The 144179-nt window shown below is 34.9% G+C and overlaps 2 protein-coding genes across 2 annotated transcripts; one reads left to right on the top strand and one right to left on the bottom strand.

The window, feature by feature from the left end:
* The first annotated feature begins 27623 nt into the window (after nucleotides 1-27623).
* Nucleotides 27624-32673, top strand: LOC149787058 (hairy/enhancer-of-split related with YRPW motif protein-like). Its single transcript, XM_089978333.1, is given in 6 exon segments — nucleotides 27624-27794; nucleotides 28341-28354; nucleotides 28357-28388; nucleotides 28795-28875; nucleotides 29198-29273; nucleotides 31612-32673. Coding segments are annotated over 6 exon segments (945 nt in total). The 5' UTR covers nucleotides 27624-27732; the 3' UTR covers nucleotides 32292-32673.
* A 23411-nt stretch (nucleotides 32674-56084) lies between these two features.
* LOC149787057 (uncharacterized) lies at nucleotides 56085-126322 on the bottom strand. Its single transcript, XM_089976031.1, has 10 exons — nucleotides 126268-126322; nucleotides 124790-124962; nucleotides 108272-108499; nucleotides 101666-101797; nucleotides 100849-100984; nucleotides 90337-90483; nucleotides 84992-85212; nucleotides 72651-72771; nucleotides 62621-62736; nucleotides 56085-61087 (listed from the first exon to the last, which is right to left on the bottom strand). The coding sequence occupies exons 1-10, from the start codon at nucleotides 126320-126322 to the stop codon at nucleotides 60905-60907; spliced, it is 1512 nt and encodes a 503-aa protein (XP_089832157.1). The 3' UTR covers nucleotides 56085-60904.
* Nucleotides 126323-144179: the final 17857 nt, after the last annotated feature.

The following is a 144179-nucleotide window of genomic DNA, read 5'->3' as shown; positions in this document are numbered from 1 at the left end:
TGGAAGCAGTTAATTCTGTAGGGGTGCTAAACTCGATCCAAACAGGGGATTTCAAACCGTCGTGTTGTATGGAAAGTCTCAAGCGATCGTCTTCTTTGGGTTGACATTGTCGCTTGAGTGCAGTGAGCAAAGAATCCCACACCTCAGTGATGAACACTTCTGCTTTCTCTAACGGCACTTCAGCCTTGAAATCTTTAAACTTCACCGTGTATTTGTAAGCCGTGGTTCTAAATTTTCTAGAGGAGCGCTTTTCCGTCTCTCGAATGGAATAGTAATTTTCAGGGTTAACTAAGGGTGATGAACTTGGTTTAGAGGGTTCGGATTCTGGTTCACTCATGTCCTCTTCAAAATCACTGGCATGAATTTGTGCCAAGATTTCAGCCCTGGTACGAGGCGATAGATCACGTTTCTGCCTCTTACTTTCTTCTTCTTCTTTCTTCTCGAATGAATGGGATCGTTTCATCTTGAAAGCAAAAAGTCAAATGACTCAAGTTCAAACACCATAAACTACTTTATAGTCATAGCAGACCAGCGTATATAAAAGGGTGTGTGTCTTATCCTTTCACTATTCATTTCACTCTCAAGCCGAGTACAACGATGGAAGAGACTGACCAGATGGAACGTTTCGTCAGAGCTTTGCGAGGGGTCATTAGAAAATTCTCTTCAGACCAGCCTACGGACTACTCTCCTTCCTTTCGAGATAAAAGTCAAGATACTTGCTATATCTGTCAGAAGAAAGGGCATTGGTCTTCAGAGTGTCCAGACCGTCAAAAAAGAAAAAAAAACAGGGGATAAAAAAGACAAAAGTCAAGATACCTGTTATTATTGTAAAGAAAAAGGACATTGGTCTCCAGATTGCCCAAAAAAGAAACAAGAGGAGTCAGAAGAAAAGAGGAATTCTTCAGAAGAAGAGAGGGATTCTTCAGAGGAAGAGAGGGATTCTTCTGAGGAAGAAAGAAGACAGGTGAAGAAAAAGAAACAGGAGAAAAAAAGAAGAAGGGAAGAAAGCGAGGAGGAAGAAGAGGAAAAGAGTGTGACGGTGAAGAAATTCAAAAAACAGAGAGACTAAACAAGGAGAAAAGAAGAAATTAATGAACTTTTCTTTATTAAAGTGTTGTGTTATAAATTGTGAATTGGATTGTAAAAAGTGGAGAAAAGAATAAATGAATGATATAAGGTAAGTGTCTTTGAGTTGTGATTTTAAAATAAGAAGCTACACTCACGCACTCATACACAGACACGTACTAAAAGGGTAACATGGGTGAGTTTTTTTTTTGAGTTATTGGCAAATTGAAATTGTATTTCTTTTCGAGAAATGTGGGTGGCCCTGAAAAGGGCCTTTTTTCTTCATGGTGTAGGGGTGAGTTTAAGCAATCAATTTTAACTGCCTTAAGCCTTTGCCACGGCCAAGGCCTACTTCTGGACTGCGTAATGTTGATGATGATAATGATTGGGTTGAAATCACTAAGGGTGGTACGGTAGGCTTAGTCACAGGGTTGACATGTTTGGCTCGGGAAGGTCGTATTCTCTTCGGTCGTGATAAAGAAGTCTGATACATTTGTTTCAGACTTCTTAACTCCGCTAAAATGTCCAACAGTACCGTGACCGTTTGATTTTCACCCTCTTGTTTCTTTGCTGCTACTTCTTCTTGCTGTTGTTGCTGTTGTTTTTTTCTTACCTCTTCTTCTTGTTGCTGTTGCTGTAGGAGAAAAGCCTGTTCCGCTTCCTTTTGTCGTTGTATAAATTTCTCCAATTCTTCTTTCTGTCTCTGTCTAAAATTCTCCACTTGCGGTAATGAAGAAAGTAACGAAGGTTCCGGAACAAATTCTTGCGAGGAGAGAAAATCCACAAAATCCCAATTCACCTCTTCTGAAAGTAAGTCCGGGTTCCCTTGGGCAGTCTCCCCTGCTGGTGCACCCCACTGGATCGTTTTCTGAGTTTCCGTCATGTTGAATCACTGTCGCATAGATTGACTGCACACAAGCGCTAGCGAATCTATATTGACTACGTGACGTCACAGACTGCTCTCTTCGGATTGGATGCGAGCTGACTGAATTCTGTAACGCGTGTTCGGATTGGTAAATGAACTCAATCCGTTTCAATCCTTCCTCCGCCTATAAATAAGCGCCGTTCAATGCATTGATTCACCTGTTCTCGTCGCTTCAAGATGTGGACTACAGTTGAGTCATCCACCCTTGTGTCTTCCATGATGTTTCGGACAGACTTGCTCATGTATGTCCGATCGAAGTGGACCGTTGTCCACAGGACAAACACCAGCCTGTGGATACGTAGGATCTACGTCGAAAGACAAGGATGCCTGAAAAGAGTGCTGATGTACGGACCAACAGTAAGACGCAGCCTAAGGACAAGAAGAAGACCAATGCGGTGCCATTTATGTTAATGAATACATTAACATAAAACCCAAAGGCCCTTTTCAGGGCCAGCCATATATCTCGAAAAGAGACAGCCTTTTGAATTGCCTACCCTTTTTTTAAAAAAATTTTTTTAAAATTTAAAAAAAAAAAATCCCATGTTCAATTCCCCTTGTCCGTAGAGTGACCCACGATTTATTGCCATGTTAAATTCCCCTTGTCCGTAGAGTGACCCACGATTTATTGCCATGTTAAATCCCCTTGTCCGTAGAGTGCCCCACGATTTTTCTCCATGTTAAATTTCCATTGTCCGTAGAGTGCCCCAGAGGTGTTTTTAATGGTAATTCCCATTGTCCGTAGGGTGCCCCCCTTCACTACTTACATCAAGTAATAAATAAGATGGTCCTTTTTCTGAGTACCTTAGCTACACCATGTAATAAATAGACGATAGTCCTTTAATCTGTGTATCTTAGCAACATCATGCAACACAACGTTTATTATTTAGCGACGTAGGTAAAAGACCAAATTTAGTTCTCCTGTGGGCATACCGACCTTGGTCTACGGTCTCCAGTGTTTCCCTTTATCCTCATTTGCGCTTCAGAGACCCCCAAATTTTTAATTTGACCCCCCACTTTTGATACCAAAGATTGTTTTTTACTCAGTCTGACCCCCAGTTTTGACACCAAGGAGATTTTTGACTCTCAGTCTTACACCCCTAGGGGATACACTGGGTTTCTGTCAACCGTACACCTTGCTATCTACAGCAACCATAGGGCAAACACAAGGCTGTTGTACAGCATTCATGGGGCAAATAGTTTGCTGTAGTACAGCAACCACGTGCAAATAGCTGACTGTTGTACAGCAACCATGATGCATAATACTTGGCTGTTGTACGGCCGACATGGGGCAAATAGTTTGCTGTTGTACAGAATGCACGGGGCAAATAGTTGGTCTGTTCCATACAAAGTTGCGAAATAACCGGATGCTATCTTACAAGTCTCACACTACCAAACGATGATCGAGTGTGTGTGTGTGTGTGTGTGTGTGTGTGTGTGTGTGTGTGTGTGTGTGAGAGAGAGAGAGAGAGAGTCACAAGTGTAGCAGTTTTCAATGATGGCTAGCACTGGGGTATCATGCCGCAGACATGTCGCACGATGTCCCCACCCAGTCACATTATCCTGACACCAGGTCGACCAATCTTAACACTAACCTCTTAATGCTTCCCACCTAGTAAGGTAGCTTATTGTACCATTTTTATACGTCTTTGGTATGACTCGGATTGGGTTCGAACCCACGACCTCGCGCATCTAACCACTAGGCCACCGGGTTGGTCCACATGTATGTATGTATGTATGTATGTATGTATGTATGTATGCATGTATGTATGTATGTATGTATGTATGAGGTTAGTGTTAGGACTGGTCGGCCTGGTGTCAGGATAATATGACTGGGTGGGAGTCGTGGGACATCATGCTACATGTCTGCGGCATGATGCCCCCAGTGCTAGACATCACTATAAACTGCCAAACTGCAGACATCTTGCGATATGACTGAAAAAGTGTTAAAGCTACGTTAAAAAATCCTAATCACACACACTCCTATTCCTTTTTGTTCGCATGGTAAACCTAATCATTCTGCCTTTTTTAAAGTTTACCCTGTTTACTCTTCGCTTATATTTCCTTAACCCCTTCATTAATTCTTTTTACACTGGAGATGTTTCATCATAAAGCGAAGATTTGTGTCAAAGTTTTGTTAAAGCTCTTATTTTAGTTTCCTTTTTCAACACATTGGTATTATATTATTTTAAGCGGAGACCATGCATTCTCTGATTAACTTCCATACTTCAGTGGTCTTGGGGTCAAGGGTTAAAAGTCTTAGGTATGAGGTTGCCTTCTAATTCGTTATATAAAGTTCACATTTTTCACCTAGATATTTTACGTATTGTCTTCAATGAATCATTTTAATCATTTAACATCAGAATCTCTTGTACGTGATCCGTCAATCATCATAGAATTTCATGAACGATCAATGTTTAACTTAACATCAAATGATTTGTATTCGAAACTTTTCCACACACACACACACACACACAAAACAGAAACGAAATCAACACAATCTCCGTTTTAAACATCTAGTCGTAGCCGCTTGGCGATGATTCTTTGTTGCCTAACGAAAACGTCCAGACTCATTGACAGATGCGCGAGCGTGCATGGTGCACGTGCGAGGTTCTCAGAAAATTCACAAACAAAAGACGTCTCTTTCCTCCTAAATCCATGAAATCTGCCAAAACTTTTCAACCATAAAAATAATTGACAAATATCTATTATCTTAACTATTATTTGAACATTCAACAGTCTCCTCTCGCTAGGTCTACAACAGAAGATGCACCCGTGTCTGACACGTGCTTGAACGAAAAATGCACGTGCCTTAGGAAATTCAAATTCGTACTTGTCTAGGAGGAATATTTAAAATGTAAAGTATATGTCATATTAAATATCAGTGATGAATTTCGCGTTCAGGACAATTCATCATCAAGATCTGAATCACGATCACAAATTTTATTCATCTAGCCAAGCTCAAACGGTCCAATAAACAAAACTAATTCCAACTCATTTCATGGCACGTGCGCGGCGTGTGACCTACCTACGTCCACTTCTTACGCGATAGCAATTAGTCCCTTCAACCTGATTTTACGAAGTGATTCTTGATACGATTGGCTCGTGCCACGCTATTTATGGGTTACTCAGCACCTGGTTGGAAGGGAAACAAGTTTTTAAAAGGATCTCAGAAACAAAAAGTGGCTTATTCACTTGTTTAGGGACCTTATGAATTGAATTAATGGGCCCGTATTTTTCTTGATTTCAATGATGTCATGTGTTCTGTAGTGATATTACCACAGTATGAATACAACTACTTCAATTTTAAAAGTAGTCTTTGTAAAAATGTAAAGAAAGCAGACATGTAAAATATTCATGTAGATGTGAAGCCATGTAGACTAATCGATACACGAAGCAGTAAACATTCGAGTTTTTCATATGTGTACAACTGAGCCAATCAATTATTTGCATCTGCGTACATGCGATAAAATAGTTCGACTATGAATACGTTATATAAAAAAGTAATATTGAGCTCAGCCAGTTACTTCTCCTAAATCCAATAGGCGGCGCAATGAGAAAGCCCGGTCCAACATATCTCTTATGCTGCATTTTTGGTAGGGTCTTGGTTGAAGTTGTTTTCTTGAAGAAAATTATTTCGCCACTATGCCATTTTCTTTAAATAAAATATGTTCATATAAACGTAAATGACAAATATAAGTAATGTTCTTCAATGAAAATCAAGGTCAGTATTCGCGACTCTCTATTTTTTGTTGGTGCTGAAGACAGCAAATGTTTTGAAAAACAATTAAATGACGTATTAGTGGGCAAAATATTACATGCTAATACAACGTGCATGAGATTTTATAGTTAATTAAATATTATTGTTCTGTGGTATTCTTTATTAGATATAAATTTTGTATATATTTTATATCTAATATTTTTATGTTTTATGGTTAATATTTTTTTATTCTTTATTTCTAATATTTATTTTATATTTTATATCCAATATTTATTTTATATTATATATCTAATATTTACTTTATATTTTATATTTATTTTTTATTATATTAGTGTGAATTTTAGTTACTAATTAAATTAGATGATGTGCATAACGATTATCGCATTTATTACACTGAATAATAATAATAATAATAATAATAATAAGAATGATGATGATGATGATAATAAATAAATAAGTAATTAAATAAATAAATAAGTAAAGAAAGAAAGAAAGAAAGAAAGTTCGTGGAGATTATACTAATAAATGGTTCGTATGATATTATAAAACCAATTAATTAAATGCTTAAAATCTTTAAATAATTAATAAAGAGGTATTTTCAAAATGAAAGTTTTACATTAGTCCACTAAGATGGTAGCATCACGTAACTGAGAGCTTCAAATAGCATATGATCTAAAATTTTACTTTTTACTGATTGCCTTTTTTGAGAGGAAATACTCGCATTAGTTCTCATCCAGTTGTTATAAGTTCCTGCAAGGTAAACGCGTTACCATAATGTGCACTGACTAATGAAGGTTATTTAATTAGTCTTGTCTAACTGGGTCTTTAAACTAATTAATTAATTGTAAATGTATAACCTATGTAAAGAATTAAATCGATAATAAAGTTACAATTACATCATGTATGTTGGATTCCTACTGTTGTACGTTGATTTCTTCTGATGGCTTGAAAATACCCGGGAATTTAAAATCGGCGTTCCGTCGTCACATTTGGTTTAAATCGCTAGATAATCTCATTAAGTCTTATTGCTCAATTACAAGCCAGGAAATAGCATTATCAATTCCAATGAGTGCCAGTAAATATTTTGGACACAAACAACGCGTGTCTCAATTCTGTTCATAAATATACATGTTTCGCCTTTGTTTAAAAAGTGGAAATGAAGGGTTGGAGGGGATAGAGTAAGGCTACTGCGATTCTGCTTGAACATACTTAAATCAATACAGGAACGATCGCTTTGGCACACTAGGTGTTAATGCAAAACATGCGATGAGGTGATAAGAAACTAGCACTCACGTAAAGTTCGAGAATATGAATAAAACATGAAAAAAAGAAATGTAGCTAACATTGATTAATTCTAAAAGACCATGGTTTTTTTCTTATATATCCGTTGTCTTCTGAATTTTAAACAAAGTATATTCCAAAGTTCAAACATGCTTATATGCCTGAACTTTATATTTATTTCTATTGTTTCTCTAGAGTGAAACCAACTAACATTTTATCTACCAAGCTTCAAAAAATAAAATTGACATGCTATGTAATCGTAGGATGTGTTGGAAGTCGTTACAAATAACAGTAAATAATGTGCACAGTGCATGAATACATAATTGCCTGATACATGAACAAATAATTGCCTGATTGCCTGATACATGAATAATAATCTCCTGATACTTGAATACATAATTGCCTGATACATGAATACATAATTGCCTGATACATGAATACATAATTGCTTGATACATGAATACATAATTGCCTGATACATGAATAAATAATTGCCTAATACATGAATACATGATTGCCTGATACATGAATACATGATTGCCTGATACATGAATACATAATTGCCTGATATAAAACATAATTGCCTGATTGCCTGATACATGAATACATACTTGTCTGATACATGAATACATAATTGCCTGATTGACTGATACATGAATACATAATTATCAGATACACCAATACAAAACTACCTGACACATACTTACCAGATACGTAAATATATAATTACCTGATACATGAATTCATAATTACCTGGTTCATTATTAAATAATTACCGAATACATGAATGCATAATTACCTGATACATGAATACATGATTGCCTGATACATCATCAGATTAAAGAATAATAACAGTTCACATTCAACCTCGTTTCGATCGCTATGGAATCTGCTTTTCAAAATGGCAGTAGCTGTATTTTTGTATTTCCTTGTTTTTAAATAACATTTTAAGTTTAGACGCAGTGTATGAACCACTGCAATTATGTAAATGTTTGTATGTTGATTTAGTAAGGCTGCCAGCTAAGTGTCAGTGTCACTATTATATAGATGCTTAACACAAAAGCCACTTGGCATATTGGAAATGAAGACTTTATTATTATTATTATTATCTGCTATTCTTGTTTACGTTGTTGTTGTTGCTTTTTAACAATCACGTGTAAAGCTGTTATTACGATTAGGACTTATGAATATATATATATATATATATATATATATATATATATATATATATATATATATATATATATATATATATATACGTACGTTAGTTGTTCTTCCTTTTCATTTCTGATTATGCATTTGCTCCATATAAATATATTGGTAACTAGTAATAAAAGAGATTCATATTAAACTAACGCTAATAATGAAGCCTAAGTGTTATACATTTTTTTATCTTACCACGTGGGACAAAAATAATATGACATCGGTATTACGTATTGCATGTATTGTATTAAAAATAATGTAAAAAGTCAATAACAAAAATTAAACAGTTTGTATATTTCCTTTAGTCCGTTTCATGTTACGCATTTATCGTTAATTTTATACCGGACGTAAGGTCATTCAGTGTGTAAATTAGAACCTTGAAATGGCAAATAAACCAAGCAATTAACTGATTTAAAAAAAATTATATTATTTTCCTGATTAAAATATAAATTTGTTAATATTTTTGGTACTTTGTGATATCGTAAGCGACATTTGCTAAATAAAATTTTACACTGAGAACTTGAATGTTTGTATTCGTTGTTTACATAATGGTGGTATATGACACTATTATTGCATGCTAGGTCATCCAATATTCACAAAGCATGGTTACGTTAATGCCACGATAAAGTGTCTCTTTTTAAAATTAAGGACCCTGCCACAGCGAAATCAAGTTATCCGTGGCATATTGCACCGAAGTTGGTCATTAGCCGGCCCTTTGTCTTAATTTGAGTGGTCCCTTACACAAAAATATAACTTTAATATAACATTATTATTAGATTAATCTAACTCTATTTAGTATTTTTTTATTATAGATTTGTAACACTTTTTAATCAATATTTCCAAATATGCACTAATTAAAAGTGTTTTAACTGTAAAACATATAAAACTTAAATCGGTATCTTGTTCTTTTTTCTGTGACTCCATCATAATATGACTTCGTTTGATAGCCAAAGCAGGTATACTGCATTATTGTGATACTCATCACGAACTGTACAGAAGAATTGAATAAACTTAATTTCGTAAATTGGTCTATTTGCTCTGGTTTCAAATGAAAAGCGTTTTTTAAATAAAAAAATGATGGTCAAATTTGTGAACAAAGCTCAACAAACTTACAATAAAATCTCGAATCTTTATGACCATAACGTAATCCGGGTCTTGTAGAGTTCGCCAATCTACCTAGAAACTGAGACTTATTCAGACAAGTTTGAGGGATGCTTGTCACATTGATCCAGCAGTGTCATTTGAAACGTGCAAGATACTTCCGGAACTTGTATCTCGTTAGCATACTTTGCATTAATCAAATGCGCCATCACAAAATACTGCCTGTTCGCATTAGAACAAGATCAATAAGTCAACAACAACAACAAAGCGGGGGGGGGGGGGGGGGGGGGGGGGCGAGTTAATTAAAGACATTTATTTAGCAAGATTATTTGCGTGAAACATGCAATACAAGGATGCGTATGCAGAGGTCATCCTTCCTATTCATATATAAAACACAAAATGCTGTTGCACGAATTTTTTGGGCATTTTTTGCGTTCAGCGATGAATCTTTTGTATTTTAACTAAATACTGGAGTTGGAAAGGATAATACAACCAGTTACAAAAATCAGAAAAATGCTGCTAAAATCGTTACATACCCATATCCATCTAAAAACGTTACATATCTATCTAAAATCGTTATATATCTATCTAAAATCGTTGCATATCTATCTAGTTACATATCTATCTAAAATCGTTACATATCCATCTAAAATCGTTACATATCCATCTAAAATCGTTACATATCTATCTAAAATCGTTACATATCCAATTAAAATCGTTACATATTTATCTAAAATCGTTACATATCTAAAACGAACTAAGAATTAAGTCATCAGCAAATAAATGAAAACTTATTTACAAAGTCTAATTTTTGTAATGCTACTACGATTACTACTACTACTACCAATAATAATAATAACTTGTAAATATAATAGGCATCAAATCTGTATAAGTAGTGTCAGTGGTAATTGTTGTGGTAGTGGCTGTTGTCAACCCCGTACTTTCATCATCTAAAATTCAATTAAAGCAATTAAAGTAACCATATGAGTGTGTGTCTGTGTGTGTTCGAGTTGGACAGCGGAATACATGTAGACGAGTTACTTGAGTATAAAGATATAATATATGCTGGTTGTTCTTTAAATGCTGTACAGCAGTCAATGATATCTGTAATTCCGTGAGAAATCATGGGGACATTAGTTTCCCATCGAAAGTATTTTTTCTGTGATCAGTTACTTATTACGAAGGAAACACTCGAAATTAATCTTCAAATGTGTTTTTAAAAAATCAATATTCTGTAGTGTCCCGAGACTTGCCGCGCGAGAAGATGAGACTGATCACACACATCTAATGTTAGGGAAAAATAGAAATGATTTTAAGATTCAATACACGGTTAGTTTAATGGTCAAAATGGCACAGTAGCCATTTCAACGCATGCTCCATCTACTGAAGAAAATGGAAAAGTTAATACACATCTTAGTTGCACTATCTAGTATAAATTATCAGTTTTTGGCTACTCTCTCTCTCTCTCTCTCTCTCTCTTTCTCTCTCTCTCAGACACCTATCAATGCATATTCAACCCAGCTACGTAAAACACGGCATTGGCGCAGCACAAAATATATCCCACTCCAGCAAATCTTAATAATAAGAAAGTTGTTTGATGGGAATTTTAAGTCCTCATGCACGCATACATACATGTGGTGTGATGTGAATTTTTAACGTAGCTTTAACAAGTTTTCAGTCATATTGCTACAATGTCTGCAGTGTGGCAGTTTGTAGTGATGTCTAGCACTGGGGCATCATGCTGCAGACATGTAGCATGATGTCCCACCCAGTCACATTATTCTGACACCAGGCCGACCAGTCCTAACACTGACCTCTTAATGCTGAGCGCCAAGCGAGACAGCTGATTGTACCATTTTTGTAAGTCTTTGGTATGACTCGGACGGGGATCGAACCCACGACCTCCCGCATCCGAGGCGGACGCTCTAACCACTAGGCCACCGGAGCGGTATACATACATACATGCATACATACATACATACATACATACAGGGGCGGATTAAGGCTCACTGGTGCCCTAAGCACTGACAAATCTTGGTGCCCCCCTCAGGGGCGGATTAAGGCTCACTGGTGCCCTAAGCACTGACAAATCTTGGTGCCCCCCTCCTTTCCACGTACACCTGGGAAGATAACCCTAGGGTGCACCATGATCAAGAAACAGAACATTATGATCAATTTGCACTAATTTTATCATTTTTTTTTTTTTTTTACAAATCTTCATTCGTTTTTTTTTTCTTTTCACCCTTTTCAACTTTGTGGTGCCCCATTTGGCCCTGGTGCCCTAAGCACGTGCTAAGTCTTCTTAATGGTTAATACGCCCCTGCATACATACATACCATAGTATTAGCTAAACACGCGTTTCTCATTTAACATCTGTTGATCGAACACTTGACAACAGGATAAATATTCTTGCCTGTAGTAAGAAGAATTAATAATGCTAGTTCTTTAAGACAGATTATTGTTCCTGGCTGTATCGATAACACATTTTCCTCCGTCAAGAACAGAACGCGTTAAAAACCTATAAAACAATGGAAAACAAAACGGTATTTCCAAATCTCATTGACTGGAGTTTTGACCCAAACTAATCTTTCAGCAGTTGTTTGTGTACTTTTCTCACGAGAGCAGTTGACAAAAGTCGCGTGTGCATAGCAACAGATTCAAGTGGCTTGGTGACATGATAAAATGTCGTCCTCAATGCTGAGATCGTTAAGTCATAGAAAGTAAAGAAAATACTTCTTGACGTGATAATGCTGGACTGATTCTAGTGCCACATGAAATAATATTATAATAGTGTGTTACATGAAATAATATTATAATAGTGTGTTACATCTTCGACGCCAATAAAAATCAGTTTCAGAAAGGGTTTATTTTATATTTTTAAAGGATTCTTGAAAGTTAGATAACGGGATCATACTGTGATTGGTCATTGGCCGCTTGCAAGTTTTATTTATTTATTTATTTATTTATTTATACGCTAGACGTTTGTCGCCAAAAAATATAATGTTATTGATATAGTTTCTTATGAAGAATACTTGCGATAGTTCGTTCGTTCTCCTGACGCTGTTCGTTGGAACAACCATGGATTACCCCGGGAAAAGTTGAGATCAGTCACCATAATAATCCATGGGTCAGGGTAGATAATTGATACAACAAAACACCCTGAAGATCATAATGTGTCGATGGAAGTAGAGCTAAGTGGCATGAACACATTACAGTATCCGATCCACTTTGAACCAATGGCGGAATCGAATCCGTACACTTCGGGTGACACGGTTAAGCTTGACCGCTGAGCCACAGTTGCTTTTCGATGCAGGCAAGAAAGAAGAATGTGTCATAAAGCTGGAACGAAAGGTTTACCTGTAAAAGTGTAATGAAGTGGAATGGTCATCGATGCAGAATATAGTCTAAAACCATTATCTCTCTCTTTAGAGATATGGAACCGGTCTTGGATAAAATGTGTTCTACGTGCAACGTTCTTTGTGAATAATCCTTGTGTTTATGATTAAATGCTCGGATCTAGCAACGATGTTGTAGCCTTAAAGTGGTCGAAGCTACGAAGTGATCCTATAACTTGCAATGAAGCAAAAAAACTACTGTCAAAGACAAAAAGCTGACTGTACATAAAAATCTACCAAGTAAGAAGAGATAAGATTTTTTCTCTCAAGAAGTTCGGCTAATGATAAAGTTATTAAGCCTATATTCGGTACATTTTATTGGCATGTTTACCCTAACCTTAACTTTGTGCACCGTGACAGATAGCACGAGATTCTCTCGGTAATTCGTTTTCCAAATAAATCTTGCTACACCATATTTGGATATTACATTACTCACTGCATTCTATATTTACTTTGATCTGTTTTCGTTTGCAAATAAGGATGCAATGTCCTTGTGAGGCACACAAAAAAGAGGGCTGAAAGCGGAAGTAGTTGATAGATGAACTAATATAGCGGACGATCAAATAGAAAATATCGGATGAAAAAGATAAACGATATTTTACACGTATTTGTCAATATTAGGTCACATATTGTAATTTCATACCCTTCCTATTTCTTGTAATATCCCATTATGTGGGCACATAATGTATCTCATACCTTTTCCTATTTCTTTTAAAACCACGGAACAAGTCTTGGACGAAGAAAATCATTCGCAGAAAGAGAAGTCATCATTTGGGAAAACACCTTAAATACTATAATAAACTTGGATTTCTGCTAAATCCAATAACAAACATGCCTGCTAAACGTTGTTTCTGTTGTCAGTAACAAACGTAGAATAATAACACTTTATTTCGTGTCAAAATGTCTACAAAAATATCATCAAATGTCAATTTATACACCAAACTATCCACAAACTATCTGTTAAAATATCCCCAAAGCTATGTGGATTACTTAAAACCTTCAGCTCTTAAAGATTTAACATCACCCATGCTATTCTAAAACGTTCGACATGGCCTCGTATAATAAAATTGCTATCATTTTAGATCTGAAAAAGCCCGATTGATTGATTCCCAGTCTTGTTAAAAGAACTTGTGCTTCCTTTTCTAAATTAGCAATTTAGAATTCACGTCTTCTTATGTAATATTTATATAAATATTCCATGTCTTATTTACAATATCAACCGACATATAATATCATTCTTGTCCGAGTTACCGTATGCACTCGCTTATAAATCTAGTCCAACTGCAAAATGCGCAGACCCAGAGGTATCGTAATATAATGCACCAATAGGTCTGGCTCCATAGAGCTTGTCATGAGCAATCAGTAGAACAAACAACATAGACCCTGATCTGCCAGCGCATTATGCGATCGAAGATCAGGGTCTGTGTTGTTTGCAGTTGATTATTGGTTACTAATAAACAGGGGCCCCGAGTGGCTGATTGGTCTAAAGTGCTCTCCGTTACGGATCACTGCCATCTCACCTCTGTCTGCGTAGGTTCGAGTCTCGGATTCGGCCAGTGTGCGTATGTGAGAAAGCTTGCCAGTAGCTTCTCGAGGGTCGATGGTTCTTTCGGGGATTTCCCAGATTCTTCCTCCACCATTAATATTGGCCGCCATGTATAGCCTATCGTGTGCTGAAAAAATGGCGTTAAACCCTACAACAACAACAATTAATAAGCAAGTATATATAATGTATATATAGTATATATAATGAATAAATATAATAGCCAGTAATATGTAAATTGCATCGCTGACTGGACGCTCACGTGTACGTGTATATATATACTTGTATGGACTTGTGCATATGTATGTTTATGTGTACTGTTATGACTCTGTGGACTTATACCAAGTAACAGAAAGAAGCAAAAGTTACAAATGAAATTTTAAGAGGAATTTACAATATTGTGATTTAAATTTTAATTAATCCTAAATGTTATATCACAAGTCCAAAAGTATACAATGCTCTGAATGAAATCCAATAATTTAAGTACTGATATACCCGCAGCCTTGATGTATCAAAATGATATAATACAGATGCATTTGAATGAGTTGACGATAATCCCAAAACAGTGTTTTTGTCCATATAGCAATGAGTGCTTTATAATTACAATTAATAATTTTTAAATAAATGATTCCTCTCAAATTATATCTGAACATAACTGAAACTAATTCCACAGAATGATCTACAAATAGAAATGAATAATTTCGTTTATCACAACCGTTTATAAAAACCTAAGACACAATACAATGACCAGGATGTGGGTCATAATGTATCTTCCAGAACATTCAAAGTTTGTAAATAAGGTTAGTTCCTTAAACTCTGATATCACTAAACAACCTATTTACTTACAAACATGACACAAATATGAGAATAGTCAGGAAGGCCAAATCTGTACCATCAATGTCGGACAAAGGCAAAGCACAAATACAAATTAAATATAAATGACAGTACATATTGGTAGTTATTGGTACACGTATACGTGTATGCATGCATAATACGCTAGAAACATTGTCCTTTATAATATAATGTACAGTTTATGTGGTGTTTTACATCATACAACAGTAATGCAACAACCATTTTTTATATATCTGTTTGTATCTTAAAACGTTTTATAGTTACCATCTACACACACTGTTGCCTCACATATCTCAGTGTCACGTTGTTCTCATACGCCGTCTGCTTGTGGGCCTCATACTTCAGTACTAAATAAATATTATTTTACTTGTCGCTCAAAACACAAAAATCTACAATGCGAATGAATATTTTTCTGCAACACATTCTTTTGTGGTCACGGAATAGACTGCCTTAAAAACAAGATGTTGGGGCGCAGATATGGCCAATTTATTCAAGCTTGTTTCCAATAAAAACATCGATCATAATTTTATTATGTGCAGTAATCTGTTTATTATTATTATTATTATCGGGGCAAGCGATTTGTTTTAAATTCGTCTAATTACGACATCATCTCACAAACTAATTATCGAATACGGCCGTCATTTGGTAACTGATAATTTGTATAACTGTCATTCCTAATTAAAATACAAAAAAAAATAATAATGAGAATCCGTGTGTAATTGAGAATTCGTTTCTGTTTCATTACTTTTCAATGATACTATTATATATCATTCATATATATATATATATATATATATATATATATATATATATATATATATATATATATATATATATCTGTTGACCACATATTAATTCATTTTAAACCAGTGTGACTACGTGTGCGTTAATACTTGCTTGTGTGTTAGTGAAATATTTTTTAAATAATTTTTTAACACGTTAAAAAAAAATGAAAACCACATGGTAAATGGGTCTTTCATGACCAAAGGTGTTGTCCTCGTTAAAGTTCTTATTTTTATTATTATTATTATTATTATTATTATTATTATTATTAAGATTTATTACTTTTTAAATAAGAGGTCAGGAAAAACATCGACCAGTAATATCAGAAATATTCTTCTGTAAAAGAAAATAATTTTATGGGTTTAATATAATGAAATTATTTGTTTTGTTCTAATTTTGAAAACGCCTTTGATATGCACTGGATTTATTGCTTTTGTTCGTGTACATAGCTGAAACGCTTACAATAAATAAAAAAAACTTCAAATAATGGTCATGGTGCATTGATAAAAACAATTCATAACGATACGGTTGACCAATGGAATATTTGTGTAGTTACAGATACAGAGAGAGAGAGAGAGAGAGAGAGAGAGAGAGGAGGGACAAGTAATGTAAGCAAGTAAAGAAGGGCTTGTAAACAGTATCGTTTATTAACTCGTTAACACTACAGGTTCATAGCTGCCTACCATTTTAGTTCATAACATAGACCTGTTAACCTCTAAAACTGATCTGTGCCTTTCAATTTAAAGACTGCATACCTGATTCAACAGCAGTGTCAGCTTTAATGGCTCATCCCCTCTCTTCCGGGGTAAATAACGGTAAAGCGTGGCAGTTGACATGCAACCGTTATATTGTCTCCGGATCAACAATCAAACTTCCACGCGACAAGTAATGTTTCATTTAAGTTACGTGATACCAGCACGCGCAGGGTAGCGGTGTCTTTGTTGCTAAAAATAAGTCAAATAAGTAGCGCGTGAAAATATGACACGGGTCTGGACATACACATTTTATCGATTGGTTGAGGGGGGGGGGGGCAGAGTGCATTGACTAGATTTGACTGGGACTACCAACGCGAATGTACGGGCATTCTGAGATGTGTCAAAACGAAGATGATTATAATAATGCGTTATGAGTCTCCCCCGTAAACGAGATGTCACTTGCCACATACAAAACAGAGAGTAAGAGGAATGGAAATCATTTTTAACTTACAGGCATATTTTAAACAGGTGTTTGGTGTCACGCTAAATGCCGATTTTAATAAAATACTGTTCTTACCGTTACTCTGTGACTGAACAATATATGTGAACCTAGTTTTGTTGTTGGTGTTATTGTTGTTTTTATTAACATGAAAGTGCAAATAAAATATACAGTTGGGTGTTTTACAATTCACGTAAATGGTACTAATGGTATCTGAAATGAATTTCTTTTCTGACCATGAACAGAGAAGAATATTGTTTTAGACGGGCTTGCGTGCCAATATTCCAAAAAAATACCAAACATATCAGCACCTTACAAAAACAATAAACACTCTCATCGTATCTACCAACTCAATTTAATATTTACATACACTGGACATATTCAACAGTAATATTGCCAAAGTTAGCATCTCATTGTGTGTGTGTGTGTGTGTGTGTGAGAGAGAGAGAGAGAGAGAGAGAGATTTCTGGATATTATTTTTTCCTTATTTTCTTCTTCTCCATCTTCTTCTTTCAAAAGTAACAATGTTAAAGTTAGCTTCTCAATAGGAGAGAGAGAGAGAGAGAGAGATTTTTGGATATCATTTTCCTTCATTTTCATCATCTCCATCCTCTTCTTTTAATTACATGCGACATAACTCTCCGACAATCTTTTAATTTCTTACAGAATAATTAAGTGTCTGCAGAAAATTATTCAAAAAGGAAAAGTTTAGGAATATATGAAAATTATGTGGGACATTTCTAATTTCATTTCGCCCACTTATTTTCGCTCCCCGTAAACGAAAGTTGTTTTTGTTCCAACAGAAGCGTATGCTGTTATAAACCAAGATAAAATTCAATATTGGTATTTATATAAAAATTCAATATTGATATTGATAAAATAAATATTAATATTGATACAAAATCATATAAGGATAAATCGAGACAAAATTAAAATTTATACTGATCAAAAAATTATATATCGATATTGATAATAATGACTCAGTTGTATCATATACTGTAATTCTGACTCAGTTGTATCCCATACTGTAAGTATGACTCATTTGTATCATATTATCTAATACTGACTCAGTTTTATCCCATACTGTAAGTATGACTCAGTTGTATCATATAATGTAATGCTGACTCAGTTGTATCATATACTGTAAGCATGACTCATTTGTATCATATACTGCAATACTGACTCAATTGTATCCCATACTGTAAGTATGACTCATTTTTATCATATAATGTAATACTGAGTCAGTTGTATCATATACTGGCCTAATAATTAATTAACTGTATCATATATTATGTCAATAATTACAGAACTGTGTCAAAATACTGTTCACAATTTTACTTACAGTTTTTACAAAGCAGTCTCAAATCTCAGTCGTTAAAGACAATCGTGATGTGTGCCATTCATTACTATACACAGCAGGAGTCGTCTATATTATCGTCATTTTATATCACATAACTATATTTATACACCATTCATCCATTTTAATCACCATTATAAAAATTATAACTCCGTAATTCTCGATCATTTTAATTTGTAAATTACAAAATGAATTGTCGAGTTTTTAGCGCTGTACAAGTATTTGAGTAATTATGTTAAATTAGTTTTAATTCATCTGCTGTATTTTGCAAGTATCGATACTGTATTAAATTGATTTTAATTAATTACTCTTCTCAAACGATTTATAGTCCGTAATTGGTCTACTAAGAAGTGCAGTTGAGTGATAAATCTTGTTAATGTTCTTCTAAACTGTATAATAAATAAATGTAGATTGCACACACTTCCACCCCCACTCACCCCCACACATCTCTCTCTCTCTCTCTCTCTCTCTCTCTCTCTCTCTCTCTATATATATATATATATATATACGTTTTAGCCTGACATGCTTCATTATATCAACACTGAGACCAGCACTGGAAAACAATCATTACTTTTTGCAAAACGCGGGAGGAGGTCACGTGTGACTGTATCAAAAATACTAAAGCGGTAATAAATAAATTCTGGCCGTGGGAACAAGACAGAGTTACTTAATACGATTCACAGAGGGAGAAGGGGGGATGCGAGGTAGTTTCTTGTAAACATGCACATAAGGTCAGTTAAATCTCAGGATCAAATGATTTTTGAATAGTGTGACCGTGTAACCAAGAAATAATACGAGGTTTGTGAATTAATTTAAAATAATCAAAGTAGGCAAATAAAAAGCGACGAGAAGACGACAAAGCATAAAAGACGCGCCGAAAAATTCCAATGAAAGGATTGTGTGTAATGTATCATTACATTGGAAAATAGAAGCCTAATGCTTGAGAGGTCCAATTATTTATGCTGCATTTCGGATGAATTCGTTAGTGGTAGGCACGCTTTCAGATCGCGTTCTCACGGTCAGGGCAGTCGAGTTACCCAACAGATATCTGCCTGAGGTGATGATGGTTGTGATATATTTTGTTGTTGATGATGATGGTGGTGGTCGTCGTCGTCGTTGTATTGGTTGTGCTGAGAAGTAGTTGCAATAATGCCAGTAGTGTTGAGTAGGTAAGATGAAAATGAATAGTATGATATCGTCGTTGTTGTTTCTTAAAGGCACAATAGTGCAGCTGAGGGTGAATTTTCTTGCAAAAATGTTGGGACATTTATGTATATCAACTGATTAAATACTATTTGAAAGGCATTTCTGGGGTAATATCAAGTACGTAGGGGTTCACGTTATGAAATACGAGCTCTCTGAAATCTTCGTACGTAGAGTAACGAATCTATCGTCTCCATGTTGAAATCCCGCTCGGCAGTGATCGGCAGATCCCGAATGAATAACACACATAATTCCGGTGACCGAAATTTGCATAATTATAGACCACATTGTAAACACTGAAGATGATGACGTAAAACACAACCACGCTACGAGACCGCCCAAAACGTCAACAACGGTGAGTACGATCTTCTTCTGATCTCGTTCTTTTCTTCTTATCCTTTTCCTTTCTAATTTTAATTTTGAGAGGAAACAATGAAATGTATGTAGAACTACTTTTATAGTTAAATTTCAAAGTTTTTGTGGTACGAGAATAATTTAAATCCACGTGCTCTGTACAGTATTGCAAAACCCCACAGGTACTCACTCTATTTCTTGCCCAGTAGCATTCGTACTCCCTCACGTCCCCACCACTCAATTTTATAAATGAAAAGCATCAGGGATATTTAAAAATGCTCAAAATTGAGTAATTTCATTAATCAATTTATAAATTCTAACCAGATTGTCACCAGTGGACCCCTAACATCCATCTTTCTGACGTTTCAAACAAAGCGGAAAAGAATTTCTCCAAGTTAATACTTTACATACACAAGGTTTTAAATAAGCTTTTCTTTTCTTCTTTTTTTTTAAGAATCTGCGACTAGAATATTGAATCTATGTTCAAAACTCGGGGCCAGATCATAAAAAAGTACACACACACAAATGTACAGTCACTTGTCAGCTGAAGTTTGACCACAGCTTTATTCTTGGACATGTTTATTGGGCATTGTGCACACTGAGTAAATAGACATATATACATTGCTTTGGTGCCCATTCGAGGAAACTAAGGGCCCTTTTTAAATTTTGGATCCCGACCCCACCCAACAATTGACTTGATCCAGCCCGAAAAAACTTCCATCAAATCACAACCTCTCATGTATTAATTTCTGATCCAAAGTTAGCACTATATTCCTATAAGTTTGATGAGTAATCATGAATATATTAGTTGTCAAATTATGAAATACATTTACATATTAAAATTCATTAGATAGACTTAAATCAGCTCACTTTCAAGCTCAATTCTAGAACGACCTTGACGAGGAAGAGGGAGAGGAAGGATGAGGCATGGAGCAAGAAGTTGAAAAACCAGATGGGGGAGAGGAGGAAGACATGCTGTGCAGCCTAAAAACTGAGCTGACCAAGCTCTACACATAGTTCAGACAAGGCAGACAAGAATGAGGGTAATTGCTTATTTATATCTTGCAAAACAAGTATTGATAGATATTGAAAAATGTTTGGTACTAAGTAACTTGGCAAAGACTCTAATATCTATGTCAGTAGTGTTTTGTACAACTTAGAAAATGCTTACTTGTATTAAAGGATTAGTTATTTTACCAAACAATGTATGTTTAAACTGCTTTTCTTTTTGTTGCTACTCAACACCTCACCCCATTATGACTTGATAAAGGAAGACTATGCACAGATACCATAGAAAATACAGAGGCCACCTCATTTATATGGCTACCTTATATAATACCAAAATGGTAAAAGTATTATGGACAGTCTCATAGAGTTCCCCATTGCATGATGAAATACATATAATTGATATGAAACTAAATACAAAATGTTTTAACATGGGTCACTTAAATGCACAAGGTATAGTGGAAGAAATATAACAGATTAAGTTACTGTTGTCTTCCAAGATAATAATATGCATGTTTTAGGACTCACTGAAACAAAATTAAATGCTAGCCACAATGATGATCTATTTCACTGTCAAGGCTACAATAAACCATTATGCAGGGACAGAGAGACAGCAGGTGGGGTCTTGTATACATGACAAGGTGTAAATGCAGAAAGACCTGACTTGGGGTCACATGAAATTGAGAGTATTTGGGTGGAAATTTCTCAAAATAATGCAGAATCATTCCTAGTTGGTTTCATTTATAGGTCACCTTCTTCCAAAGCAATTTGGAATGATAACTCTTTGAAACAAATAGAAAATGTTCATGCACAGGAGAAAGAAACATATATACTCAGCAGTGTAAATAAGGACCTACTCAGTACTCAAATAAGGAGTAACTGGATGGAATTTATTGAATCATTAGGCCTAGTCCAGCTGGTAAATGAGCCCACAAGTGTAACAGAAATATCAAGCACTCTTATTGATCACATTTATACCAACCTACCAAACAATGTGGTTTATGTTAATGTACCAAATGTTGGTCTTAGTGACCACTATCCTACTTTTTTGACAACAAAGGTTAAATGCAACAGAAATAGGAAATATACACACAAAACTATCACTTACAGATCTTTCCCAAATTGAAGTAAATAACAATTTCAAGATGACCTATATAAAGTTCCATGGAATATTATCCAAAATTTTGATGACATATGTGAAGCTCTAAAAGTGTGGGCTGATTTATGAATGTAGTCTCTAAGCATGCACCACTAAAAGTACATTGAGTAAAGTATGAAATCCAACCTAACTGATTTACTACTGAAATTCTAGATACTATGAAGACACGAGACCAATTGAAGGTTATGGGAAACCATGCACAATACCAAGTATGGGGAAAAACAAGTATGATTGAAAAGGCTATAAAAAAACTTTTTATCAATCAATGCTTGAAAACACAAAGAGCAACACAAACTCCATCTGGAAATTCTTCAGTGAACTCATTGGGATAACACACAAAGATCAGACAAATAAAATTCACTCACTTCTGGTAAATGACACAAAAGTCACTGATGACACTGACATTGCAAATATTCTGAGTGATTTTTTTTTCACTAACGTTAACACTAAGTTAAAGGAACCAGTGATAGAAAACAACTATAATGAACTGAAAAATCCCTAAGGAGGTATGTTTCTCTATCCCACAGGTATATAAAAACTGCTAAAAAATGTCTCAATAAACTTGATATCAAGAAAGCTACAAGACTTGATCAGATTGGTCCACCACTCATTAAAACTTCTGTCTCAGCTATTTCAGATAGCATAACATTCATAATCAGTTTATAGATTGCAACCTCATCTGTCCCCAAAATATGAAAAACTGCAAAAGTAATGCATATGCACAAATCTGGTTCTAAGAATGATGCTGATAACTATCAGCCAATTTCAATACAACCAAAACTTGTCGAAATTGATTGGAAAACATGTCCATGACTCGTTCATGTCATATTTAACAAAACAGTTGCTGTTCCACCCTATTCAATCAGGCTTTAGACAGAAACATTCATGTGAGACTGACTTGATCTCTCTAACTGATAAATGGCTTCAACCACTTGATCAAAGTTGAATAATAGGATCTCTATTTGTAGATTTCAGGAAAGTTTATGGGTTGGTGTACATGAAATTCTTTTAAGAAACTGAAAATCAACCAATGTGATGAAAGCACTTTGTACCAATAAAATCAAAATACTGTATCAATTTACAAACAGAATTAAAACTTTGATAGTTACTCTTACAATATAACATTTACAATGAATTCCATTTCCAAGGTGGACTCTCAAAGATTGATAATTGATGTACATACATGATTGTTGTAAATGTTATTTCTTTGCAACCACTGTGAAAGAATTTTAAAATTGTAAGCTGTCCAAAAACAGACATGCATACATATGCAAATGATAAGGACTTTGTTTTAATTTACAATTGATACTCTTCGAGTAGATTCTTTTCATTACTTGATTTCAATGTGGGTACCTCACTATACTAAACAAATCTAAGCTGCAATCAGCCATTTTTAATTGATCCCAATGCAGGAGTCTCTGACTGCTAGAAATGCTCCCCAAAAACTTTGAGCTGTCCATCTTAACATGAACTATCAGTTATAGTTGCGATCGAACTCTCAGTGTTCATGTCAAAATAAAAACCATGTGCAGTTTTGATCCACGTGTATTTCACAGTGGAATTTGCTGATCGAAGATGAATAACATTTGAATAAGCACATGTTCCTGTTATTTCTTAAAATATATTTGTTTTCCATTTTAGAAATAGCATATTACAATTGGAATAATTTTTCAGATTTTTCAAGATCTAATCCTTGATGAGGCTGTACTTGCCTTGTCCAGGATGTACAGACGAAATGTTCTTGTCCTCAACGATAAAGTTGACTTGATGAGTGCCAACAGTCATGCTACCTATAGGCGTTTCATACTACGGCAACATGGAAGGCTGGGGTCTGGACAGAGACATGTAATTCCCTCTTGCTACTTCTGGCAGATACATGACAAATATCCAGATGGACAATACACTGGCTTCACCCCCTCTTGGCTTGCATGAACTTAAACACTTTCTTGCATGTATGAGTTTGTATATAAATGAATACAATTGATTTTATTCATTGTTTTTTTTTATAAATGCACATAATATTGCATCAAACAATAATGCTTTCAGTTTTTTTTTAACACCAGTCTATTTCTGCCTATAAACAATGTGGGCACGAAGATCATAAATAATCAATATAAAAAGTTTTCAGCAACTGCAGATACAATATTATACATTATTTTATTTTCAACTACTGATATTTCAGGATATTATATAAAGTGTAACCTGCCTTAGCTGACACCTCCATATATCAGACACTGTTTCATATTTTACATAACTAAAATCGAGAGATCTCCTTCACCACACCAAAACTAGAGTTGATGGTGGTTCTTGAGGTGCCAGGTTTCTACAAATTCTCCTGGGATCATCTTCCTTTAGTTCTCTTCTCCTCTGCATACCCTGCTTTCCCTCAAGTTGACAGATGAGGGCGTTCTTTATAAGCTCCCTGATGTGGGGATGTTTTCTTTTCCTTGCAAGGGTAGACGGACCATCTGCCACTTTTTTTTGCTGTAACATCGATGCCCGTTTTAAAGAAAATTTTATTTTCTTAACATGCGTGACAAGCATCCCCATGTTAACCCATATTAACTTTTTACCCAATATTAGAGCCTCATGATCAGTTCCCAAGAAGGAGTTGTTTTTGTTCTTATTTGTTCTATCCACAAAATACTATGTGAGACAGGTTGCATTTTTGCCCATTCCTTCAGAAAGCAACATATTTTCATGAACAGGTATTAGCTAGTAATTATCATGATGACAGCATCTACCCCAAACGTCCTGAGGATATTCCTTAAAGTCCATATATCCTTAATAAAGTGTGTCAGTCCCCTGGGAAAGTGCTATACATATCACTGGATCTAATTATTAGACTTGCATTGCTCAGATCAAAATGAATATCCACTAGAATGATAATACTAATTACAACATTTGTATGCATGAAAATATTAAGATTCCTTACCACAAATATAAATGTGCTTACGCTATCTCCCCTTCTTTGTTTCTCATTACACCTCAGCCACTATGGATATTGTGATCCAAAGCAGCTAGCTCATTCCTAATCCTGTACACAGGAGGGATGTATGAAAATCTCTTGGCACTGTACATCATGATCTGCTGATGAAAAACTTCAAGCTCAGCAGTGCTTCTGCAATTATCAAAAACATGTATCTTGTACCATGTGTTATTTGTAATCTGCTAATAGATTAATACAATTATTAAATAATCATTACTGTTGGTAATTTTTGCATACATAAAATCTTTACTGAAGTGTTTATTGATAGAGTGTCATGGAATTGTTTATACCTTATATGCATGTATTATACCTGAAATTACCAAAAACTTGAGAAGGAGAGTCACTATACATGTATCATGTGCACACATCTTATGAATTCTAACTTATTCAGATCTTCAAATGGTAAATATATACAGTAAATTATTATTTAGTTGAGAATAAAAATATTTAAAGTGGTCTTTACATTTTTCTTTTAAATACCATGCAATTGTTGCAATTCTGAAATGGCATACCTGGTTTATGTAATACTCCACTGTTTAGGAACATTTGGTCCAAGAGCACATGTGCCAAGGTTTTCAGCACTTTGGCATTCTTCTTGGGATCATCTTCATCAAGCCAAGGCTTTGTCAGCTCTTCATTCTCCAGGTAAGGTTCATGAAGACATTTATTAATGCCTTGGCCATCTGAGAGGATCTACTCATGTGTATTGGTGATGTGATTTAGGACACTCCTCAAGATACTCTGAAAGAATACCACAATCAATATCTTTAGCACCTAAAGCTTGTCTCTTTTGTCATGGTGACCCCATATTGATAAGACAACTTGATTTATATCATAAAGCAAAAGCTACATTGTAGAACTGGCTAATAGTTAGCGTAGCAGGATTCAAATTTTCCTCAGATCATTGTTCCTTCAATATTCCACATTACTCTGACATTTCAAATAAATTACTTTTAATAAACTACATACCTTGAAGATTTGGTGATGAATATATATGGATAAAAAATACATTAAAAGAAACCAGAAGATAAGGATTATGCACTGTAATTTTGATTTCATACAAAAGTATACAATAGCAAATGTTTACATATATGTTTTAAAAAAAAGGACTGAAAACTCACAAAAAATTGTCCATAGCTGCTAGCAGTCTTGCATGAAAATCCAAACTGGTTCATGTCTTGGGACCATTGTAATAAAGCCATATTAAAAGTAGGTAGATAAAATAAAGTCAAAAATGCATGAAGAGCAATCATCTAAACAGAACCAGCTTTTCAATTCCAAAAGTTTTATAACAGTAAAGAGTGAAAACCATCAAGTCATTTAATTCCCAAGAAAAAAAAATGAAATTTAAAAAGAACTTACAGTATTGTAAATTAAATCCCAAATAAGTTATATCATCGGTCCTAATGAATAAAGTTCTAATGAACTGTCAGTGGTTTCCAAAAACAAACTTCAACTGTTATCTCAGTATTTTGTTTTATTATTATTATTAGAAACAAAATTAGACTGAACCGAACTTTTACCAATTGACTTTGAGCACATACAATAATTGACGTATCATAAATAATAATAATAAAAATAATAATAATAATAAAAATTAATAAACAACATAATAATAATATCTTATTCTGAAATAGTCCGATAAATCCGACCACAAAATCTGTGTTGATACTGATGGACTATTTGTGGCATCAGTATCAACACAGATTTGAGGATCTGATTATGGGAATAATTCTGGAAGCTCTTGCATGTTGCCTAAAGTAGAGGAACTAAATCAGAGAATTGTTGTTTAGATATTTCGTACGTTCTCTGCGTCATCGTTTCCATCATTAACACTAATATTAGAAAATAATTCTTTAATTAGACGACGAGTTGTCACTGAATTACAATTACACAGTCTGAAAATTATAAAAATACAACGACGATTTCTAAAATTTATGTAGTTACTATCTCGTCACGTTTGCATACATTAAATGTAAGTAATCTATAATTGGGTAAGACTGTTGGGAAACGATTCTCACAGGATTCGGTGTTACACATTCGACTGTAGATTCAACACGGGAATAATAAGGACACTAGGTTTCCCACGACCTGCGCGTGTTAGCTGTGCGCTATGTACATTCAGCTGAAAGCCGGGTGCATCATTTTAAGTCCCTCTATACGTCACATATACAGCAATAAAACTTTAAACTCCATTTTGGCAGCTGTTTTCTTCTCAATTTATGACTTGAAAGTACAAATCATGTGCCAAATGAGAAGTGAAAATTATATTGAGATACTTTACTGACATGAATTTAATGAAGTTTTTAAAAAGAAATCAGAAAATAGACGCTTCTTGTCAAATATAAACAGACGCATGTCACGCGTACCTTCACCATTCATACAGTCGAGGCAGCCTTAGCCAATTAAACTGCAGAAGCTTACTGCGATCGTGTCAGTTATACGAAATTAAGATCAAGAGGGTGGAGCCTAACAATTAAATCGACTAATTTTTATCTCAAACAGCGTGGGAAAGTATGACAGACTAGTACTGACGGCCGTTCAGGAAAACCTGACATCCGTTCGCTCATCGTTTTAGAAAAAGTTTGTCTTCCGTTTGCACAGAATGAAGAGAAGTCTCAGTGAAAGCGATAATGATGATGTGTTTGACGACCAGCTCAAGCCTGGGTAAGTACGCACAGGAATAGTGCAGGGAGCCGTACGAGAGGGACACCCGATGTGTATGTTGGGCCGGATGATGGACCGTTCACACGGCACGTGCAAAAACAGCAAAGCGATATAGGTATATAGGCGAAACGAGCTGTTATTTCCCGATTATTTTTCAGCCTGACTTTCAGATCATTTCATGATACGTATTTGCGTCCATCGAAAATGAGTGGAGTGTTCAGTTTTGGATATATTAGTTCTCTGGTAAAGTAAACGCACTTTTAAAATTAGTAACATTTATATTAAATTCGTATTTTGCCTAAGTAATAGTCATGGAAGCATACTGAAGTAGTAGTCCTGGAAGCATATTTAAGCATTAGTCCTGGAAGCATATTTAAGCATTAGTCTTGTAAACACATTGAAGTAGTAGTCTTGGAACATATTTCGGGTCAACTGTTAACGAAAGCATACACCTATCAAATGTATATTGACGTAAATGGTTTGCACAAAATATTCTGATTTTTGTTCTTCTTCCGTCAATGTTTAATCAGTTTCCTATTTTGTCAGGTCACCCTCCCAAAGTTTCAGATTACGGATAGGAAAAAGAGAAAAGGGGTGACTTACGTGTCTTTTAAAATTTAATTGAATTCAAAGAGGATATTATTATTATTATTATTATTATTAATTCTCTTATCTGTGTTGCATATAATTATTTATTTTATATGTACTCATCTATTATCATTTTATCTTTCATATATTGAAGACTGTAATTTTGCAGTAATTTTTTTTTAAAAAGTGGCAATGAAAGCGCAACGGTGTTCATCGTATTTCTGTTAAATTATTTTCTGATACAATTTTTTCCTTTGTTATCTAATAAAATGAAAGACTGAATTCGTGTGTGCACGACATGGAACTGTTCAAATTTTAGAGGTTTGTATTCTTGAATCATAAAGAAATTCAATTTAATTTTTCATTTTGAAACTAAGGATCTGATCACGTGCTAAATATTACATCCTCGTAGGTTATTGAAAAGCGGAGGAGGGATCGTATCAACGCAAGTCTTTCAGAACTGAGACGTCTTGTACCTTCAGCCTTTGAAAAAAAACAGGTAATAATAATAATAATAATATTATTATTATTATTATTATTATTCAGTTTGAATACATATTTGTTATTTTCAAATCATGCATAGGTTGATCTTTCTATAGAAAAGAAGAAAGAAAAAAACCCAAAATCTAAAAGAATATATTTAATAAATACAAAATGTTAAGGCTATTTACCTTAAATTGAAATGTTGTAAAATGAGCCACATATATGATCAGGGTTAAATATACTTAGATTAAATTTTCAAATTTATTTACAAGTTGCTATCATATATTTTTTGGTCAGGAATTTTGATGATATGTACTATATTTTTTAAAATTCAGGGTTCTTCCAAACTCGAGAAAGCTGAAATCCTGCAAATGACAGTAGATCATCTAAAGTTTCTTCATTCTAAAGGTAAGACTTATAATTGTTCCAGTTCACTAGTTAGTGTAAGACGTGGGTCACTAGTCATGGTAGAACAGTGGTTGGCTGTACATGTCGCTACTCAGGACAGGTTGGTGGTTGGTTGTCAGGGCTACTAGTCGGGACAAGTCGGTGGTTGGTTGTCAGGGCTACTAGTCGGGACAAGTCGGTGGTTGGTTGTCAGGGCTACTAGTCGGAACAAGTCGGTGGTCGTCTGTCAATGCCTTTTAAGCGCAGTGAACTCTCTTCTGATAGTACTCTATATCTTAGAAGGATTTTTATGCACTCCTATTAGGAAATTAATATAAATCTTCACCTTGTTTTAGCCGCTGAAAAATTTATTCGGCTTTGTTGATGTTGTTGTTGTAGGGTTTAACGCCATTTTCAGCACACGACAAACTATCCATGGCGGCCAGTATTAATGGTGGAGGAACAACCTTGGAAAACCCGGTAAAGAACCACTGACACACGAGAAGCTACCGGCAAGCTTTCTCACATACCCACACTGGCTGAGCCCGAGACTCGAACCCACGCAGACAGAAGCGAGATGGCAGTGATCCGTAATGGCGTGCACTTTAGACTGATTGGCCACTCGGGGCCCCTCTTCGGCTCTATTAACTTGAATAGACCTTGAGTGGCCTCAAACCCAATTAGAAGGGCGTCTTAGGATCCCCACCCTAGCTGTATGTTAGAAGATGCTTAACTTATTTTCTTACCAGAAACTTGGACAAAGGTTTTTCTTTTAATTGCTGAATGTTTTCTCATTGGAACATTGACATTTTAAAGTGGCCGGTATACTATTTTTATCACATGAGTATTGTGGATAGAGATTTCACATTGACCGGTAGAATGTTTTTATCACGGGAGTATAGTGGATAGATATTTCACAGTGACCGGTAGAATGTTTTTATCACGGGAGTGTTGTGGAAATATATTTCAAAGTGACCGATATAATGTTTTTTATCACGGTAGAATGTTTTTATCACGGGAGCATTGTGGAAATATATTTCAAAGCGACCGGTAGAATGTTTTTATCACGGGAGTATTGTGGAAATATATTTCAAAGTGACCGATATAATGTTTTTATCACGGGAGTATTGTGGAAATATATTTCAAAGTGACCGATATAATGTTTTTATCACGGGAGTACTGTGGAAATATATTTCAAAGTGACCGATATAATATTTTTATCACGAGTATATTGTGAATAGATATACCAAAGTGGATGGTAGTAGAATGTATTATCACTTGAGTATTGTGGAAAGGGATTTCAAAGCCACCGGTAGAATGTTTTTTTATCACGGGAGTATAGTGGATAGATATTTCACAGTGACCGGCAGAATGTTTTTATCACGGGAGTGTTGTGGAAATATATTTCAAAGTGACCGATATAATGTTTTTTATCACGAGTATATTGTGAATAGATATATCAAAGTGGATGGTAGTAGTATGTATTATCACTGGAGTATTGTAGAAAGAGATTTCAAAGCGACCGGCAGAATGTTTTTATCACGGGAGTATTGTGGAAATATATTTCAAAGCGACCGGTAGAATGTTTTTATCACGGGAGTACAGTGAACAGAGATTTCTAAGTGACCTGTAGAATGTTTTATCACTGGGGTATATATAGATTTCAAAGTGACCGGTAAAATGTTTTTATCACGGGATGGTTAAGGACTTATATTTCAAAGTGAACCGTAGAATATTTTATCACAGGAGTATTGTGGATAGAGATTTCAAAGTGAGAGATAAAATATGATACAAAATAAGTAGACATTATCCTGGTTTAAAACTCGTGACCAATGTAACACTAAAGCAACCAGGTTTATCTGACATATTAAATTTGGGGTAATCTTTGTAAAGGGAAAGGTCGTAAAAGTAATGATATACGGAGTATAAATAACAAATGCACAGTGCATCAGTAAATAAAAATACTATGTATCATACGGGTTCAGTCTGACCCCTTTTCTCCTCTCTTTTTGTTTTATCTAGCCTGTTTTAGGCGAATACTGCATCCAGCTCTCACCCATTGTGATTCTTCGACATTAAACTGATATCATAAACGTTAGTAGAAATGCATTTTCCTTGAATTGTGTGTGTGTGTGTGTGTGTGTGTTCTTTTATGTTTTAGGTTCGTTGAAATTATTCGTGTATGGGGGTGGGTGGACAATTTAATGGACATAACGTATTGGTTACAGTTCTACTTGGCATTTCTTTTTCCATTACGACCTGTCTGCATTAGTCCTTTACCAAATATTTGACAGTGTTGACATCAGTTCAGATATGTAATCTCATGCATACCATAATGGATTTACAACTTTTAATTTAGGAATCGATGGATACAATTACCCTGACCCACATGAACTTGCTATGGATTATAGAGCAGTTGGCTTTAGAGAGTGTGCTGCTGAAGTTGCCCGATACCTGGTCACTGTGGAAGGGATTGATCTACAAGATCCAATGAGGTTACGTCTTTTGAGTCATCTACAGTGTTATTCTGCACAACGAGAAGCCGCTGCAAAGGCATCGTACCAGAATTCGTCTTGGAATTCCATGCCTTCTCATCCTGCAATAAATTCCATAAATCCACAGTACAACAGTGGTTCGATGTCTTCTGTGCCAGCAATGCTTCCGCCACATTCCACACAAACAGAACACACATTGTCGTCACATTCAGGACATTCTGGATTATCTTCTGTGGCATTCATATCGGAACCACGCTTAAATCAATCGGATAATTCCTCATCTCTACCTTCTCATATGCGTCATCCAATTGCGACAACTGCGACAAATATGTCGGGGTCTTCAGAGATGTCCTCCATGAACACATCATCAAGTCAGCAATCTTCATCAAATTTCATCCCTTCTCTTCCACCCCAGCTACACTCACAGTTTCCTATATCATTAAACGTCAATTCAGTGATGTCTGAGAATAATTCGAACTCGTACAACAATCAAATGAGTGGTGTGAAACCTTACAGGCCATGGGGTGGAGAGATTGCATACTGAAGGCAGTGAGTGCTAAATTGTTTTGTTTCAACGACAACTTGTGGTACCAGTGATAGTGAACTTTATGGAACAAATATCTTCATCAGTTCCAATATTGTGTGCAATTTTATTTTTTATTTTCCACCATATTGTCTCAGAGAACCTCTTCTTGTCCAAATATTTTTTATTTTTATATTTGTAATAATTGACAACGAATACATCTACTTTCTTTTTACATATATTCATAATAATAATAATGTGAACAAACGATTACACATTCATGGAGACAAGTGCTTCTGCAACGACGGACCTTTTTCCTGCTTGCGCAAAATTGGTATATCTTTACGAATATTTTTTTCACATTTTTGTTTCACTATTTGTTATTTTCGTTTTTGTTGTATTGAACAAACAAATATGATTAATACATTTTTTATATGCTTTATTTCAAAATGAATGTCTGGAATGATGTATAAATATTATGCCAATAATACTACAAATTAATTCATTGCCAGATCGTTATCATTATTGTCCTTATCCTGCTGAATAACGATGAAACAAAATCATCTAGAAACAGCGATTTTTCTTTCAGGTTCAGTATGGGAACGGTGTGGACAATTATGTTCTATTTAAAGCAGAATTTGCTTTAGCAGAACTGCCAGTCACAAATTTTATTTCATTTCTGAAATTAGCATTATGAGTAGGAGTAACTCCTAACAATATTTTATTGTAAAAAGGTCCACAACAGTAGTTATGGTAACAAGGTCCACAACTGTAGTTATGGTAACTACATCCACCACAATAGTTATGGCAACATAATCCACAACACTGTCAACAATAGTTATGGTAACAAGATCCATAACAGTAGTCAGGGTAACGATAATAATCATATGTTATGAGCAATACAGCTCTCCGGATTAATGTTTTTATGCGTTGTGCAAAGATTTCAATTGTACATCTTCCAAAGATTACGCCACTGTAGCTGGGTAAAACGTTGGACTCGTAATCAAAAGGCGGCAGCTTGGATGCTTAAAAAGGCAAGAACGAGTCGGTTACCTCGGTGTGTTCGTAGCTTCCATTTTCACAACACGCTATTGCCAGTAAATGTAAAAATTGTCATTAAGACCCGGGTTCTAAATATACTCCAAGAAGGAAAGAACAGCTGTACAGGTTTCTTGTCATTTACTTGTAATTATGTGTCAGTTGCTCCACCAGTATTATCATTACTGCCAATAGTGGCCCATAGTTAAATTGTATTAACTGTTTTATTATAATTATTTTTAAAAAGATAACACAGATAAGCGTGTAAATATTCATTAAATGTGGGCATCATATACATTCCGTTTTTAAAATACCTCTCACCTCCAAAAAATAAAACAAACAATGCAGCAACACAAATCTGTCGTAACAGGAATATCACATTTTACAAAAAGCTACTGTGACCAATGGTTAACGAGCTCGACTCGTGACAAGATGTTGCTTAGTTGGTTTTTAATGTGCTGATGTGCTTAAACATAATTTGTTTTCAAACAGCTTATTCGCAAAGAACCTCGTGTTAACTTTAAGATAAAGCAAAACGTCCATGTACTGGAAGAAGACGTTTCATTTATTTATTTATTTTGTATTTTGCTTTCCCAGCCCGACTTCGAAAAACATGTACAAGACTTGCTCCTCTAGAACGCGTACCCAGATACAAAACATACTCCTCTATAATGCGTACCCAGACCCAAGTCAGCAGTGTTATCGTATGTAGGTTGACCATATCCAAAGTGGACACGCAGGACGGTGATATGTGAATGCGTTATGTGATAAGGAACATATTCAATTTTCGTGGGTGGGGGCTGGAATAAAAACGAAATGGTCGGCTTTTAAATATCTTGAATTAAATATTATTACTCCGATTTATAGAAAAAAGGTTCTATTATAGCTGATATATTAATTTTAAGAAATGATCTTGAGATAAAAGAAAAATACAATATCTTGGCTTAGGCCTCTTCCCCTCCAAAAATGAAATGGTTTCTCCCATAAGGGTTGGACATGTTTCTTAATCAGATGGTATATTGCAGGGCTACTATAAAAGGAACCCGATAGCTCAGGTTAAATTCAGTTGCTCATGTGTTAGAATATTGGATTCTCTCATAAGAAGAAGGGCCTTGAACACAGCACTCTTTCACCATAACATGGGACTTGAATACAAGACTTTTATTGAAAGAAATAACTTGAAAACATTATAAGGTTCCTGTTATAAAGACGAGTATGGTCGTGTATCCCAAAGCATTAAATGGCAGTCAGATTGTATGTTTTGTGTACTTCATTGCAAGGCAGCTTCCCATCAACAACGTACACTCTACGTCTCATGTATCCTACATAAAATCAGGCATCATTTATCAAGTATCCTCCATGAAAGTGGGCATTATTTTATTATGTATCCAACATAAAACCAGGCATCATTTAACATGTATCCAGCATGAAACTAGGCATAATTTATATGAAATGTGCATCATTTATGATGTCGCCAACATTAAATCAGACATCATTCATTATGTATCGTACAAGAAGCCAAGTATGATATATAATACACGAAACCAGAATTATTTATCATGTATCCTACGTGAGATTGGGCATCATTATCACGGTGTGGTTTACATGTAATTTCTATACGCGTATGAATCGTACATTAAATTTGGCATCATTTATCATGGTGTGGTTTACACATTATTTCTGTACGTGTATGAATCCAACTTGAAATTCGGCATCATTTATCATGGCGTGGGTTACAAATATTTCTCCTTTAATAAGCGAGTTTAACATGTTTCGAATTCTGTACAGTTCTTACGATTACGTTAAAACTAACTCGAGACAAAGTCTACATCGAATAAGTGTACTGACATTTATCGTCAAGAGTCAAGCCCTGTATTCACACCATTCTTCTCCTTTAGTTTAGTAAGTCGAGGTCATTGTTTCCATAGACTTTATTATATACGTTTAATTTTCAACAAATAGACAAGTATAGACACAGACACGTTAAATTAGTCAAGCATAGATAGACACGTTATAGATACAGACACGTTAAATTAGACAAATTTCGATTTTCAAATCTCTATTATGTACAACGGTTTGTTAATTATTAAAACTGAACAGGCACATTTGAGTGTGTACTTACAGTGGGAATTTCATGAATACAGTACAAGTGGTCTTCCAAGACAGTGGTCTCTCAAATTGGGTCTTAGTGTAAGAATTACAGGTACTAAGCATACAGCACAAAGCATTACTTTCTACTTATTGCAAATCATTATATATATATATATATATATATATATATATATATATATATATATATATATATATATACTTGCTCATTAAGTCAGACTGCCTTATAATGAAGTACATCATACGATATGCTGCCACTTAATGAAATGTGATCTATGACCATACCAGCATTATAACAGGAACTATCTTACGATAAAATGCCTTATAACAGAACCAGGTCCCTTATACTGTGGTAAAATGAAACTTTATAGTGATAGTGAGGGCGTGCTGTATTCATCTCCTCCCCCTTCTCTCTTATATATATATATATATATATATATATATATATATATATATATATATATATATATATATATATACGTTGACAGTCAGGTATGGTCAGATGATTATTGTAAATACGTAATAACACCAGAAATATTGATGGTATATAGTTATGTCTGGGATTCATTATGGCAGCAAAGATACTAGCTATTATTTCAAGCATTTTTCTGTTATAGTTGTGCAGATGCATTTTCCTCAAGACTAAAGGGAACGACACTCTACTCTGGTGAAAAGAAATTCCACAAATTCATGTTAGAACATTTTCATACTTTTAACTGTCGAAAATTTGAAACTATATCTGATATTTTTTTTTATAGCCAAAACAGACATTTGCAACTTAGCTGTTGTGGTGGCCATACTGGATGTCAGATAGGCACCATTTTAGTCTAGGAACAACAATACATTATAAGAAGACTTCTGGTTGAACCCCATGTAGATGGATTTTCCATTTTCAAGGAATAACAAAAATATCTTCAAGATGGCTGCCATGGTGGACATATTGGATATTAAATTGGTACTATTTACACAATGCTTATATGACCATCCATGTTGGAGAATAGTGATAAAACGATTTTCAAGACAGCCATTATGGTGGTCATATTGGAGGTCAGATCAGCACCATCTTCTCTTCCGACCAAATTGACATTGCAAGTCTTTCAAAGAAAACACCATGACCAAATCGGGAGAAACTGTGATAAGATTTTCTATATGGTCACTGTCGCAGCCATATTAGATGTCAGATCAGCACCATTTTTATTTAGGAACAACTAGATATAATAAAGTCTTTTATTGAAAACCCAGGTTGATTTGACCATCCATTCTAGAGTAGTTATAAACAAATGTTTTAAAGAGGGCTGCTATGGAAGCCATATTGGACATCAGATTGGCACCATTTTCATTTAGAAACAACTGGGCATCATGATTCTTCAGGTAAGCATTCCATGTCAATATGTGTTTGTGTTTATAAGCTGTAGTACCATTGGATAATGATTATCTGTGTATGGCACACCCTGATGTAGTAAAATAAGGTAATAATTATCTGCGTATGGCATACCACCATGTTGTATAATGTAATGATTATCTGTGTATGGCACACCATGATGTTGTATAAGGTAATGATTATCTGTGTATGGCACACCATGATGTAGTACAATAAGGTAATGATTATCTGTGTATGGCATACCACCATGTTGTATAATGTAATGATTATCTGTGTATGGCACACCATGATGTTGTATAAGGTAATGATTTTCTGTGTATGGCACACCATCATGTAGTACAATAAGGTAATGATTATCTGTGTATGGCACACCATGATGTAGTACAATAAGGTAATGATTATCTGTGTATGGCATACCACCATGTTGTATAATGTAATGATTATCTGTGTATGGCACACCATGATGTAGTACAATTATGTAATGATTATCTGTGTACGGCACACCATCATGTAGTACAATAAGGTAATGATTATCTGTGTATGGCACACCATGATGTAGTACAATAAGGTAATGATTATCTGTGTATGGCATACCACCATGTTGTATAATGTAATGATTATCGGTGTATGGCACACCATGATGTAGTACAATTATGTAATGATTATCTGTGTATGGCACACCATGATGTAGTACAATTATGTAATGATTATCTGTGTACGGCACACCATCATGTAGTACAATAAGGTAATGATTATCGGTGTATGGCACACCATCATGTAGTACAATTATGTAATGATTATCTGTGTATGGCACACCATGATGTAGTACAATTATGTAATGATTATCTGTGTATGGCACACCATGATGTAGTACAATAAGGTAATGATTATCTGTGTATGGCACACCATTCTGTACAGAACTGTTTACTTTTGCTGAAAAGGATTTTTATACAAAATGAGGACCTTGTAATAAAATATTTTAATGGATGTAAAATAATATACGTTCAGAGGCTGTTTGCTTTGATTTGAATGATTTAATAGAGAGTGAGGACCTTGTAATGACAGTAATATGTGCCATACTAGTCAATGAAAAATAATAAAATACAGAGATAGTTTAATTTGATTTAAAGGATTTGTGTAAAGAGTGGAGCTTATAATGACAGAAATGTATGCCATACTAGTCAGTGAAAAATAAGACAATTACTGAGATAGTTTAATTTGATTTAAAGGATTTTGTATAAAGAGAGGAGCTTATAATGACAGCAATGTATGCCATACTAGTCAGTGCAAAATCAAAGACTTTCTTTGTCCAAGGTTAAATTAGTAACTAAAAGATATTTCATCAGTTATATGACAGACTTTAATGACAGTGTGATAAACAGAGTTAAAATGTATAAAACAAGTAACACTATAATATGCTGCATACAATCTGATATTTTTCTATTAACATATTTTACTTTCCACCGCACCCAACACCCATGCATATAAAGGAGTCCCTGCAATAATGCTTTACTTGGGTCCAAAACCACTGTCTTGTCATACCATGAATGATTCAAAGTTCAATGAATGTACAAGGGGTGTGTCAAAAAATATCGTCATCAAACATCTAGTAATAATTTCACTTCCTGCATATTTATATAAAAGTCCCATTGACTACACTGGACAACAAATTTTTACAAAAGTCATGTTACTGAAATAAAATTAGTCAATTCTTATCAATTTTTATGTGCTGAACACGAATATGACAGTCAAATTGCAAAATTGGCTCTAGTTTTTTTGTAATCTGCAAGAAATTAATGTTTACATAACGAAATGCATTCCAATAGTAAAAGGTCAACTGTAATAGCCTACCTATAAAAAATCAAGTCATTGACTACATCTTAGATTTCTTCGCCTGTCTCTTGTACAGCTGTTCGGGAGCATCTCTGAGGAGTGTCCAGCAGTAGTCAGCCAGCATTGTAGTGGACCATTTTCCCTGGTATCTTTGTTCCATTGTTGCGATATCTTGATGAAAACGTTCGCCGTGTTCATCACTAACAATACCACAGTTGCTAGGAAAGAAATCCAAATGGGAATGAAGGAAGTGAATCTTTAGAGACATATTGCAGCCAAGTTTCTTATACTTCATCAACATGTCTTCTACTAGTTCCTTATAGTTTTCTGCCCTAACATTTCCGAGGAAGTTTGTAGAAACTAGGCGAAAAGCATTCCATGCTTGTTTCGCGTCACCTTCCAGCAAGTTGTTGAACCGGTCATCTTTGAAAAGCTCTCGAATCTGAGGACCCACAAAAACTCCCTCTTTAATCTTTGCTTCGCTGAGTCGAGGGAATTTTTCATGCAGGTATCGGAATGCTGGCAAAGTCCGGTCAATGGCTTTCACGAAGTTCTTCATCAAACCTAGTTTGATGTGAAGGGGTGGTAGCAAGATTTTCTGAGCCTCAACCAGAGCTGGGTGTTGGATATTCTTCTCTCCAATGGCTACATTCTGCCTGTGAGTCCATTCCTTCCTCATGTAGTGCATTTCCCTTGCTCGGCTATCCCACTCGCATAAGAAACACATGTATTTTGTATATCCTTGCTGCAGTCCCATTAAAAGGGCAACTACCTTCAAATCACCACAGAGGTGCCAGCTGTACTTGTTATACTCAATGGAATTCAGTAGCTGCCTTAAGTTATCGTATGTCTCTTTCATGTGGACAGCATACGCTACTGGAATAGATGGAAGAATGTTTCCATTGTGCAAAAGCACAGCCTTGAGACTCAGTTTCGAAGAGTCCACAAATAGTCTCCATTCTTGTGGGTCATGAGTGATTTTTAAAGCATTCATGAGGCCCTCAATATCGGAACAGAATATCAGATTACTTTCCTTTCTGAAGAAAGGCTCCAATTGCTGGTGGCGCTTTCGATATGCAGTAATTGTGACATCTTCTTCTAGAAGATTCCATTGTTGGAGTCTTGATCCTAGCAATTCTGCCTTGTTCTTTGATAAGTCCAAATCACGAATCAGGTCATTTAGTTCTTCCTGTGTTATTCTGTGTGGGGTTGATGATGCACCACAGTGAAAATCTGGATCACTGCATGCTGATGGACCAGGAGAAGAACAGGTCGACTCACCTTTGTCTTCGTCAGATGAATCAAGAGAATATTCTGCTGGAGGTTCTGGAATAGGAAGTCCCTCACCATGTGGAACTGGTCTCAATGCAGACGGAATGTTTGGGTAGACTATTCTCGACTTCTTTCGCTTCGTTATTCCGCCGGAAAGAGGAGGAACCAAGCAGAAGTAACAGTCATTTAGGTGGTTGCTTGGCTCTCTCCACACCATTGGGACTGCAAACGGCATTGATGACCTTTTGCAATTCAACCACTGTGAAAGCTGTGTTGTACATGTAGCACAGCATATATGCGGAGCCCAAGGCTTGTCTTGGTCACCAACCTTGCATCCGAAGTAAAGATGATATGCCTTCTTCACTTGAGAATTGATACTTTTCTTCTGGTTGGCAAATGTCACTTCCCCACAAATATAGCAAAAATTGTCCGCGGTATTAACACACTTTCGAGGCATTACTGTTCTTTATTGTACGTAAATGGATAAAATAATAAGTTTTATGTAACAGAAGCTTGAACTGTCTCGCACAACGTCTAAAATATTTTAAATGCTGAACCTATCTGATTGGGCTTTATATAGTACACTGCTTACGTCAGCTTCAGCAGCCGCCTGGCATTAGTATAATAGGCCTACACATGTATAGTACACTGCTGACGTCAACTTACTTCAGCAGCCGCATGGCATTAGTATTGCATTGCATCAGAAAATGATGCAATCAACTGTGGATGATGTGAGCATGATGGTATTATGCAATGTTACATCATTATTCCGGATGTTGCTGCAGTCCTACTGGAGAAATTTACACAGTGAAACATAGAAAATGAGGTATATGAATATCTTCAAAACGAGAGCCAATACAAATTTTTCACGGTTATATTCGTGTTCGGCACACCAAAATACTACAGATTAGGGCCTTTTCAAGTCAGTAATGATTTCACTGTTGACCAGTGCTACCAGTATAAAGTGTGACCCCGCTATAGCACATTCCATTATAACACGAATTTGGATATAAAAGAACCATAGCATGGCTCCTGAAATTTCATGTACATGTGTTTTTCTCATACATGAATTGTTTGTTCTTTCTTAAAAATACGAAAAGTAATGTGTAAAAAGTTTAGTATCATTTTGGGGATGAGATCGTGTTTGAATTCTAATAGAAGATGGTTTGCTCCAGCAATTTCAAATACATGTATTTTTCTTGTACACTAAAAGTATTTTCTTCTTAAAGGTATCCCAAAAAATGTGTAAAAAGTTTATTCAGGGATCACACTGGGCTTTGCCAATGTTGCAAATTGTGATGTATTTCCTTACCGGTGAAAAAATATACCATCTGGCAATTTTCTTTTTGCGACATTGTTGCCTGTTTAAACTTGTATATACAACCTTGGATTTGGAGTGTAGAAATTCAGAGGCACCATGAAAGGAAGTCACAATCTTGATATAAAATATACTGGAATTTATCTATTGTGACATAAACAAATTGCTTGTTCATACTGACAAACCATCATAGTGGAGATCATGAGGGACTATCTTATAATGGATCTTTTGGATGAAACTGTCTATCGGTCACTTGCTAGTTATAAATATATTCATTTAGACAGACCTTTGTATGGGAATGGTAAGTAAAATTCCTCTTCTTTTTACTCATAGAATTCAATCCCTCAGAAAACTCACATTTGCTGTAGTAATCCCCGTCAGAACAGAATATCTGTCTGCTGGCCTTTTTAAAACATTTCTGACGCATTTGCGGGACCAGCATCACTCTGCTACCAGAAATGTCACAAACAATATTTTAAAAAAAATGTCAATCTACGTGTTGGTCTATTTTATAGTCATGCTACCAGGACTAGCTTACACATGACCAACTTTTGAAGGCAGGAACAATAACTCCTACATTCGTCCAAACAACAGCTAATTCATTTTGTTTTTAAAATGTACCCAGAAAAAATAGTTTTGCTGAAACTTCAAAGAAAATTAATTACCTTTGAAGCACCAATCATTCTGTATATATACTAATCAAATGAAACAAATTCAGTCTCAATGAATACCTACAATTATTTCATGTTGCCCCCACAATAAGAAACAGAAATCTGTTTGGTCCTTCAAAGCTGTCCTTTAGCGGTAACTTCAATAACACATGCACCCTTCATCAAAGAAAGCAGACTACAATCTTCAATAAAAACAAAAAACCTTTCATCAAAGGAAGTCAACAACAAACCTAAACAAAAACAATTGAATCTGATGAATTGTTGCATTTTCCAAATTATTATATGCTCATTTTTCCCCCGTTAACTTTACATTGTCAGAATCGTTCAGCATTCCCCGATACTGAACTCGCGCGACAATACACATATAGCATTCACGTGCATAAAGGAACTACTTTCTATTGTAAACAAACAATGGACGCAGACGTCAGCACTTTTAATTTGTACACAAATCATGTACACTCGTGTAAGAGGCTCTTTACGTTGTAGTTGTTTAAATTTGTTTCTGAATGAACTAAAACAGATGTTTCGTGGACTGCCACATACCAGCTGATTTGTCACAATCCGCGTTGATACAATATTACGGATTTAGGCTAGCTACATTATATAAGATACGCAATATTAGGTCCTTACAAAAGACATACAAGTGACAAGTCATATACTCTCTTCTTTAGCTGGTGATAAGAATGGCAAAATAAAATATACTTACAGTTTTTCATCCTGAAATTCCTCAAAATGTATTTTCCTAATTCTGCAAAACCGAATTACATGAGCCATGGCATAGGTTTTCAATCTGGATTACACATTTCGAAATTGTGCTGTAATTTCGATGATAAGTGCAATTGCATCCTCCTTACTGCACTCAAAATGAAATAAGCAGTAAATTCCATAGCGTCTTTTTGATAATTGCAATTGAAAGACTTCATATTTTTCCCACATTATGATTTCAAACATTCAATGAGAGAAACAGAAACACATTTGCAGATGTCAACATGCTTCTCCCGCGCCGCTTCAATCCCATGTATTTCATGTATAATTTGCACAGATGAATCCAGTCCAAAATCACAAACCTTCGTCGAATCGAAACAAAATACCAAAATATATTCATTCCAGACCAAATGAAAAAGTTGTTGCAATGCGCATTCATTCACAATATGACTGCAAATTTCAATTTTAACTAGACACGCCATTTTCTTTCGAAAGTTATGTCGAGCGCGCGACTAAGTTCTAATTTATCTGGGCGGAGTTATGTGCGCATTAATAATGATGTTATTGTGTAATGACAAATCTACGCTTGTGCATTTAGTTTGGAATACGGCATACATTCATTTACGTTGTTTCTTGTAGTGTATTTTGTTTATATAATTAAACCTTATGTAGAATTAAAAAAATGAGCATATAATAAAAAGGTTACTGTATTTGTCGTTTTGTCGGAAGGATATACTGCACTCCCAAGGTCGTAAAGTATTCCATCCCAAAACTCGTTCATATTTTCCCATACAAATGCAGTAATCTATAAGTATTCTGCCTTTTCTACATTTAATATGAAGGGGGCTTGACCAGCATGCCATCTATTTTTGTGCTTTTAACACCATTTTTGGGCTAAAAAATTACTGGTATCTTCATTAACACCTTCCCAGCTCCAATAATTTGACTTATTTCATATCTTTAAAAATTAATGTCACCATCACTATCATCCGACCAGTATTTGCTGATTGTCATTTGAAGACAAACTATGATGGGACTCAGCCAGTTTAGGCTTTCTAGGTAGTCCGGATTTAAAACATGCATTTGTAAAACTTCTTTGATTCAAGGTTCTAACTATGACATAATGCTTGTTGCAGGGCCCAATATGCCAGTCAAAAATTTAGTTTAATAACCATTTCAAGTGTGACACTGGTAGTGTAGTTTTCAGATTTGATCAACGTAGACCAGATATAAATCAACACATAAACTGAGCATAAAAGTGGTTATTAAACTAAGAGGAAAGTACTTCATTATGCATGTGAACACATTTGGAACATCTCGTGTATGCTAAACATGCCGTTGGGATAAGATAATTAACATGAAATGGACGGGGTGGGTTGTTTACAAATGTCATTTTGTATCAATTTGTAGAACATGTGAGAGTGTTCTCAACAGTCTTTGTCACTTTTATTAGCAATAATGAGATCTCATGGCTGTAACAGCAGTCACAGATAATTTGCATTCAGTAAGTATCATCTTGTATTAATATCAGTACAGCATAAGTATCAATGTATCAATATATTGATGAATTGTTTCTCCCCTAATAGATATGACAAGATTTTCAAGATGTCTACTATGACAGCCATATTGGATGTCTGAGCGACACGTTCATTTAGGACCAACTAGCTCATGGGACATGTGTAAAGCTTAATGGCTAGTAGTTCAGGAGGAGTAGTGATTACAAACTAATGAACAGATGGACTGATGATAGATGAAAGATAGACTGATGACAGATGACAGAAGGACTGATGACAGATGGACCGATGACAGATGGACTGATGTTTATCAACAGACTATTAAGCTCTTGTGGTCAATAACTATTTAAACCATTAGAATCAAAGCATGTTCTTCTTGAATGCAAGTCAACAGGCACAAAAACTATAGACTACAAGATTACAATTAAACTGACACATGTGTAAACGCAGGCAAAGATTTATTAAGTACTTTTCATGTTCATACTCTTTCTTTATATACAAATAATTTCAAAGCACTAGACTTACTATACACTCCTCACAACAAGAGAATGAGAGGCAACCATTGGTATAGAGAAACTGACAATTCTTGATGTGGAAAAGTTGTTTTGACATTTTAAAAATGTTTTCATGCAAATCCTTGCAACATGTCCGTCAATAATTGCATACTTGTGCTGTGTAAATAGCTCCATGTGCCACATCTAATTTCTCTTGATTTAGAGTTATCATTCTGAACACACGTTTTTCCATTATTCATCTATGCATTAATTTATGCAACAGTGTATTGTATATGAATCATTCATTGTACTAATCATGTGCTTTTTTACATACATCAAATCCATTAAATTCTATTCTCTATAACAACTGCTAATGGATTGTCTTGAATAAACAGGTTAATAACTGTAAGTCATACCTTGCATATATTGGTGAGTTTGCCAGTGTCCTGAACGTTTAATCAGAATTACAAATTAACTGAAATACAGTAATACTTGCACACAATAAAGAACACATACGTTAAGGCTACCAGCTCCACGTTATAAATGTGAAACAACCCAAGGGAGACAACTTTCATAACTTAATATCTACAGGGTGGTCATGGCCAATTCAAAATCTGTAACAAATATGATTAACCCTAAATTAAAATCATTTACAAAAACAATCTGAAAATGCGACTCCATCGTTGTTTTGAATTTTTATGTTAAATAAAAGAAAGTCAAAGATAACCTACCGTATTTGCCGGCCTGTAAGACGATACTTTTTGACCAGAAAATCTTAGCTTTGTCTTATACCCCGAATCGAATTATATATGGATTTTGTCATCCAAGTCGCTTTATCATATTTGTCATACGGAAAATAATTCTCCAAGAGTATGAAAAATAATGTGTAAGATATATGTCATTTTGGGGAAGAGATCGTGTATGAACAAATATAGAATCCAACATTGAGTATTTTAAACAATTACATGATCATCAGTATTAAAAATTACCATAGATCAGATGTAATTGCACTAAAGCAGCATGCACCAGTAATGTATATTGTTTGTAGTATATGTTATTTAAATTTAATTACATATATGTGCGTTAGAATTTACAAGTTAGAAGATGAATAACCATGACAAAGACATATTCCCTCCTTCTTGCACCTAATGATCAAATAATCCGTATGCCCCATTGAGAGAGAGAGGGAGAGAGAGAGAGAAACATACAGAGATGTCTTCACGATTGTAAATCTGTATTGTTCACTTACCTGATGACTGATTTTACTTGTGTACTAATGCAGTACCATATTCCATTATGAATTAATCCCACTAGTTAAGCAATTCCTTGTAATGTTTGTTTCCACTTCCATTATTAAAAGAATCACATGGTTTTGTAGTGGTATGTACATGCTAATTAAATATGCTATGGCAGTATTCAGACATTCCAAGATAACACCTGTTTGAGATCAAGATTCTGCAGACCAGATCAGAATTGCGAGGCTACCAATAGGGAAATGAGGCTACCCATGGGTATTATGAATACCGTACCATATAGTTAAAGAAAATGCCAGTTGGTTACTATCGTAAATTTCATAGCAGTGAAATTTTATGAACTTGCTGACGGAACCAACACGAATTTAAAGTACATCTAGCATGAGCAAAGATAAAAAAAAACAATTGCTGCCTAAGTGCAGAAAGAGTACATGCACTTTAAACAAAATCTTAATTGTTGGAAATGGAGAGGTCATTATACTTGCAAAGAAATTTAGACAGCATGCAAAATGGTCATTCTTGGGATTTAACCTAATGTAGTCTATATAGATATAACTATTGAGAATATTTAAACCCTGAAGGAGTATGGTATGTATTTTCATAGTTTACATTTATTGTTTCATTTATTAATGTTTTTTCTCTTTGACAAAAGCTTCAGCAACATGAGAGCAATAAGTTTAAAAAAGAACAAAAAATCCACGAAGAGCTAAACTTTCTCTCTCTCTCTCATATATCGGACCATATTTAATTTTGATCACGAGGTGCAAAAAGAAAAATGTGATGGAATACATATGCATCATTCTCTCTGTATCTCTCTTCCCTTCCACCCTATCCCCTCCGGAAAATGCATTTTAGTATTAATGATGCAATTTCCGTATTGCTGGTAATCTCAAATAGCATACAGTGATACTTTTAGTGTTGATGAAACTGAAAGTTATTAAAATTTAATTCCACACAGCATTGCAAGTTTTATCCTATCTGTAACTCAATAAATTTTCAGGAGAGCGTTATTACATGTAGCTAAAAGTACATAATACATTTAAAATACTTCTTGTGAAACAAATTAGGTACTTTTAATCCTATCGTTATATGAGCCTGGGTCAGTGAAAGTGGTGTGCCTTTTGCCAAGGCACTTTACTCCAACTGCCACTGCACTATATGACATATTTGTGTTGCTGCTGCATAAACTTTCAAACAAAACTCATTAACATTTGCTCAATATTTACATAATCTTACCCTGAAAAGTCGAAAATATCCGTTTTGATACGAGATTCAGTGGATATCTATTTAATGAATCAAAATTGTTGAATTGCTAAGGTCATTACTAAAATGTTGATTTATTGATGTAATTTTTACATTTAAATGAAACTATTTTGTTCTGTATCATATATTTTGTATATTTAAATGAGTGTTAAGAGTGATTTAGATTTTTAACGTAGCTTTAACAATTTTCCAGTCATATTGCTACAAGGTCTTCAGTGTGACAGTTTATAGTTATGTCTAGCACTGGGGCATCATGCCGCATACATGTAGCATCATGTTCCACCAAGTCACATTATTCCGACACCAGGCCGAACAGTCCTAACACTAACCTATTATTGCTGAGCGTCAAGCGAGACAGCTGTTGGTACCATTTCTTTTAGTCTTTGGTATGACTCGGCCAGGGATCAAACCCACGACCTCCCTCATCCAAGGCAGACACTCTAACCATGCAGCCACCAGATCGGTCCATATTTAAATGAAACTATTTTGTTCTGTATCTTTTTAAGAGAAGGATTTAAAGTTTTCTTTAAAATGTATTTTCTCATTATATTAACAAACTGGTTTTAATTTTCAATGTATGTTCTCATTATGTTAGTAGACTTTTCAGTCTATGTTCTCATATAACAGACTGGTTGCAATTTTCAGTTTATGTTCTCATTATATTTACAGACTGGTTGGATTTCAAACTTTTCAATGCATCCGTCTATTCTATTAACAGACTGGTTGTAATTATCCTGTTGAATGTTAAATCTTTTTGACAGTCGTATAATTCTTTGCTAAAATTAAAATAATATTAAATTTAAAATATGTGAGAACAAAAACAAGAATATATGTATACATGGTGTTTAGTGACAGTGTTTAATGCCAAGCCTGCATCATAGTGTGTGTGTATAAATATATATATATATATATATATATATATATATATATATATATATATATATAAGTCTGAATTGTAGTGTTGATATATGTATATATATTTATGCCAAGCCAGCATCATAGTGTTCATAAATGTACATACATTTATGCCAAGCCTGCACGCAACCTAGTGTTCTTTAAATAGTCATGCCAAGCCTGCGTCCTAGCATTGATATATGTATATATTCATGACAAGCCATCATCGTAGTGTTGATATATGTATATATATATTTATGCCAAGCCTGCATCGTAGTGTTGATATATGCATATATATATATGCCAAGCCTGCATCGTAATGTTGATATATGTATGTATATTTATGCCAAGCCTACCTTCTAGTATTGATATAAAAAGTATACATATTTATGCCAAGCCTGCATCGTAGTGTTGATATATGTATATATATTTATGCCAAGCCTGCATCGTATTGTCGATATATGTATATATATATATTTATCCCAAGCCTGCCTTCTAGTGTTGATATAAGTATATATATTTATGCCACACCTGCATCGTAGTGTTGATATATGTATATATATTTATGTCAAGCCTGCATCGTAGTATCGATATATATATAAATATTTATCCCAAGTCTGCCTTCTAGTGTTGATATATATATATGTATATATATTTCTGCCAAGCCTGCATCCTAGTGATGATATTATATATATATATATGTTTATGCCAAACCTGTCTTCTAGTGTTGATATATGTATATATATATTTATTCCAAGCCTGCATCATAGTGTTGATAAATGTATATATATTTATGCCAAGCCTGCTTTCCAGTGTTGATATGTGTATAAATATTTATGCCAAGCCTGAATCGTAGTGTGGATATATCTATATATATATGTGTATATATCTTTATGCCAAGCCTGCATCATAGTGTCAATATATGTATATATATTTATGCCAAGCCTGCCTTCTAATGGTGATATATGTATATATATTTATGCCAACCCTGTCTTCTAGTGTTGATATATGTATATATATATTTATGCCAAGCCTGAATCGTAGTGTCGATATATGTATATATATTTATGCCAAGCCTGCCTTCTAAGGGTTATATATGTATATATATTTATGCCAACCCTGCGTTTTATTCTTGATATAAGTATATTTATTGATGCCAAGCCTGCATCATAGCGTCGATCTATGTATATATATATATATATATATATATATATATATATTTATACCAAGCCTGCATCGTAGTGTCAATATATGTATATATATTTATGCCAAGCCTGCCTTCTAGTGTTGATATATGTATATATATTGATGCCAAACCTTCATCGTTGTGTCAATATATGTATACATATTCATGCCAAGCCTACATCGTAGTGTTGATATATGTATATATATTCATCCCAAGCCTGCCTTCTAGTGTTGATATATGTGTATATATATTTATCCCAAGCCTGCCTTCTAGTGTTGATATAAGTATATATATTTATGCCAAGCCTGCCTTCTCATGGTGATATATGTATATATATATTCATGCCAACCATGCCTTCTAGAGTTCGTATATGTATATATATTCATGCCAAGCCTGCATCGTAGTGTTGATATATGTATATATATATTCATGCCAAGCCTGCATCGTAGTGTTGATATATGTATATATATTTATGCCAAGCCAGCCATCTAGTGTTGATATATGTATAGATATTTATCCCAAGCCTGCCTTCTAGTGTTGATATAAGTATATTTATTGATGCCAAGCCTGCATCATAGCGTCGATCTATGTATATATATATATATATATATATATATATATATATATATATATATATATATATATATTTTTATACCAAGCCTGCATCGTAGTGTCAATATATGTATATATATTTATGCCAAGCCTGCCTTCTAGTGTTGATATATGTATATATATTGATGCCAAACCTTCATCGTTGTGTCAATATATGTATACATATTCATGCGAAGCCTGCATCGTGGTGTCGATATATGTATATATATTTATCCCAAGCCTGCCTTCTGGTCTTGATATATGTATATATATTTATGCCAAGCCTGCATCCCATTGATGATGTTATGTATATATTTTTATGCCAAACCTGTCTTCAAGTGTTGATATATGTATATATATTTATCCCAAGCCTGCATCGTTGTGTAGATATATGTATATATACATTTATCCCAAGCCTGCCTTCTAGTGTTGATATAAGTATTTATATTTATGCCAAGCCTGCCTTCTAGTGTTAATATATATATATATATAAATATATATATATATATATATATATATATATATATATATATATATATATATATATATATATATTTATGCGAAGCCTGCATCATAGTGTCAATATATGTATATACATATATTGATGCCAAGACTGCCTTCTAATGGCGATATATGTATATATATTTATGCCAAGCCTGCCCTTTAGTGTTGATATATGTATGTATATATTTATGCCAAGCCTGAATCCTAGTGTCGATTTATGTATTTATATTTATGGCAAGCCTGCCTTCTAGTGTTGATATATATATATACATGTATGCCAAGCCTGCATGGTAGTGTCGATATATGTATATATATTTATACCAATCCTGCCTTCTAATGGTGATATATGTATTTAAATTTATGCCAACCCTGCCTTCTAGTGTTGTTATATGTATATATATTCATGCCAAGCCTGCAACGTAGTGTTGATGTATGTATATATATTCGTGCCAGGCATACCTTCTAGTGTTGATATATGTGTATATATTCATGCCAAGCCTGCATCATTGTGTCGATATATGTATATATATATATATATTGATGCCAAGCCTGCATCGTAATGTCGATATATGTATATATATTTATGGCAAGCCTGCATCGTAGTGTCGATATATGTATATATATTTATGCCAAGCCTACCTTCTAGTTTTGAGATATGTATATATATATTGATGCCAAGCCTGCATCGTAGTGTCAATATATGTATATATATTTATGCCAAGCCTGCATCGTAGTGTCGATTTGTGCATATATATTTATCCCTAGCCTCACTTCTAGTGTTGATATATGTATATATATTCATGCCAAGCCTGCATCCGAGAGATGAAGTTATGTATTTTTATTCCACTCCTGCCTTCTAGTGTTGATATATGTATATATATTTATCCTAAGCCTGCATCGTAGTGTCAATATATGTATATATATTTATGCCAAGGCTGCCTTCTAATGTTGATATATGTATATATATTTATGCCAATCCTGCCTTCTAATGTTGATATATGAATATATATTTCTACCAAGCCTGAATTCTTGTGTTGATACAAGTATGTATATTTATGCCTTGCCTGCATCATAGTGTCGATATATATATATATATATATATATATATATATATATATATATATATATATATATATGCCAAGCATGCCTTCTAGTTTTGATATATGCATATATATTTATGCCAAGCCTGAATCGTAGTGTCAATCTGTGTATATATATATATATATTTATGCCATGTCTGCCTTCAAGTGTTGATATATGTATGTATATGTATGCCAAGCCTGCATCGTAGTGTCGATACATGTATATATATATTTATTCCAAGCCTGCCTTCTAAGGGTGATATATGTATATATATTTATGCCAACCCTGTCTTCTATTGTTGATATATGTATATATGTTCATGCCAAGCCTGCATCGTAGTGTTGATATATGTATATATATTCATGCCAAGCCTGCATCGTATTGTTGATATATGTATATATATTCATGCCAAGCCTCCTTCTAGTTTTGAGATATGCATATCTATTTATGCCAATCCTGCATCACAGTGTTGATATAAGTATACATATATTTATGCGAAGCATGCCTTCTAGTGTTGATATATGTATATATATTTATGCCATGCCTGCCTTTGAGTGTTGATATATGTATATATATTTATGCCAAGCCTGCATCGTAGTGTCAATATATGTATATATATTTATGCCAAGCCTACATCATAGTGTCGATATATGTGTATATATATTTATGCCAAGCATGCCTTCTAATGTTGATATATGCATATATATTTATGCCAAGCCTGCCTTCTAGTGTTGATATATGTATTTATATTTATGCCAAGCCTGCCTTCTAATGTTGATATATGTATATATATTTCTCCCAAGCCTGCCTTCTTGTGTTAATATAATTATATATATTTATGCCAAGCCTGCATCATAGTGTCGATATATGTATATATCTACATATATTTATGCCAAGCATGCCTTCTAGTGTTGATATATGTATATATATTTATGCCAAGCCTGAATCGTAGTGTCGATATATGTATATATATATTTATTCCAAGCCTGCCTTCTAAGGGTTATATATGTATATATATTTATGCCAACCCTGCATTTTATTCTTGATATATGTATATATATTCATGCCAAGCCTGCATCGTAGTATTGATATATGTATATATATTCATGCCAAGCCTGCATCATATTTTTGATACATGTATATATATTCATGCCAAGCCTGCGTTCTAGTGTTGAGATATGCATATATATTTATGCCAATCCTGCATCATAGTGTCGATATAAGTATATATATATTTATGCGAAGCATGCCTTCTAGTGTTGATATATGTATATATATTTATGCCAAGCCTGCCTTTTAGTGTTGATATATGTATATATATTTATGCCAATCCTGCATCGTAGTGTCAATATATGTATATATATTTATGCCATGCCTGCATCATAGTGTCGATATAAGTATATGTATATTTATGCGAAGCATGCCTTCTAGTATTGATATATGTATATATATTGATGCCAAGCCTGCCTTTTAGTGTTGATATATGTATATATATTTATGCCAATCCTGCATCGTAGTGTCAATATATATATATATATATATATATATATATATATATATATATATATATATATATTTATGCCATGCCTGCATCATTATGTCAATATATGTATATATATATTTATGCCAAGCATGCCTTCTAGTGTTGGTATATGCATATATATTTATGCCAAGCCTGCCTTCTAGTGTTGATATATGTATATATATTTATGCCAAGCCTGCTTTGCAATGTTGATATGTGTATATATATTTCTCCCAAGCCCGCCCTCTTGTGTTGATATAAGTATATATATATATTTATACCAAGCATTCCTTCTAGTGTTGTTATATGTATATATATTTATGCCAAGCCTGAATCGTAGTGACGATATATGTATATATATATATATATATTTACGCCAAGCCTGCCTTCTAGTGTTGATATATGTATGTATATTTATGCCTAGCCTGCATCGTAGTGTCGATATATGTATATATATATTTATTCTAAGCCTGCTGTCTAAGGGTGATATCTGTATATATATGTATGCCAGCTCTGTCTTCTATTGTTGATATATGTATATATATTCATGCCAAGCCTGCATCGTAGTGTTGATATATGTCAATATATTTACACCAAGCCTGCCTTGCAGTGTTGAGATATGCATATATATTTATGCCAAGCCTGCATCATAGTGTCGATATATGTATATATATATATATATTTATGCCAAGCCTGCCTTCTAGTGTTGATATATATATATATATATATATATATATATATATATATATATATATATATTTATGCCAAGCCTGCCTTCTAGTGTTGATATATGTATATATATTTATGCCAAGCCTGCATCGTAGTGTCAATATATGTATATATATTTATGCCAAGCCTGCATAATAGTGTCAATATATGTATATATATATATATATGTATATGTCAAGCATGGTTTCTAGTGTTGATATATGCACACATATTTATGCCAAGCCTGCCTCTTAGTATCAATATATGTATATATATATTTTTGCCAAGCCTGCACCATAGTGTCGATATATTTATATACATTTATGCCAAGCCTGAATCATAGTATCGATATGTGTATGTATATTTATTCCAAGCCTCCCATCTAGTGTTTGTATAGATATATAGTTTTATGCCAAGCCTGCATCGTAGTGTCAGTATATGTATATATATCTGTGCCAAGCCTGCCTTCTAAGGGTGATATATGTATATATATTTATGCCAAGCCTGCATCTTAGTGTCAATATATATATATATATATATATATATATATATGTATACATATATATATATATATATATATATATATATATATATATATATATATATATATATATATAATGCCAAGCCTGCATCATATTGTCGATATATGGATATATATATATTTATGCCAAGCATGCCTTCTAGTGTTGATATATGAATATATATTTATGCCAAGCCTGCCTTCTAGTGTTGATATATGTATGTATATTTATGCCAAGCCTGCCTTCTAATGTTGATATATGTATATATACTTCTCCCAAGCCTGCCTTCTTGTGTTGATATAAGTATATATATTTATGCCAAGCATGCATCACAGTGTTGGTATATGCATATATATATATATATATATATATATATATATATATATATATATATATATATATATTTATTTATATGCCAAGCATGCCTTCTAGTTTTGTTATATGTATATATAATATACATATATATATATATATATATATATATATATATATATATATATGCCAAGCCTGCCTTGTGGTGTTGATATATGTATGTATATTTATGCCAAGCCTGCATCGTAGTGTCGATATATGTATATATATATATATATATTTATTCCAAGCCTGCCTTCTAAGGGTGATATTTGTATATATATTTATGCCAACCCTGATTTCTACTGTTGATATATGTATACATATTCATGCCAAACCTGCATCATAGTGTTGATATGTGTATATATATTCATGCCACGCCTGCATCGTAGTGTTGATATATGTATATATATTTATGTCAAGCCTGCCTTCTAATGTTGAGATATGCATATATATTTATGCCAAGCCTGCATCATAGTGTCGATATATGTATTATATATATATATATATGCCATGCCTGCATCGTAGTGTCAATATATGTATATATATTTATGCCAAGCCTGCATCATAGTGTCAATATATGTATATATATATATGTTTATGCCAAGCATGCCTTGTAGTGTTGATATATGCATATATATTTATGCCAAGCCTGCATCTTAGTGTCAATATATGTATATATATATTTTTGCCAAGCCTGCATCGTAGTGTCGATATAAGTATATACATTTATGCCAGGCCTGAATCGTAGTGTCGATATATGTATATAATTTATGCCAAGCCTGCCTTCTAGTGTTAATATATGTATATATATTTATGCCAAGCCTGCATCGTAGTGTCAGTATATGTATATATATCTATGCCAAGCCTGCCTTCTAATGGTGGTATATGTATATATATTTATGCCAACCCTGCCCTCTAGTGTTGATATATGTATATATATTTATGCGAAGCCTGCATCGTAGTGTCAATATATGTATATATATTTATTCCAAGCTTGCCTTCTAATGGTGATATATGTATATATATTTATGCCAACCCTGCCTTCTAGTGATGATATATATATATATATATATATATATATATATATATATATATATATATATATATATATGTATTCATGCCAAGCCTGCATCTTAGTGTTGATATATATATAGATATATTCATGCCAAGCCTGCATCGTAGTGTTGATATATGTATATATATTTATGCCAAGCGTGCCTTCTAGTGTAGATTTATGTGTACATATTTATCCCAAGCCTGCATCATAGTGTTGATAAATGTAGGTATATATATATATATATATATATATATATATATATATGTATGCCAAGCCTGCCTTCTAGTGTTGATATATGTATATGTATTTATGTCAAGGCTGCATCGTAGTGTCGTTATATCTATATATATTTATGACAAGCCTGCCTTCTAATGGTGATATATGTATATATATTTATGCCAAGCCTACATCCTAGTGTTGATAAATGTATATTTATTCATGCCAAGCCTGCCTTCTAGTGTTGATATGTGTATATGTATATTCATGCTAAGCCTGCATCCTAGTGTTGATGAAAATGGCATTTAACCTGCAAAATAAAAAAGTCGATGCTGAAGCTACATTCTGTATCCTTACAGACTTGTTTACTTTAAGCCTCTCAAAACAGCTACTGAATTCAAAAGAGATTCTCACAGAGAATGCTGTTTTATTGCCAGTATATGAGATGACTTCATAAAAGTGAGAATAAAACTCCGCATTTATGAAAAGTTGCATATTTGAAAACAAAGTCAATATTTAACAATTATATCAAAATAACACACAACTTCTTTTGCATAGACTTACTTATACAAGTTTTTTCGTAAAGTTTTGGCACAGAGAGTACAAATGACATTTTCATGGCACCTGAATAAATCTGGAAAATCCCTGATCCATATTCAGGCACTTCAATATTGGGTCAAGAAAAACAGCAATGTACATCACATAAAAATACAAAACATTTGAAAAGTGCCAACAGATCTGAAATGAAATAATAAATCTGTCATGTTAAAGAAGAATTTACAAATCTGTTACTGTGAAAATGATCAATTTGGTTATTCCATGGTGATAAATCTTAAAAAAGTTTTGTGTGAAAAATATTTAATAGAAATAGATATTTATTTAACATATTGATGAAAAATTAGTAAGTACACTTCAGTGACTGTGTGACAAAATAAAAGATAATAACTTAAATATGACACATTATAACAATGAAAACCGAGAATTCACCTTTATTGGTAAGGCAGACCTGCCATCCCTAACAAGACCTTCTGAATAAGGCAGTCATTTTTTTCCATAACTTAAACCAGTTTTTAGTAAGGTGTGACAAAATATTGTGTAATGCTATTATCAAGCTTGAAAACATCAATTTAAAAGTCCAGAAGTGTTTTTGAAGATTACTGCTAGTAAACATTGTGTTGAAATAAAATATTTGTAGCATATACATGGACCTTAATTACCTCCAGTAGTTTCATAAGCTGCAGTTCCAAACCCTATGGACTTCAATGGCTTTCTGCTATCTCTGAACTAGACATAATCTTTAAAATAACTTTTAAATTTTGTGGCAACAGTGATCATCTTTCCAGCCATAATGCATAGTCAAACTCACACATGTTGTCACACACCAAACTGATGCCCTTCCTGTTTTTTTCCCCAATAATCTGAATATTTCTTTTTATTCTTCTGTACTACCTATTAAAACTTTTTGAGAAGTTTATTGTCCCTTTCATCCTGAAAATGTATCATGTGTTGGATGCCATTTTTATAAAAATAAGCAACTGCATGATCATGCACACATTTTGCATCAGAAAATACATGCTGTTTATAGTGTGTGTGGTACTCCTGTAAAGTTAGTTTGGTTCTCTAACTCTTCCAAATATGAAACCCAGACTGAATGCAAATAAGGACAAGCCAATATCTGGATTTTTCCTGCAACAATCACATTTCCGAAATTTGTGCTTTTATTCCACATATCCAAATTGTAAGAGTCATTTCCATGAGACGACAAAAATCATAAGGGTTGGCAGGTCTGGTAAGGTGCCAGGCCTTTGCAACTTTCTTTTTAAGTTACTTTCCCATAAGTTTTTATTTGCCCAACATAAGTAGCGTCAGACAAGTACATGGCAAAACATTAATACAGTAATGCCTGCACACAATAAAGAACAAATACAATAATAAAAACTGTATCTCAAGTAACAACAGATTACACAAATTTATTGCATGTTCCATGAGAAAATTAAACTCCTCCCAAGTTATGTACAATGGAAATTTTAAAGGACCCATTTCTCTATTTCATAATTGCTACAAAAGATCACCCTGATTACTCCAAAAATAAAACTTTGCAAAATTAAAAATCCCTCTTCTCCATCACTAGCCAAACCACAAATTTAAATAACAAATGTCACTTTGTGCAAAACCATGAAAACTGACTTACAAGAGAAAAAGCAAATTCACATTAATTAAGCCAAGAATTAAGTAGCTGCTTGCTAGTTTACCAGGGTGTATATACCATCTTAAAACCCACACCAGTGTATATGGACCATCTTAAATCCTACACCAGGGTGTATGGACCATCTTAATTCTAATAATAAGGTAATTGTGAAGGGTATATAGGATTCAAAAACAGTCATTTAATTAATTTATCTTATAGCTCTTACATAAAATTATTTGTTGTAATATAAACAATGGATGATGTCTTAGTTGCCATTGGTATAGTTATTACAGTACATATTAAACAATGGATGATGTCTTAGTTGCCATTGGTATAGTTATTACAGTACACATTAAACAATGGATGATGTCTTAGTTGCCATTGATACAGTTACTATAGTACATATTAAACAATGGATGATGTCTTAGTTGCCATTGGTATAGTTACTATAGTACACATTAAACAGTGGATGATGTCTTAGTTGCCATTGGTATAGTTATTATTCTCACCTTAAACAGTGGATGATGTCTTAGTTGCCATTGGTATAGTTATTATAGTATTAAACAATGGATGATGTCATAGTTGCCATATGTATAGTTATTATAGTACACATTAAACAATGGATGGTGTCTTAGTTGCCATAGGTATAGTTACTATAGTACACATTAAACAATGGATGATGTCTTAGTTGCCATTGGTATAGTTATTATAGTATTAAACAATGGATGATGTCTTAGTTGCCATTGGTATAGTTATTATAGTACACATTAAACAATGGATGATGTCTTAGTTGCCATTAGTATAGTTACTATAGTACACATATGTGAAAGGTTACAAACCAAGTAAAACCATGTATGAATAAGAAAATATCTCTGAATTTATAATGATTTTCTTGCCAGATGTTACAATGAATTGACATTTTTAAACCCCTTACCTCAAAATTAGTAGAAACCATACAAATTTGGAAGTCACAAAATAACCAAGTGAGAACAGCTGCAGTGGCTCAGTGATGACTCAGAACCTTAAGGTCAACCTACACCTGCTCGGGTAAGTTGTCCTTGGAACTAAATTGCCCTTGATGTGTTATCATGCTATTTAATACCAACCAATCAAGTTTCAAATGTGGTTAAAATCTCAAAATAATTAAGGGAGATAACTGTGCAGAAATTTAGTTGCAATGCAAGAATAATTGACAGAAGTTTGTAGAAACAAAAGTGTACAGGTCATGGATCAAAACTAAGCTAAACTGTAACACAGACAGCTAAAAATCAAAATCAGCCAAATTCTCATCCATAACAACCTGCACATTATATTTATATGAAATGTAACAATAAAGGGGGGTAACTACAGAAATAAAAGTGCTGAGTCTGAATATAACTTGGCCCAATGATGACTTACAACACATAAAACAACATAAATAAAGGGCTATATCTCAACCAAGTGATGACAAATAACACATCCAACAATAGAACTAAAGGGCTATATCTCAACCAAGTGGTGACAAATAACACATCCAACAATAGTAATAAAGGGCTATATCTCAACCAAGTGGTGATAAATGACACATACAACAATAGAAATAAAGGGCTATATCTCAACCAAGTGGTGACAAATAACACATCTAACAATATAAATAAAGGGCTATATCTCAACCAAGTGGTGACAAACAACACATTCAACAATAGAAATAAAGGGCTATATCTCAACCAAGTGATGACAAATAACACATCTAACAATATAAATAAAGGGCTATATCTCAGCCAAGTGGTGATAAATAATCATCTAACAATATAAATAAAGGGCTATATCTCAACCAAGTGGTGACAAATAACAGATCCAACATTAGAAATAAAGGGCTATATCTCAACCAAGTGCTGACAAATAACTCATCTAATAATAGAAATAAAGAGCTATATCTCAACCAAGTGATGACAAATAACACATTCAACAATAGAAATAAAGGGTTATAACTCAGCCAAGTGATCTAACAATAAAAAGGGTTGTATTGCTGCATTAACAAAAGTCTGAGGATCTGACAATCAGGGGCAATAACTCTGCTAAATGATGACAATAAATGCTGACAATCATATTTAGACAAGATTTTATCAATATCAAACTGCATAATAAATACAGCTGAAATCCAACAAGAAGACCCCCCTTTTGTCATAATCTAGAAAAAATATTTAAGGCTGGGCCTTAATCTCAGTACAAACATATTCAAATGTACATTAAAACTTATGTCATCATGAACAGGCTTTACTGAGTTACTGAGCAGAAAACAAAAGTAGGACAGATAGATGGATAAATGGATCACAGCAGCATAATACAAAAAATTCATAATGATCCATTAAAAACTGCCCGACCAGTTGCACTACCAAGATCATGTCCTACAACAAGGACAATAACTCAGCTGCACTCAAAATTTCAGGAGCAACGTGATTTGTCAACATGTGCTTCTCCACATGACAACCATGCTGTTTATCAAGTTTCAGGTCAATCCATCAAAACCTGTTGACAAGTTCTGCTAACAATTGCTGGATGGAAAGATAGATTGACACAAGAATTGCCATATACACCTAGAAATATAAAAAGTAAACAGGAAACAATACTTTGGATTATTCCATAAAAAAATAAATAATTGATGATCAAATAATTATGCTATTCTGCAAAAGTATAATAATAGGTTTTCTAAATTGAGCACATATTTAGAGATATTCTGTAAAAATATATCATCTTGTAATCTGTAATGCTTAATTACAATAATAATGAATGCATATAGAAAAACACAACTTTGTTAATATAACAATGCACAGCACTAATGTTAAGAATAAGTAGTTTTCTTACAAAATATAGGATGGCAACTGTTAAATCTTTCGAAAATTTCTGAACTCACATGATCATGACATCATTCAACATGCCTACAAAATTTTTTAGCAACCATGGGAAGGTACACTTTTCTCTAAGCCATTCTAATGGAAATAGATTGGCGAAGCTGCATAAGTATTTCATCTGTGATGAAGGAGGGATCGGTCTTTCCAGAAAATGCTGGAACTCTGCTATCAGCAACATCATGATGTTTGACACTGGTAGAGTGAGGAGGCTTTTGCACTACAGAATCAGCAACATCAAGAGGATGGGATTCCTGCAAGGAAAGATATATGAAGGTATGCAGAAATATATTAATTATGTATACATGAATTAACATTTAATGGCACAGCAAGGAAATTTATTTAAAGATACATAAATCATGTATGTATATATTAGTATATAGCACATCAAGGAAGTATATGCAAATGTAAATTGAAGTGTATCAATTGTGTGTGTGTGTGTGTGAGTGTGTGTGTGTGTGTGTGTGTGTTTTGGATGTTTAATGTAGCATTAACAATTTTAGTCATATCTCTATGATGTCTGCAGTGTGACAGTTTACATGATGTCTAGAACTGGGATATCATGCTGCAGACATATGGCATCATGTCCCACACAGTTACATTATCCTGACACCAGGCTGACCTGTCCTAACACAGTCATGTTGATGCTGAATGCCAAGCGAGGCAGCAGCTAGTATCATTTTTATAAGTCTCTGGTATGACTCAGGCAGAGTTTGAACCCACAACCTCCTGCATCCAAGATGGATGAGTCAAGTATGTATGTATGTATGTATGTATGTATGTATGTATGTATGTATGCATGCATATGTATGTATGTATACATGTATGTATATATGTGTGTATGTATGTATATGTATGTGTGTATGTATGTGTGTATGTATGTATGTATGTATGTATATATGCATGCATTCATGTCTGTATGTAATGTATGTCTGTATGTATGCATGTGTGTGTATGTATGTATGTATGTATGTATGTACGCATATATGTATATATGTATGCATGCATGTCTGTCTGTCTGTCTGTCTGTATGTATGTACTAGCATTTAATGGCACATCAGCACAATAATGGTTATATGCTACTGATTAAAAGCAAAGAAAAAAGGTGCAAGTATTATGCCATCGGTGACAATGCTCTTCTACAAAGTGTGGATTTTTAACAACAAAAATCACACTCCTTGGCCTTGTATTCATAAAACTAACAATTTTGTTTAAGTTCAAAAATCAATTTTTTTCAATGCCATTAATGATAACTGCAATAAATTTTCATATCTGTGTATTTTTCTGTTATTTCACCTAATTTGGAAAACACTTATTTAAGTATCATAGCTATACATGACATAATAAGTGTATAATAAGTGTACACTAAAGCTGAAGAAAACAATGTCAACATTCAAGTTTATTGGCATAGTAATATGAGTCAGCTCCATTTGTCTAAAAGACATAATTTTGGTTCTTTGGAATCAACTGAAATTGTGATGGATGGTCGGGGGGCCTCACCTAGAAGAATCACAAAGGGTGGTTAATTACATAAATGAAAATGAACTAATCTAACAACATGGGAGAATAACTCTGCTAAATGATGACAAAGAACGATGACAACTGAACTCTACCAAGGTTTCAAACATTTCCAGCTGCACACCAAATTTGGCTTAAGTCCAATGTTATGAAAGGGTATTTTTGTGTAGAAATTAAAATAGTATATATAGATGGGCTGACGGACAGACAGGTCCAATGTAACATTTGTTTCAAGGAAAAGTGTGAGACAAGTTGTAACAGTCTCTTACTGGTAAACTATTCTCTTCCAGATCAGAATGAACTGCTCTAAAATCCCTGACATCAGGAAATAGAACAGCTATGACCTTCTTCATCATGTCATCATGGGATTGTGCATCAGGTAATACTGAGAAAAGAGAAATAAATGTTCAAAGGGATTCAATCTATTCTTTTATATCTCACTCAAATTAAATTACTATTTTAAGAAAACAAATGATTTATCAACTCCAGGAATAATGGACTGGTTTAATTTAAGTAAATCCACTTAATGCAATTCAATTCAACATGTATGCCTTGCTAGTATTTGTGTTAAAAAAGCATTTTGACTACCTGCCTCATGTAAAATAGTCCACTACATAGGAACCAGCATGGCATCACCAACTTTGGACGCTGCTGACCAAATACATCTTTGTTACCTTTACATAAAACCTTTAACCCCACAAGAACAGGTAACCTCCTTGTCAAAATGGCAAACAATTTGTGAAATTTGGTGAAAGAAGTCAGAAGGAAAACCAAATATGTTCATTTGAGACATATGCTCTTGACATTGAACCCAACATTTGTTGCCTATTTTCTGTCCACATTAACAAGCCCTCTGCAAAGTATGGTGGTATTTTGAGGTTAATTTTACAGGAACATTTTTCTCTCAAATGTGTTCCAGTGATTTTGACTTTGGATCTTTTTGAATTGGAAAAAAAAACGTTTATTTCTTGCCCAATGTGCAAGCTACCAACAAGGTTTAGGCATGTAAGTTAATCTGCAAAATCCTTGATCTCTGCTCTTTCAAACCCAAAATCTTTCTTATCACATGTGCAACAATCCCATAATTTTGGTAAGGTGTACATGATTTAGAACTTACGGTTTTAATTACTTAAATTACTTTAATTAGAAATTAAATTACTGTTTTAAAACCATTTGTCAACATTTTGTCAATGACCTTGGCCTTTGAACTTTTGACCCAAAAATCAATAGAATTCTTGTCACTCACAGTCTGGTCAAAGCACATGATATATAACTTAAACTATCTGGCTGAAATGACTGGATAGACCAATGGATGATCTATGGATGCAGGGAGAGATGACATGGCAGAACACATACAACCAACAGGAAATATTATTTTGTAACAGTGTACATGACATGGTCTATAGGCTGGATTCAAAGTGGTATGCAGATGAGCTGTCAAGTACCTGCTAATTATTTTATGATTTCACACAATATCTATCCTTAGCAAATTTGGTTTCCAAAGATATTTTATTTAAATTGAAATTTTTAAAAAAAATCAATCAGATGCTTTGCCAAAGAACAATGCCATAAATATACTTCAAAGACATTATCATAAAAGAAAATGTATTATGAATAGAGCTCTTATCTACTTGCTCTGAAATCCCTTAGATATAGGTGTTAATACAAATTCAACTTATCAAAATTCAATATCCATTGGCAGGGCACATTAGTTACTCAAAAGTACTCACCACAAGTTTATAATTTAAATTGAATTTATTTGATCAAATTTTATAATTTTAATTAGAATTTTAAAAAAATAATTTAAAAATCTTAAAAGATGACATGAAATATGCTTACTCTGTGGTGAATTTATACTTTCTAGCCCAATTTAATAACACAGTTTTTATATACTGGGATTAGGTCTATAAAATGTTTGCTATAGCAATGTGAGACATTCTGAACAAAATTATTTCACGCTGTGATTTGTACTCAACTTCTGAATTTATCATCAAATAGTAATTTTGGAATTGTAAGAAATACTACATTCAATAGTATATTTCACCTTAAGTTGGAATTGTGAGAACCACTACACTCAAGAATAGTGTATATCACCTTTATCTGGAATTGTGAGGACCACTACACTCAAGAACAGTGTATTTCACCTTCATTTAGAATTGTGAGAACCACTGCACTCAAGAAAAGTGTATATCACCTTTATCTGGAATTGTGAGGACCACTACACTCAAGAACGGAGTATTTCACATTCCTTTGGAATTGTGAGAGCCACTACACTCAATAATGGTGTATATCACCTTTATCTGGAATTGTGAAGACCACTACACTCAAGAACAGTGTATTTCACCTTTTTCTGGAATTGTGGGGACCACTACACTGAAGAACAGTGTATGTCACCTTCATTTAGAATTGTGAGAACCACTACACTCAAGAAAAGTGTACATCACCTTTATCTGGAATTGTGAGGACCACTACACTCGAGAACAGAGTATTTCACATTCATTTGGTATTGTGAGAACATTACACTCACGAATAGTGTTTATCACCTTTATCTGGAATTGTGAGGACCACTACACTCGAGAACAGTGTATTTCACATTTATCTGGAATTGTGAGGACCACTACACTGAAGAACAGTATATTTCCCCATCATTTGGAATTGTGAGGACCACTACACTCAAGAATAATGTATTTCACCTTGATCTAGAATTGTGAGAATCGCTGCCCTCAAGAATAGTGTAATTCATCTTTTCTGGAATTGAGAACCACTACATTCAAGAAGTGCATTTCACCTTCATTATATTGTGAGAACCACTATACTCAAGAATAGTGTATTTCACCTTCATTTGACCAAATGGATTACAAAAATTGCTCAAAAAATCTTTTTATTAAACATCACACTATATTTTCATAGTGATGGAATAAAGTGTTGATATTGATAATAAAAATGTCACTTAAACTATGAACCACATACAAAGTACAGAGCTTTTCAACGTTACACTTCATCAAATGGCAAGAAATATATATGCAATGTTCGGAGGTCGTGAATCTGGAGATTTTTCTCATTACGGAAATTTTAGATTAATGTTGAATCTCAAAATTTCACAAATTACAGACCTGAGATGTTCAATATAGAATTAATGTGACCGAATTATCTTGGCAAAAATTATGTTAACCAAAAAACAATGATGCAAAATCTATGAAAAAGTTGACATCGATAATGTCTGAAACAAATTTGCTTTCACCTCTTTAAGAAATTATTCAATGGCAGTGAAATCTCTTGCAATAAGTTAACTGTTTAACTGGACAGTCAATACACAGCAAATGCTATTTTGAACAGATGCAATACAGAAACTTACACCAAATGTTAACTAATCAATGATATTAAACATTGTGCCTATCATAAATAATAAATGCTATGTGGCTAGTCAGCCTATACAAATAATTGTATGATACTCGGCATTTCAACCTAAAGCACACTAAATAAATGCTATGTGACTTGTCAGCCTATACAAACATGTGATGATATTCAGCATTTCAACCTAAATAAAGCACACTTAATAAATTTTATGTGACTAGTCAGCCTATACAAACATTGCATACGACATTCAGCATCTCAAATTAAAGCACACTTAATAAATGCCATGTGGCTAGTCAGCCTATACAAATATGTCACATGATATTTTGCATTTCAACCTAAAGTACACTTAACAAATGTTATGTGGCTAGTCAACCCATACAAACATGTTATATGATATTCAGCATTTCAACCTAAAGCACAATTAATAAATGCTATGTGGCTAGTCAGCCTATACTAACATGTCTTATGACATTCAGCATTTCAACCTAAAGCACACTTAATAAATACTGAGCTGCAGTTTTGGCCTGAAGATTTTTTTTTAAGAAGTCAAAATTTCATCAAGGTATGTGATGTAGAGCAAATGTTATTGTGCGGAAGCCATTCGCCTTTGTTCAGTCACAGCAACACTGACATTTTATCTTTCAAACAACAAAATAATGGTCTTTTTTTCTTGAGCCAAGTGTAAGCCAGTTACAAACTCTTGTCCTCATCTGATGAATAAGTAATGTTACTGTCCAGAAACCATTTTTTCTTCTTTCATTCATGGTAACTTTGAACTCTGACTTTTTGAAACCAAAATCAACAGGCTTCTTTCATTTTAGCAAAGATATGTGGTGTAGATCTGAAAATATTGTGCAAAAAAGGAAAACTTGACAGATGAAAAGACAGACAAGGTCACTGCATCATAGGCTCTGCCAAAAGGCATGTGTATCAAAATTGAATTCATCTTAAACTATTCAAGTGAAGTATCTGAAAAATGTTTGAAACTAATTGATGGATGAAAGTCCAAATATGACACTTTAAAGTTCAAGGACATAGTTCAGTGAATTTTGATCTTTACTTGTGGTTCATAACATTTTTATTCCTCTGAATCAACAATAATATAAATGAAATTCTTTGTGATTCTTTGAAAAATAAAATTAATGGTGCCACTGTTATTCAGCAGTGGCAATATTGGAAAGGTTCCTTAATTTAGTGAGCTATATGCATTCTGAATAACTTCTTTGATTATGAAAATATTCCTTTCAGCAACAATGATTAATTTCAAGCATAATACAGTGAAGTTTAAATATCTGCTACCTCTTCTTAAAATCAAGCACGAAAATGAGAAAAATTATGTAGAAAATAATTAAAAGCTGAGAACAGATGGCCTGAATTATGAATTATTTATAAACAGGGCCAACTTTATTCTGGAGGTTACTGCTATGCCTAAATCTGGGGCAATTTTACACACAGAATTTGTTATTATAGATTTCCTACCTTTTTTGATAAATATGTTAAAACATGTCATAATGATACATTCACTAAGCAGCCACTTGTTAACAATGGCCATAATACCCCCCCCCCCCGGCAAATTTCCTGTTTTAATCTCTTGTATATAATAGTCAAGTGACTTCTGCAGTCTATAGCCAGGTGTACTCTAACTTTAACTGGTCATTAGAGTGTATCTACACTGACTGTTCAGTCTATACTTCACAAGGAAGGAATTGCATAGATAGGGAATATCATATGAATTGATGTGTCAACTTATCTTGATTGTACTTGTAACTCCGTCAAGTTGGCAGCAAAACTCAAAGTTGTCAATATATCAAAGTATAAAGATGGCTTTTATCATTAGGGCAGAGGGTCAAAGTAATTTGCTTGTTAGATGGTGGCATACCTGTCAACTTTTCAAAAGCCAAATAGGGAGACTGAATTAAAAAAGGGAGATTGGGACCTAAAATCGTGAGATTTTTCACAGCATTTCTTAAGCTCCATTTTCACTAAATATTGACTGGTCTTCCAGGTCCATTACAAGTGAACGTCTCAAATGATGAGCTGTTTCTCCCTGTAACATGCCTTATATTACCAGAGGATGTGTCCTCTTTTCTTATTCTGGTCAACTGTGGCAAAACTGCACAATAGCTAAAGATTAATCCTAAGTAACCAAGAAAGCCAGTGTGACTAATTAACAGTTAATCCTTATCACTACAATTATCTCGCGAAAAGGAATGGCCCTCTAACATAACTTAAAAAATCCAACATAATCTACAGTGTTATGCAAGCACCAACAACTGTTTGGCAAATAAATACTGCCCTATCTTGTTGTAAATATGCAGTCTCAAGATACCATACATGTGGCAACTATTTTTCCCATGTTTTATATCACAACTTATTTCCTTACTCTCAACTAGAAAGGTATTTAACAATTTTTGCTAAATAATATATTTATTATGCATTAGTTTTTTTGAGGGCACACAAGTTGTGTGATATGTTAGTTCATTCCTTCTTTCATTTTAATTAATGTCTGATTATACAGTACAGTAATGCCTGGTGTTCACTCGTGTTAGTTTCTTTGGTGGGAATGGAGATGCTACAGCATTCACAGTGATCATTCTTCGGGGGCTGAAAGTAATTGTTGACAATTGTATTGTTCCGGTTTATTTTCTGATTTTAGTATTGTTGTAGGGTTAAAATAAATCATAAATTGATGTGAACAATGCATAAACTTAACATTCTATTTACTGAAAAAAAACATTCTTTGTAGTGTGATAATTATTTCATCACAATATTCATGGGTGATAAAACAGAACAGTAGATTCCATAAAATATATCTATTTATGTAGGATTCTTTTAAGGAGAAATGAAAATCAACAGATATAATGTAATAATCGAGAGTTCTCTGCAAAAATCAGGAGATATTATTAAACCGGGAGGTAGTCTTGGAATGACCCCCACAATTGTGAGTTTTCTCCCAGTGTGAGTTGACTGTCATGTGTTGTGAAAAGTAGTTGTGTGATCACATCAGAAAACGGGAATCATCTTTTGTGTCAATCTGACAGCTATATATCTTCATCTATATTAAACTGTGTATTATAGCTATCTCTGAAAAAATATTCATTTTTGAGAAGAGATACAAGTTTCATTAGGGTCAGGGATCAAGACTGGTGTATATATTTAAGTTGGTGATAATTTCATTTCTAGGATGGACTAAAGTGAGCAGAATACTGTAATTATGCCCTGACTTTAATGAAATGAAAGAAAATTCATATACGTTAATTTTTCTGTTGTTGTCTACATTCAAAGTAAGCAGGCTCAAATGCTTTGGGTCACGTGTCTACCATCACTCATTATACTGACCAATAAAAAAGAATGATAGTAGCTTGCACTTACAGACACAGAATGTTGGACATTGTTTACAATGGCAATTGAATCCATCTTCTATGAATGACATAACCAATTCAGTACATTTGTGACTTTTTCGATCTCTGAGTTAATAAACTGTATCATTTTTCCAATGCTACATGTGACATTAAGCACTCATATTATCAATCACAATGTTCCATTAATAAATCAACAGAAAACTTGCTGCACTTAAAACTATATAGCAAATATCACATCCATATTTGAGGACAGTACAAACTTGAGACAAAGATTTAATGCTATGAAATGTGTTTTCATTACACTATGAGACCATACTGAAAACTAGAAATTACTATTTTTCAAAACATGATCAGGGCCCAAACTCAGGATGGATATACTATCATCTGAACTAACAAAGTATACCCATCCATCCTTTTATTGCAGCATATTTCCTTAGCTTTTTATGCATCACTGTGTCACCAATAATCATAACCATGCAGACATACAAAGGCTGAATTAACAAAGAAAGTACACCGTATGTGTTACTGCAACACATTTTCTTAGCTTTTATTAAGCATACCTGTGTCGACAATACTTATAAGTTTGCAGACATAAGGAAGCTTGCACTCATTTTCTGTGTCTCCATTAATTATGATCATGCAGACCTACCAAGGCTGACTGTCACTTATTCCCTGTGTCTCAATTTATCATGACCATGTAGATGTAACAAGGCTGATACATGTAATCACTTATTCCCTCAGTCTCCATTAATCATGATCATGCAGACCTACCAAGGCTGACAGTCACTTATTCCCTGTGTCTCAATTTATCATGACAATGTAGAAGTAACAAAGCTGATACATGTAGTCACTTATTCCCTCAGTCTCCATTAATCATGATCATGCAGTCCTACCAAGGTTTTTAGTGCTCATTCTCTTTGTATCCATTATACAGACCTACAAATCTGAGAGCCACTCAGAGATGCTATAGTTTAAAAAAGGGAAGGAGAGGAGAAAACAGTCATTGTTCAATATTTACGTAACTCTTCAATATCCATATCTCTTTCTTCATGCTCCCCTTTTGAGAGCCTGATTGAAATCAAAATCTTTTAAAGATGTTACCTCTATTTGTTGTTCTTTCTGAGCTTAATCTGCACCTAATCTGTACATGAATATTGCTCTGTGCTTAGATTTCCCTTTCATAGCATGCTGTCTGAAGGGGCATATACAATACAGCTCACATGAGTTTTGGAATCCCATGCATCGCAGTGGTGGACATAATCTGCTCCACTTTCACTATGCAAGCTCCATGATGGAGCGATAAATACCAACAAATCACCACCATGCCTTGGCTTGATTGCTGATGGGGCTGGTTGACTGTACAGTAAACCATTTGATAGAACCATGTCCACTTTGCAGTGGTCATCAACAACAGCTCCACAAGAAAGAGCAATTCTCCACGAGCTACCGTGGCAACTTCATCAGGACATGCAGAGAAATGGTGGAGGTTTTTTCAATCCTCTCCACTGTCTCCACCCCCAGGACCACACATGGGGTTCCGAAAAATCGCATGAGCTGTTCTATATATAGCTGGTTTAGCTTATATACAGTTTTCCAAAGGTCATAGGACACCTCTGCTCCAAAATAAGATATTACATTAGCATAAGCTCTGCAAAAGTTTCACTTTCTTCGATCAGCTGTTGTTGTTGTTGTTGCTGTAGGGTTTAACGCCATTTTTCAGCACAAGATAGACTATATATGGCGGCCAGTATTAATGGTGGAGGAAGAACCCGGGAAAACCCCGGAAAGAACCACTGACCCACGAGAAGCTACTGGTATGCTTTCTCACATACCCACACTGGCTGAATCCGAAACTCGAACCCACGCAGACAGAGGTGAGATGGCATTGATCCGGAGCGGAAAGCGCTTTAGACCACTCGGCCACTCAGGGCCCCCTCTTCGATCAGTGTTGTGCTGAATATTATGCCAGATTTCTTATTTGCTCCATTACCGGTATGCTATATTAGGGGTTTAAGTCCATCAATGCCAGTGTCCATTAAAGACAGAGATATTTTCATCAAATAAATATCTTTACTTTTTAATTTCATTTAAAATCTTTTTATTTTAAACCATATAGGGCTATATCATTCTGTAGCACAAGATCAGGCAGGGCTAAATTGTTTGAGAAAATTGTACTCTAATTTTAAGTAGGCTTGGTATTCTGCCTTTTCTACATTTAATTTTGAAAAACTGCTTGAAAGAGGGGTTGGCCTGCATGCCGTCTGTTTTTGTACAGCCAACATGTACATCAAACTTGTATTCAACATAATTTTCTGATTCAAAATCACTTATTGGTATCTTCCTTAACACTTTGTCAGCTCCAATAAACTGATACAGTTCATAACTTTAAATATCATTGTCATCGTTACTATCATCAGCCATAATCCAACCAACAAAATCTTCATCTGAAGATGAACCATGTTGGGAATCAGCCATTATAAATGTTCTAGGTAGCCCATATTTTAAACATGCATTTGTAAAACTTCCTTGATGCAAGGATCAAACTATGGCAGAATGGCAGTTCCAGAGACCAACATGCCAATCAAATTTAGTTTAACAACCATTCCTGTTAAGTAAAATAACTTAGATGTGTAAACATTTGCCTGAAAAGAGAATGATGTCAATACAAGTGATACAATACCTCTACTGGCAGCGTGACTTATGTCATGACAAGTACATTAAGGGTTAACAGTTAAATAAAAAGTGTATGCTGCATAGAGTACACCCTTATGTGTGACTTTAAACTAATTTTCGGGAATTCTAGTGCATCATTGCTCTCCAAGTAAAAATTGTTTGCACGATTTCACATGTCCTGGCAGCATTCCTAGTCACTCATTTCCTCATTCTCCATTAATCATGATCATGCAGTCCTACCAGGGTTGATACATGTAGTCGCGTATTCCCTATGTCTACATTATTATGATTACATTGACCTATCAAAGATGATAGTCACATATTTCCTAATTCTCCATTAATCATGATCACGCAGTCCTACCAGGGTTGATACATGTAGTCGCTCATTTCCTCATTCTCCATTAATCATGATCATGCAGTCCTACCAGGGTTGATACATGTAGTCGCTTATTCCCTATGTATGCATTATTATGATTATTTTGACCTATCAAAGATGATAGCCACATATTTCCTAATTCTCCATTAATCATGATCACGCAGACCTATCTTGCTGATAGTCGCTCATTTTGTGTCTCCATTAATCATGATCAAGCTGCCCTACCAAGGTTGACAATTACTCATATTCAGCATAACAAATGTATATGGGTGATCTAAATGCTGCCATCAAATATCGCTGGAAAGATAAAGTTTGAAAAGGGGCCTAAATTTAGGACCTTCCTGATGCTAGAAGACTGCTGTAACATTTGACATATGAACCTGTCCAAGCAGTGGTATTTGATGGTGAGTTATTACTGCACGCTATATGGATACAGAAGTTTCAACCAGGCACAAAGGAATAAATCAATAATATGAGCATTTAGCATTTCTCCTTTAAATCTATGTAATCGAAGTTTCTCCTTCAACCTACCTGAATGAAGTGTGTCCTGCACTAGACTGTGAAATACGGGCACGTCTTGGGGATGAACAATTTTCATAGCACAATCAATGAGACAAAACAGTTCCTTCTTCTCTTTTTCTGTCAGATGCATCTGAATAAAATATTAGATGTGTGAGAAAAAGTGATCCCCCCTCTAAGTAAATAATGTTAAAATCCAAATATTTAAAAGGAAAATAAACTTTGGAAAATTTATTAAATTGAACATAAATTTAATCAATTCTTTCTTACGTGCATATTAAAATGCACATAATTAAATGGTGGGGACTTGAGAGCTAAGGTCAAATGAATATACACTGTCAGTATAGTTGCTGGTTCCCATCAATTTTGCAATAAGTACTAGTTTGATTATATTTCTTCACTAAAGTTAACTGAGTATTATAATACTCTATGCTGTAAGCAATTTTTGCGCCAGACATTTTATAACTTAAGTACTAGTTTCCATGTTCCTACAATCAATATTATGCAACTGATCTTTCTCTTAATAAAAACAATGTACAGCCCTTTGTTTAGTGCTTGGCCTTATCCACACAAAACCCATGTAGTGCTGGTAGCAATTTTCATTGAAAATATAAATCACTCAGAGTACATGGCTGACTGTTTTAACTGCCCTGATGGCTAGCCAACACAGCACCCAATGATTTACATAATGTGGTGCTTATAATTCAAAATGAGGCTCAGTACTAATAAGTACATATGTGACCCAAACCAGAAGACTTAATTCATTCAAAAGCAACCCAACCTTTAATTATAGTTTCAGGATGATTGGTTTTCTAACAAGTTTACACTCAGTTGATTGCCCATATTAGGTACTACTCTCAATGGCCATACTAGATAATACTTTCACTGGTCAAGTAAGGAACTGCTGTCAATGGCCATATTAAATACTAATCTCAATTGGCCATATTAGGTATTACTCTCAATGGAATTATTATGTATTATTCTCAATGGCCATAATCGAAAATATTCTCAATGGCCATGTTATGTATTACTCTCAATGGCCATATTAGGTACTTTTCTCAATGACCAGATTAAATACTACTCTCAACTGATCATATTAGGTACTACTCTCAATGGCCATATTAGGTACTACACTCAATTGCTATACTAAATAAAACTCTCAACTGACCATATTAGGTACTGTCCTATCTGATTAATGTTGGGTACTACTCTCAATGGCCATATTAGGAACTAGTCTAAGTGGTCATATTAGGTATTATTCTCTATGGTCATGTTAGGTACTATTCTCAATGGCCATATTAGGTATTACTCTCAATTGCCATATTAGGTACTAATCTCAATTTCGATATTAGGCATTACTCTTAATGGTCATATTAGGTATTACTCTCAATGGCCATATTAGGTACTGCTCTCAATGGCCATATTAGGTATTACTATCAATGGCCATATTAGGTATTACTCTCAATGGCCATATTAGGAACTAGTCTAAGTGGTCATATTAGGTATTATTCTCTATGGTCATGTTAGGTACTACTCTCAATGGCCATATTAGGTATCACTCTCAATTGCCATATTAGGTATTACTCTCAATGGCCATATTAGGTATTACTCTCAATGGCCATATTAGGTACTACCCTCAATGGCCATATTATGTACTACTCTCAATGGCCATATTAGTTATTACTCTCACTAGCCATATTAGGTATTACTCTCAATGATCATGTTCAGTACTACCCTCAATGGCTATATTTGGTACTATTCTTGTTGAACCATTTTAAGTACTATTCAACAGGCCATAGTAGGTACTATTCTCAGTGGGCCCTGTGTTATGTATATCTATATTTTTTCTAACTCCTGGTACATGAATTAATCTAATTTTTGTAATTTCTATTCATGGCTGTAAATTATACAGATTTGGTCACTTCTGTGTTTATTTCTGTTTTATGCCTGCATCGGGTAGGTTTTGATGTGATCTACCACAACACACATACAAGGTAACTCATGATTTTCTGGAATTTTAATTCTTGTATCATATCGGTTTTGTACTTTAGTATTAAGAAAGAAAGATCACACTCAATCAAATACTTACCAATCAGAGACAGTGATACCAACATGACTGTTGTTTGTAATATTTCACTCTAAACACGTTGAATTGGGAAGGGGAGATTGCTAGTTTTATTTACGAAAGGATAATAAACCCATCATACAAAAATATGCTTTACAATAGTAGGAGGGCCAGACCATCTCTCATTGTTTTGAATGCACATGCATTGCGAATGCCCAACGCAACGCTATTATGCCAGGTGTCAATCCATGGAGGTATAAGTTTATGAGGGCAATAATGATTCATAAACAGTGCATTATTTCTTGCTTCATGCAGAAATCACCTAAACTCAGTGATCGAAACTGCATGGAGGTGAGTCTCAATTAACAGAGCTGCCAACTATCCAGATTCGCAATTAATGAAAAGGAGCATAAAAATTAGTGAATTTTTAACACAATCAGTGAAAAATTATACCAGGACAAGAGCTACATCCACTCTGATGGCGAGTACTAAAAATCCCAAAATAAAACTAAAATATATTATTTACACTGATTACATGTACAAATTTATTTGCAGAAAATTTACTGATGTACAAAAATTTCATGCTATTTGTCATGATATGGTGCTGTGGCAGTCTAGAACTTCTTCAAATGGGTTATGGTAAATTTGTTTTCAAAACAATTCAGGCTTCTTGCCTGCTGTTTAATTTTGGTGACAAGAACTGTTGCAAATTTTCAGCACCTAAGGAGGCACAACAGTTTTTCTTGTTTTCATCACAATAAGAAATCCTCTTTCATTGTCCCTGTTGTTGATCTCCAACTTGGCAAGGTAGGTTATGTTCATCAAGAATACTCACAAATAATGCTTCAGCATTTGTAGCTTGCAGTACTTGAGTAGGTGGCTTAAAGTACTCAAGAGCTGAACTCTGCTGGTGTTGTTCTTAATTTTCTCATTATCTATATGCTATAGTACAAGACACATGGGTCATGTAGGCATTCAACACTGATTATTTCAGTAATGGATGCCATTTGATAGACTTTGATTCTACATACTTTTAGTTGCAAGAATTCACTTCATTTGGATTCTTACACATCCACATTCCTTTAGACGATCCTTATTTAGATGCCCCAATAGGTGCATATGGCAAAATCAATGTTAAAATGTAAGTAGACATTTTTGGACAAAATGAACCCAACGTGATTCAGTACAATCCGGATTGAATGTTGCATGCTGTGGTATCACAATGAAAGCTACGCATATTGATAAACAAATTGTACTACCCTCGATTATGACGAACCCACTAGACGCGCTCTTATTTTGACCCACGTTTAGTACGTGGCCACCATTGTAACAGTCCATAGCAACATATAATTTTTATCTAGAAGTGTCTGGGTGACAGTTAATGTGTAGAACATTCAATAATTAGGACTGCACAGACTTTGATTACAGAAATTAGTGTTACATTTTAAAAGAACAATTTGTATGTGCATACATGACCCATGTGACTTGTACTATTGCAGTATGCTTTTTCAAATCCTCCTCCCACATGCCACAGGGGCTCATATTGTTGCTTACAATTTATATGTCATACATGTACTATACAATAATATTATTATATAGGCAAGTTGGATAGGTAAATCGTAGTCCTGACGCACATTCACAATTCTAAAATCCGCAGCACACTACTGCACGAAAAGCATAATGTGCATCGAAGTTTCATGGCTGAATGCAAGGCCAGTTTTTGGTGCACTCCAATCCATGCTTCACTTTTGAGGAATACGTATCTTTTTTATTGGAGGTGAAAACATTTTAAGTGTAGTGTAGCTTAGTTATGAAATGGTATTAATCTTGAAGATGAATTGTCAAATGGTTACTAATTAGTGGTGTTGACGCATGCACAGAAAAATATGAACTAAAGCAAATTACAATATACGCTAATCTTTCAATATCTCAAAAATTCCTACGCTTCAAAAAGTTGTCTTCATTTAGTGTCTGTTTTAAAAAAATTAAAGTTGCTCTGAGTATGAGCAAGTGCCATTTCATAAAAGATCAGTTGGGCCCTGGTTTTCTTCATGAGTATTTGTAAAACCTCTAAATAGAGATTATATACTTTACAATGCTTGCTACGGGGCAAACAGTAACAACTGAATATAGTTCTACTAACATGGCAACCAACAATACAGGACCTTTATCGGTATCAGTGACCACTGCTGCTATCTTGACCTGAACTTAACAGGATAAAAGTTATTTTATTCATGATTCAATCCAACTGAGAATTCAAGAATTCATGATTTGTTAGCATGCAGCATGAATCTGTGAATCGTTATCTTGATTTGTGAAATTCATGCCAAAATCTTGAGGGTTGTCAGAGCTGAATTTACCAGCGGTAATAACATTGAGAAACTTTGGGTCGTTTATAAAGTTCACCATAAAAAATATTAAAACCATCAGAGAATCATCAAATGCATTTGACATCGTAATGGTCCCAATGAAACTATGCTAACCCTGACAAAATAGTATCTGACCAAATAGCTGTAAAGGGTATTGGCTACTGAAAAATGACCTAATTTACCTACTTATCAGTCAAAAAAATGGCTTTTGCAGCTGGCCAGGAAAATATGACCGGGAAAGAAATAGTTAATGCAATAAGTCCAGCAATATTTTACATACTTCTCAACTTCTCTACTATGGGTACAAAGTATGTGACCCTTATTTACAAATCCGACTTTACACGAAAGTTCAACAGCCCGAGGAAATACAAACAGGTACTATGTTTGCAAATGGCAAATTAAAAAGTCATGCCCAAAATTTGTATCAAATTTGTTTGTACCCAATTTTTAAGTTGCAAAAATATAAAAAAAAATTTATTGGACACAGCCACTCAGGACCTGGTGAGATATGTCATTCATCTTGAGAACACTCTAGCAAATGTGAAAGAGATACATTATTCCATGAAACCAGCAAGCTTTATCTCTGATGGTAAGTCCACAGATGTAAAGTTTTTGAAGTGTCAAGGACAGACAAGTGATATTATTGATCACTATAAAGGTCTTGAAAATAATCTTGCTCTTAGACAATAGTTTTAAGTTGTTTGTTTGAATGAACAACATTTGCCAATTGACCTAAAGGATTGTTATCATTAAATTAGTGGATTGTCCCTCCCTTGTAACTACGAGTTGTATTCATTCCACCCGGGTCTGGTTTATACCAAGTTTCTGGTCTGTTTGACATGGCAAAATCTATCCAAGCCATTCGAGAAATCAAGAAAAACATTCCACAGTACCACACTCTTGCTATGTGCAAAGAGTTTCAACTCAGGCTGGCATCAGTTGCCAAGTTGCAACTTTCTGTCTTCCATTCTGTTTTTCAGTTCTCATCTGAAATTCCACATCTATGTATGATGCAGTATCAAAGGATGTTCAAAATAGAATTAAGTGGTTGCTTGAAAATCCATATCTTGCTATAGTCTTTGATATGCGTCATGACAATAAAGGTAGACCTCAGAAACTTTAGAGTTTCTGGAAGCTGTAGATCAGTTTCTCAATGACCTTTTTGTTTTATGTGCCATTAACTGTGAAATATTTAAGACTGTTTTATTTTTATGAACATAGAAATTGTTAAATGCCAAATTTGTTTACATTTTGTTTCCGCATCAGGGACACTGATTTATGTTTGTTATTTTGTTGTATATATTGTTATTTCTTTGAAAATGAGTATTTGTTGGCTTTGAAATACTTGTATTAAATTTCTTGTGTGTTTATTTACCTTGCTTGCTAGTACCTTTGAAAATTTTTGCTGGATATGAAACAAAACTAAAAACAGCCAAGGCTTTATCTTTAGTTGTGGTGTACATGCATAGGGTCTGTTCTAAGATATTAAAGAATGCAAACTTGCGTAGGATCCATAAACAGATGCTTACGTACATCTTGACAGATACTAATAATGGAATTATTTGTAAACATGTTTACAAGATTGAGCCTTTTTCCCACTGGACAGATTGGTAAGGTAAGATAATTCTTATTGGATGAGTTAGGTCACATGAATAGGTATTTTGAAACATTAAAATGAGTAGCATGATCTGTCACATGGGGTATGTTGTGAAATATACTCGTAATAGAATATGTGTTTAAGAAGAGAACACAGCTATCAAAATGCGTTCCTATTTTTGGAGTCATTCTTCTTTCACATGTTCCTGTCATAACATAAAATCTGTATACATGTTTTATCTTACACTTAGTTATTATTTGCGAGGGAAAACATTTGTTTGGACTGTTAAAACAAATAGTGCGCTTTTTGTGGCTATCATATTAATCTAGAACTATTGTAAATTATTCGAAGGAGTTTTTGACACCACAATTCTTGGTGGTCCAGTACACTTCCGGTTTAGAAATTTATATAGAATTTTTCATTCTTTGTTACTTTAATACAAGGGCTATTCCAGTGAAACATATACCGCTCGGGGGGAAGGCACTTTCAAATCCAACCAACCCACAACCGAAGCATTTAAAAAACTTATGATCCACCGTCAGATGTGTTTTCATCGAGAAACACTTCCCCCTACAGAAGTATAGTTTTTTAAACATAATTTCTAGCTATGGGTTAGTGGGCGGTAGAAGCGATTTTAATGTTGGGTTGGGGACAGAAGCGATTTAAATGACAGCTGGCGGGAGGTAATCTACTGAATTCATATATATCATATAATCTACTGCATATTTTTTTGTATTCATTCATTATAATCAGTCTTTTGTCCTTTTGTTTGTTTGTCTGTCAGCAAAGTATGTCTCTGATACTGTGAAATCACAGATTTTCATGGTGGCTTATTATTTGTAGATGTCATTGATTAGTCCCTTAATACCTACTAATTTAACATCCATGAATACAAGATGCTTGTCATGTGATTACTTGCCTCCAATGTGCTAATGAGAATGTTACCAGTTACTTGTGGGAGGTCAGTGGTTCTACATAAGTGGTGTTTGGTGTCTCAAAAGGACTTGGATCTTCTTCAGTAGTAAAACTGGCTGTCATATATAGATTCTCTTCATCGGAAAATAGTGTAAAGGCCATAATGATCTACTGAAACCCCGAGATCTCATGTCTAAATGACTTCAGCTGTTGGAGATAAACGTCAAATCAACAGAGTCTCCATGTGCCCAAGTGTATTAAGGTGCTTGCTTTTACATCACTTAAACATATCACAGAGTGAGTTTGTGTCACAGATCAACCAGTTTAGGTTGGTGGTCGTTCGGGGTTCTTCCTCCACCTAATATGTTGTAAAAAAATCAAGAAAAACCTAAAATCAAACCACACTGAATCAACTAACTAATCAACTGTGGCAACAGCAGCAAAGGTACTAGTCAATCATTTTTGCCACAGCTGTATGAGTATATAACTTTTGACTCAAGTAATTTTTGTAGACCTTAAAATATCGTCAATTATGCCTTTCTGACAGTTACCTAAAAGTCATCATCAGTTGGTGCAAATGGATTTTTCATGGTAAGCATATGAGATGGAAAAGTCTTGAGCAATCCTGCATCACACACTGCCGAAAAGTTTAGCTCACTTAAATTTTCTCTTAACAATATTCATTGTTCCAACTAGAACTGTTATAACTTATTCAAGCTATATTCACCAATATCTGATGATATGCATCTGTAATAAATATTTGTGACAAAGTATGAGAATGCATCAATGATTTTCAGTGATGCATTTGAACTTAGCAACAACCACAATCAACAAACCAAGAAATAAAATGATTCACATCTCTCAGGCAGAAGGAGGGTATAATCATAATCTGCCAAAAGATTTTTAAGTTTTTAAATTTGCCAAATATTTTTTCCAACCATTCTGATACAGTGGACATATCACCAGAATGGACAGAAACAGACCAGAAGGTTAAAATCAATTTGATACAGCTTTTAAGTAGCTAAATTCATATTGGTTTAGTTAACTGTACACTCTTTATTGTCTTCCTTTTGATGAAATTTCTTACTGAAGCTAAGAAAATAATGTTGCACACGTAAAAAAGAGGCACACTTCTACTCATTATTGTTTTTATTATTCTTTTCCATTCCAGCCTGTTCTTATGATCTTCTCCCTCCACGTACTGTTTGTCTTGTTTATGATAAGTATCTAAATTTCTCACTTATTTCTCCTACTACTATACAAATGTTCTGTGAGTATGTATATCAGTGTGAAACACAATGGGGAGACTAAATCCAAGACTGAAAATCTCTACATTTCTGGATGATTCTGCTTGGATTCCATATTTCTGCACAAAACTCAAGAGTTCAGGACTCTGCACTAATTCAGTTCCCACCGTAAATTTGTGCAAACACCACGATATCAAAATTCAGTAACTTTAAAGTTTGAGTGCTCATGATCAAATTTATATCAGTATAGACACAACTATGACGACAGCTTTTGTGAAAAAAAAAAACCTAACAGCCACACCATTTTCTGGATCTATACAAATTTGAAATGTGTGCTTTCAATACTGCACCAAAGAGTCAGCTGCTGATTTCAGTAATGAGTCGTCCAAACTCGGGTATGTAAAGGGATGGAAATTATGTTAATAAAACATTGTCCCTCACTTTTTTCAATGGCCATATTATGTACTACCCTCGAATATTCATTACTCACAATGGTAATATAAGGTACTACTCTAACTGAACGATATTACGTATTGCTCTCAATGACCATATTAGGTACTACTCTCAATGGCCATATTAGGTACTACTCTCAATGGCCATATTAAATACTACTCACAATGGGCATATTAGGTATTACTCTATATGGTCATATTAGGTACTACACTCAATGGCCTTATCAGGTAAAACTCTTAATGGTCATGTTAGGTACTACTCTCAATAGGCATACCAAATACAACTTTTAATGGCCACATTAGGTACTACTCCCACTGGCCATATTAGGTACTACCCTCAATGGCCATAGTAAATATTACTCTCAATGGCCATATTAGGTACTATTCTTGTTGAGCCATTTTAAGTACTACTCTCAACAGACCATATTAGGTACTACTCTCAATGGTCTTATTGAATGCTACTCTCAATTGAGCATATTGTAATGGACAGGAAATGTAGCCTCTAATTTTTGTTTAAAACAGTTACAAATCAATTTCATTCGTCGTAAAGCTTTCGGTGGTAAAGCGGCAGGAGTGGTAGTACTAATACTAGTGCCTCTACTTCGTAGACGGGGTTACGACATCGCAGCTAGGTGGGTGGGTGTTGTCAACTTTGATGGACAATATTGATTTATTCATTAATCACTACTGTTATTCAATACCAACCGATGATTGGTATGATTCTCGGGTATTCCCATATGTATTGTTGATAAATCGTCCATTTAGCTCTTTCATTTCACCATGTTATTATGCCAGGAATGCATGTACAACTTTCCTAGGTATTAGTCTCGTTTCCAATTTCGGCACAGTTGGTGTACTCCCGTCGTTATCTCGCATACTAGTTAGGGGTCGCTTACAACATCACTATTTTTAAAGCTAAAACATTTCTTCGTACTGCAAATTTTGACCACTGAGAAATAAATTAGTTGTATGCACACTTTTCTAACACTCTGGGTTATATATGTTTTCAATTACAATTTTTAATTTAGGTGTAGTCTTGTTGCTATCGGTAGCAGAGTATGGTTGCCCCTGCAAGCGCGCGCTTGCATAATTTTTCTTGAACGGCAGAATTTTCCCTGCCAAGCGCAGAATTCGGCGGGAGGTATAGAAGGCTTGTCAGCCTGCGTCTCCACTGGGATCTGTTTGGGTTTCCGAGGGTCAAGTTACGAGCTCCGTACGTTCAGAAAGAGCGTGGGAAAATCTTTTACTATTATTTTACTACGAATACCATATAAGGAAGTACGCAAAGATAAGGTAACTCTTTTGTTTATTATTTACCGCGAATCAGAATTCTAAGTTATTTCACAAGATCTACCTAAATAAATGCAAAGAAAATAATGTTTCTTTTATAGAACATTTTGGATAAATCTAAAACTAACTTTTGAAATCTACATATGTGTACAAAATACCTTTATGGATATTTATTCATTCATTGTCATGTTTTAAGTCAGCAACTTCAGCTTACGTATCTGCTTATCAGTTAAATAGTATTCAGACAATATTTTTATGATCCTGTGAGGTCAAGTCAAGGGTTTCTTGCAGACCTTGTTTGAATAATAATGTTTATTACAACTCAATATGAATAGGATATAAAATAATAATAATAATAATAATAATAATAATAATAATAATAATAATAATAACAATAATACCATAACAATAATTATAATAAGTGCATGTTTGAAAAGAGAGCAAATGAGTGTTTCTCAAAGCTATCTCTAATAGCTATTTGTTAAATTGTAAAGCTGCTGAGTGTTTCTCGAGGCTTTGTACATATGTTGTTAGTTATTTTGTTACAGCCACTGTGTGTTTCTCAAGGCTCTGTTTGAAATTAACCTATATGAATTTAGTGAAAAGTTAGACAATGCTTCAAAGTCTGTAAATAAACCATAATTTTAAAATAACATCTTAACACTAAACTTTGACATTGATAAATGTTATTAATAACTTGTCACAAAAGCTGTTGCTTAATTTACTTATGTTTGTCCAACTGCACACTACCACTGTGATGTAAAAATGAATGAATTATTATTTGAAGTGATGTACCTGATGTTTGAGTCGTAAACTTTAAATACCATACAAGTATGTGACTTAATAAATCACATAACACTTAAATCTGACTCTGCATTTCATCACTAGTCCCATTCTTATTGTAAGGATTCCCCATTTCCTCAGAGACTCAGAGACCTCTTGGAATTAAGGTCTAAGTTCAACTGAGCCTTTACTCTAATGAGAGCTTATCAGCCATAGAGAGCACATGGAGTCATTGAGTAGTCACCGGGAAGTTTGACAGCCAACGCTACCCCGTAACAATATTAGATATTACTCTCAATGGCCATATCAGGTACTAACCTTGAATGGCCATATTAGGTAGAAATCTCAATGGCCATATTAGGCATTTCTTTCAATGGCCACATTAGGTAATGCTGTCAATGGGCCATACTACTCTCAATGGTCATATTAAATACTACTCTCAATGGCCATATTAGTTACTACTCTCTAAGGTCATGTTAGGTACTACCTTCAATAGTCATATTAGGCACTACTCGAAATGGCCATATCAGGTATTATTCTCAATGGCCTTGTTAGGTACTACTCTCAATGGACATACTAAATACAACTTTTAATGGCCACATTAGGTACTACTCTCAGTGTCCATATTAGGTACTACCCTCAATGGCCATAGTAAATACTACTCTCAATGGCCATATTAGGTACTATTCTTGTCAAGCCATTTTAAGTACTACTCTCAACAGACCATATTAGGTACTACACTCAATGTCCTTATTTAATGCTACTCTCAGTTGACCATATAATGTATTAATGTCAATGGCCATATCAGGTATTAACCTGAATGGCCATATTAGGTACAACTCTCAATGACCATATTAGGCATTTCTTTCAATGGCCACATTAGGTACTGCTGTCAATGAGCCATACTACTCTCAATGGTCATATTAAACAGTACTCTCAATAGCCATATTAGTTCGTACTCTCTAAGGTCATGTTAGGTATTACCTTCAATAGCCATATTAGGCACTACTCTCAATGGCCATATTAGGTACTACCCTCAATTGCCATACTAGGTACTATCCTCAATGGCCATACTAATTCTCCTCTCAATGGCCATATTAGGTACTACTTTCAATGGCCATATTGTGCAGTACTGTCAATGGCAATATTAGGTACTACCCTAAATGGCCATACTAATACTACTCTCAATGGCTATATTAGGTACTACTCTCTATGGTCATATTAGGTACTATTCTCATAAGCCATATTAGCAATTAGTCTCAAGGCCATATTTGGTACTATTTTTGTCGAGCCATTTTAAGTACTACTCTCAACAGGCCAAATTAGGCGCTAATCTTAGTGGGCCCTGTTAGTTCTACTCTCAATGGCCATATTAGGTACTATTCTCAGTGGGCCCTGTTAAGTACTACTTTCTATGGGCCAAAATCTGGCATTATGTAGCCACCATGTGGAAGAAGATATAAAATCTGGATGATATGAGAGTCAAATCAGGTACATTTTAGATTCATAGTTTACCTAAAAAAATAATCAAGTTTGACCTAATAATCAATCCAAAACAAAGATGTTCTCAAATATTTGAAATCAAACAATATGTTGATTCTATAAATGTACATCCTAGCACTTAATTGACTCTACCTCGCTTAACTTTGTTTGCCAATTCCGTTGCAGGTCCAAGGCATCGTCAAATTCTTCTCCGCAGTACAAGGCACTGAATAGCCTCACAACCTGCATGATATCCTTTTGGAAATTTCCAAATTGCAATCCTTGAGAGCCATCAAATGACTGAGCCAATCCGAAATCTAAAATTCGAACCTTGAGTTTGGATTCTGAATGCTTCTGCATCATGAGATTACCACCTACAAAAAAAGAATATGTCCAATGCTGACTTCAAACTTACTGAATACTTCTTTAAACATTTTCATCAATTAAATGTTGTTATTGTTGTTGTTGTAGGGTTTAACACCATTTCTGAGCACAGATAAGCTATACATGGAGGCCAGTATAAATGGTAGAGGAAGAACCTGGGAAAACCCAGGAAAGAACCACTGCCCCATGAGAAGCTACTGGCAAGCTTTCTCATATACCCACACTGGCTGAACCCAAGACTCGAACCCATGCAGACAAAGGTGAGATGGCAATGATCCATAATGGAGAGCGCTTTGGACCACTTGGCCACTCGGGGCCTCCATAAATTAACTGAAAAACCCAAAGAAAATGCAGAAGATTTTTGCAAATGTTAGTCAAAGCCTAAGCCACCTTTCCCCTTTGTCATTCAAATAAAGAATTAGTATAAGCAAAACATGACCAGAGCAAAATCAGTGATTACATCACTTATCTCCATGAAGAATTCCATAATCACCAGTAGGTCTTGGGGAAAACAAATCTTTTTTAACATGCAAAACATTTAAGCAATCTGGACAAAGCAATGTTGGACCAATTAATAACTTAATTATGGCTGCAATTCCTATCTTTATAATTTTAGAAATTAACTTTAAATTGAAACCAGTCTTTCAATCAGATGTAACATTAAGGGGCCAAAACTGAAGCTAGCATTGTGCCCTATATGGAATCAGAGAAATGGGGAAAAAAAAGAAAAACGTTTGAGCATAGCAAACAGTGCACACATCTAATTCCTATACTTATTCACATGCAAAATATACAGTTAACCTGTTGGCAGAAACTTATTACAATATACAGTGTACATTTATTAATATAAAAAGTTTATAACTGACTAAACATACGCATTCCAAACGCATTGATTAGAAAGTGAGCTCTGTGTAGGCTGTCATGTACATACAGCATGGTAGAATCTATGGAGTCATGAGCTAAAAACCTAATCTATGCTAATAAAACACAAAATGTTGGCCATTGTAACGTTTTTTGCTTGTAAGGATAAAGTCCTAAAAGTTGATTGGTTGGTTAGTTTTTAACAGTGATTTCAACATTATTGGCTTTATCATCCTTAGGAAATGGGGGATCAATGTCTTTCCCGACAATCCAAGGCACCAACCCAAGCTGGTCTGATTGGCTGTATGGGTGATACTCGATTTACACCAATCTGATTTCATTTTGAAACTATTTATCATAACAAAATAAATAATCAATTTGTATCACTGTGCTCATTTTTATGCCATCAGTGGTGACATGTGCTGAGACTTGTGAGCAGGGTTCATACAGAATTCTGAATGATAAATCCAAAGACTTTTCCCATACTTTCAAAGACCACAAACATAGATTCCCAAGACCTATTTTCGCTAACATTTTGTACACAAGTTATGTTATATGAGACAACAATGAATGCAAAATACTATAATATTGTTTAATGATGAAATTCAGATTATGATTAATCTAAAGAACGAAAACAGGAAAACTCGATTATATCCGAATCTAACAACCTTGGACAATTTTATTTGTGATCATGGAAAGAAATTACAATGTTTGGGTTTATTTCAATTTTCAAAGACTTTTAAAGACATCAGGGTAATTTGATAGATTTTCCCAAACTTTCAAGGCCTTAAAAATGCTACCTCATTTTTCCAAAACTGTCAAAGACCTTCAAAGACCGTATGAACCCTGTTAAAACATTTCCCTGAAACTGATGCATCACTACTTGAAAACTTAATGGTATAATTTGCCAGAGAACCTCTTTGACTTACTAGTTCCTATGGGAAAATTACTTCTGATTTACATCATAAAGCGGACAATGCATAAATCATCACCTGTATGATGAGTCTATGAATTTAGCTACTAGAGTTCCAGAAATTACAACAGAAATCCAGCAAACAAGTTTCATGATTCAAACATCAACAAGACCAAATTAACATGATTTCATATAATATAAAGACTAAATGTAATGAAATTATTTGTCTAAAACAAACGAAAAATTAACAGTTAAAATAAAAAGTATTAAAATTAACTGAATTACCTATTTTCAATGAAAATTTCCAAGCAGTGAAAGCAAAAAATAATGAGTTCTGGAATTACTCTTAATGCAACTCTCACATAAGTTGAGGGTGAGCTGTTCTTTAAACACAAATTTCTACAAAGTTACAATATCACAAAATAAAAGTCACAAACACCCCATTCCTTTCTAAAAGGTGTGATATACATATCAAGATACATTTTCTCACAAAGTTTCATGATTCTATTAAAGTCAGTATACATCATGCCAAAAAATTTCATGTGGCCATAAGCTCAGTGTAAAAACATGACAAGACGAAACATAAGTTATAGCCAGCTTCTTCTGGATAATGGTGTGATGCTAGAAGACATGCCCACAAATTTCACAATTCTAGCATGAACAGTACCTGAAAAAATGAGCATTAAAAACACACAATGTAACACAGGTAACTGAAGAGCAAAATATGGGACACAATGACCTACAAAATGAGAGAGTAGTAATCATTCAGGTGCATCCCTTCATTAACTTTTCATGACTAGGAGACAGTACACAGCAAATATATCTTATCCTTGTTTAAATGTGTGTGTACATGGTTCCCACATTTTTTAAAGAAAAATTCCTAGGGCTTTTCCAGGTTTTTTCCAAGATGAATTTTGTTTTAATGGATGGAGTTAAAGAACATTTGAGCATAAAAAAAACATGCATTGTTTAAATCAAAAGATGTTTCTATCTCATGCCTCTCCAGTAACATATGATTCAGACTTATAAGTTATCTGTTAAAATTTTGATGTTCAGACGAACGACCACTGCACAAATTATGCCTATTACATACTTCAAACATATTTTAAAATATGAAAATAAAAGAAAAAAACACAACGATTTATGCATAAAATGACAAAAGAACAGTAGTTCTTATGACAAATGCATATATTTATTTATTTTATGAATAGTGATGGCATGAAATTTATTGTTCAAAATTTTTACTTTTGCCCTGCTGGCAGTCATTGACCTAGTCAGTTAGGGCAGCTTTGAACACCTAATAAAACCATGTAATAAATTACAAAATGTATCACAGAAAAGAAGTTTGACAAAAAAGTTAATAAAAAATTGTCATAGCTAGTAATTTCATAAAAAATAATGTTAACTTTGATTTACTGAACTGCATTATAGTGGTAGCGGAAACAATGATATAATGAACTATTGGTTTTTGTTTTCCTTTCAAGCTTTTAATTCTAATGAAATCAGAGCAATCAGCTGTAAACCATGATAGCAATATCTCAGATATCAATTAATTGATATATAGCATAGAACTACAGAAAACAAATGTTAACATCAGCAAATTCAAACCTTACACAAAGATTTGGAATATGTACCTTTGAAATTTACATGCATTGTAAATAAACATTTCCTATCATAGTTTTATAAAAAAAAAACCTAATGCAAGGTATTAGGATCTTATCCTATAAAGAAAACGTTTTAACCTTGAATTAATCTATGCTAATAAAACAAAAAAGTAACAACATTCTTCAAAAGGTTGATCTAAACTCCTTAAGATGGTTTGGTTAAAATACATTACGTTTTAAGACTTAATTACAAAAGGGTTGATTTAAAGTTTGAGAAAAAGATCTTCCAAATTATATACTGACATATTACTGTATTATAAAATATTTAATATTTTTTTAAATCCACTATTGCCTGCATATTATCCAACAAACCTGTATTGATACTTAAAGTTGTTCAAATTGTTTCTTAAAATTTAACTAAGGCTAATATATAGTACATGGGATGACATCTGTCACATTTCTCATGTAACCTATTTGAGAACTGACACTGGTATTTAAGTTAAACAACAAATGTCGGAAGTATTTAGCACCAATGTTTAGCTAAAAGATTCAACATTTTGGACTAAATAAAATTTGACTTACTACTCTACAAGGAATGTCAGCACATTGTTTAATCCAAATTTCCTATCATACCTCCCATCCCATTTTTGATAGTGGACATTTATGTCAGAGTGTGGGGTCCTAGACGATTGCCTATAGCAAAGTTGCAGTCATGAAAAGGGTAGCTGATGATCAGCAATCCTAGCAAACTTAAACAATGTTACATCAGATTTCAACCATGTTACACAATGTTACATCATGTTACACTTGCATGAAATCGAGAGAAAAAGGATTTAATTTCTGAGAAACTGCAAGAATGATAATCATTATATATTTAATCCGCTGACAGACAAAACAAAAATATAGCACTGATGAATATCATTGATGAAATGGTATTTGCCATTTGCATTGCAAGTCACAGGTCTACACAGGTCACAGGTCTACACAACCTAAATGCCCATGACATAAGATGCCTAATAGTCATGTTACATCAACAATATTGTTGTCATGTGATGCATCAAAACCCTAGTTTAACCAAGTTCCTTTTACTATCTACCAAACAAAAAGGTTTATCACAAGAAAGTTTTGGTAACCAAAATATCAAAACAAACTGATGATGATAAGTTGTATAATTTATCTTTAAAACTCTCCTAGATCACATGTCACATAAATGTTTGCTACTTGTCAGGTCAGACTGGTCCTCATGCCTTATACTTAAGAAAAGATACATACATTCAGCTGTATGTAGATTAACCAGTCTCCTTGATGAATCTGAGTGTTTTGACTGACTATGTTTACTGCAAGCACACAAATCATTTATACTGCAACTTTCAAATATTCTGGTTTGAACTCAATAAATTTAACTAATGATTTACTAAGTTATGATTCAATTACAGACTTGCTTCTATTATCAAACAGTGCCAATAATTCCTGAGTTTTACCTGACTTTTATCAATCTTTGCAAAATTCAATGACTTTTCAAAGCCAGGAAAAATAAATAATTTCTCCCAACTTTTTCCCTGATTTCCCTGTAGTATAGGAACCCTCCTGAACAATAGTAATAAGCAATCATCTAGACTACAGCATGAGTGTTTTAACACAAAATTTAACCAAAGATATGGATCAGTGATTTACTTTTTCATGAGTGTAGTACTTGTGATTTGTCATTTTTATGAATAAACTAAATGATGTCTTACCATGAAGATCATTGTGTGCCCATCTTTTGTGATGGATTGCACTTGTTGCCTCCAACATACCATCCAAAACATACAGAGAAAATGGCTTAGCAAGACTGTCATCCATTCTAGACAAGTGTTCATCTATGATTTCCCGTAATGTTATTGCTGAAAAAGGAAAATAATGTACCTTATATAAAATTCTGTAATTGGTACAGCTATGGTGTTTGACATTGGAACCAATCTGAGGCTTAGTTGATGAAATGACAGATGATAAATACATGGTTTCCAAGCTTTTCTAAATATAAATTTCTAGATTTTTTCCAGGATGAAATTGATATTTTCAAGGTTAACATACGACGATTACTGAATGGAATTAAAGAACATTTTGAATTATAAAATATGCATTTCCCATATCTGAAGATGTTTCTCTTTGAAGACTCTCCAAAACATATATGTCAGAAAAGATAATTATGTACAAAACCACAAAATGAGTCACATAAAACAAATAGGACTATATTCCTATAAATTGGCATTTAAAACCATTTCAATGTATGGAATACAAATTCTAACTTTACTTTGCTGACCTGCACCATATTGCTACGTGGAAGCAACATAATGAGTATACATTATTTTGTTTCCTTTCAAATTTTTAATTCCAAAGAATTCTAGAGTAGTATATGTGCATTTTATACAAAGTAAATATTTCCTATCACAATATGAATTTAACAAAACAATAAATGCAAAGTATCAGAACCTTATCTTGTAATGAAAAAACGTTTAACTCTGAATTTATGTGTGCCAATAAAATCTCAAATAAGATTTTTCAACCAACCTAAACTCCTTAAGACGATTTGGTTAAAAAAGGTTGATTTCATTTTTTACAAAAACCTGGTAAATTATATATTGTTGTATAAACAAGGACTGAATTTTCTGTAAAATCAACTTGTCTTTTTGAAGTTCAATAAACCAGTCCCCAAACCTGTATTGATACATGAGGTCTTATTGTTTCTTAATATATAATAAAAGGGATGACAATTTCCAACTTCTCCTGCGTTCCATTTAAGATATGAAACCAATGCTTCAAGTTACATGTAACTGTGTAATAGTTTCGTACCAAAGTCCAGCTCAGAGATTCGAAATTTTTCTAATCCGGATTTCCTCCGAATATTCCAACCCCATTTTTCATATTTGGACATTTAGGATGGATTGTGGGTTCAGAGCAATTACATATATAAAAAAACTGGAATCGGCCGCCACTGTAAGATAGCTTACCAGGGGGCCTAGCAAGTTAAACTATGTGATATTGACTTATATCTGCAAGAAATCGATAGGAAAATTATTTACAAAGACGAAACTAGGCAAAGATGAAACCTGACCCGGTACTCGCCAACTGTGTTAATAGTCACATGACTTCACAACTCTCACACAATGGCATTGGAAGTCCAATAGTCATGTGATATCAACAACTCCTTTTTAATGTCGTTGTATAAAATTTTAATTATGAAATGAAAGTCTGATTATGTTTGTAAAAACCAGAAAAAATATATAATTCTCAACAAATATATTTCGAGAACAACTAAGAAACTTGGTCAGTCTGATTCATCAAGCAGAGTAGTCTGGTTCCCTGCTTATTACGCTCCCTGCTGAGAGAACACATGTCACCGTGGTAGTCACGTGATACAACCAAAACTCCGGAAGTTGGTCTCGGAATAAATATAGAGAATTTTGTGCTCTTTCGTTTTTGTATTTTTATTACAACCAGTATATGACTTTGATTTAATTTTGTGTGCTAGTGCGAGTAACAATTGAAATCGCTACTACCAGCTCAAATTTCATCAGTTTTATCATCTTTCAGTAGATTCAAGACATAACGATTTTAATACTTGCAATTTCTGAGAAAATAAATAATACTCATATTGATTTCATGCAGGTTTAACCCAATTTAACAAGGTTCAAGTTTGCTAGCCTAAAGTGGCTATGCTTTAATGCCACCATGTTGGCCTCTTGTGATGCTAGACTGGTCAGCATATGGTAAAGACTATTAATATGCATGGTCACTTAAAGCCTTCTCAGCTAGGCAAAATCATGTAGGGAGATAGCAGACACAACATCCCTCACCAGCTCTGATCTCGATTGAACCACCTGTCTCTCCATGTCAGGTACTGAGATGATATCTAGACCAGTCACCTCTGAGTAGCATGAGTAGTTTGAGTTGTAACAGTGAGGTAAAAAACCTGCAGGCAACTCACTCGACAAAGAAGAAAGCCCACTGGATTACCAGGATCATAAACCATATACAACTGACTTTTGGTAATTGTGGCAATCACTGATGAATGTTCATCTCTTCATCAAAGTCTACCAAAGCCATAACTCTGTACTTACTGCTTTAGAAAAAATAGCATTCATGGAGGGTCACGGTGTTTCCTATAAATAGCATTCTGAAAGGGTCATGCTAAATCCAATAAATAACATTCTGAGAGGGTCCAGCTAATTCCTATAAATAGCATTTATGGATGGTCATGCTAATTCCTATAAATGGCATTCTGAGAGGGTCACGCTAATTCCTATGAAGAGCATTCAAGGAGGGTCAAAACAACTTGTACTGAAACTTGCAGATACTACTACTATTAAGCATGGGCAGAATCATCTGTAACAGCTTCTGTGGGATCAGAAATATCTGTAGCCATTAGCAGTTTCTGAAATCTTCAGCTGGGATGGGAATGGCATCACTTCATCGCCCAATAATGCCAACAAGCAATTCTGAGCTTGGACGAAAACTCAAACACTCCTGGTCGAGTGATTTACAATGCAGTCTTGTTTCCTTGCCTATGAACAATTTATTTAAGATGGTGGACTATATACCCTCAGATGACAATGTACAAACACTGCATCTTTGCAACAACAAGTAATTTACTGCACAGCAAACATGCCTCAGTTATCTTCTGCAACTTTAAAGCACATTGTATTTTTGCACTTCACAGACATCTCTGGGACAAAAACAAGGAAAGATAACTTACCTACAAAAGGTATAAAATGTACGTTATATCAGGCAAAACCATTGTACTAAGAATGCTTAGAAACCATTATGGGAGTAAGGGGAGATAACATGGACGAGTTACTTTACTTTGTAAGATGGAAAGACATTCTCCATCTTTCAGATACGACTGGATTATGATTTCATGGTTTTTAATGTTACTGTGTAAAGTATCTGATAGAGAATTGTTAAACGTATGAACAAAATTATTTAAATATGAATCCAACATACAAGTATTTGTATAAATTGAAATTCTAATGATTTTTCAATGTTACAAAATTAGTTTCAGATCACCAATATTCAAATATATATGTAGCAGGAGCATATGTTTTATAATTTTTATATACTCATGTTTTAATTAGGCAAAAGAAGGTATTTTATTATTTTATGTACTTAATGTTAATTGATGAGTGAAATAAAGTCATCAGTTGCAATTATTGTGTTATTCTCATTTTACACATATTTAGCCATTTAGGTGTTCACTCTTTCTGATTGGTTAGTTTGCTACTTATCTGTATAAACAACATAACATGAACAGCATATTAGTGGTGGTCTTTCCAATGGAGCTTCTGAAGGGTGCTGGTCATGGGATTGCAGTAACAAAAGTGTGTGGTGATTCTTTTGCTTCAAGGAAAATGTCACTTGACCTTTGTCCCATATGATAAGGTAAATAGATTTATAATATGGTTAATGTAACAGTTTATTTTATATGTACACTGTATATTCTCTGTATATTTCTCTGAAACATATGTTGATGTATTTTAGTACCTTTAATAGGTTATCAACCTGTATAATCTTTTATGAGCCTATCATTGTGTCCATGTGCTTGTCTGTCTGTCTGTCTGCTCTCTTCTTTTGCTGTACACACTGATTGTTTTGTTTAGGTTAATTTGGTCCACTATCTTTCTAGATGGATAATTAATGAATATATGGGGTAGTAAGTCATTTGAATCGAATGTACTGTAAACAGAACCAATGTATATATATAGAACAATACTGCATTGATGACGGTATTATTTATACTTGTAGTAAGTCTATTTTTATTGTATTTGCAGGGTGCAAGAAAGGAGAAATTTATTTATCTCCATTTACTAACCTCATGCACAATAAAACACAATTTCTTATAACAAATACTGGACTTGTATTGTCTATTCATTAGTAGAAGGCAAGTGCTGTAACATTTGGCGCCCACCGGGGTACCTATTATGCTGAAGCCGAGGTTGTGTGTATATGTACGATGGAAGGAGGACTGGATCATGTGGATTAAAGCAAGAATAGACAGAGATGCAATCCCTTCAGTATCACGCTGCCAGTAAATGTGTACATGTGGGTACTCCAGCCATATAGATTTATAAAAACATAGAAAAATACACATGGAACTCTGACTGTGTTTATTCTGTTTCATTCATGGTATTAAAAGAAATGTTTTGTAAAGCATTTTCATTGATACACTGTGGATCATCTGAACCTTGTGAATGACAGTGATATGCATCCTGTGCTTATATTGACTGATATTTATTTGTTTTGACTCATTAGGACATTATAGTTTATTTATTCATTTAACCTGGACCAAATTATTCTTTGATGAAGTAGGTAAAACTGGTTATCATCAGAGCAAGTTGAATTAATTTGTATTTATTACAGAAACTTGTATGAATATTTGAACTTGCTATATATTTTTTGTGCATTTATATCTTAAGTCCATAATATAGCAACCCATCGCAACAGATACTCATATTAATGGAATTTCCTTCCTGAACTTTAATTTATTTGCCATTCATTTTTTTCTCCCTAGTACTATTTTAGTAAATATGATACTTTGGAAATTTCTTTTACACCTTAAAATCTGCATTATACCAGAGTTAGAATACAGGTAGTACTGGTTCAGTTGATTTTACTAGAACCTATTTTCCCATAGACTGTCCTTTTCAAATGGTACAATATTCACTAATGACAACATAAAAATGGTTCCTACAGAGTGATCCTTATTTTTGCAATATTCTTGCTTTACTGGCTCTATATAGATATTGCGCAGAAGTTCGTGCATTTCGTCATTTTCATTGCGCATTTTTTTAGTAGATATGGAGTTCACAGAAAAAGTTGAAAACAGAGTAGGGGCCTTTAAGGCTTTAAAAGTCGAGCCCAAGGCAGACACGCCTGAAGATTTCGCAAAGTGGATGGCAGACTTTACTGCTTCGCTGCGTGCATCTCCTGTCAAGGAAGAGCTGACAGCATCACGTGAAATGATGTATGCGGCCAGAGGTCCTATATCTGTCACATTACCACATGAATTAAGGATATCGGTATTTTCAGGAGACAGGAAGAGTAAAACATCATATGAATTATGGAGATACGAAGTTACATGCTTACAACAAGGCACGTATCCATGGGACCAGGTATCTCATGCCATCCAACTTTCTTGAGATAAGGTGGATGGATTGCTATGCGATTGGGCCAGCAGCATCCATTAACGAGTCATTATCAAAGCTGGACAGTGTGTATGGCAATGTAGATTTGAAGGAGACTTTGTCAGCTAACTTCTACAGTGCTTGCCAAAAAACAGACGAAGATATTTCTACATGGAGTTGTAGGCTTTGATGATTTATTGAACAAAGTCGTCCAAAAAGGGTTAGTGAAGACCAGTGAGACAAATGACATGCTAAGGGCTAAGCTGTGGACAGGACTTCAACAGACACTTAAGGATGTGTCTGGCCATAAGTTTGACTCACTCAAGACATTTGACGAATTGAGAGTAGCTATTTGTTGTATTGAATCTGAACACAGGCAACGGCAAGATGAGCTAAAAGGCATCAAGAGAACTACCCATCTTAATGTGCATCAGCTTCAACCACGTCACAAAACAAAGAGCTTAGTGAATTGAGGAATCTTGTCCGGCAGCTGTCACAGGAAGTGAAGATGCTTAAGGAGCATTCAGCATCCCATGTATCCAACAACCAGCAACACTATAGAATTAATTTAGGACAGATAATACTGATGAGAGGAGACTGAATATACTGGTGCTGTGGGCAAATCGGGCAGATTGCTTCTGCTTGTAGTGTTCGACTAAACTATTCGAAATGGGATTTAAACTTCACGAGGCCTATGGCTGGTGGCAAGCAGTAGGCTTTCCAAGGGGTTGCCCCAAAGGGCATAAAGTAGCTGACAAGCTAATGAGGTTTCTGTTGTCATCAGTGGCATTAGATAAAATTCACTGACTGATACCAGATTGACCATATCAACAGTTTACCAGACATTTTATAACAATAATTTGAAGACGACTCCGATTGAGCCCATTACAGACCTTTTGACTGTTGAATGTGCGAATGGAGAGAAGTTACCACCATATAATGGCTATATAAAAGTTGAAATAGAAAGTAACATTCTACCAAATAGGGAAAGACAACGTTGTTTAATGCTAGTCGTGCCAGACAGCAACTTCAGTAGTCGCGTTCCTGTGTTGCTATGGACAAACTACCTAATACATGCTCTAGAGGAATGCAAAAGTGAGCATGGAGCAAGATTTCTACAGACAGCTTGATTGCCAACTCCGTGGTATTGGACATTCAGATGTTTGACTTTGCGAGAAAAGGAGTTAGCAAAGAGAAACTTTTGTCAAGGTGTTTTGAAGAGCGCAGAGTCACATGATATCATAAAAACAATATCAATGTGATATTGCGAACCTTCGTTGATAAAGAGGTACCTTATCATTCAACATGTGCTCTGCTTTAGAAGTCAGTGATGTCCACAGTAAATGAAGACTTAGATATTTCTCCAATTCTGGTGACTTACAACTACACAATGAATGGTCTGATAGAAGTTCACGTGCCTGCCAGGACAATTAGTATTCTGCCTAGAGCTATTTTGTGTGAGTTGCAACCAGTGTCTGTGGCTGATATCCCAGCAGATGTGGTTGGAAGAGAGTGAGTTCTTAGACGGACATCACTTCAGATAAACTGTCCACAGATGATCTATAAAAAGGAACAGATCTTTTAAAGAAATTCAAAGAAATCTTTTCCAGACGTGAAACAGATTTGGGATGTATGGCAGCTGTAAAGCATCGCATCAATCTGATCGATGAAACCTCTTTTAAACAAAGATACCGGATACCCCCTTCCATGTACAGTGAGGTGAAAGATCACCTTCACCAGTTACTTGCTAGCGGAGTGATTTGTAAATCACATAGTCCTTGGGCCAGCAGTTGTTTTAGTGATGAAGAAGGATGGAAAACTTCGCCTGTGTATTGATTTTTGGCAGTTGTATAAGATGACAAGCAATGATTCCTATGCCTTATCCAGGACTGAAGATATCTTGGACTGTTTGGCTGGATCTAAATATTTTACAGTGCTGGATATGAAGTCGTGGCATCATCAAATTTAATTAGATGAATCTCATAAGGAGACAACCTTTACAGTGGGTCCACTAGGTTTCTACAAGTTTGAGAGACTACCCATGGGACTTTGCAATGCACCAGCTACGTACCAGAGATTGATGGAAGAGTGCCTCGGATATATGCATCTGACCATCTGCGTGACCTATCTAAATGACATCATTTTCGGTAAAACCTATGAAAACCATTTTAAAACATCAGGAAAAGGTCCGAACAATGCTTAGGGAGTGTGGTTTGAAGTTGTCCCCAAAGAAGGGCCAATTCTTCAAGGAAAGGGTCACATATGTTGTCCATCTTGTATCAGAGGCAGGTGTTGAGGCAGATCCAGCCAAGATTGACAAGATCATAAACTGGCCAGCTCCACACAACCCTGAGGAAGGGAGACAATTCCTTGGATTTGCTGGAAATTACCGCAAGTTTGTGAAGAACTTATCAATGATAGCTAGACCATTGTAAGAATAAATGCTAAGCACTCAGAATAAATCGAGTAAGCGTCAGAAGAAAATCCAATACACACCATGGAAGTGGGGACCGGAACAGGGGAAAACCTTTCAACAGCTGCAGGATGCTCTCTTCAATTATTCTACACTGCCATCTCACCTCTGTCTGCGTGGGTTCGAGTCTAAGATTCAGCCAATGTGGGTATGTGAGAAAGCTTGCCAGTAGCTTCTCGAAGGTCGGTGTTTCTTTCCGGGGTTTTCCCGGGTTCTTCCTCCACCATTAATACTGGCCGCCATGTGTAGCCTATCGTGTGCTGAAAAATGTCGTTAAACCCCACAACAACAACAACAGCAACAACAATTATTCTAGGCTACACTGGCACTGGGCAAACGTTCGAGTTGTACACAGACGCCAGTCAACACGGCCTTGGTGCGGTTCTGTATCAATTTCAAGATGGCAACAAGTGAGTAAACAGTTTTGCCAGCAGAGGGTTAACAAAATGTGAGCGAAATTATTCAGTGCATCGACTAGAATTCCTAGCATTAAAATGGGCAATCACTGAGAAATTCAATGATTACCTTTCCGGACAATACTTTACTGTGTACACTGACAACAATCCGCTCAAGTATATTCTTACATCAGCCAAACCTGATGCCACTGGGCATCAATGGTTAGCTGCTCTAGCTGCTTACAACTTTGACATCAAAGAATTCGGACACGGACAATCTATCTCGGTTGCCATGTGTAGAGAGCAGAAGCAGCACCAAGGATATTAAGACTATTACCAAAGAGACCTTACAGGCTCTCTGTAATTTAGCTAGTGCCCCACCTTTTGCTGAAAGTCTTTGTCTGCAGATGTTGTTGATGACATTGACTCTGGTTCTGGAATTACCGCAAAGACAGATAGAGATTGGAGAGTTGCTCAATCCAAGGATCCTGGTATAAGGGAATGGGTAAAGCATGTATGAGATAAAGGAAAGCCTAATCAACAGTCCCTACCTACTGGAAGAGATTATTTAGCGTTATTTCGGACCTCATACAATTTATGCCTGCGAAGAGGAGTGCTATGCAGGGGACACGTGCTGATGATCAATGATTACAAAGAGCACATTATAAATTATACACACAGCCAAGGAAAACCTTATTATCTGACTGAACAACTCATTTCATGAATTATGCCATTGTTTATAACTAAGCATAGTGTAATTAAGAGCTCTTAAAATACTGACTTTCATGAAAACAGAAAATTCCTAGACTTTTCCATGACATGTGGGATCCCAGCATGAAAATATCCATTTGCTCTCAATCTGAATTGTTACTTCCATAAATATTCTCATTGTAATTTTTCATTCCACAATTGTATTACTAAATGGGAAGATAACCACTACAGCATAGGCACAACCCTCATGTTGCACTCAATTTTAATCTTCAGATATTGGCAATGGTGGTACACCCATTCATAGGCATGATACAGTAAGCCAAAGGCAGTACAGCGATTGATAGGCATGTATTTAATCAGCCAATGGTAGTACAGCTATTTAAAGGCAAGTATATAATAGCCAGTGGTAGTACAGCCATTTATAGCATGTATCTTATTAGCCAATGGTAGTACAGCCATTTATAGGCATGTATCTAATTAGCCAATGGTAGTACAGCCATTTATAGGCATGTATATAATAGCCAATGGTAGTAGAGCAATTCATATGCATGTATATAATCAGCATTGTCTTATCCAAAAGAGTGTCTAACCAATCAGAGAAGGGTTTTACTAAATTTAGATGTAGCTACTTACTTGTTTGCTACTTTCATTTCCTTTTTCTATTTGCTGATATGAAATATTCATGATGTCATTTAACATTAAAAAGTAAAAAAACTTGGTTACAACATTGTATACATACTTAAAAATAAACAATTCTAGATACAATATATCACAAAGAAGCAAAAACAAAACAAATGTACAAGAAAATGGACTGTTAACATGAATATACTAGAGATAACCAACATGGGAGAGTCTTGTCTGTTTGCTGGTCTTTCTTCACAATAGAAAATATTACCTACAAAATAAATACCATCATAAATATTTAGCTATGTATAGATCTTTTACTGCTATCTACATGATGCAGGGATCAATGTGTGATCAATAAATACCCTTCCGGTTCACAAATGCCATTTATATTCACACTGTCGATAGTTTCTTTTGCAACTGCTGTTAGCAAGTAAAAATCCATAAAATCCAGATGCTGCTGATTGATGGATGAGTTTGTGTGTGTGTGTGTGTGTGTGTGTGTGTGTGTGTGTGTGTGTGTGTGTGATTTGGATTTTTAATGCAACTTTAAAACAATTTCAATCATATTGTTACGATGTCTGCAGTGTGACAGTTTATGTGATGTCTAGCACTGGGGCATCATGCCGCAGACAGGTACCATGATGTCCCACCCAGTCACATTATCCTGAGATCAGGCCGACCAGTCCTAACACTAACCTCTTAATGCTGTGTCAAGCGAGGCTGCTACTAGTACCATTTTTATAAGTCTTTGGTGTGACCTCACCTGGGTTTGAACCTATGTCCTCCCGCATCCGAGGTGGACACTCTAACCACTAGGCTGCCGGTGATTGATGGATGAAATAACTGCTTGAATGTTGAACTTTTTCATTCTATTACACCCACCTTCTGAAATTATTTCCATTACCATGACCACTTTATTTTCCTCCAGTTTGAAGAGGTACAAAGCTGGTGCATATCCGGTCTCAGCTACATCTATCCAGGCTTTTATCTCATCCTTCCTGAAGACTGAGATCATTATCTGAAATGTATGAAAGATGTCTTGCCAAACTGCTTTATTTTGAATCCTCTAACAAGAAATTAAATACCAAGATAAAGGCATAACATGATCATGACTCTCCAAATGAAGAACAATAAAAATCAGTTAGCCAAAATGTATACCAGAATCAAGAACAAATAAAGGAAACTGGGTCTCAACACCTATCTGATATCATACAAATAAACTCTGGTGATTTCCAGTATTTCATTTGTTGTGCATGTGTGAACAAACCAGCAATAGGTCAGCATGACATTCTTATGCACACTGCCCAAATATAATCAATTTAAAGGTTGACAAAACTGATTGTTGAAGACTGTTACAGTCTCCTTACCAGATAACTTATTTTTAAAACCTCTAGCGAGATGTGCCATAACTTGATGATTGGATGGATTGTGTAAGACAAATGTTTTACCTAATTCGGGGACCCCAACATTGAATACAGCATACAGTGAATTCATTTGTTTTCCAAAGTTTAAAATTTGTTTTGATGTTGTTGGTAGTTTAATTTGTGAACTGGGAAAAGAATCCTTAACATTGTTTCTGCACATATGAATTAATGTGCTGAAAACATTGAAACACAGATATCATATTCTTCTCAAACATAAATAATTCTTCACATTGATCATTAGTGGAAGTGTCATTTACTCAAGTTCACAAACTTACAGTTTTCTGAGCAAATTCCATTCCTGTCTTATTGTCTCTAATGACAACAATATCTCCTGCCATTCTGCCTGACCCCAACACCTTCTTGGTTTTCTCAAACCTGTAGTCGTCTCTGTACATATATGGACGGACCTGATGAAAATAACCATTCCAATTTATTTCAAGATTTTTTTAAAACCACAAAATGAATATAATCCAAACGAATTCTTTCTTTTATATCCATCATATGAATAAAGCAACATGAAATCCTCTCTTGCTTTGCCAGCTTCTGAGTGCAGTACACTTTCTTTATTATCACAGTGAAAAATACAGTACAAAAGAATCTCCTGTATTACCACAGTATGAATATAGTACAAAACACAACCTTTCTGTATCACCAAAGCATGAATACAGTAAAATAAAATCCCTTTCTTTCTTACCATTCTGTAATATCCTGAACCACGAATTTAAATCCCCAATGAAAAATGAATCATGTAGGATGATGCGCCCACGCCCCGTTTTCTTACCTTGTTTAATTCCTAAAGATTAACACAGATACTAGTTAGTATTTGAAAAATCAAGGTCAGTACTGTAATCTGGTAATTAAATATTAGCTTTTACATGTGTTTGTTATTTTTTTTAATTTTCACCTTTTGACACAATAATTGTAAATCATTTTATATTGTTTCAATGCATATGTTTGATAAGGTATCCAGTAGCTGTAATTTTACACTCACTGCATTAAATCAATATGTGAAGTAAGTAAGGATGGAGAGAAAATAGAGAAAAAGCATGAGGTATTCAAACAATAGTAATACTGAAAATGAAAAAAAAAATACAATATAACAGTATATGAAAATGAAATGTAATACTTATTCAAATCGGTCATTCATTCGAGTACAACTGTTGTTGAAACATTTAAATACTTCTGAAAGCACATTTCATTTTATTCATGCATTCTTAATCCAAAAGAACAAACATCCTGTAAAATACTATAACTATTTCTTGAAACACTATTATTAATGAAACACTACAGAGTATAAAAAGCTCACACTTCACAGATTTACAAAGCCACTGTATGAATATCATGTCAATCAGGTCTCATGGTACTCACATATGCTTTTCAGGTAAATAATCCCCAAATTGCCGAATGAAACAAGTCCAGCTTTCTCAAAACCACTGATAATTAGGTCTGATCTTTCACTCATTGTCACGTGAGCTGCAATTATCCACTCAGCATGGGAGGGGTCTAAGTTGAATTTTACCACTCTTAAGCCACTGTGTTAACACCACGATTATCAGAAAGTACAGATGGACAGTAGTTTAAGACATCATTCATATGTACTTTAATAACCGATTGGTGTTGCATCAACTTCCTTTTGATGTTAAGCACTCAAATGAAAACATGGTGAAAGTGATTAATCTTGACAGGTGTTTTATTTGTGCTTATATAAATGGAAGTATTGTTTTAGTGTTGTTGGCTGCGTCAGCTTTGATTGATGTTATTCACTTGGTCAAAAACACAGTGTAAGTATTGAACTTGCCAGGTCTTTGATTTGTGTTCATACAGGTAATGGTTTAAACATTAAAGTGATCACCATTTGCGTCAGCATAGTTTTATTCTTTTGTATTCCTTATTTTGGGTATTTGTTGAAGTTAAACCATGACATTAAATACCTACTAATATTCAAACTTTGGCAGGCAAAACCACGAATTTAAGTACCCATGAAAATGCCTTTTTTGTTTTACAAAACCACAAAAATTGAGCCCAACGAAAATAAATGATGCTACAGTAAATGCAATACACATGATTCTCTTGTATTAACACAGTATGTACAGTACAGGAGAAACACTTTCTGTATTAACACAGTATCAATTTAGTACAAAATAATCATTTTGTATTACCATAGTATGAATACAGCATAAGAGCATCCCTTTCTGTATCACCACAGTATGAATACTGTACAAAGAATCACATTTTTACTACAGTATGAATACAATACAAGAAAATCCATCTTTGCATCACTACAGTATGAACTTTATGAATACACAGTTTTATTACTTTTTAATTATTATTTATTTTGAACTTATAAAATGTATTTATAATCTGCCAATCAATTATGAATGAGTACTGAGTAGTGTATGAATAAATATATTCATAATAACAGTGGAAGTTGTCATATACTCTTGTTCACTGACTTTTTTTGAGTATAATAATAATAATAATAATAATAATAATAATATATTTATTTTATTTATTTATTTTACGAATATAATAATAAAATAAGTATTGTTATAAATAATTTGTAATTAGCTGTCCATCAATTACATTAATCACTTCCTAGCTAAATAAGAGGCAGGTTGTATAAAAAGTGTATTATGATATATGATTATTGTTATTTATAAAATAAATTAATAAATAAAATAAAAACAATCATATTATGAATAATTATTATAGATTATATTGTATTTATTTATCATATATTTTGAATTGATAATGAAAATTGTACATGATCTTTTAAATATCAAAGTTTTTAATTTTCTGTCAGAATCCAATTATTGAACACAAATTAAGTTACCTTGATATATAAAACAAACTTAATTTGATGAGTGAAATTTGAATTATGTCCTCTTGTACACTTATTTAACAACACATCTAACATGTTGGTGTTGATTACTTTGTAATATTTATACAGGTTGAATAATTACAAGAGAATCCTTTTCTGTATTACCACAGTATGAATACAGTATAAAATAATCTCTTGTTTTACATATCTTGTTTTATTACCATAGTATGAATACAGTACAGATTAATCCATTCTTGTATTGCCATAGTATGAATACAGTACAAGGGAAGTCCCTTTGTTTTATCACAGCATGAATACGGTACAAGAAAATCACTTTCTGTATTACTACAGTATGAATACAGTACAGGATAATTCCTTCTTGTATTGCCATAGTATGAATGCAGTATAAGAGAATCACTTTTTATACAACCTGCCTCTCATTTACCTAGGAAGTGATTAATGTAATTGATGAACAGACATGCATACAAATACAAAGTGATCACTATGGCAAACGTCCACTAAAACATGCTCAAAAACACACCTTAGCTGAAATCTCCAAGAAAGGACAACATCTGCTCTTAAAGAATTGCACATGAGAAAATGCTGTTTCTTTATTGCCGCCACACAGTATATATAAAGGATATTTGTCAATAAATGACATTTTGGGATCCACTGAGTGTTAGATTTTACTGTATGTTGAAACAGTTCATATGGTTCTGCACCCTAAATTGATTTAAAGTCATTTAAAAAACAAAATATGTCCAGTAACTTGCAGTAAAAGTCTTCATTGATTTAAGACCATTACAGTGTGACCCTGCCATAACATGGTAGTTGGGGTTCACATAACCTACCCATGTTATAGACCAAACCGTGTTATAACCATGTGAGTTAGCCGAAGATAATGATGCATTTATCTAACATATGGCGAGGGTGGTGTGTGTGGGTGTGTTTAATAAAAGCAGATGCAAAAATGAGTGCTTTTATTTGATGAAGACAAACCAGTCTGAAAAACACTTGTATATAGACAACACTTTTTTTGTGTAGTAAAATCCATAAGCCATTAACTACTGTACACATATATATTAAATAAATGAAAATTGATTATAGATCATGTGTTATAAACTTCACGTATAACATTAAGTTTAGAAAACACAGTAACACATATATATAAAAATTGGCAGTCCTCGTTTTGATTTATATCCGATTGTCACTAAACAATTCACAATATTTGTCACAAGTAGCATGCGACTATAGTTGTTTACATACTACATGTATATCTACTTAAATTGGCCTAAAATTTGGTCAGCTGGAGACAGCCATCAGCTTGCCAAGGCTATGCAGGAGATGAGGCTATTTAAAGGGAAATGAAAACGTGAACAAATTAAAAAGTTTAACCAACATCATTGCAAGATATCCCATTTTCTTGGCAGCCATATATCTATGGTTTCAAAAGACTGGAAATTCGCATTTAATGCCTCAGCTTTAATTGGTAGAAAAGTGCCGATAAGGGCTGCCAAGTGTGTGCAATATTCCTGAAAATCTGACGTGGAACATGCTATACAGTGCCGTTATTTGGGCAGTAAAACCTAGATGTCCAAAACACTAACCTCTTAATGCTGAGTGCCTAATGAGGCAGCTGTTAGTACCTTGTTTACAAATCGTTTGCATACATGCCAACCACCAGAGAGGCATAAGTGTAGTTATTGCTATTAAAAGCGGGAAAAAAGCGTTATTTGGGCATAAAACGTGTAATATCTATATTACATGCATGAATTACAGCATGTATGAATAAGATACATTTTTACTACTAACCTGGTTCTACACTTGGTCAAAATTCTTGTCACAATGGCGCTTGTACTGTTTACCTCTTTGACACGTCACACGCAGTGACATCAATTTCTAAAAATATCTTTTCGGACAGGGCGAACCAGCGTAATGGAAACCAGTGATGTTTTCTGTATTATTGTTCTTACTGAAAACGATGTACCAGGCACTAAATTTGTTCATCCGAATATAGATGAGCATTCTAATATTCAGTTACAGCGATGGTTAGAATGTCGAGGCCTGCCCAAGAATGGTTGATCTAGGGTTTAACGCCATTTTTCAGCACATGATAGGCTATACATGGCGGCCAGTATAACTGGCAGAGGAAGAACCCTGGAAAACCCAGGGAAAAACCACCGACCCACGAGAAGTTACTGGCAGGCTTTCCCACGTACCCACGCTAGCCAAGCCTTGGACTCGAACGCACGCAGACAGAGGTGAGATGGCAGTGATCCAGAACGGTGAGCGCTTTAGACCACTCGGCCACTCGGGGCCCCCTGCCCAAGAATGGAAAAAGTAGCATATTGCTTAAAAGATGAGTTAAAACAAATGCTATATATGTCGGGACCTTGTGTATTTATGTTTTCTGGACTACGATCGTTAAATTTAGTTTCTTGTATCGTGCATCTTGTATGTTGTATTTTCAATACTCTTTTGTATGCAAAATCTTGTAATTAACAGAAATATCGATTGTTTCCTTGTCGGCAGTATATTTTATATACATACATCAATCATACAAACCAGAAGTCACTTTGACATGTGTTTGATTTATAACTGTACATTCTTGTATGGTTATGTACCGTTTGAAACAATAAGGTACCCCATAACACCCACCATTACATTGATATTCAAATTTACAAGAAGTGCTATTTATCATTGTTGTTATTGTTCCAGTGCTTATATTATCCTGGCTGTATTGATATTATCATTATCATTATCGCAAATAATCCTAGTAATTTTGTCATAATTGAATGGATATATAAGCAATAAAATTTACTGTTATCTGGTGTCTTTTTTGCTATTGTTATTGTTCTACTCATTATTATTATTATTATTATTATTATTATTATTATTATTATTATTATTATTATCCTGTTAATTTTGACATAATTGCATGGGGATGTAAGTAATTAAAGTTATTGTTATATGTGTTAATGAAATTTTTTGTTACTATTGGTATTCTTTGAATTACTATTATTATTATTATTATTATTATTATTATTATTATTATTATTGTTGTTGTTGTTGTTCTTGACAGTGTCCAAGACTGTATCAAGGCAGGGATATCACAGTTGATGTGGACAGCGGTAAGTGGTATGAGAAAAAGGTACAAGAAACTTAAACAACATCACAGATGGATAATGATCTGAAGAAATTAATACCATTTATGTCTCTCATTGGATGGGATACTTTTCTATCAACTAATATTCAAGAATATTTTAACAAAAGGACACATTCAATATCTTTAGTAAGTAATTCTTCCTGAGGAGTCAGTTTCATCCTACTTCCGTGACATGGTGGGATTATTAGGGAGACCTGTTTATCATTAAGCAATGTCTTTAATAAAAAATCCACGATTAGCCATTATTTGATCACCTGGCTCAAGCATGTCTAAAAATCCAGACCATACTACCATTTCCTTATCCGAAATGCTTCCTTCAAAAGCATCTGATATAAACATAATGGCACCATTTAGGGCAGCTGCCACCTGAAGTTTGAATGTTGTGTGTCCTTTATATAACGAATACATGTTTCCCTGTGATCCAAAGTTTCCTGATTGCCCTACACGAACTTCATTACAATCAATAATGCATCTAATGTTCTTATATTTCTTAAAGCTCTTGGGTAAATGTTTTCGGATTAAATGTCTGCTTGCAAACATTGTCCTCTTGAATCGCCCGAATTTTTGATATAAGAACTGAGACCATGTAAGCACAATTGTGGACACTTGCCTTGTGCTATGCCAAAGCTGTATAAAAGATCTGTATTTAGCAGGACAAGCCTAAGTCTGATCAAAGTGAGAAACGGTTCATTTATGGAACTAAGTATTCTCTTTCTCCCAAGTCGCTTACTTAGTGTTTTCTCTGGGTCTGAAACATCTGGGTTCCAATAATTTAGTTTCAAAGCAGAAGCACCAATAAACTACCAGACGCTTAGAAACATTTTATATGTCAAGCCAGTGTAAAAACGAATCATCTCTCACTTTGTGTATGCAGAATACTTCATGACGTTTTACTCTTCCTTCAGGCAATTCATTTTTGTCAATGGCATTTGGTTCATGTCCTTTAGGTGGTGACTTAAACAGCTCAAGTTCATTTAGTGTCACTTTCAATTCATTATCAAGAATCGTGTTCTGGACACTCATTTGCAGTGTTTCAGATGCCACATCTCTACTGGTCTGTGTTGATGCAACGTACACCAACGGTTTTACTATAATCTCAACATGTTGCACTTCTACTGTTTTCTGGCATGAAAACCATTCCCCCATTTTACACAATACATCCTCACTATCCTCTAAAACACTGTTCAAGGAAACGTCTTTTTTTAATCGCTATGATGTGGGTTTCACGTGACTCTTTGGTGGATTTCTCTTCTGCTGCATCTGAACAATAAAAAAGTATAAAAAACTAAAAAGTTTAATGATGAAAATAATAAATAGCACTCAGTTTTATTAACACTGATACACTTCTTGGTATTCAATAAATTTGTAAATACATGTATACTGTGCATGGTAAAACTGTTAAGTGTGGTCAAGCTTTGTAAATTTAAAAATAACATTTGTCTTCACATTTTATCCTAGTCACTGACTGTTGAACCAAATGTTTGTTTTTTCTAACAAGTCAACATTTCTGAAATAAATTTGTAAAAATAAGGTAACATTTATATATTAATGCATTATAACATATATTATTTTGATATTTTTTAAACTAAAATAGATGCTTACCCCCTTCTACTATTGCACTGTTTAGTTTATTAGCGTATTTGTATTCGTTTTAATTAACTAATAAATTAAGTTATTATTATTGTTATTGCTATTATTATTATTATTATTGATGGAATCCATGTTGTTTGACTTAAGAAACTGCCAATTCCTATAATGATGCAACCTCTGTAGGAGACATTACGGGGATAGAAAGAAAAGAAATAATACGTACTATGATTCCCAGTTTAATTGGGTCTGGATGTTCCTTGTTGGGTCCATTTCCACCAACAAAGTGTAAACTACATAAACATGTATCCTTCGTCACATTTTTTATGGTAAAATCACGTTGGCCGCAATGATATACCCATCGCATACACCTTTCTCTCTCCTTGTCAGGCTTTGGAAAACCGTTTCCAAATCCAATGAACCAAACACCATCTTTCTGATATCTTGAATCACTTGTACATGAACCATAGCAACAATGCTTAGTGGTCACCATATTAAATAATTACTTTTCCAGAAGAATTTTTCGCTTGTTTATAAATTTCAAAATGCTGTTAGCATCCGTGTTACTACGCGTCGCTAGCGGTTTTGTCCGAAAACAACATTGCCGCAGCCGGGGGCAATGACATCATGGTTTATTTTTAGCACATGGCTGAATTAAGTACAAGCGCCATTGGAAAATTCACATGGATTTAGAATCAGAATACAACTTGCATATATACTGAAAAATTATTTACGTTCAGCACTCACTGCAACTGGTCTACATGTGTAACATTTGCTGAATGATCGCAATCTATAATACTGTGAAATGATCACAGTCAGGTGCTGTAATACATTTTCTCATATTCTTCTTTTGAAGTCTGTAAAACTGATTTGATTTGTCCTTTTATCTGATCTGTCATGTTTTGAAGATTGAAAAGATCCATCTGTTCTAACATTTTCCATCATCTAACATCCACAACTCACACTATAAAGCATTTCACTTAACATTAGGCGCCATGTTTAAAAATTATAGACTGGTTCGCTACCTAACTTGTTCTATGGAACGCCAGAGGTGTCTTAAGATGATAATTTGTATTATATGATGTTCATTTGTACTTATATGATGTGCAAACTTCTTTATATGCTGTGCTTTTGTACTTATATGATGTGCAAACTTCTTTATATGCTGTGCTTTTGTACTTATATGATGTGCAAACTTCTTTATATGCTGTGCAAACTTCTTTATCTGCTGTGCTTTTGTACTTATATGATGTGCAAACTTCTTAATACGATATGCATTTGTACTTATATGATGTGCAAACTTCTTTATATGCTGTGCTTTTGTACTTATATGATGTGTAAACTTCTTTATAAGCTGTGCTTGTGTCCTTATATGATGTGCAAACTTCATTATATGCTGTGCTTAATTCCTTATATGATGTGCAAACTTCTCTGTATGCTGTGCTTTCTTCCTCATATGATGTGCAAACGTCTTTATACGATATGCATTTGTATTTATATGATGTGCACACTTCTTTATATACTGTGCATTTGTACTTATATGATGTGCTAACTTCCTTATATGAAACTTCATTATAATGAGAAGCAAAAACGGAACATGCTCAGGCGCGTGAAGTATATACAATGTATATACCTCCATCCCTAGCATCGTAGAACGATGGCCGATAGATGCCGCCAGAATACATCACGTACAAATTCATGTTACTTTGATGTTGTATTCTGGTCTGAATATCTCTTGATTCTGATGCTTGTCTGCCAGTACTTTATCTGTCGTCAACTTGTTATCAGCAAGTGTGAATTTCACTCATGTCAAATACAATTGCTTTTATACTCCTAGCTGACTGTCCAGTTATATTTCCTCTATTTCAATTCCCTATGTTTGAAAGCTAGCTTTAAATATGGGATTTCCAGATTGTATTGTGCATAATAGATTGTAGGTCTATATTTTGTACCAAAATAAGATTAGCTGACTGTTAATGTGATGTGTTTGATTGACAGGCACCCCAAATACATTGTCTGAATAGTTTTGTGGTGTTCTTTTATAAGAGTAAGTAGTTTTATCTTGAAGACATGGAGTATATAATCTAGTTGCCTATGATATTAGTATTGCAACTTTGTTGTCATCTGAAGATTGTCTTAATGATCAGCGATTATACTCCATTAATATTCAACATAGTTATGGCCCTTGATGATTTATAGCTGTAGAGAACAACCTTGTACATTGTGCTCGATTACCTTTTAAGGTCAAACTAGGCTAATAGTTTAAAAAATGTTTTGATATTTTGTAAATGTTATGTTCGTCGTCTCAAGAATTTGTTACACTACAATGATTTTTCACAAGAGCGTCAGACATGTTTAAATTAGTTACGGAGAAAAAGTTCCAATGATCTTGAAATCAAAGCAGACATCATCAACGAATAAATACAATGACTAAAACAAGCAATGACCATTATAAGACTAGTAAATTGTAAAACAATACCTTTTTATAAGTAAGATCGTAAGTGGTATAGCACATAAAGAAGTTCACTAATGTGCAATGTGTCCCTAGGTCTTAAAATGTTAAAGAAAGTCGTTATCTGTTAAAAGTATTGTCTGAAACTGTCGGGCTAATCCAAAATAGCTCATTCTGAAATTGTATAGATGTTGCCATCCAAAGTTGTCACGTACAATGATATAATTGGAATTAACCAAGCTTGCCCACCATGCTATATGCGACACATCATCTACATTTAAGATGGTACAGTCAAACAGGTGTATAAAGGACAGTAAAAAAAGGACAGGACCAAAACTTCTTTTTTAGATTGGTGTCCTTTATAGACAGGACTGAAACTGATCGTATATTTTCATATACTATATGCCTGTGAACGTATTTCTTAATATATAATTCATAAGATACTTTTACGATGACAGACCGAAAGATTTTACAACGAAAATATATCATATAGGGTATAATGTTGAACAATGCTATGCTATAATTAACAAAAAAAACTTCAATATCTTCCTGTCAACGATTCTTTACAGTTACCAAAACAATCTTTCACTATCTATTTTTATTTCAATTTTTTTAAATTATAACCTTTATATGTTTGAAAATAAAAATTTTAGTCAGATTTTTTTTACACGAAAAATACCTTTTAATAAGAATGTATTTTGGAATGTATTTTTGTTTGGTCCAACAATTGCGCATGGTATCTCTACAAATATTCATATCAAGGAAACTAATATCCACCAATATGTGGAATATTCTTCATGTCATCCCATGTCATGTAAAAAGGGTATACCATATAGCCAGGCCAAAAGATACCGACGCATTATTTCAGATGATTGTCAGTTACAAAATTCGTTGAATAAATTACAAACATATTTCCAAAATAGAAATTATCCTACACATATAATTGATTCTGCGCTGAACAAAGCGCATAATCTTACTCAACATTAGATTTTAAACACAGCAGAATGTAAATTAGACAGAGCTGTAATTCCTTTCACAATACAATATAATCCTTCATTTCCTAATATAGGTCGTATAATTAATAAATATTATAGTCTCCTAAATTTATCCAATAAAACCAGCGTAAAATTACTTTACAAAATTAAACCTATTCTCGCTTATAGGAGGCCCAATAATTTGCAAGATTTTTTAATTTTAATTACAACTAAACAGACATAAAATATAAAAAAGATATTTTTTGTCATCTAAATGTAATAGACACCGGTGCTCTCAATGTGCAAACATAAGAGAAAGTACTTCTTTCAGTAGTGCTAATACAAAAGAGGTATTTTCTCTACGTTATAACATTAACTGCATACAAACGGATGTGATTTATTTGATAACCTGTAATAAATGTAGCATGCAATATGTTGGACAAACACTTCAACAAGTGAATAATCATCGCTTTCATATAAAAAATTATAGAGATCCGCAGTTTTCGTCTAATATTTCAGCACACTTTAACACCAAAAATCACTCTCTACTAGATGTTTCTTTCATGCCAAAAGATATTGTGCATGGTGACATGAATAGACTCATAAAAGAAACTTATTGGATTCATAAATTAGATACTGTGTATCCCAATGGACTTAATGTCAATGCACTATATAAAATTGTATAATGTAAATTGATATATTGTATATCCTTTATAACAATATAATTATATGTATGACTGTTTGTCTCTATTTTATTTTATTATTTTACAAATTATTATCGAGGTTTCACCCCCACTCCCCGTTTATGCGTACGTACATTGTCAGTAGACCCCCCATACACAAGTGTATGCATTTGGGTTACCACCTCCCCCTCCATGCGTACGTACTTAATGGACGGCCCCCTATTAGCCTTAATACAATGTACTTGGAACCTTTATTTGATCTTTGAATATTTTCTGTTACACAAATTAATTTAGGTTTTTTTTAGGTACTAAATGACAAAGATACTAAGTCTCAACTTTTAAGGCAATGTAAAGCATCCTTCGCAAACTTGTCTGGGAACTAAATGTCGTGGCTTAATTTATTCCATCCAGGCACATGATTTCACATCCAAGCTTCAATAAACCCAAAGGATGAATATGGCCAGTGAAAATAAAAGCAATTCCTTCTTTGTCATTGTGTGACATTAATAAATTTTAAACATTAAACACGTGAAATGGTTTACTATAGAGTACCCATATATCAGTGTTTTAAAAATGTAATAAAACAATATTAACTAATAACACAAACCTTAATTTTTCTATGATCCAACATCTGTCTTATCATTGCTTCACCACAATGTGTGAATTCTCTTATTATTTCATTAACGAAGAAGTCGAGCATTTCATCATTGACAACCGATAAGTCAAATCTACTGAGGTTGCATTGTTTCATTCTTCGATATACAGACAGTGTTTTGCTGATATCTATAACTGTAAATCCTGTCTCAAGAAGCCCTTCAATAGTAATTTTTGGTATGCTAAATTCATGGCGGCCGAGGTGGTTGCTGATCAAATCTGGTTGACAGCTTCTGTATTTGACGCATTCTCTCCGCATCCTCATAATGTCAGACCTATTGACTAGGCCCAAACATTGAAAGTCATACAATGATAGCTTGCATACAATATCGGGAGAGATTTTCTGTTCTTCAAATATCCCAATGTAAGAGTCTAAATTCAATTGTTTAAGAACATTAGACATCGAGTCTGCCATTTTAGCCCATTTCATAGCTTGGCAACTTCACGCGCCTGCGCAAGTTCTGTTTTGCTTCTCATTATAATGAAGTTTCATATAAAGACGAAAGCACAGCATATAAAGAAGTTTGCACTTCATATAAGGACGAAAGCACCATATATAAAGAAGTTTGCGCGTCATATAAGGACAAAAGCACAGAATATAAAGAAGTTTGCACATCGTATAAGGAAGAAAGCACAGAATATAAAGAAGTTTGCACATCATATAAGGACGAAAGCACAGCATATAAAGAAATTTGCACATCATATAAGGAAGAAAGCACATATAGAAGTTTGCACATCAGATAAGGACGAAAGCACAGCATATAAAGAAGTTTGCACGTCATATAAAGGACGAAAACACAGCATATAAAGAAGTTTGCACATCATATAAGTACAAATGCATATCGTATAAAGAAGTTTGCACATCATATAAATACAAAAGCACAGCATATAAGGAAGTTTGCACAGCATATAAGTACAAATGCATATCGTATAAAGAAGTTTGTACATCAAATAAAGAAGTTTGCACATCATATAAAGAAGTTTGCACATCATATAAGTACAAATCCACATCATATAATAAAAATTCTCATCTTAAGACAGCTCTTGCGTTCCATATTGTTCACCATTAAAATGAATCTGTGAGACAAAGTTCACAAATGAAAAACCCATCTGTTTTCTTAGAAATGGATCACATTCAGTAGCCATAAATAGCAAATTTGGAAATTACTCTTACGCTATTCTGAAACAGCAGTCACCTTTTTAAGAATATTCCCAAATTTATATGAGTGGAATAAAAGAGATGATAATAAAAATGACATAAACAACATTTCATTGCTTTATTTGTTTTATTACGAAAAAAGTGTAATCCATATACAGCCTAGTGTAAAATATAATTTGGTAAGAGAAAAACGTAATGATTATGCCATAAGCATAATAGTTGGCATGTATGTCTTTGGTATGACTTGGCCAGGGTTTGAAGCCGCAACCTCCAGCATCCGAGGCAGGAAATCTTTTTTTGTGAACAAGATAAATACATGTACATGAAATTGCAGGACCCATACCATAATCATCTTATATTAGAATTCGTACATCATCTCTTCCCCAAAAATGATAATACACTTTTTACATGTTACTTTTCATACTCTTAGAAATAAAAAAAATACATGTATATACAATTTCGGAAGCCATGCCAAAATCATGTTATATTTCCGAATTCGTGTTAAAACGGAGTTCGTTAAAGCGGTGTCACATTGTAATAAGTTAAACAGCTACTAGGTTTATACAGAGTTCCATCTTTATAACGCCATTCATACAAACCTCTAATACCCTGATAGTGGAGTACACAGCCCTACGAGCAGCTCTCCAGGTATTGTTGAGAATAGTTATTCACCCTCCTTGTAAAATGCAGGGGAGCTATGAGCAGCTCTCCAGGAATTGTTGACAAGAGTTATTCACCATCCTCAAATTATTTCAATATTAAAGTAATAGTTACCGTATTTTTCAGAATTAATCCATTGTTGAAATGTGACCAGCTGAACATACTTACCTTTTGTCGTCTTAGCAGATGATATTTTTGTATGCACAAGTGCAAAGGAACAGTGATGGCTGTTAACGTAAATGTTATAGAAGAAAAATGCACATTCAAAAGATAAATGCTGGTTATATATGATGTCACCAAATAAACTTAATTAATTAATATTTTAAAGACTTTCCTATCACTCAATTATTTAGGACATCATCATTTACAAGCACATTATGTCATATATCAAAATTGCGGAATCTGTAAACATATGGCATTTGTGAAAGGCAACTGCCATGAAATCTGGGACAAAAATGTAGACGTTCACTCAGAAAAACATCTGGAAATCTTCGTTTTGGACAATAGGATTGGGGAGAGCAATGGATCACTCTCCTGGAAGCAATTTTAAGGAGCATGCCAGTATACAAGAGCACTTGTGCCCCTCAAAACAGAAGCCATTGATACATATGTTCTAAGTTTACATACATGCACAAAATAAAGGTCATTAATAATGTTTACATCATATCTGGTTCCCATTAGCCTAGAACTAAAATAAATCTAAGTAAATAAGGATAAACAAAAAAAAAAATTCTTGAAATATCACAGTATAGGACAGACAGCTGTACAATAAGGGACTTTATAGTGATGGACCAGTGTAACAAAGAAAAAGTTAATAAATTTAAAATGATATACATAATTTGGGGACAAATTCAATATGGGACAATTATTTTACGGGTAAATATAACATAGTATACCTTGTTAACAGGTAAACATAAAAGAGCATATCAGTACCTACTTTACAGATAAACATAAAATAGCATACCTACTTTAGAGATAAACATAAAATGGCATACCTACTTTAGAGGTAAATACAACATGGCACACCTACTTCAGAGGTACAAATAAAATGGCATACCTACTTTAGAGGTAAATACAAAATGGCATAACATTTTTTAACTCAAGGCTAATTGTAATGACTACCTTACAAATCTCGATATGTGAGTATTTATCTTCTCATTCATATCAATTAAAACTGTACTTTGCCATTTCTTACAATGCATGGTCACGTGATCCAAATATTGGAGTCTGCATTTGTCTGGCGACACAAATAATTTGTTAACAGGCAACGACGACTGCGATTAAATACTGATATCATGAAATCTGGTGATCATTTTCCTAACCAATATTGCATGAAAGAATAATCTGCACATGACTGCTGAATAATCAGCTGTCTTTTAAAGTTCCAAGTGATGTGTTAATTGTTATGTCAGAATAATCAGCTGGCTTATTAGAGTTACAAGCGATGTGTTCACTGTTATGTCTGAATAATCAGCTGTCTTTTAACAGTTACACGTGATCTGTTGATTGCTATGTCTGAATAATCAGCTGGCTTTTAACAGTTAGCTATGTCTGAGTAATCAGCTGTTTTATTACAGTTACAAGTGATGTGTTAATTGCTGTGTCTATATAATCAGCTGGCTTATCAAAGTTACAAGGGACGTGCTCATTGCTATGTCTGAATAATCAGCCGGCATTTTAAAGTTACAAGCTATGTATTAATTGGTATGTCTGATAATCAGCTGGTATATTAAAATTACAAGTGATGTGATCATTGTTATGCCTAAATGATCAGCCGGCCTTTTGAACTTACAAATGATGTGTTAATTGTTATGTCTAAATAATCAGCAACCTTATCAAAGTTACAAGTGATGTGTTGATTGTTATGTCTCAATAATGAGCTGGCTTATAAAATTTACAAGTGATGTGTTCATTGTTATGTCTGATTAATCAGCTGGATTTTTAAAGTTACATGTTATGTGTTTATGGTTATTTCTGAATAATCAGCTGTCTGATTAAATTTACAAATGATGTGTTGATATGTATGTCTTAATAATCAGCTGGCTTTTTAAACTTACAAGTGATGTGTTTATTGTTATGTCTATATAATGAGCTGGCTTTTTAAGGTTACAAGTGATGTGTTTATTGTTATGTCTGAATAATGAGCTGGCTTTTTAAGGTTACAAGTGATGTGTTTATTGTTATGTCTGATTAATCAGCTGGCGTATTAAAATTACAAGTGATGTGTTCATTGTTATGTCTAAATGATCAGCCGGCTCTTAAAACTTACAAATGATGTGTTCACAAGAATGTCTAAATAATCTGCTGGCTTTGAAAGTTGTAAGTGATGTTTTGATTGTTATGACTGAATATTCAGCTGGCTTATTAAAGTTAAAAGTGCTGTGTTGATTGCTAAGGCTGAATAATCAGCCGGCTTTTTAAACTTACGAGCGATGTGTTAATTGGTATGTCTGAGTAATCAGCTGGCTTTTTAAAGTTACAAGTCATGTGTTGATTTTTATGTTTGAATAATCAGCTGGCTTATTAACGTTTGAAGTGATGTGTTGATTGTTGTGTCTGAATAGTCATCTCTCTTCTTATAGTTACAAGTGACCTGTGTATTGTCATGTCTGAATAATTAACTGGCTTATTAAAATAACAAGTGATGTGTTTATTATATCTGAATAATCAGCTGACGTTTTAACGTTACAGGTGACGTGTTGATTGCTAAGCCTGAAGAATCATCCGGCTTTTCAGACTTACAACTGATGTTTTGATTGTTAAGTCTGAATGATTAGCTGTCTTTTTAAAGATTCAAGCAATGCGTTGATTGTTGTGTCTGTGTAGTCAGCTCTCTTCTTAAAGTTACTTGTCATCTGTTAATTGTTATGTCTAAATAATCAGATAGCTTATTAAAATTACAAGTGATGTGTTCATTGTTATGTCTAAATAATCAGCTAGCTGTTTAAAGTTACAAGTTATGTGTTGATTGTTATGTGTGAATAATCAGCTGGCTTTTTGCAGTTTCAAGTGATGTGTTCATTGCTATTCCTGAATAATCAGCCGGCTTTTTGAGCTTACGAGCGATGTGATCATTGTTATGTCTTAATAATCAGCGGATATTTTAAGCTTACAAGTGACGTTTTCATTGTTATGTCTGAATAATCTGTTGGATTTTAAAGTTAGAAGTGATGTGTTGGTTGTTATGTGTGAGTAATCACCTGGCTCATTAAAGTTACAATTGGTGTGTTCATCGTTGTGTCTGAATAATCAGCTGGTTTTTCAAAGTTTCAAGTTATGTGTTACCGGCTTTTAAAACTTACGAGCAAAGAGTTAATTGGTATGTCTGAATAATCGGCTAGCTTTAAAAGGTTACAAGTGATGTGTTCATTGTCTGAGTAATCAGCTCGCTTATTAAAGTTAAAAGTGATGTGTTGACAGTTATGTCTGGTTTATCAGCTGGCTTTTTAAAGTGACAAGTTATGTGTTGATTGGTATGTCTGAACAATCAGCTGGCTTGTTAAAGTTATAAGTGATGTTTCTATTGTTATGTCTGAACAATCCGCCGGCTTTTTAAAGTTACAAGTGATGTGTTCATTTTAAACTCTCTTCTTAACATTACTTGTGATTTGTTAATTGTTATCTCTGAATAATCAACCTGCATATTAAAATTACAAGTGATGTGTTGATTTTTATGTCTGAATAATCAGCTGGCCTTTTACAGTTTCAAGTGATATGTTCATTGCTATTCCTGAAAAATCATCTGGCTTTTTGAACTTAGGAGCGATGTGTTAATTGATATGTCTGAATAATCACCTAGTCTTTTACAGTTTCAAGTGATGTGTTCGCTGCTATTCCTGAATAATCATCCGGCGTTTTGAGTGATGTGTTAATTGGTATGTTTGAATAATCAGCTGGCTTATTAAAGTTTCAAGTGATGTGTTAATTGTTATTCCTGAATAAACAGCCGGACCTTTAAACTTAAAAGTGATGTTTTCATTGTTATGTCTGAATAATCTGTTGGATTTTAAAGTTACAAGTGGTATGTTCATTGCTATATGTGAGTAATTAGCTGGCTTATTAAAGTTACAATTGATGTGATCATTGTTATGTCTGAATAATCAGCTGGCTTTTTAAAGTTACATGTGATGTGGTGATTCTTATGTCTGAATAATCAGCGGACATTCTAAAGTTACAACTGATGTGTTAATTGTTATGTCTGAATAATGAGCCGACTTTTTAAAGTTACAATTGATGTATTCATTGTTATGTCTGAATAAACAGCCGGCTTATTAAAGTTACAAGTAATGTGTTCATTGTTATTTCGGAATAATGAGCTGTCTTTTTAAAGTTTCAAGTAATGTGTCGATTGTTGTGTCTGAAGAGTCAGCTCTCTTCTTAAAGTTACTTGTGATCTGTTAATTGTTATGTCTGAATGATCAACCTGCTTATTAAAATTACAAGTGATGTGTTCATTGTTATGTATAAATAATCAGACGGCTTTTTAAACTTACAAGTGATGTGTTTATTGTTATGTCTGAATAATCTGCTGGCTTTTTAAAGGTGCAAGTCATGTGTTGATTTTTATATCTAAATAATTAGCAGGCCTTTTAAAGTTACAATTGATGTGTTCTTTGCTATGTCTGAATAATCAGCTGGCTTTTTAAAGTTAAAAGTCACGTGTTCATTGCTATCCTGAATAATCAACCGGGTTTTAAACTTAAGAGTGATGTTTTAATTGGTATGTCAATAATGTGTTGTCTTTTTTAAGTTACAAGTGATGTGTGGATTGTTATGTCTGAATAATCAGTTGGCTTATTAAAGTTACAAGTGATGTTTTCATTTCTATTCCTGAATAATCAGCCTTCTTTTTGAACTTACGATCGATGTAGTTAATTGGTATGTCTGAATAATCCGCTGGCTTTTTAAAGTTACAAGTCAATTGTTCATTTTTATGTCTGAATAATGATCTAGCTTATTAAAGTTACAAGTTATGTGTTCATTGTTATGTCTAAATCATCAGCCGGCTTTTTAATCTTACAAGTGATGTGTTAATTGTTATGTCTGAATAATCAGACGCATTATTAAAGTTACAAGCGATGTGTTTATTGTTATTTCTGATTAATCAGCTGTATTTTAAACTTAAAGGTGATTTGTTCATTGGTATGTCTGAATAATCAGCTGGCTTTTTAAAGTTAAAAGTCATGTGTTCATTGCTATCCTGAGTAATCAACCGGGTTTTAAACTTACGAGTGATGTTTTCATTGTCATGTCTCAATAATGTGTTGTCTTTTTAAAGTTACAAGTGATGTGTTGATTGTTATGTCTGAATAATCAGCTGGCTTATTAAAGTTACAAGCGATGTGTTGATTGTTATGTCTGAATAATCAGCTGTCCTTTTACATTTTCAAGTGATGTTTTCATTTCTATTCCTGAATAATCAGCCGGCTTTTTGAACTTACGATTGATGTAGTTAATTGTTATGTCTGAATAATCGGCTGGAATTTAAAGGTTACCAGTGATGTATTCATTGTCTGAATAATCAGGTGGCTTATTAACGTTACAAGAGATGTGTTCCTTGTTATGTTTGATTAATCAGATGGCATTTTAATGTTTCAAGTGATGTGTTCATTGCTATTCTTGAATAATTATCCGGTTGTTTGACCTTACCATCGATGTTTTAATTGGTATATCTGAATAATCTGCTTGTTTTTTAAAGTTACAAGTAAATTGTTCATTTTATGTCTGAATAATCAGCCGTCTTTTAAAGTTACAAAGTATGTGTTAATTGTTATGTCTGAATAATCAGCTAGCTTGTTAAAGTTACAAGTGATTTGTTGATTGCTAAGCCTGAAGAATCAGCCGGCTTTTCAGACTTACAACTGATGTGTTGATTGTTAAGTCTGAATAATTAGCTGTCTTTTTAAAGTTTCAAGTAATATGTTGATTGTTGTGTCTGAATAGTCAGCTCTCTTCTTAATGTTACTTGTGATCTGTTAATTTTTATTTCTGAATAATCAACTTGCTTATTAAAATTACAAGTGATGTGTTCATTGTTATGTCTAAATAAACAGCTAGCTGTTTAAATTAACAAGTGATGTGTTCATTGTTATGTCTGAGTAATCAGCTGCCTTATAAAAGTTAAAAGTGATGTGTTCATTGTTATGTCTGAGTATTCAGATGGCTTATTAATGTTACAAGTGATTTGTTAATTGTTATGTCTGGTTAATCAGCAGGCTTTTTAATGTTACAAGTGATGTGTTCATTGTTATGTATGAATAATCAGCTGGCCTTTTACAATTTCAGGTGATGTGTTCATTGCTATTCCTGTATAATCATCCGGCTTTTTGAACTTACGAGCAATGTGTTGATTGTTATGTCTGAATAATCAGCCGGCTTTTTGCAGTTTCAAGTGATGTGTTCATTGCTATTCCTGAATAATCATCCGGCTTTTTGAACTTACGAGCGATGTGATCATTGCTATGTCTTAATAATCAGCCGGCTTTTTAAAGTTACATGTTATGTGTTAATTGTTATTTCTGAATAATCTGTTGGATTTTAAAGTTAGAAGTGATGTGTTGGTTGCTATGTGTGAGTAATCACCTGGCTCATTAAAGTTGCAATTGGTGTGATCATCGTTGTGTCTGAATAATCAGCTGGCTTTTCAAAGTTTCAAGTCATGTGTTACCGGCTTTTTAAACTTACGAGCAAAGAGTTAATTGGTATGTTTGAATAATCGGCTGTCTTTAAAAGGTTACAAGTGATGTGTTCATTGTCTGAGAAATCACCTGGCTTATTAAAGTTACAAGTGATGTGTTGACAGTTACGTCTGGTTAATCAGCTGGCTTTTTAAAGTTACAAGTAATGTCTCGATTGTTGTGTCTGAATATTCAGCTATCTTCTTAAAGTTACTTGTGATCTGTAAATTGTTATGTCTGAATAATCAACCTGCTTATTAAAATTACAAGTGATGTGTTCATTGTTATGTCTAAATAATCAGCTGGCTTATTAATATTGCAAGTGATGTGTTGATTGTTATTCTAAATAATCAGCTAGCTGGTTAAAGTTACAAGTGATGTGTTCATTGTTATGTATAAATAATCAGCCGGCTTTTTGAACTTACAAGTGATGTGTTCATTGGTATGTCTGAATAATCTGCTGGCTTTTAAAAGTTAAAAGTGATGTGTTAATTGTTATGTCTGAATAATTAGCAGGCTTTTTAAAGTTACAATTGATGTGTTAATTGTTACGTCTGAATAATGAGCTGGCTGTTTAAAGTTACAAGTGATGTGTTAATTGTTATGTCTGAATAATGAGCCGACTTTTTAAAGTTAAAAGTGATGTGTTAATTGGTATTTCTAATAGTCAACCGGCTTTTTAAAATTACTAGCAACGTGTTAATTGGTATGTTAGATAATCTGCTGGCTTTTAAAAGTTACAAGTGATGTGTTGATTGTTATGTCCGTGTAATCAGCTGTCTTTTTAAAGTTACAAGTGATGTGTTGATTGTTATGTCTGAGTAATCAGCTGGCTTTTTAAAGTTACAAGCGATGTGTTCATTGCTAGGTCTATATAATGATATGGCTTTTTAAAGTTACAAGTGATGTGTTGATTGTTATGTCTGAATAATCAGGTGGCTTTTTAAAGTTACAAGGGATGTGTTCATTGGGTCTATATAATGATATGGCTTTTTAAAGTTACAAGTGATGTGTTCATTTCTATGCCTGAATAATCAGCCGGCCTTTTAAACTTACGCGTGACGTTTTGATTGGTCTGTCTGAATAATCTGTTGTCTTTTTAAAATTACAATTTATGTGTTGATTGTTAAGTCTGAATAATCAGTTGGCTTATTAAAGTTACAAGTGATGTGTTGATTGTTATATCTGAATAATCAGATGTCTTTTTAAAGTTACAAATGATGCATTCATTGGTATGTCTAAATTATCAGCTGTCTTTTTAAAGTTACAAGTGATGCGTTCATTGTTATGTCGAAATTATCAGCTGTCTTTTTAAAGTTACAAGTGATGTCTTGATTTTTATGTCTGAATAATCATCTGGCTTTTTAAAATTACAAGTGATGTGCGCATTGTTATGTCTGAAGAATTAGCTGGCTCATTAAGGTAACGAGTGATGTATCTAAATAATCAGATGTCTTATTAAAATTACGAGTGATGCGTTGATTGTTATGTCTGAATAATCAGATGTCTTATTAAAGTTACAAGCGATGTGTTGATTGTTATGTCTGAGAAGATAAATATTCGACTTATTGATATAAGAAGGGCATATATTTTTACTTGCTCTTTTAAAGTGACCACCTTTGTGTCATATGCCACTACCATTTTAGTTTCCTCAGGTTACACGTTTCTGACAGGAAATGTGCTCTGACGTTTCACTCTGACATAAGTATCCAAATATCTAAAATGGAATGGGGAAATATCAGAGGAAAATCAGGTCATTGTTATCGTACACAGTCATGATCAGGCATGCGTAGCTTTCTCTAGGGTGCGGGCCAGATAAGTTATTTTTCATGCAACACCCTATGATCTAAATAAGCCGATAAAGCCATGTCTGGCGCACAATCAGTTGATTGCACATGCCTGTTCTAGCATTAAAGTTACTGTGTGAAACCATTTTCCTTTTTTCAGTCACAGTGACCTTGACCTTTGATGTTTTGAACCAAACATCCATAAGTTTCTTTCATACACAACGCATCAACAATCCAAGCCTTGGTATATATTAAAGAAAACAGAACTTTTGTGTAAAAAAACAACAACAACATCAATTGCCTTTCTCCCTCCAGCAAGCTATCCATAACATTTAGCAAAGGTAAGCTGTACTGAACAAAACTTATAAACTGTGCAGAAATCAGTATTTTTTTCTTTCAGTCACAATTATCTTGTCCTTAGGTCCTTTGACCCTCAAACCACTATACTTCCTTCCTAATCTGAATGCAAGTCATTTTGCACATTTCAAAATTTAGATGGCGAAGAATCAAAGTTTGGTGCAAAAAAGAACAAGGTAACATAATGCTATCTGAACTAATGAACACAGATTGATGGACAATATTATAACCATTTGGTGGGTATATAAACAATTTTTCTGATTTTACTAAGTACTAGTCAATTCTGTCTAAAATGGTTCTACCAAGCAGGCATTAAATGGAAGTGAGTACTAAGTTGGTTTACACTTGTGGCAGACATTAAAATGCAATTTCATCACCACTATAGCTGAATAGAAATCAACTCAACTATCTTCTTCCCTTACCTGTGTTTTGTCCAGGACAACACCAGATGGTGGTTTGTGGGCTTTTAAGTAATCAATGAGCTCCAAACAAGACGCCACCTTCAATTTAACGTCATTATCAGTGCTGGGTTCAGCAATCTTATTGGCATTAGAAGCATCCCAGTGTAGCTTGCTGAAAGAGTAATGTAACAGTACTCGATCCCAATATTATTATAACAGAGCAACAGTAAGATGAGTCATACAAGTTCATACTTTAAATGTGTCATACTAATTCATACTTTAAATGTGTCATACCATTTTATGCTTTTAATGTGTCATACCAGTTCATACTTTAAATGTATTATACCATTTCATACTTTAAATGCGTCTTATCATTTCATACTTTAAAAATATCATACCATTTCATACTTTTAATGTGTCATACCATTTCATGCTTTTGATGTTATACCATTTCATACTTTAAATGTGTCATACCATTTCCTACTTTGGATGTGTCATACCATTTCATACTTTTGATGTTATACCATTTCATACTTTAATTGTGTTATACCATTTTATACTTTAAATGTGTTATACCAATTCATACCTTTGATGTTATACCATTTCATACTTTGGAAGTGTCGTACCATTTGATACCATTGAGATCTTTAATGTCAGATGTATATGTTATGCACAAGTTTCAGTAGGGCAATATTATGACACATGTTGTCTGTTCATCCATTTGTCCACAAGTAATTCTTCCTCATCCCAATATACATATATATATGTGTGTGTGTGTGTGTGTGAAACTAGTAGCATTTTAGAGTACCTCACCACAGTAGCAGCTATATGGTACCAACTAAAGGTAAAGTTCGAAATATGAAACAAATGCTAAAATTCAGTTACATCATCAGTTTCTTCATCAAGTTCACATCAAAGTACTTCTGTCTCACAAGGTGGAAGTCAACACATTTGACAAAAATATATTCCACTGTCAATGGACCGTGGCATGGGATGTACTCCAGTTGAGGTTTACCTTTCAGTAATTATGCATGGTAAGTGTGTATGATAGGCTAATGTCATAGTACCACCTCATCTCTGCAATTTGTTCTATATGAAGGAGAACACCATCCAATAGAGGGTTTGACATTCTTAAGTTTGTGCATACACACACACATACATATATGCATAAATATGTATGAAGAATGTGCTGATCAATATAATATTTTCAAGTCAGTGTAAGGAAACCTCAATTTAGAAACTGGTGACTGCAGAGCAGCTTTTGTTGCTTTATTTGCTCATTCTTTACCCTTCATGCCAACATTAATAGGCAGCCAACAGTAGAGAATGCCTACGCAAGTCATGCTTCATTAATGTCTGGGATATAACTGGTTCATCAGATTTAAGGTTTTGCAAGACTTTCACTGTGGAATGGGAATCTGAAAAGATGATAGAATTTTCAACATAATTCGAACATTTGAGCATGACTGTAACTTTTGCAGTAAAAGCTGAAGATTTACCAAGTGACTGGACTGAGATGGTACCATAAGGTTTCGCTATGGCAACTTTAACCATGTCTCCAATTTTCAGATTTACTATATACAAAGATGTATGTGTCTTACAGAAGGCTCTGATTTAATTGATTTTACTCAAATAAAGGAAAGGATATGTTGATGATTTCTGAATTGGCAAATATTAAATATTATTTTCAGGATGTTGAAAACAAAGGTATTTTGACCATGTAACTTGATATATTATTTCCAACATTGATTTTTGCTGCTTCTAGTGAGGACAGCTGGTGGAATGACGTTTGGTTTTTGAGGTTTGGTATTTGGGCCTGAAGACCACATGATATGGGGTTAGATGGATTAGAGGGGCCTAAAGAACACATCACATGGAGATTAGATGGATTAGAGGGGCCTAAAGAACACATCACATGTGGGCTAGATGGATTAGTGGGACCTAACGACCACATCACATGGGGGTTAGATAGATTAGTGGGGCCTAAAAACCACATCACATGGTGGTTAGATGGATTAGAGGGGCCTAAAGACCACATAGCATGGCGATTAGATGGATTAGAGGAACTTAAAGACCATGTCACAGTGGGATTACATGGATCCGAGGATGGTTTGGTAGTAAACTGTAAAGACAGTTTCATTAATCTGAGGCAACGTGTTAGTTCATTTGCTTTGAAGCCGAAGTTCTACATGTACCCAGACAAAGTCCCTATGTATCAGATCAAATATGGAGGTAAGATTTACAAGCTGATTAGTAAACATGAGTATCATATCTGGATAACATTTGGTTGCATCAGCTTTTACACATTATATAGTGATTCGATTGTGTCCATGTGCAAGCGTGTGAATGCCGTCAGCGGATTATCATTTATCATCGAATGGGCATAGTCATTTTTTGTTAATGAGCATTGTAGATATTTTGTGCAGTTGTGATTGGAAAGTTCTCATGGTGTAGTATTGGAGATGTTCGTGTAGTGCTTGTGTGTAATGATGGTTGGTAGTGATGTGGGGAATGATGGGTTTTTGACAACTTTATCTTCTTTCATGATTGTTCCACTGTCAAGTGTGATGCAGTACATTTAGGACTGAAGTCCGATGAATTCAGTGATTGGTACACCGCGAGTTTCACTTTTAAACTTTGTCAGCACATTTGTTTACTATCGTCGCAGTGGCAGGTGTGGACTTGTCGATGATCACTGAGATTAAACAGTTCTCGGTGTTGATATGGGTCTGCGTAGGCATCGTCGGTGTGAATTTCGTACACGAGCGAGTACGTGTCAGTCATAAGCAACGTTGCCTTGTCTCCATATTTATGTTTGATGAAATCGTAATGAAACTTGAGCATGAGCATTTTGGAGAGATCAAGAACTGCGGCACCGAAGTAGATGGGTTTTGTCGAGCTCATTATTGGTTTTATTGGATTAGATCGCAACTAGATCTTCATAGAATAATTTCATGATTGCAAAGGCATCATTTGCCATGAGCTTATCTCATTGTCATAGGTTACTGACAATTTCGATTTTAGTTCAGTGCCTAATATTTTCCATGTTTTTTCCAAACAAGCTATTGTTCACGAGTTTGAAGAAGCCATGGTGGTGCTGGCTCGTTGTATCATAGTTCAGTCATTGTAGGGCTTCATCCATGAGGACTGAGGAAAGTTGAGTGCACGATAAACTTTATTGAGAGTTTGTTCGATAATGCATTTTGTATTAAATTTTGTTTGCTAGATTGAGTGCCAGTTTTTTCACCTTGGTATTTCCAAGTACGAATTTCTTTTTCTGTTGCAGTTATTCCGAAGCAAGTATCAAGTTGATGTCAAGAATTTGCTCAGCGCAGAATGGATAATCGTTATGGACATCGTGGAGATGTTGTGGATATCCAAGGTCGGCTTCAATGAAATAGTTCAGTTGTCATGGTATCCCACATGTCTTTCTTCAAGAAGCTGTTCTCCGGTGATCCACCAAACATCTACGAGATAAGGTCTGACATCGCCTATACATAGAGGTTGTTTTGACAAGGTATAGGATGTTCACAGGCGGCTTTGTCGGATTGTAGTTTTACTGTATTTGTTGTTCGCGATGGCATTTTTTGCTGCTGACGGAGATACATAAAGGTCACTCCGGATTGTTTGAAGAGGGCGTTCCAAGAGAGTCCACGCATGGAGAAGTACCAGAGTGGATCCAGTTGGAAATGGTTTATGCAGGTATGTCTGAATTGTCAAGCAGAAGCACATCCATTTTGAGGTAGATGTCATGATGAACGTTTTGCAGTCGAAGTCGTTCCATATCTGGTTTGTGTATTGGTATGCATCGTCGGTGTCCCTGACAGGTGCAGAAGGGAATAAAAGGCATCTTGGGAAGGTTTCATGTAATATCAACCACACATCGATGTAGTAGAAAGGATAATTCCTTTTGTTTGAGCAAATCCGCTTTGACACCAAATCTCGTTCTGAGGTGTGTTGTTGTTGTTGTTGTTGTTGTAGGGTTTAACGCCATTTTTCAGCACAAGATAGGCTATACATGGCGGCCAGTATTAATGGTGGAGGAAGAACCTGGAAAACCCCCGGAAAGAACCACCGACCCACGAGAAGCTACTGGCAAGCTTTCTCACATAACCACATTAGCCGAATCTGAGACTCGAACCGACCAAGACAGAGGTGAGATGGCTGTGATCCGTAACGGATAGCGCTTTAGACCAATCGGCCACTCGGGGCCCCTTCTGAGGTGTGTAAACTTAGGACAGTTTCCAGTGTGTTTCTCTAGTGATACTGGCATGGAATGAGAGCTATCGATGAAACGGAAAAGGACCAGTCGAGATTGACATTACTTTTCAAAATTGTTGGTGATGCATTTGATTTAGGTTCCAACCTCAGTAAGTTGTTTGACGCGATGATGACTGATTATGCACAATCACCAATAGGAAGTCGGGATCTTTGAAGCACAGATTACAATCATCATGAGGAGCTCCTTGATATTGATTGGTGATATATCTCTGACATTTTTATCATGTGGCTTAAAGTACTCTTCGCAGATGTGGCATCGCTAAGCTGCTTTGTGTTGTTGCGATTGTTGTGTCATGAGCGGAATCATCTGTGCTGGATTTTTAGGAGGTCATTAATGTGTTCCATTCAGCCATGAGTTGATCAAAGAACCAGACAACATAATCCTTGCCTTGATGCTGACGATATGATGAAGACAAACTTTCATCAGTGGAACAGCATGTTTTATATCTGATCGCACATGAGACATATTGATGTTCCACTTGGGTGAAATAATGGTATCAGGTGATGGTCCTTGCTATTTTAAAGATCGCCTCCGAGTCGAAGTCGATGTGGAAGGGTTGTGCATATATTTGTATGGTGGCCTTTTGAACTGTAGTGTTCCATCGTGTGGTATCTGATAGGTCTGTAGTTCTTGACAGTATCCTTACGACACGTGGTTGTGTAATTTTTATGGTTCAGGAAAGCATTGTAAGCAACGATACCAGAAATATCCATGATTCTTATAATGAGCATAGTGAGATTGGCATAACTGACTGAAGTCTCTGATATACACAAAATAGTTTGGTAATACAGCAAATTGATGCTGTATTACTTCCACTTATCAGTGTAAATTTTGGAAGTTTGAAACGAGACAGAACTGAATCCGGTGAAGACCCATGCCAATCTTGACTCTTGAAAATCTTCAATGAGATGTTGGATAAGTGACCATGCTATGTCAATGAGGTGACTAAAATCGTCACTGCGATAAACGATCAACGATTTGGATTTCATCCACACATTGATGCTCTTGTGATCCACAGCTCAAACAAAATTAACGTTGATACCTACTACAAGTTTGATGACTGTGTATGAGCTTAGTTCTGCATCCACAGTAGGTTTTATAATGCATTGTAGGAGTTCTTTATCGACTCCTTGCTGATGCATGTAAGGATGATCATACATATATCATTTGCAGGCGCCTCCGCATGCTTTTTCAGTGTTTCTGGGTAGTGGCAGTGCAGACATTGTGAACAACTCTATTGCCACCCTCGTGATTTTAGTGCGTTGTTCCTGAAGGGCTTCGGGATCGATTTTGGGTAGTTTGTTTCTTCTTCTCAATATCAGCTTGTCGTGATCGACTCATGATCTCATGCTGAAGTCGAAGGAGTTGGGAAAGTTTAGTGGTTTTTCCCTCCAGTGTCTGGTACTTGTCTCACAGTTACTTCATGTACTGCTGTTTGATGATGATTTCTTATCCAGCCAGCATTTTGTACTCGCTCACAAGCTTATGACGAAAAGCGCTTCTTGGCATCCCCTTTGTGACTCCTCTAACACATTTGATCACTTCGTGCAGAAATGCATTCCACCTTAGATACAGCAACTGTGTTGCTGACATTTCCATAATCCTGCCTCTTGCAGCGATTGAGAAATGCCCATGAGATGACGAACAATATGTTGTAGGATCTGCCACTACTTCACACGAAATTTTATACTCCATTGGTCAAGTTTTTAGTCCATCCTTGCGCTGATACATACCAACCTACCTACCTACCTACCTACCTACCTACCTACCTACACACACACATACATGCATACTTATATGGTATATCTTTTGTTTCTTTAATTGTTGTTTTTGTCTGGTTTGAGAAACAAAATCAATGTTGTATATATATATATATATATATATATATATATATATATATATATATATATATATATATATATATATATATATATATATATATATATATATATATATGTATATATACTCGGGTGACTGTTTCTTCAATTGCTTCTTACAAAATGCCTATGGATCAAATAAGTGTGTGTGGTCACCCAAAGGCTGCATGGATTAGTGCAACAAAGCATGCGTTGGAGCGTATAGTGCACAGAATAATGGCCACATCAAGAGGGGAATTCCAGGACTTAAACCCGTAGAGTTCATATCATAGTTAGTCATTATGAAGCTAACACGAATGGAGATGTGCATAATATGCGCACTAAATTAATGCACGTGGTAAGAGTCAGCACCACCGGATATTCCATCCTTGATTTGTTTGTAGGTGGGATAAGAAGCACGACGTACCGTCATCATTTTGTGTTTGAAGCTTATCGTGGAGTCTTTCCCATCAGTTACTCCAGCCTTCATCTCAATGGAGATAAGTCCAATAATTGATTATATAATTTAAGAGATAAGACATGATGGGTAGGAAAAACAATTATTTTTTTGCAATGTCTTTACAAACTAATAAACAGTGTTGTTTTTTTAGGTATCTACACATCAGCTGATTTGAACAATAACTTGAAGTCTTTTAGAAACATCCAAGAGATGGAGTGCTTCAAAATAAGATCTTTATCGTAGATCATGCTGTGCATGCCTTTGTTGTAAGCACTTTTTGTTGTGCCGTCATGAGCAGCACAAGATCGTTTCCTATCCCGACCACCTTGGTGAACGCAATAGCCATGCTGATGTCAATGTGGAGATTGAACGCATTCGCAGACCTGCCAACATTGAAAAATTCAAAATTAGGAAAATCACCATTAAAAATCAGGAAGCAGGGTAAAAGAACAGGCGGTTCAAGAGTAAGGTGTATGTATCATGTTAAAGATGTCTGCTTTTGTTATTTCAGTTCACTGTATGTTGTAATCGGTGCCAAATTTGCTAATAAGAACCGTTTCCTGTGTTGATGCTGACAGGCTGGCTCTTTGGCTAGTTCCATTTTGTTCTGACCATTGGGAATGCTCTCTCAGCTTTGCTGTTGCAATGCGGTATTGAAAGTATTGATAGCATTACTCTTCCAAGGGTTGGAAACAACAATTGGCCAGATCAATCCTTTTGTTTTTTTGGAGAGCAACCCTCTGATGATCTGCCCTTTCCACATTCAATTCTACGTCTAAATTGTAGATTTTGTAAAGCTGCAACTCTCTATGCAGATCATCAGTGTCGATTCCTTTCATTAGACTGGAAAAAGAGGACAGGTCCTTAAACGCTACTACAGATTGATTAGACACAACCACAGCGCTTGCACTGTGTTTATTAATGTCATCTAGACCACCACATCGTATTGAGAGATGCTGTGAGTAACATTGGCGCAATGCATGATAGGCCCCGTGAGGCGATGGACGAATGAAAGCAAATGACTCCTATAATTTTTATCCCATTTCTTTTTATTGGCTGGTGAAAATTCATCAGTTACTTCCTTTTAGTTCTTTGTGTTTCTTGCTGAGAAACTTATCCATTATATTGCTGTGATTTGCTGATGGGGTCGGATAAATAGAACCACACTGTGAGACAATCTCTTTTTGTTTTGGTGGATGATAACCGGAAACCAAACTGAATATGGTAAAGTACTAAGAAACATACCAGACACAAAAAAAAACAGATACAGAAACAGGGAAATGCAAAATGATGTTTTTGTATTTAAAAAAAATACGGATTTATTTTTTTCCCTCGAGGAGTCAAAAAATCGGGATTTATTCTTAAAAATTAGGGAATAGAGAGATAGGTCCGAAAATTGGGATTCTCACGATATTTACTGTACGGTTGGCAGGTCTACCTTCACGATGGAATCATGGAGATCTTCTGGTTTAATTTCACAAGATCCACTGACATGTCAGGAGCCACTTGCAGGTTAATATACTCTAAGTATTCATAAGAATTTGCCACCATTGCTTCAGAAAACATTGTAGTGTATTGATCACCACGGTCTGTAACGGTAATAAAATCATTAGCTATTTTCTCCACGTTTCTATTTACGTTTGCATAAGCTAATATTTCTCAAGAAAGGCCCATCACCTCCTGGAGAGATTCATACTTGGAAGGGTTAATTTTCTCAAGCGCATTCTGAAAGCCACTGGAGGATAAGAAAATCGTCTTTTGATGAGTCAGTGTCCTTAAGAACATTTGCCAGCTTACTCTCAAGCTTGTCCCGCTTAAATCTTTCCAGGTAGTTGTACGCGGCCATGAACTCCCGTGGTATGCTTGACCATGTGATTGGCATTTCCAGCATACGGTGCATCCTGCCTACAATTATCATCGACCAGCAACTGGCAATGTTCCATTGTCACTTGGACCATTTCTGCCATGGTGGCTATATCAAGTCACTGATGTGAATTATATTAATGCATCTATCATAAAAATCAACGAATAACTCAAGCATGTATTTGGCGTTTCTGCTGTGAGCGCTGTAAATTTAAACATGGAGTACTTTGTGTAAGTGCTTGCAATGTAACATTCAAGTGTGGTTACTTCAATTGCTGCTGTATCATTGCAAAGCACATCCATGGTGCTGTCAGGTTTAATGCCTTTGTGTCTCTATCTAATTTCACTGCACCAGAGGTTCGTCCATACACTCTATATTTCCAGATAGCAACTGCCTTTGGTAACTGTATTTGTAGCCAAAACTTGGATGTGATTCTGGCAGTCGCCCACTCGCTTCCAGTGGCCTTAGGTATAATGCGATTAGCAAATGCATTATCAACTTAAAAAGACAGAAAATTCCATTGATGCTGATATGACTATGCCACATCGATTTCCGTTTTTCCTGTGAGCGTTGGAATGTATTATTTCTTATGTATCCAGTGTCCATGTACATTTTCATGGACACTTCGTTGGTAGTCGTAGGCGGATAATCCGACAATTTTAGAAACAGTCACCATGGTGAGAATTCCTGTCAGTGTTCCTAATTTCGTTGATACTTTTGTGCTACCAAACTAGTTCAGCTGCAAGTATTATATCGCCGGGGTGTTCTCGCCAATTGCCACATCGCTGTAAGTCCGCTTAAAGTAGTTCCACCCATGTTTAAGTTGCCGGTGTGGGTTCCACCCATTTTACCATACTTGTTCGCTAATGCCACTTCGAGATCACCAACGATATGGCCTGCGGTGAGACTGTCCTGTCGGTGCTGGAAGTCCATATAAGATCTTTCTACCCATGTTTAAGCTGTCAGCGAGAGTTCCACCTGTCAGAGACAATTTAGTCTGTGTGTCTGTTCACGTGAGACCATTGTGCAGCGTTGGCATGGGTGGGGTGGGGTGGATAACTCACTTCATTGAGATTAACAACACTGTGACTGGGCATGGAATCTCCGGCGTGGTTGACTTTTTTATCCAGCTCATCCTGATTCGCAGGATAGCATCCTGATCCCACGAGAGTATCAAAAGACGTGTACAACATGATGTTGAATTATATAGAAAATAAACATTAATCTTGACACGAGGGTGAAAACAAAACCACACCAGCATCATTTTGTAATGCCTTATTGCCACTACATGATCGTGGGTCTGACCAGCCAAGATAAAACAAATTTACTCAAAAACATGCTCCTAAACTAAAGAACTTGATGTACAATTGCGTGATCATTTGTATGCCCAATCCTCACCAGGGCAGATATAGGATGTTGCACGAGTTTGGAGACCTTGTCTTGCACGACTCCGCTGCTGACATGGCCTTGGGAACCATAATTTCCAGAGACTCTCAGGACGAAGCAGAAAATCCTGTTTTCAGAAACGATGTTTCCAAAGATGTATTTACCATAGCAGAACCGGAACAGATACAGCCCATAGAAGAACTGGATTCCGACACACACAAGATCTGCTTGACAATATTAAAATCAACTGCAAAATCATTAACTAGATCTTCGAATATTTTTCGTTGCTGAGAAACAAGCGCTGTAACAGTTTTTATCTCAGTCATACTATGAAAAGTCTCAGTATATCCGGCGGAACACAGGATGCTTTGTGCTGTTTTCAGGACTCGACAAAAGAGATATCAATGTGATCACGAGAGACCATTGCAGTGGCATCACCTTGAAGAATTAAGATACTGCTCTGCCACTGCGACATCTGGATCTAAACATGACTTTATGACATTTCATCGAGATGTGGAAACTGTATCTGAATGATATAGAAAAGGCTTTGATGAGGTTTACATGCTTGGTTAGTATATCATCATCAGCAAACAATAATTTCTTTGGACAACAAAGCTGTCAGCATCATGCCGTTCAAAAAGATCACCAATCATCGTCAGCATGATGATGTTCTCAAAAAGGTTATCGAGTAGCATGCAGCGTTATCTCAGTGCATCATTGAAAACAAGATAGACCAGAAGTCCTTTCAAGGCGGACCTGAAAACCTTGACAAGTCCATCTCATTAAGGCAGTTGATATTTTCCCGTAAATTAGACCACTTTTCAGTAAGGTGTAAAAAATATCATAAACTGATATGGCAAAGCAGGAAAATGTGATCAAATGTTCAGTATTCGAAACATGCAGCGATGATAAACATTATGTTCAACTGAAATGTTTGTAAAGTACACGAAGACTTTATTTACCACTAGTTCCAAACCTTAAGCGTTCAATGGCTTGTTGCTATCTCTCAACATGACGTAATTCTTGGAAATTCTTTCTCCATTTCACATGATGGCAATCATATCTCCAGCCACGAGTCATACTCAAATTGGCACGTGATGCCGAATAAACGCAATTATGTCCCTTCCAGCTTTTATTCACAGGAAGCTGAATATTCCTTTTAATTATTCTGTGTTCATTATTAACACCTTTCAACAGGCTTATTTTCCCTTTTGTCTTAAACATGCAGCGCTTGCCGGACACCATTTAAAAAGAATTATATAATCATCATTTTGATCAAGCAAACGTTTCGCATGAACAAATAGGTGCAGTTTAAAGCATATGAAGTGCTGCTGTAAAGTTAGTCTGGTTCCCTGACTAATTCCACTAATTCCAATATGAAACAAAATTTCCGGAGTTTTTGGCAATGACCATTTACTGTAGTTTTTGCTTTTATGCCATTAAGTCCGTATTTAAAGGGTCATTTTCGTAAGACTTACAGCAAAATTATAAGGGTTGGCAGGTATGCCAAGGAGATGTCGCCAGGGAATGGTTCAAGCCAATCCTCACTAAACTCAACAAGGCTAAGTCGGAATTGGTGGAAGCATCGGTGGCAGTAGTGTTGTCAGCAGCATCATCCGCGCACCAAGATAGAGCCAATTATTCCACTCTGCACACCAGAATCACCCTCTCAGGAGGATATGTGGTGGGATTTTACATTGACAACTCGGTTGGATCCATCCTTGGTTTTAGCAGAGGTGTGATCGTGGGCAGCAATAGAACGCACGAGGGAGATCTTTCCATGAATATCACTGACATAAACAGCCTCCTCATCAATTGCTCAATGACTCAGGGATAATTATTGTCGGTCGGTTTGGCCTCCAGCATGATTTATTCAATGGCGATTAATGTCACACTGGGGGAGCTGGTGAAAATGTGTCATAATACTTTCATTTATTATCCCGTCCTGAACACATACGTGATCTTGGAAATCACCATGTGACTCACCGATCAGTCTGGAAAAGCCGTCGATAACATGTATGGCCGAAAGCCCTGTGACGTGATAACAACATCTTAAGGTGGTCATAGTGAAGGAAGGCACCTCACCAGAAAATATTTGTAGATAAATTAGTAGCTGTGAAAAGAGGGAATCATGCGTACAACAGCGTAAAATCATGGGTGGATTTTTATCCATGCTGTTTTCCTCAGTGCGTGCAGCCTTTCTAGGCATAGCGGCAAAGGCATCTCTAATTGCTCTCAATGTGGCAAAAGTGGGAGCTACCAGAGTGGACTCTGCCGTTGAAACGGCTGTGGGACAAACGATAGCTAGCAAATCATTCCCTCTCAGTACATCAGTTGTTGATTGTGACACATGCACTGACAAATCTGGCGTCACTCCTGCAGGAAACTCAGCTGTATGATCGTTCCAGACAGGTCAAACAGGCTCTTAAGAAAACAGAGGCAGTCCTCAGTGCAAGATCAGAAAAAATTTCACAGGACCTGGAAAAGAAAGGTTGGTGTACAAGGTACACCCTCTCTTGGCGTCATCATGTCCGGCAATGGAGTAAAAAGACTGTGGTGAAAAAAGGATGCCTTTTAATTACAGTGTATTTTCAACAGCGTAGCTGTCTGTTGTCACGGTGTTTTTTATAACACTATTATAACGCAGTTGTGTTATTATAACGTCCGTCATGTATTCGAGATTCACTCCTGATTACCTGTGACTGAATGATGACACTCTCATCGATGCCTCGACAACCATATATGAGAATGTCAAATACCAGGACAAGAACAATGCGATAAATACAGATGCATCACGAAGACATAAACTTGCTTCCCTATAAGTCCTTTCTGGAAATCCATGGGAAAATACAATCTGCCGACAATGGAGAAGACCAATGGGGCCAATGCACAAGGCACGATGCAAAACAACGGATGGTCATTATTCAAGTCAGCGCAATACCAACAGAATGATCAGGCTGTGGAAGAAATAAATGGCTACTTACCCCAAGCCAGCATGATTTTGACTTTGATCATGTTCAGCGATGACTGCATGCGACCGTGTGCCACCAATATGTGGTGGTTGGGATGCTCAAATGATTCCAGGGGCCATTGGTGATGAGGTCAAAGGAGAAAATAAGACAGCAATTTGGTTTTGCATGCAATGCTGCCTACAATGTAGAATTCGCAGCTTGATGCGCTCTTGCCAAGGCTGACCACGAGATCTGCATGATGCTTCCACTGAGAAGCATCTTTGACGTGTTCATGGATATCCAATGGTTTTCAGAGGCATCAAGCATGCGCATGTGCTGAAAAGAGATTCCGCCATCCAATATATCCACAAAGCAGAAGGTTCAGCGGACAGGCAATTCATCAAGATGTGGTTGTCATTGTGGATACCCAAAATCACTCCATCAGTGGCTCACAAGCTTGATCTGGAATCAATGTTGGCTAGATTCACCAAGAAACTTAGCTTCGAACACCACCATATTTACATGGAGCAATTTGCCGCTGCTCATTTGACCACCAATCCAGGTAACGAACTTCCCAGACATGTTTTTGTGGTATTTCAGCTTTCAGCAGGATGAAAACACCAGGAAAGAAACAAACACACGTTTGACCATTTTAGTCTTCTCGCATTCACGTCCGCATTAACTAAATGCAATATCCAGAGCAAGAACTCTAGTGCAATTTTGCTGTAGGCACCCGATATTATTGTCATGTGTACATGATGCTGATGGAAGCCATGCAGAAGTACCAAGCTGTGGACACGGGCATGCAGGTTTCACTGGAAGATTCCGCTAACTTGTATCCCATCTTCCATTTCAATGTCTCCAAACATTCTGAGCGTCTCAACGATTCCCCCACTGACATCGAAATCTGATGGACCATTGCCAATCCAGGCGGTAATTACGTCTGTTATGCACTGGTGACGTCAGACCGATTCACAACGCTGGACATGCTCAATGGAAAAATGAACATCACTGTACAGACAATGCCTCAAAAGCAAAAGTCAAAAAATCATCATACCACAAAGAGACAAAGTGGTTCTGGAATTCATTCCATTTGTGAAGATGATGGCACCAAAATATTTGCATAGGTTCTTGCTCCATTGGGACTTGATGCAACGACAGAAGCCATCACTGGAGACACACATAAGGCGGTGATGGGAAATGTTGTTGCTCATAGCAGAAACTTGTGCAAGAAACGTGCCATTGTCCATTCATTATTGAAATAAACCTTCAAAAGAAACCCCAACAAATAAAAGCATTTAATATAACACAATGTCGTACATGCCAGTAGATTTAACGCTAATACAGCAGAACAAGAAAAATATTGCTGTGGCGGCCACGCACAAAAGACCGATATCGATCAGGCCTAAAGCATCGGCGCTCACAGGACCTGACAGGCTCATGCTGGCTCATTGTCAAGCCACATCAGTAGTTAAACATGTCGCAGTACGAAAAGGAATTGTTCTTAACTTGTCAGCATCGCATCTGTCCAAACAAGAAGGATTCATCGGACCCCTGTTAGCAGGCATAGCTGAAACATTACTGCCAGGATTGCTCAGCATTGGCCCCTGTTAGCAGGCATCGCTGGAACATTACTGCAAGGATTGCTTGGCATTGGAAAAGGGCACCAACTTCCTGGAACCATTCGGATAAAACGACTTTCCAGCAAGGGCATGAGAAAAAAAGGTTTTAAGGCGGAAAAGAAAGTTTCCTCCGCTATCCAACATCAACATCCAAAAAGAATTGGAACCCAGCATGTACGTGGCATCATAGGAGCCAAGCATAATTATGCATAAGCGTGTCAGGTAAAGTGAAAAAATAAACAGAAGATCTTTTGGAACAGAAAGTTCTCGCAGAAGAACTGCATAAACTAGCGCACAAACATTTTCCATGACGCAGAGTTAACGAGGACACAGCAGATGATATATGGTTGGCAGATCTCATTGACATGAGAGATTACAGCACATACAACGATCCTTTCAAATATCATGACCGTCATCGATGTGTTCAGAAAATGTGCACGGGTAGTTCCTCTGAAAAACAAAAAAGGAAATTCTATCAATGAAGCATTAGATAGCATGTAGGTGCACGATAGCCCAATAAAATATGGACAGGACATGGTATTGAATTTTATAAGAAAACCATCTCAGAATGGCTTAACAAAAATATTATCTAGTACAGCACACACAATAAAATCAACCGTTTTACAGAACTCTCAATAACATGTGGAAGAGATTAACCAGTGATAACACTAATTGATACCTGGATGCACTGCTGGAAATCGCTGAACAAAACAATCACAAAAATGACTCCCTTTGAAGTATCCTCGATGGATAAAAAACAGCACAGATGCCTCATTTTTTAGAACCAAGTTCAAAGTAGGTGACTAAGTCAGAATCAGCCAATCAAAAACTACATTTAAAAAGGGATACACCCCTAACTGGTCCGTAGAAGTCTTCGTCATCGTTACCATTGAAAAACCATCCAAGTCACGTACACACTCAAAGATTCCTCAAGAGAGCCCATCTAAGGATCCTTTTATGAGCAGGAATTAGAACAACAAAGAAACAAGACCTGTTCAGATTCGAAAAAGTCATCTCCCCCAAAGGAAAAATCTCACGTCAAATGGTTTGGTTATCCTGAACAATTCAACTCGTGGATTTCCACAGCATCTTTAACGTCGTTGTCTCATGTGTCCACTGCTCTTGAGAAGACAGTGCCTCCGAAATAAGTTTATCATACTCCTTGCCTATGCTCTTTCCATATACATTCTTAATGTTTGCCACATACTCGTGAAGACCCATCCTCTCAAATATGCGCTTGATCACACTCCAATTTCATAAATTTCACATGACCGAGCAAGTGAACTTGGGTCACCCTATTCAGCCAATAATAAAACTGATCTCACTGTGACGCTGACAGAAGAAAACGCTTCAGCTTATTTTGTATGTAATACTGCTGCTTGTACTGTCGCCCCGGACGCTGATAACTAAAGCTATGTCTCACCCGATCCTCGTTCTCGTACTCATCTTTGCTCTCCTCACAATATATGTCAGACACTTGAATCAAATCCTTATTCACATACACTATAGCCTCATCCGCACGCTTCAACCACTCCTTGGTCCCCTCCTTACTTAATTCCAGTATAGAAATACTACTACGAGCCTCCTCACTCGAACCAAATCGATTGACACTCCAGGGATAACACAGGAGATACTGCTTCATTATAGTACATGCACACCGCTAATACATTGCATCACGAGGCAACCCCAGTGGTCCAAAACCTCCACTTCCACATGCAGAAAAAAGTGACCTAGAACCCCCACAACACACTAATATAGATCTGTGGGGGCTCTCTCTCTCTCTCTCTCTCTACCACTTTATATCACATAGTGATAATGTGGTCCAGAAGCCCCATTTCCATATACGATTAAAACTGAGCCACAGTCAAGTGTATATCTTACTAATGACATACATAACCAGGTCAAGATCTTCCAATCCTCTCCCCAGTCTGTAGTTACAACACCTCTTTTCTATGTCTGCAGCTTTGTAGCATTTTTTCCTGCAGTGCCTCATATTTGGAAGAAAAGTTAGCTTATGGTTGAAAGTAAGCCCTAAAAAATTTAGTGTCCTTCACAACAGGAATATGACATCATAATGACCGAACTTTAGGTTTTATGAAGTTGATGTAATCAACGTAAGTGCATACAAACAGTTTAGTATTTTGAAAATTTAAACACATTTTCTTTTGCCCATTTCTGAGGTCTGTTATCTGACATTGTATCAGTCACTGACATTCAATAGTATGGTTACTCTTTCATCTATAGCCGATCAATATTTCTTCAATGTCTAATGAGCAATTAAGTTCTGGATTAAAGCATTTGACATAGTGGCTCAGTGGCTAGCATGCTGGACTTGCAATCAAACGGATGCAGGTTTAATTTGTACCATCAGATCAGATCAGCCCAGGTCAGCCCGCATGATGTTTAATTTGGCAAGGCACTCCAGTGGCCTTGGCAATGAATAGCCTAACTTTGCTGCTGTGCGATACAAGACTAGATCAAATTTCTTTACATGGTATATCTATATGAAGAGAATAAAAAATTGACTGGTACAGACATCACACCTGTTTAACACCCCCAGTTTTTGACATAATTTATGAGCATTTCAGCCTCAAAATAAGCACTAGACATGGACGTGCAATTTTACAAATTCCAGTACAAAATTCTAAAATTATGATTACCCATTCCTGAAAACATATTCTGGTACCAATAATGTAGTTTTCCTGCCTGGTGACCATGAACCTGCAGAATTAAAATTGGTTTCAAAGCAAAGACTAAATCATCGTATCAAGACCAAAAGAAATGTCTAGGACCATCAAGAAAAGAGAAACGTTACTGCAGTGTTCATCGTTCAGATCTGAGTTTTCATGTGCTTATGGCAGGCAGTTTGACTGTAAATGATATGCGAGTCAAGTCATGAATAGAATTTCTTCCTTGTTCATTCTGTTCATTACGAATGAATGAGTTTGGATTGAGTTGTTTTACATGTTAAAGTAATCATTTATCATAAAGATGAATTATGAAAAGTTAATTTATTTATCTTAAATGACTTGTATTATGTATGCTAAAAATTGATTTTTCTCTATCTGGAAATCTATGTCAATGAATTTCTAATTAGCAAAGAAACGTAGTTTGGACAAGGAGTTAAGTCCATTAATTCATGTGTAATTAAGTTGTGAATTCTCTTCATCCAAGAATTGAAGGCATTAGCATTAAGAACGTGTGACAAATGACATAGTCAGCTAGTTATTTAACGCTCACAGCATGATGTGATGGTTTATCTAAGAGGTCTAATTATGATATAGTTCCAGTAAGAAGTGAGTAGTAGCTAGAAAAGACATATATTCATGTTAATAGGTTGTATGTGTGTTAGGTTGCTAAATGACCATAATATAGTTCTGCTGACTTTCGATAGATGATATCTGACACAAAAAAGAGTGTGAATATTGGCTGATCCAAGGAGCAAAGAAAAAATCGACATGCATTTAGGTTGAGTATTTACTATGTTTATTTGAAGCGAAAAATAGCTCCTTACTGTACCAAACTGTGAAAAAGAGCAGTCTGCAGCCAAGAGCTTGATGATCCAAAGAGGCTAGAGGACAGAGAGAGTGCGAACGAAGGAAACGAAATACAGATACACCGAACAATCACCAACAGTAATTTGGAAAAGACCAGAAGAGTAGGTGATGCTCACAAGCCAACAATTTGAGTTTGATCAGTCACTTGATGAAATTTGTTCTATCAATATAACATAATGGCTAATTGAATTTCACATAAATTTTGTAACTATTCATAAGTCTAAGAAAGCGAGTCATTCAAATGTCATTTGCAATTTCATTTTGTTTATGCAATTGATTAAATTGTTATATTTTACATATGGGGCTAATGTTCTATTCTTTTTTCTGCTCAGATCTCTGTTATTCCATCCATTAATTTCATATTTTACTTTACTGTTTACTTGATCCAGGCAATATTATATTGGTTGATCTTCTCCCCAGATAATGTAAACTAAAATCCGTCGGAAGTGGGAGATCTCATACATCTCACCACCTCCTGACAGTGGCAATATTAAAGGTCTTTAGTAACTTCCAAATAGAAGCCATGTAAGAGATAGATTGCAGATGGTTAATGGTATAAGGTGAATGTCAACTTCAAAAAATGCTAAAGATCCTAGCTTTGTGCAATTTCCATAATTTTGTACTGCCATGACAGTAATGTAATCTCTTTCAGTGTCAATTATCACCGTAATTTGCACACTGTTAATTTATAACGAAAAAGTGTTTACATGCACCACATACAAATTTAGTTTTAGTGTTGTGGCACAAGTGAAAATCTTCAACTTCAGCATGACTTACATATTGGATGACTTAAAAGCCCAAATGCCACTGTTAAGTGCAAAAAGTCACACATGCCAAATCAATGAATAATACTGAAACTTGAAAGATACTGGTCCTAAACATTGTTGGGTTTCTCTTAAATCCTGATAAAAAAACAGGGGCCCCGAGTGGCCAAGTGGTCTAAAGAGCTCACTGATACAGATCCTGCCATCTCACTTCTGTCTGCATGGGTTCAGTCTCGGGCTCGGCCAATGTGGGTATATGAGAAAGCTTGCCGGTAGCTTCTCGTGGGTCGGTGGTTTTTTCCGGGTTCTTCCTTCACAATTTACACTGGCCGCCATGTATAGCCTATCTTCTGCTGAAAAATGGCGTTAAACCCTATAACAACAACAACAACAACAACCAAATAAAAACACCATTTCATCATATTATAAGCTATATAAGTTCTCCCTGAAAGTGAGAAACCTGGCCATTTTTCACATGTATAAATTAATCCAACTCGGTGACATCTGTGGGTCAACAATATCAGATGAAAGCTGGAACACAAGATTTTATGACGTCACTGTTGTAAACATAGGAAACCAACACCACGATATATCGGACACAACAGGTGATCCTTATGTGATACGCTATTCAAACGTTTTGTTTGATACGATGCAGTACTCAGAACAAGT

The sequence above is a fragment of the Sinohyriopsis cumingii genome, chromosome 12, assembly GCF_028554795.1.
Source record: "Sinohyriopsis cumingii isolate HCF-2022 chromosome 12, ASM2855479v2, whole genome shotgun sequence".
Classification (NCBI taxonomy): domain Eukaryota; kingdom Metazoa; phylum Mollusca; class Bivalvia; order Unionida; family Unionidae; genus Sinohyriopsis; species Sinohyriopsis cumingii.
Note: the sequence above shows the minus strand (reverse complement) of the source record. Positions and strands in the feature narration are given on the sequence as shown.

Coding starts and splice junctions, on each gene's coding strand:
- LOC149787057 (XM_089976031.1), bottom strand. CDS start 126,322: ATGGTTAAAGTTGCCATAGCGAAACCTTATGGTACCATCTCAGTCCAG. Junction 124,963..126,267: donor CATCTCAGTCCAGTCACTTG/GTAAATCTTCAG, acceptor ATTGGGATCGAG/TACTGTTACATTACTCTTTC. Junction 85,213..90,336: donor GGCACACAATGATCTTCATG/GTAAGACATCAT, acceptor CTTTTTTTGTAG/GTGGTAATCTCATGATGCAG.